This window comes from Diceros bicornis, chromosome 19, assembly GCF_020826845.1.
Source record: "Diceros bicornis minor isolate mBicDic1 chromosome 19, mDicBic1.mat.cur, whole genome shotgun sequence".
Lineage (NCBI taxonomy): Eukaryota > Metazoa > Chordata > Mammalia > Perissodactyla > Rhinocerotidae > Diceros > Diceros bicornis.
The window spans coordinates 12453215-12596507 of NC_080758.1; the positions used below are offsets into that span (position 1 = coordinate 12453215).

At 50.2% G+C, this 143293-nt stretch overlaps 1 protein-coding gene and 1 long non-coding RNA gene across 4 annotated transcripts; one reads left to right on the forward strand and one right to left on the reverse strand.

Annotated features, from left to right (window-relative positions):
• The first annotated feature begins 13517 nt into the window (after positions 1-13517).
• Positions 13518-109631, forward strand: KCNB1 (potassium voltage-gated channel subfamily B member 1). The gene is made up of 2 exons (XM_058562496.1): positions 13518-14218; positions 106266-109631. Exons 1-2 carry the CDS (start codon positions 13652-13654, stop codon positions 108273-108275), a joined length of 2577 nt encoding a protein of 858 aa, XP_058418479.1. The 5' UTR covers positions 13518-13651; the 3' UTR covers positions 108276-109631.
• LOC131418354 (uncharacterized) lies at positions 41651-49678 on the reverse strand. Of its 3 annotated transcripts, none has more exons than XR_009222885.1 (4): positions 48898-49678; positions 47835-47895; positions 45895-46717; positions 41651-42689 (listed from the first exon to the last, which is right to left on the reverse strand). It is a non-coding gene; the product is annotated as an uncharacterized LOC131418354 (long non-coding RNA). The 3 variants fall into 3 exon arrangements; XR_009222884.1 differs by having other exon boundaries at positions 45895-46557; positions 46640-47895; XR_009222883.1 differs by having other exon boundaries at positions 45895-47895.
• Positions 109632-143293: the final 33662 nt, after the last annotated feature.

Genomic DNA, 143293 nt, shown 5'->3' on the forward strand with positions numbered 1-143293 from the left:
TCAACGATCTTCCTGATGGCAGAAGAGGGACCGGGTACCCCTAGATGACCTTGGAGTGGAAGCTCACAGCCCAAATTAAGACAAGCAGAAAAGGGCTCTCAAATATTCACTGGACGTTCTCTTTCCTTCACCATAGTGTATGCATTTGTTTTCCTATGAAAAAGAAGGGGTGAAATAAATTAGCTTTGGGAAAAATAAAAAAGGGAAAATTATTTTTTCTCTCAAATCTTTGAGTAAAAATAATGTCCTGAGGCAAGTGTCCCTCCCATCAGTTTCCTCATCTGTGAGGGGGCCATGGAGGCACATTCGATTGGATTTGGCTGTGAGTGACAGACATCTCAGAGAAACACTGCGACATTTTGCACATTAAAATGTTAGCATAACACACACAGCAGACATTTCTTTCTCAGGCAGATACAGGAGACCAGAGGTGGTGTGGCATCTCCACCATCACCAAGCCCCTTCCTTCTGGTCCCTCCCTCAGCATCTGTAACCAGTGGTTTCCACCTCAGGGACCAGTATGGCTGCTTGAGCTCCAGCCATTTGGTTCACATTCCAGCCAGCAGGAAGCAAGGAGGAGCAAAGATGAGAAAAATCTCCTGCTTTCAACCTATTGGTCAGAACTTAGTCATATAACACTCCTTGCTGCCTAGGAGGCTGGGAAATGTAGTCTTTCTCTCCAGGAGACCAATATGTGCCCCTGGAGGGTCACCATACCCCAGCTTGAGAAGTGCTGCATTATCAGTCATCATGTGAGCCACATGCAGGGCCAGGGGGACAACACTTGGCCTCCCTGAGCCATTGACTCTATATCAGAGGTCTGCAGCAGCAGGATGTCAGCGTTCACTACCCCGTGCCATTAAAGTCAACGGAAAGTCTCCAGATAAGGACATTAAGAAATACATTTGTCATTTACTTCCACCGTGAATCTATGAAAGGACATTTGAATACCCCTAAAGCAGAAAGGTAGGTTCCATATCAGAATTAACAACCATTCACTCAAAAATGGATATGAATACCCCCCAAGTGGAAACAACCCAATTGTCCATCAACTGATGAACGGATAAACAAACTCTGGTACAGTATGTTCATACAGAAGAACACTATTTGTCAATGAAAAGGAATGAAGTACTGATACACACTACAATATGGCTGAATTTTGAAAACGGTATGCTAAGAAATCAGTCACAAAAGTCCACATATTGTATGACTCCATTTATGTGAAATGTCCAGAAGAGGCCAGTCAACAGAGACACAAAGTGGGTTAGCGGTTGCCAGGCATTGGGGTGGGGCTGGGGAGAAATAGGGGGTGTCTACTAAAAGGTATGGGGTTTCTTTTGGGGGTGATGAAATGTTGTAAAATTCATTGTGGTGGTGGTTGCACCACTCTGTGAATTTACTAAAAACCATTGACTTGTACCCTTTAGATAAGTGAATTTTATGGTATGTTATTTATATCTCAATAAAATTGTTATGTATATTTTTAAAAGTAAGTATTTTGAGCACCCTGCATGTGCCAGCTACCATTCTAGGCAATGAGGACCCAGCAGTGAATAGAAAAGACCAAAAAAATCCCTGTCGACGTGGAGTGACGTTCTCATGTGGGAGGCAGCAAAAGACGAGGTAAATAAGTAAAATATAAATTATGGCAGATGGTGATAAGTGCTATAGAGAAGAATAAAGGTGGGAAAGAGGATGGAGAAGTGCAGTTTTCAATAGGTCCTCTCCAAGGTGACCTTTGAACAGAGACTGGAAGGAAGTGAGAGGAGCAAACCATGTGAGTATCCTAGGGAAGAATGTTCCAGAGAGATGCAACAGCAAATGCAAAGGCCCTGAGGTAGGAAGCTCTCCGGCTCTTTGCAGGAACAGGAGGGAGGCCAGTGTGGCTGGGAGCCATGGAGGGTTCTGGGTAGAGGAGGGATGTGGTCTGACGTGTATTCTAACAGGATCCCTCTTGCTCTATGTGTGTGAAGAATGGGCTGTAGGGGGAGAGGCAGGAAGCCAGGAGACCAGCGAGGAGGAGACTGCGATAGTCCGGGAAGGTCTCTGCCCTCCTAGATTTTACATTCAAGCGGAAGAGATAATTCAGCAAAGAAAATCAACCTAAATATAATGTTAGGCACAGAGATGGGCTGCGGAGACAAGCAAACAGCACGATGCAGTGTGACGGTAAAACAGAGATGAGATGGCTGTGGAGGTGGCCGTGGAGGTGGCATAGGAGCTGAGGTCTGAATGAAGAGGAACCAACCTGGCAAAAAACCAGATCGAGAACGTTCCAGGGAAGGGGCTGGCCCCGGCCCGTGGTGTAGCAGTTAAGTGCGCACGCTCCGCCGCAGAGGCCTGGGGTTCGGATCCCGGGCGCGCACCGACAAGCCGCTTGGCAAGCCATGCTGTGGCGGCGTCCCATATAAAGTGGAGGAAGATGGGCACGGATGTTAGCTCAAGGCCAATCTTCCTCAGCAAAAAGAGGAGTGTTGGCAGCAGATGTTAGTTCAGGGCTGATCTTCCTCACAAAAAAAAAAAAAAAAGAACGTTCTAGGGAAAAGGAACAGCAAATGCAGAGACCCTAAAGAGGCAAAGGGCTTGTGCATTTGAGAGACAGTGAGCATGCCCGGAAGGCTGTGGCCGGGCAAGAGGGGCAGGAGATGCTTCTGGAGACACCTTGGCAGCCGTGGCCTGTAGTCTGGTCTTTATTCTAAGGGCCCCTGGAAGCCATTGGAGAGTTTAAGCAGGAAAGTCAACAGCAGCCTTCCTCTAAATGGAATCAATTTAGCTTTATGAAAATCTCATCCCATCATCCTTATGTTTCTCATCCCACAGTGGACCAGTGAGAATTCAAGCCCCTTTATTGCACTGGTGTTTGGGAATCATGGCCATTTAAGACGAGAACCAGAGGCATGTGTCTGCGGGGCAGAGGGTGATGAATGGAGAGAGCTGGCAGTGTGTTAGCCTCTTGCCCTGGGACCTCCCCCGGGACCTCAGAGAGGCCTAAATGGCCTGAGAGACACAAGGCAGATGCACCCACATTATGCAAAACTGGGAAAGTGGCCCTCGGGGCCTCTGGATCCTTGCCATCAGGGTCTCTGTGTGACTTTATTTCAGGTCTTCTGGGGGCTGACCACTGGGGAGAAATGCTGATTGCTTGGCCAAGAGCCAAACCCCCAACCTCCTTGCTAAAAGAACCCTGGTTTCCTTCAGATATTAGGGAGCCATGTGCTCCGAGAAAATGGGCCCAATCTCCAAATCAAGACCTGAGGCCAAGCCAAATATAGATATCAGGCACTTCTTGCCAGCGATTGGGCTAGTGGTTGTCATGTAACCCAGCACAGGCCAATGAGATGGTGAGGGAAGTCTGTGGGGAGCTTCAGAAATATGGGAGAAATTCCTCCTTCCTCCCTCTCTTGGAGTTGTCATGTGAGAACGTGGCCATGGCAGCCATCTTGTGATCATGAGGATAAGAGAATCTCGGAGAAATCCACCGAGAATCCTGAGACCTCCTAGCTGCTGCTGTGACAGAGCCTGGCATGACTTACTTTCGGATTTTGTGTTAAATGGGACAATGAATGTCATTACTGTTTAGACTCTACTTAGAGGCCATATACCATAGTGGTTAGAACATGGACTCGCCTGGGTCTGAATCTTGCCTGAGCCACTTATACCAGGGTGATTTGGGGCGTCTCTCTGTGCCCCAGCTTCTTCATTTGTAAAAGAGGGATAATAGATAATAATAACATCTTCTTCATAGGGTTTTTGTGAGCATTAAATGAGCTAATATTGTCATTCACAACCAGAGGAGGAGACGGAAGAATGAGTGTCCTGAGTTAGCCTCATAAAAGAGTTTCCCGGAGGAAAGAGAAACTAACCCAGGCCGTGAGGAGGCAGGGGCAGTGCCGCGGGATCTGGGCTTTGAAAGGTGAATAGGAGTCCACCGTGTGGGACAAATGGTGGCTGGGCTGGGGACGCATTCCAAGCACCCCAACAGCGTGAGCCCAGACCCTGTATCAGCTATCTGTTGCTGTGTAACAAACAGCCCCCAAATGTAGTGGTTTACAATGAAATTGCTTTATTATTTCTCATGGTTTTGTGGGTGGGCAGGGGCTCAGCTGGATGGTTCTGCTGCTGGTCTTACTTGGGGTCTCTCATTAGCTGCAGTCAGGTGTCAGGTGGGGCTGCAACATTTAGGATGGTGCCTTGGCAGGGACGACTGCCAGGCTGTGCTGGGCTGAGACATTGGGACGGCTGAGCTGCTCTCTCTTTCCACGGAATTTCAGGGCTTCTCACTTTCCATGTGGCCTTTCCACGTGGCCTTTCCACGTGGTCTCTCCTGCACGTGGCTTGGGGCTCCCAGCAGCACAAAAGGGGATGCTGCCCCACCTTCTAAAGGCTTAGGCCTGGAATTGGTGTCACTTCTGCCACCTTCTGCTGGTAAATGCGAGTCACAAGTCCCAGCTCAGCGTCAGTGAGGAGGGGACTGAGAACGGGCGTGGATACCAGGAGGCAGGTTCACTGGGGGCCGTCTTTGGGAACCAGCTACCACTGGGCCAGAGGTTGGAAGTTCTTTGCCTGAAATGCGGGGATGTAGTGGTGGGTGATGAAGCAGAAAAACAGACAGGGCAGGGGTCAAACCCGTGTTTCTGTGCCCTGCCATCCCCAAGCTTGTGGGGATGTGAAAAAGAGGGAAACACCCAGAATTCTGGCAACTCTCTTCAAAAACCAAAAATGCCATCGGTTGTCTCCCTATCTCCCTAGAGGGGGGTGATGGGCAGGGACTTCAAAGCCTATCGAGGACCAGCCTCCCAGAGGGCCCTGCGTCAGAGGGACCAGCATCTCCCTCGAGGGGGGGCACTTGTCAGGGGTTGTCCTCAGTTTGGAGGCTCTGAGGCCACAGGAGAAACTGAGACCCCCGGAGCCTCTAAAATAGCCTTTTACATCCTGAAGGTAAAAATCAAATCAGCTACTCCCTTGCTTAAAACCCTTCAACGCTCTTGACAAAATCCAAACACCTCCCCACGGCCCTCGCCTACATGGTTTTCTCTCCTCTTCTGTTTTTCTCTCCTCATGTGTTTTTCTCTCCTGCTCTTCTGAGCCCCCTCTTACCCTTACACACTCTTCTCTGGCCACATCTGCCGTCTTCCATCTCCTCAACCTCCCCCCACCCTGCTGCCCCAGGGCCTTTGTACCCGCTCTCCTTTCTGGTGTTAGCTTGGAATGCCCTTCCGCACACCCTTTTATGGCTGCGGATTACTCTGGTTTACCCCTCCCCTGCATGGTCTCTGGCTCAGGGAGTTCTTGATCTGAAGTCACTGCCCCCTCCTCCCCATTAATCTTACTTATACTTTTGCTTATTTCTTTCACAACTATTATCAAGATTAGATTATTTCTCAATGTCTCTGTTTACATCTCCCATTTGAGTGTGAGCTCCCGGAGGGCGGGTCGGCGTCACCACTGCTGCATCCCCAGCGTGCAGCCTCAGCTGATGGGTGCTCGGGAAGTGTGTGCAAAGTGAATGGATGGCCTTTTCCCCATCTTGGAAAGGGAGTTTGTCTTTCATCCTGGACAGTGAGGAGTCCTGAAGGATTATAAGCAGGGGAGTGACAGGGTCAGATTTGTGCCTTTAACAGTCTACGCTGGTAGCTGGGAGGTTGGATAAGAGGGAGGATAAAACTGGGGGAGGGAGACCAGAGAGGAGGCAGATGAGATCAGGAAGGGGTGGACAAAGGTGTTGAAGAGGAGGTAGGAGAGACCTCAGTCCCCAAAAGGCAGGAGAGCTGGATTTTAATGAAATGTTGTCTTAGGAGACTCGGTTAATTAGCTCTCGATCTCTGCGGCTTTACTCTCCTCCTTTTGCTGACTCGTCCCTTTCCATCGCATCTTGGAGTTCCCAGGCTCCTCGGTGGGGAAGAGATATTAGTTCACCTCTAATTGCTCTGCTGGAAGCCGTGCCTCAGTCCATCCCCGCCCTGCATTTCACCATCGTTTGGCCACTGACCCTGGGAGTCTGTGGCTTTGGCAAAGTTCAAGCCACAAAGGGACACACTGGACTACATGCAGGCTTGCCTGTCTCCCTCTGTGGGGACCCTCTGGTGACGCCCACATTTCCTCCCAGGGAGGGAACCCAAGAGACCACGCCTGGGCTTAGCACAGAGCATTACATGTGGTAAACACTCCAAAATGTTAGGTGGTAGGTGGGTGGGGATGGCTGAATAAGTGAGTAGATTCGTGAGGGGGTGGGTGGATGGACGGATGGACGGATAGATGGATAGGTGAGTGGTGGATAAATGCATGAATATTTGAACTGGATGAGTGATTGGGTGGGGGGATGGGTGAGTAGGTCGATAGATGCGCGAGTGAGTGGGTGGGTGATAGGTGGATGAGGAAGTAGGTGGTAAGTGACTGGGTATATGGGTGGATGGATGGGTGAGTGAATGTGTAGATAGGTGGGTGGGTGGAAAGACAGATGGTGTATGGATGGGTGGATGGATGGATAACTGGGTAGGTGGGTAAATGAGTGGGTGCAAAGATAGATAGTGGGCAGAATGTATGAATGAATAGAAAGAAAGATGAATGAGTGAGTGGATGAGTCCATGGATTGATGGGTGAGTGGGTAGGTAAATGGATGGTCATTTAGTTAGATAGTTTGGTGGCTGAGGATGTGGGTGGATGAGTGGATGGTTGGGTTGATGGGTAGGTGATGGGCAAAAGATGGATAGAGGAAGGGATAAATGTTTGGGTTGGTCAGAAAACCAGGAACCTGGGCCAGGAAACCCAGGGCCTAATAAAGGCAATCAGACTAGCATAGAACAGGCACTAGAATCAGACATCTGGTCACTGAAGAGTCATACAACAGCTAATAGGTCTTGTTTATATTAGAATATTCGTCCTAAAGATGAGACAGCCAGAAAGAATCTTAAATGAAGCCAGACACATGCAAAGCATTTAGTACTGAGCCTGGTATATAGTAACTGCTCAGTCAATGCTAGCTGCTATTATCGCGGCTGTTAGTATTGCTACCACTGTTGTGCTAATGAGTACTTACTAGCGTAAGGCAGGGTGCTGAGCACTTTGTATGCTTGAGCTCACGGGAGGTAGATTCTATCATTAACCCCACTTTACTCATGACCATGATTATGATTATTGGGTGCGACAAAGAGGAAGGACGCGAAGACTGGGGTCCAAGCTGATGGGAAAGTCCCTGGATTTGGAGGGAGCTGGAGTTTGTCTGGGCGAGGCCACAGCACAGAGTAGTCGTCCTGAGTGACAGCCACTCAGAGATGACTGTGACTTCCCGTGAGCCTTCGGGTACCCCATAACCACTCTCATAAAGCAATTATTCCTTCTCAGGGGTCTGTGGGGAGAGGGAAGAGGGGATTAATTAGTCTTGCTCAGTGCCCAGAAGTGCCGAGAAACCCGAGCAGGACACTCAGTGGGATTATAAATAAGTGATGGCCAGTATTATGGAGTCCAAGAAAAAAATCTGACTTCAAATGAACACATCTCTTGCCAGCACAGTTTAGAGGGGATTCACTTGTATTTACTTGGATGAATTGGTCCGACTTGAGCTCACTCAGCCTCGGGGAAAAATCTCAACACTTCTCAGTGGGAAGTTTGCTGAGAGGGCCTGAGCAGAAGACGTTTTGAGAGCGCACTGGCCTGGGAGTCAAGTGACCTGGTGCTGGTGCTCGGCTGCCCACTCGCTGGTTGACCACAGGGATGCTGTTCCCCTCAATGAGATTTTTCATTTTTCCATCTGTAAAATGAAATGGTTATACTTGAATTCTTATCCTGGGACCCCTTCTCTATAGAACATTCTGAACTTCATTACTCTTTTTGTCCTGTTTCCCATAAGTACATTTTATTTTTGCCCTGTTTCTTATAAGTACATTATAAGGAGAAGGTAAACTTCTTGCTAGTGGAGAGATAATTGTATCAGTTGGGCCCTTTTTGACATAAATGACAAAATCACAGTTCAATCTGGCTTAGATAAAAGGGAGTATTTACTTAGCTCACATGGCTGGAAAATCCAAGGGGACTGCCTTCAGGCATGGCTGGATCCAGGAGCTCTAATGACATGGTCAGGACTCAGCATCTCAATCTCTAGGGTTTACTTTCCTCTGTATTGGCTTTATTTCTAGGTAGTCTCTCCTTTTACGAAGGCAGAAAATGCTAAGAAATGAAGGCCAGATGCTTTCAAATAACTTATAGTCTTTTCATTCAGAAAATAAAAATTCTAAATCCAGGCACTGTGCAGAGTCTGGGGAAACCGAGAGAAGCAAGACAACCTCTTTGGACTTCGTTGGCCTTTGTATGCAAGGAGCACAGACTTAAATTTATACCAAGACCAAACAAGTGACATAAGTGAGAAAAGTGGCTTGAAAGAGGAACATTAGGGAGAGGTGGAGACTGTGATGAAGTGGAGAGCACGTCCTGCCTAAAGGGGGCAGCTGAAACTCAAGGGCAGCCATGACTCAGTGCCAGCCGTAATCGCCATGTTACACAGGAATATGTGCCCAGTGTTAATCAGCTCCTCTAATTTTTCAAGAGAAGCCAGACATCTAGATTTTTTAAGTAAACTCTTCTGATGTTTAAATATTCACTCAAATTAAAAAAAAAATGCTGTGATAGCCAAACAACACAAGTTGACAGATCACCAGCTCATGACCTCTGCTGTTTGGCATAAGGGATTGCCCAGAAGACTGGAACACTGCTTATATCCTAGCCATTTCTTTTAGAAAGATATACACAAATATCAGTTTAGCTGACTTGACTGTGAATGATCGCAGGAGTCTCCTCGTGAAAGGCTGGGAGTCAGGGAGCAGGGCTGTAAGAGAGTTCTTTGCCAATTTTATTTCTGCATACCTTGCCCCCACCCCTATAATGGGACTGGACACCCCTGGGGTCAGAGATGTGTCTTACTCGTAAGTTTCTCATATGCCCTCCTGTAAGAGGATTTATTTATTCATTCAACAAATGAGTATTGAGCAGTCACTCTCTGTCTGGCATTGTGCTGGGCACTAGGGGAACAGTGTGGCAGACACTGATGGTTGCCTTCTCAACTTCCATCTCCAATTCTTCCTTGTTAGACTTCAATATTGTAAGGGCAGTAATGAACCAGCCCTAGGGGGTGAATCCCGTTCCCTTTACCAGTGATTAATCGAGGAGGGGCTGTGTGATCCATGGTAGGGAACTTGGCAGTGGGTGGGGAGATTATGAAAAAAAAGAGAAGAGAATTATTTTTGGCCACTTTGGCCGTCTCCTTCTTTCTGCCTTTGAATATGATTTTATGGAAACTGATGCCTAGAGTGATGGCAGCCATTTTGTGACTATAAGGCGACAAGCCTGGGACAAACAGCCAATATATCGAAGAAGGCAGAGCAAAAGGATGGAGGAAATCTGAGTCCTTAATAACGCAGTTGAGCTGCTGAATCAACTCTCAAACCACAATCCTCCTGAATTTTTATGTGAGATAACTAAATATCCTTATTCTTTAGGCCCCTATTAGTTTTCTACTACTTGAGATGAGCAAGACAGACCAGCTCCTGCCCTTGGGTAGCCTACAATTTACCAGATAACGAGAGCTAGCAATGAGTAGGTCCTTTCTATAATTCCTCTTAGTAACCTTAAAGAGCAAGCACTGTCCTTATTCCCATCCCCATTTTACAGAGAGAAAAATTGAGGCCCAGAAGGGTTAGACCACTTGCCCAAGGTCATTCTGCAAGTAAATATTGGCGCCAGTAATTCTGACTCCAGAACTCGCTCTCTGAGCCACTAGGCAACCCTGCTTTCCTGAAGACAGTGGCGCTGAATCCTTGTTGAGTAAATGAATGGACTAGTAGTAGCAACAGGACTGTTCGCTGAAAAGTGACAGAGCTGTTCCCACTATTCAGGATCCAGGTGTATCCAGATGTTCTTTATTTGAGTCTGGAGCTAGACTCTGCAGCAATCAGACCGTCCAGAGGGAAGAATCTGAACGACGCAGAGTATCTAGCACTAGCTGTGGCATTGCCCAGCTGTCCCCACCACCGTCATCCCAGTCCAGGCCCTATTACCTCTGGTCTGGACACTGCAGAGGCCTTGGCATGGGTCTTCCTGCTGCCGCTCTTTGTCCCCCAGCTCTCCAGAATGCACACAGCAGCGACATTTATCAACACATGGGGCTTCTCTGCTTAAAACTCTACCTTGGCTTCCCATCACGATGAGAAAAAACTCCAACTCATTCCTTAACCTTGAGCATAAAATTCCAGCAAGGCTCTGCCCGGCTTTGTCCTGTTCGCCTCCCTTCTCAGGCTCATCTTCACCTGAGGGCTTTTGTTCCTTCTGGTTCTGCTGCCTGTGCCTCCTTCCTCAGAACTTCACACAGCTCTCTTCTCCCTGTGCTCAGGTTCTCAGCTTAGATATATCACCTCCTCCAGGAAGCCTTCCCTGCCTGACCACCCTGTCTAAATTTGTTGATGCCTCTCTCAGGCATGCTCCACCACTTTCTCTTGTTTACTTTTCTTCATAACATTTGTCATAATCCAAATGACCCAGTTTATTTATTTACTTGTTTACGACCTGTATTCCCCACCAGAATATAACGCCATGAGCATAGGGACTGCCTGCTTTATTCTCACTGTTTCTCCAGTGTCTTGAGTAGTGCCTAGCACATAGTAGGTGCTCACTATTACTGGTTGAGAGTAGAGCATTTCCAGACTGGGAAATACCTTTGCCGTCTAGTAAATTAATCTAGGGCTTCTCAACCTTGGCACCATTGACATTCAGGGCTGGAGAATTCTTTATTGCGAGGCTCTGTCCTGTGCATTGGAGGGTGTTTAGCAGCATCACTGGCCTCTACCCACGAGATGATGGCACCTTGGACAGGGATCGTGGTGATGGAGGTGATGAGAAGTGAACAGATTAATCATATGTAATAATCTCATGTGCAACTCTGTGGAAATGAATCCCTTAATTTTAGAAATGAAGAAAGGGCCTAGAGAGGGCAAGGACTTTATATTGGGGCCCTGTGGCTTGTTCACAGTTTTTCTCTTCCAGAGCAGGGCTCACCGTGTATCCCCAGCACCTATTTACCTATCATGCAGCAAACATGTGTTTGGAAGAATAACCAAGTAAACGTGCGGCCCAAGTATGGCATCCTTAGGGAAGCCCGGCTCACCTCTCCAGGTTCTATATTCGTTGCTGGGGATTATTTGATGGATTCTGTCTCCCCCACTGGACAGGGAGCTCCAGGAGAAGACGGTTCCTTTACTGAGCCTGGCACAAGGCCTGGCACACAGGCAGCTCTCAATAACCAGCTGTCCGAGGTAACCTGAATGAATGAATCACCAGCTCACCCCACTCTTTCTTCCTCTCACCTTGCTTTTTTCTTCTTCTTAGCAGTTATCACTAGCGGCCACATTGCATATTTATTTGTTGATGTATTCATTGTCCACCTTCCTCCACTAGAATCCAGAATTCCGTTCTAGAATTAGATTTTAGAATCTAGAATGGAAGCTCATGAAAGCAAGGACTATTTAACATTGCAATCTGCCCCCACCCCCACCGCCTCTGCCCTTCTCCTTTGCTTCATTATGCCCCCAGCGCACATCACCGGCTGACATATTCTTTGACTTGCTCGTTTCGGTCTGTCTCCAGACAGCTCCACGAGGGCCGGACGTTTGTGTTTGCTTCACAGCTGTATCTCAGACGCTTGTCCTCGTGCCTTGCACACAGTAGGCGTTCAACCCACGTTGTTGACCCGCCGAAGGAAGGCCAGATTGCAAGGCAGGCAGAGGAGGCAGCCCGGGTGGGAAGGGCCGGACCGCCAGGCGCATCTTCCTCGCCTAAACCCCCAGCCCGCCCGCCCCCAGCCTCGCCAGCAAGCTGGGCCGGGCAGGCAGGAGTTAAGCCGCGCGCACGCTTCCGACCCGCAGGTGGCGCCGTCCTGCCTCGGTGCCGGACTCCGGGCGCTCCGAAGTGCGGGACAGAATCGCAGCGAGCGCGGAGCTGAAGCTCAGCCCCGACTTGTTGATCTCGCCCAGGCAGCCGCCACCGCCGCCGCGGGAGCAGGAGGAGGACGAGGTGGAGCAGGAGGAGCCGCGCGATCGCGGTCCTGCCACCCGCGCCCCCAGCGCCCGCCCGCGCCCCCAGCCTCGGAGAGCGCGCCCCGGCCCCGCCGCGCCTGCAGCCCCGGCGCGTCGCCTGCCCGGCCGGCGTAGGCCGGGCCCAGCCCGGCGCCGGGTCCGCGGCTGCCCGCGGGCGGGGGCGCCCGGGCGGCCGCGGCGATGCGCGGTCCCTGGCCCCGGGAGGCGGCCGCCCTGGGGGTGAGTGTTGGGGCGCGCGGCTCGCGGCGGGGGCGCAGGGGGACACGAGCAGGGGACTCGCCTGCTGCAACTCGGCCTGTTGGTCTACCCAGGCTCCGCGGCTCCAGGCTGGGGGGGCGGGCAAGGGCTGGGGCCTGGAGAGGCGCGCGATCTCCATTCCGGGGCGAGGGGAGAGGGCGTGAGCTTCGCACGCTGAGGGGCTCAGAAGAGCCCCCGAAATCACCAGTGCGCGGCGGGAGGAGGGCACGTTTTGAAAAGGCCAGAAAATTCAGCTCGTTTCCCCGCCTCCCACCTCCCCCACCCCTTCCCTTCCAAGCTCCGGGAAAGGCGCAGAACCCGGAGTTATAAAAAGCCATCGCAGGAGAGGAGCGAGGAGGAGGAGGAGGACGAGGAGGAGGGAGGAGAAGGGGGCGGGGAAGGAGCGAGGGGAGGACGGAGCAGGTGGATCCCCAGGACTCTGCGCCCCCCTCCTGCGGTGGGGTAGGGGGCGCAGTGAGAGGAGCGGGACCCCGCGCAGAGCTCGACTTTGCGTCTTCAGGGCTCACCTCATCGCCGGAGCGACCTCAAGAGATGCTCCCGTGGCTTGGGGAGAGGGGTCGCTCCAGGACAGCGGGGCTGTTGTGACCACCCCGTCTGATGTGACCTCTGACAGGTGGGCACCTGAAACCCCCAGGAATTCCCCCAAATTTTTAAGGTTTAGAAAAGGCAAACCCGCTGCCACCCCCCTTAGCCCTCAAACCTTAATTATCTCGGAGCGGGGGAAGGAAGAGATAAGAAATCTCTAAAAAAAAAAAAAGTTTTTTATGCAGCGCGCCTTTCTCCCCATTGCGGGGCCAGGTTAGGGATTCGACGGGGAGATCCAGAGAGAAGCGAGTTTCAGCACTCGACGGGGCGGACAGCGCCCCGGGCGGCTGGGTCGGGCCTGGGCCGCGGGAGCCCCGGGCGGGGCCTCCTGGGCCCCCGGGGAGCCTCTCGGGGGCTCTCTCCCCGCCCCGAAGGGCGGCCCCTCCCTCCAGCCATGGGGTGGGGCGGACTTCAGCACCTGCGGGAGGGACAGCACCCGGCCATTCTGCCCCCTGAGCCGCTTAAGCGCTGGGAAGGTCAAGGCCGGCGGGGGCCCCGGCGGAGAGGTGGGGAGGGGCCGCGCCCAACCCCCTGTTTGCTGACCCGCTTCCGCTTTCTGCCTCGCAGCCGTCGGGATGGAGGTGAGAAGACGGCCGTGACGCGCGCCGCGCGGCCCCTGCACCCCCAGCAGCCCACAGCGCTCCCTGCCCCCCTCCCCCGCGGCGGCCGGCCTTGCCGTCCAGTGACAGCGGCCTAGGGGGGCAGGGGGGGCGGGGGCGGCCGGACCAGCGATGCCGGCGGGCATGACGAAGCATGGCTCCCGCTCCACCAGCTCGCTGCCGCCCGAGCCCATGGAGATCGTGCGCAGCAAGGCGTGCTCGCGGCGCGTCCGCCTCAACGTCGGGGGCCTGGCGCACGAGGTGCTCTGGCGCACCCTGGACCGCCTGCCCCGCACGCGGCTGGGCAAGCTCCGCGACTGCAACACGCACGACTCGCTGCTCGAGGTGTGCGACGACTACAGCCTCGACGACAACGAGTACTTCTTCGACCGCCATCCGGGCGCCTTCACCTCCATCCTCAACTTCTACCGCACCGGGCGGCTGCACATGATGGAGGAGATGTGCGCGCTCAGCTTCAGCCAGGAGCTGGACTACTGGGGCATCGACGAGATCTACCTGGAGTCCTGCTGCCAGGCCCGCTACCACCAAAAGAAGGAGCAGATGAACGAGGAGCTGAAGCGGGAGGCTGAGACCCTGCGGGAGCGGGAGGGCGAGGAGTTCGATAACACGTGCTGCGCGGAGAAGAGGAAAAAGCTCTGGGACCTACTGGAGAAGCCCAATTCCTCGGTGGCTGCTAAGGTGAGGCTGGGGGCTGGGGGCTGCTGGGCTGTGGGGCTCTGCCTCTGTCTCCCGGTTGAGGACCACGGCTGGGGGACTCTGGCTTAGTTCCCAAATATGGAGACCGGAAAGGGAGAGGGGCTATGGCCGAGACCTCAGAGGTGAGGACCAACCCCTTCAGACTGTTCCTAAGCGGCATTGGTCACACCATCCTTTTATTATGCAATACTTTATACCCCAACTTTGTTGGAGAAAAGGATTTGCAGAGACATAAGAACCCACAGCAAGAGGATGCACACTGCAATTAAGAAAGAGAGCAGAGAGGGACAATAAAGCCTTGCTGGGGTGGGGCAAAGTTGAGTTTGGTCTGTTCTACGTCATGCTCCCTTGTGAAGTCCCAGACCCAGGCTGGAGGGGTCGCCCTGCGATTTTGTTACTTATCCCTATATCTATAACCCCACTTTGCCCCAAGAAGGGAGTGAAAGCAGCTTACAGACATGCTTGGAGGACGTTGAGATACAGGCAGTTTTAACACATACGTAAGAAAACTGAGGCGGAGGGGCTCTGAGGGGTGGGTGTGTGCATGATGCCTGCAGCTGGCCATGGGTGCTTGTGAGCGAACAGTCACCCTGGTTTGTTCTTTCTTTATTTATTTGGTGAGTTTATTCCAGGAAGGGTTGATGCAGCCTGTAAAGATGCTTTGGCTGTCAGAAGAGGATATAAATTTCAAAATAGGAGAGAAAAAATGAGACAATGTGAAAACTAAGGCAGCATAAGGAGGCAGGAATGAGGTTGATCCCATGAGGGAGCCAGGAGCCTCGTGTGCTGCTGGGGAAAGACAGAGGCTGTCAGGGGCTGAGAAAGACTTGGGTGGGGTCCGGGCCAGGACGGGAGGTCGTTGGTTGATGAGCAACTTCTCTGTGTTGGGCTGGGGTTCAGGGATGCCTCAGAGCGATGGGGGCCTGTCTTCACGTGGCCGACGTGCTGGGCGGCAGGAGTAACTGACAACACAATGTGTTCATCACTATAAGAGAGGCCATGCGGGGCCCCGGGGAGCCCAGAAAACAGAGGTGTTGATGTCGAAATCCAGGAAGACCGAGTTGGGAAAGACACGTTCTCTCTCTGAGATGGGGGCCAAAAATGGAGAGGGACAGGTAAATGTGTCCGTGGTGGAAGGAAAGGGGAGGAGGGAGTCTACGCACCCGCCATGGTGTGTTAGCTAGGGCTGCCTCCTGTCCAGCCTGGCCTCTGATTGAAGGATCCCCCCGGCCCCTCACTGGAGGCCCACCTGCAGGGCCGGGTCTGAAGGGTCCTTTCCCCAGATCTGGCCGCCCAAGGAGAGGCCTCTGAGAGTGGATGGGGCGGGGTGGAGGGGCTGGAGGGAGGGTGGAGGGAGACCCCCAGGTTTTCTTTCTTCCCTGTGGACCCTGAAGAGGACATAGAGATTCCTAGGCCTGGTTTCCTCTTCTGAGGCTGTGGGCTGCCTCTGGCCGTAATCCTGCCCCGGGTTCGTGTCTAGAAAACCTCCCTCTTACGACAGAGTCACTCGCCCTTAACCGGCTTAGGATCAACAGACTTATTTTGCTATTTCCAGGCCTGACACGGGTTCCTCACCTCCACATCCCATTTGGGCCGAGACATGACTCTCCATCCTTCCTGCCTGTGCCTAAAACATGACAGTGAGGGGGAGGGGAGGGTCACCCTTCCGAAGAAGCAGGTCCAGGGCTGTGTTTGGGTTGGCGCTGGCAGCAAGGCCGGGGAGCACAGGCTTGCAAAAGGTACTGTTTGGAAATAAACAGCCTCATTTCTCCCTCGGGTTAATCCGCTTACAGGGACAAGCTTCGTGACCTCTCCGTGATCCCAGGCTCAGGCTGCCAGCTCACATTCCCGGCAGATGGATGGTCTAGGATATTCTGCAGCCAGAGCTGAAATGGGGAGACAGGCAGGCAGGCTCGTTGGCCCTCGGTATAGAAATCCTGACTGCTGTTGATGAAATATCTACTGTGTATGAAGTATAACAACACAATTAGTCCTTATATCAATCAATGCTCTATTATTAACCCATCTTTCACAAATAGGGAAGCTCAGAGAGGTTAAGTAATTTGCATAAGGTAACACAGCAGGCAAACAGAAGTAGCCAGAAATTCAAACTTAAGTATAATTTTGAAGACCCTATTCTTTCCATCATGATTAAGTGCCACAGTCTTCCTGCTTCTGCTTTTGCCCCCTGCAATCCATTCCCTGCACAGCAGCCAGAGTGAGCTTTTCTAAACATAAATTGGATCACATTATTCATCTGCTTAAAATCCTCCAGACGTTTCCCATCATGCTCAGAATAAAATCCAAACCCTTCACCACGGCATACCAGACCCTACTGAATCCGGCCCCCATGACCTCTCTGGGCTCATCTCTTCTACTCTCCTCTGGTTCACCCAGCTTCAGCCCCCCGGCCTCCTTGCTGTTCCCACAACAGGTCAGGTTCTATGCCACCGCAGGACCTTTGCACTTGCTATTCCTGCTGCCTGGAATGCTCTTCCTCAGCTTGTCCCATGGCCGGCTGCTTCTCCTCATTCCTCATTTGAGCAGGTCCTTCTCCTCGGAGAGACCTTCCCCGAGCCTGTCTAAAACAGTCTCCCGCCCCTTCCTCTCCGTCGCATTGTGCAGTCTTTCCCGCATAAGCTTTAAGCGCCATCTGAAATTATATTTGCTTCCTCGTGTGTCTCTGTTTCTCTCCCACAAGAATGTGAGCATCAGGAGTGGTGTTCACTGCTCTGTTCCCAGCACCCCTTGTGGTGCCTGGCGCAGAGGAGCTGCGGATAACTCCATGCAGAATGAATGAATGGGCCAAGCCATCAGTCAGCCACTGTGTCTCAGGTCTGGGGATCAGTCCTCTCCTGCCTCACTGCCCACCTGCAACCCAGCTGCCTGTGCCCCTGGCCTCCTTGAGCCACGTGCACTTTGCCCACCCCACCCCCTAGCCCCCCAGCTTGGACGCTTTGCTTGTCCGAGCAGCGAGGCCTGCGGAAATCTCTCAGAGGCCACAGAATGAGAGGGTCAAATGGAGGACCACTTCTGGGTGGTTGTGAGACACAGAAATGGCCACGGCTCACACGTGTAAGAGCCAGGCAGACCCGGTTCCAGGCCGAGCTCTGCCACTTCCCCAGTTTCCGGCCTGAGGCACATTCTTCGCCTCCCCAGGCCCCAGCCTCCCACCTGGGCAATGTAGATAAGAAACTACAGGGCCATCATGAAATCATGGTCGTCACACTTTAGCACAGTGCCCAGCACATGGCATTACTGTTATGAATAATAAGGAGCAGAGGCCTGTCCCTGTGGCTGGGGGGCTGAGTGGCGGCAAACCCTTTCCTTCTGATGGCAGACCTGGGAGGCTGAGCTGACACTGTTAATAATTGATGGGATGTTCTGGCAACGCAGAGACAAGCCAAAGCACAGGCCCCAGCCTTCGCCGTCAGGGGAGTTAAAATCAAAATCCATTAGGCAGTGGCAGTGGGGTGGACTCTTGTTTGGAAGCTGGAGTCAGGCGCATCGGAGGGACAGGGCTGCGGTGCTGGGCCACCACTGGGTTTCCACGTCCTCGGAAAACTCTACAGGCTTGTCTCCAGAGGAGAGGGAGAACTCATTTGCCAGGCCAGGAGAGTCTGCACTCCCTGGGACAGTCTCAGGGTTAAAGACTGGAGATAATTTCCTCATTTCCAGAGTAGCTGCTGTTTGTTGTGCCCGGCACTGATTAGTGATGCTTTATATGCACAATCTCACTGAAATCCCTTCAAGAATCCCATCAGCTAGTCTGCCCATTTGGCTGCAAGTAATAGAGTAGAAAACTCAAAGTGGCTTTTATAAGGAGGAAGATGCATCATTTCACGTAACAGGAAGTTCCAAGGTAGCTGGTTTTGTGTTAATGGCCCCATGATGCCATCAGGATTCTAGACCGTAGATTCTTTCTGGAGGAGTCTTTCTGCTCCTCCAACTCCTGCGGGTGACCTGGTCCTCAGGCCTGATGCCTCACATCACAAGATGGCTACCCAGTTCCAGCCTTCAAATGTAGACACATGAGGTCCAACCAATGAGGAGAGGCCTTTCCTCCTATGTGCCACTTTTTTCCCAGAGAGACAAACCTTTCCCAGGAGCCCCCTAGCAGACTTCTTTTTAAATCCCATTGGCCAGGATCAGGTCACATGCTTATGCTCTAGCTGCAGGGAAGCGTGGGAAAGCAAGTGTCTGGCATTTTCAGATGAGGGAAGGAATGGGGTTGAGGAGTGGTGTTAATATTCTTTTACCAAGAGGAAACGGGGACTCAGAGGTGAAGTCACTTGCCAGAGCTCACACAGCTCAGTGCTCAGTAGATGTTTGTGGAAGGAATGAAAACGGCGGAGCCAGGGTTTGAACCCAGGTTGGTCTGCTTCCCAGGCCTGTATTTCCTAATCCTAGGACCTTGGGCAGATCATTCGCTCTCCTTGAGCTTCAGTGAGCTCATCTGCCGGTGGTGATAACATCAGTGTCCACCTCTCGGCGCTGTTTGATAATTCAATGAGATTTCAGATGTGACTGTAATTTGCATAGAAAGTACTTTATAAATGTGAATTATTATTATTATTACTATTATTATTGTTGTTATATGCAAGAGTGGGAGTATTCTTTATTTAGGGATATTGGTCAGTAGTTTACCCACCACAGATTTGATTAAGAATCATCTCCAGAGCCCAAAAGATGTGGTTCATTTCTTAGCTGCATCGCTCACCAGGAATACGGCCTTGGGCAAGTTCCTCCCCTTCTCGGGGTCTCAGTTTCTCCAACTAGGAAATAAGAGCTATAATGGAGACCCCCTTGCAGGGCCATCAGGAGATAATCTGCATAAAGAGCCTAACCCAGTGCCTGGTACCCGGTACCTGGTAAGCATCAGCAAGTGACAACGGTGAGTATTAGTGACGTCACTGAATTCCTCTATTCTAGCTACGCGCCTGCTTGGCAACGTCTCCTGTTATGGGGGTGTTGACTGTAGGATCGCTGCCTGCCCTCTTGGGATTTCGTGCCTCCAGTGTGGTGATGCCTCTGCTTCCTTGACCGGAGCCGGGGGATTCGTGTATTATTGTCAAGAAAAATGAGGGAAACCAACTCAGAGTCCGTGGGGCCCCTTCGGCGCTATGAGTCATCTGGCTGAGGCCCTTGCTGGCCCCAGGTCAGTCATCCAGGCTGCTTGTACGTATTCCTGGGAGGCACTATGCCAGAGATTCAGAATCTTGGCTGTGGGGTCACACAGACCTGGAATTGAGTCCCAGCCCTGACACTCCCTAGCTCTGGACTTTGGGCAAATCGCTTTACCTTCCATTGCTTCCGTTTCCTAACCTGTAAACGAGGATGACAACAAAAGCCACCTCCCAGGGTTGCCCGGAGGATTACGCGTGATAGCGCCTGTAAGGTGTTGAAGCCACGCTTCATAAATCCAGCATCCCCATTTGATATAGGGACACAGGGAGGATGCTTCAACGACTTGCCTGGGTCACACAACCATTTCCACGCCTTTCTGACAGCACTGTTATCCTCCTGGAGGCTCAGGGGTCTTTCCATTCTCCAGCATGCCTGACCAAGAGCATCCCTTGGCAGCTGGTCTGTCAGGAGACTGAAAGTCTGTGCTAGGCTAGAGAATGTGAAAATGCTTAGGAAGGAAACGTGCTCGCCAAATGAGCAGTTTGGCGAAAGCTTAATTAACTGAAAGGGGACATGCATGCATTAAGCACCAACTCCATACCCAGTGTTCTGTGTACTTCCTCTCCTTGATAGCGCCATGGATGGCAGCCCTGATTTTAGAGCTGGATCGCCCAAGTTCAAAGTTTGGCTCCTCTACTCACTAACCGTGTGATTTGGGGCGAACTACTGCACCTCCCTGTGCCCCAGTTCCTTCAGTCATAAACTGGAGGCACAGCAGTGCCTGCCCCTTTGAACTGCCACCAGGATTAGATGAGTCGATGCAGGCAAAGCACTTCGCATAGGGTTTGGCATGTAGAAAGCCCTCCATAACTGTTAGGGTTTTTTCGTTCTTCATTGTCATTGTCTCATTTAATCCTCCTGACAATCCTGCCAGATAAATAGCTCCTTTTCAAAAAATTGTCATTCTTATAAAATGATACCTGAGCGTTGTAAGGTGAGGCTGCGTAACTTCCTCAACGTCACACGAGCAGGTGGGGCAGAGCAGGGCCCCGACCCTGACAGAGGAGCGGCGGCGGTGTGCCACCGCACCCTCTCCGCTCTCACGCTGTCAAGGCGGCTAACCCAACTCCCAGCAGCCGGTACCTGCAGTGCTTCGCCTGGAAGCTTCCTCTGGCCCGCGGAGCCCAGCAAAGACAGAGAGCTGATGGCCCACCCAAAGCAGCTCACACTGCTGACTGATGGGAGAAGGTGCGTCAACACCGCACCCCTCGCCCCTGGATGGGGATGTAGCTCGGAGGTGCATGGTCTACACCGGCCCCCAGAGTTCCTCAGCAGGACTAAGCCCCAGGTGCCCACAGTGGTTCCTGGCTTGATAATGCACCCTGCTTGGCCTCTTCCCCCTCTCTTTCTCACGGCCCCTCTCCTCCACTCGTGTTTTCTGGGATCACTTCCCACATGAGCCTCTTGTACTCAGGTCTTTGCCATAGGGTCTGATTCCGGGGGAACCAGCCAAAGACCTCAGAAACCTTAATCATAGTGTCCTGGTGTTGTGTTATGCGCTAAGAAAGCATCTTACAAGCAAACCCCTGTCGGGGATCGTATTAAAAGAAGAAATTCCAGAGCTGGCTGGGCTCAGTCAGCCTCATCTCCATCTCCTGGAGAAAATAAAGACAAAAGGTGTGGCAGCACACACTTTCCGAGTGCTTACGGTGTGCCTGGCGTGCGACAAGGGGCATCAAATGCACCGCCGTACCTGATCCCCACAGTCACCCTGGGGGGGAGGGGTAATTATCATCATCTCACAGCCGTGGAAACTGAAGCTGAGAGAGGTGAAGCGGCTGGCCCAGGGTCACACAGCGAACGGGAGGACTCCCTGCCTGCGAGCCCATGGGTTGGCCGCGGTGCTGTGAGAATGACCTTCAGGAAGTGAACGACCCTCAGGAGGTGAGAAGCGAGCTCCAGGCTGCCATCCGCAGCTTTCCCTTGTCACACTGGGGGACCTGAGGCGCTGTGAGGTGAGAGATGTGTTCAGCGTCCCCCACCTGACTTGGGAGCGCTCCTGGCTCCTGGTCCATAATGACCTGGCCCCCAAAGGCTGCTGGATGGGACTAGTGGAGACACAGGGCTAGCAGCGAGCATTATGTTAACATAATTGAATAGATAAGGCCCTGCCTTCTCCCTGAGGTGGGGAGTCTCGATTTGGGCGCCTCTGGTAGAGGGGGGCACAACCAGGGGAGACCAGGGACCGGAGGAACACTCCAGCCCCCAAACTGAAGGCGGGTGGGGTGGGAGCCAGGATTCACGTGTTAATATAGAGGGCACCAATTCTCCTTAAAATGTTTCCCTGGTGACGTAACTAACGAGACGTAATGGTACCCGCTGGGACATCTTCTTACAGGCCCACAGGGGCCTGGGTTCAAACCCCCCTCCACCACTTCCTGGCTGCCTGAGCTCCTGAGGCGCCTCACCTCTGTGAGACCGGGAAGTGGGCGTAACAAACAGGGCATACCTCCCAGAGCTGCCATGCCCAGCCCTGAGCTTTGAACAACACCCATGCCCAGGCCCCGCAACTGAAACACAACCCCTGGGTGATTTTTTAAAATTTGTGGTAAAACACGCATAACATAAAATTTACCAAGCTAACCATTTTTATGTGTATTGTTTAGTAGTGTTAGTATATTCATATCGTTGTGCAACCAATCTCCCGAACTTTTTCATCTTGCAAACCTGAAACTCTATGCCTATTAAACACTAACTCTCCATTCCCCGCCCCCAAGACCCTGGCAACCACCCTTCTACTTTCTGTCTCTATGAATCTGGCTACTGTAGGTACAGGATTTGTCTTTCTGTGACTGACGTATTTCACTTAGCATAATCTCATCAAGGTTCCTCCATGTTGTAGCATGTGTCAGAATTTCCTTCCTTCTTAACGCTAAATAATATTCCATTGTATGGATACACTACATTTTGTTTATCCATTCACCTGTCGAGGGACACTGGGGTTGCTTCCACCTTTTGGCTATTGTGAATAATACTGCTATGAACATGGGTGTATAGATATCTGAGACCCTGCCTTCAATTCTTTTGGGTATATATCCAGAAGTGGAATTGCTGGCACGTAGTAATTCATTTTTTAATTTTTTGAGGAACTGCCATACTGTTTTCCATAGTGGCCGCACCATTTTACTTTCCCACCGACAGTGCACAAGGGTTCCAATTTGTCCACATCCTCACCAGCACTGTTATATTCTGATTTGTTTTTTGGGTGTGTGTGTGAGGGAGATCAGCCCTGAGGTAACGTCCGATGCCAATCCTCCTCTTTTTGCTGAGGAAGACTGGCCCTGGGCTAACATCCGTGCCCATCTTCCTCCACTTTATATGGGACGCCGCCACAGCATGGCCTGACAAGCACTGCGTCAGTGCGCGCGTGGGATCCGAACCTCCGAACCTCGGGCCGCTGTAGCGGAGCGCGTGAACTTAACGGCTACACCACCGGGCCGGCCCCTGGTTTGCTTTTTTTTAATAGCAGTCATCCAAATGGGTGTGAAGTGGTATCTCCTTGTGGTTTTGATTTTCATTTCCCTAATGATTGGTGATGTTAAGCATCTTTTCATGTACTTGTTGACCATCTGTATATCTTCTTTGGAGCAACGTCAAGTCAAGCAATAGGCCCATTTTCTAATTGCATTGTTTGGTTTTTATTATTGAGTTTTGAGTTCGTTATATATTCTGGATATCAGAATATATGAAGATATATGATTATATATCAGATATGTGATTTCAAATATTTTCCCCCATTCCATAGGTTGTCTTTTCACTCTATTGTGTCCTTTGATGCACGGAAGTTTTTAATTTGGATGAAGTCCAATTAGCCTATTTTTTCTTTTTTTGCCTGTGCTTTTGGTGTCATATGCAAGAAATGGTTGGTAAATCCAATGTCACGAAGCTTTCCCCCATGTTTTCTTCTAAGGGTTTTATACTTTTGGTTCTTACATTTAGGTCTTTGCTCCATTTTGAGCTAATTTTTGTACGTGGTGTGAGGTAAGGGACCAACTTCATTCTGCACGTGGACATCCAGTTTTGCAGCACCGTTTGCTGCCCTGGGTGACACTGACTCGCAGGGAGGGCCGGGAAGCCCAGTCACTGAGGAGGGCCCTGGGGTGGGGGGCAGGGGCCCTAACACGCACAGAGCCCTGTGCACAGGGCTGGGCACTCGGGTCGGCTGCTATTACGATCGTTGGCTGGGATAATGGACAGTCCCGACACACCTGCGTGGCTCCACCATTCCCCTTCCACTCAGGGGAGCTCCGTGGGATGCAAGTGAGAGAGAGTGAAACACAGGTGTGAGGGACACGTGTCCAGAATGTGAGCACTACTCACCACCCCACTGCTGCCTCCCTGACCTAGGCCACCATCCCCTCCAGCCGGGACCATTGCAGGAGCCCCCTTCCGTCTGCTGCTTCCACCCTCTGCCCCCATGGTCTGTCCTCTGAGTGCAGCCAGAGGGAGCCTCTGTAAGTCAGACCACCTCACTCCTCTGCTCAAAATCCTCCCCTGGCTCCCGCCTCACTCAGAGAAAAAGCCGAAGTCCTCACCACCCCCTACAGGGCCTAGGATCTGGCATCTTTCCCCTCTCCCCCCAACACCCTTCCAACCTCATCCCTACCACTCTCCCCCTCCATCACTCTGATCCACCCACAGTGGCCTCTTTGCTGTTCATCAGACACACCAGGCACTCTCCCACCTCAGGGCCTTTGCACATGCTGTTCTTCCACCTGGCACAGTCATCCTGCAGACATCCCCAAGACCACTGCCCACATTGTTCAGGTCTCAGCTCAAACGTCATCTTCTCAGCGAGGCAGTCCCCTCCACCCTGTATAAAATAGCACCCCCAGCACTCTCCATTCCCCTCTCCTGCTTTATTTTCCTTCACCTGATGTAACATATAATTACTTCATCATGCAATTACTTTTTCTCTCCCCCACTTGGATACAAGCTTCAAAGGGCAAGGTGTTTTTCTCTTTTGTTCACTATTGTATCCCCAGTGCCTAGAACAGCACCTGCCATAGAGTAGGCACTCAATAAATGTTCGTCGAATGAATGAATGATGTTATCCTAGAGATAAGTGAGAATACGTACTAAATGATGAGAAAAGGAATTTGTTTACAAACCTTGGGACTTTCGTTATTATTACTAACACATTTCTAAAAGTCTGACTCTCATCTGCTTCTGCCACGCTCGGGATACAGAGCGCCTCTGGTTTCTCAGCCAGAGCCCGGTTTCTCAACCTCAGCACTATTCACAGTGAGGAAGGATAAGTCCTGTTGTGGGCCGTCCTGTGCACTGTAGGATGTTTAGCAGCCTCCCTGGCCTCCACCCACTAGATGCTACCTGGAGAGTGGGCATTGGAGAAACGGAGGACAAGCAGCCGCCAGGAGGATGTTGCAATATTCTAGGCAAGAGAAGACGGCGGCTTGGAAGGTGGTGGCAGGGGAGTCAGTGAGAAGTGGCTGGATTTGGGATATATATGGGATGTGGGGCCAGTTCCCGGGCAGCCACAAACCCTCAGCCCCCACCAGATGCCCAGTCAGTGTGATGGGTCTTGGGCCCTGGCCATTTTCTAGCTGTGGCTCAGTTTCCCCATCTGTAAAATGGGCCCTCCCTCATAAAGAAGTGATGAGGATTAGATGAGGTGATGTGGTAAATAACAACAAGCACAGAACGCCCACAGGATCAGTAGCAGCTGTTACTATTTTGATCGGTTGTGTTCATTCATTCAGCGAGATGTATTGAGTACCTACTGTATGCTGAGCACTGGGCTGGGTGCTGGGGACACAGCAGAGACAGAACAAAGATCCCAGTCCTGGTGGCACTGATATTCCAGCAGGGGAGAGAGTGAGACCACTCAGGCAACAAACAATACAGACACTGCTTGGAGCATGGCCACTGTGACAAAGAGATCACGCGACGGGCAGGGAAGCATGAACGCTAGCTGGATATTTGATGTCATTGAGGAATCGATGCTATTTTTTAGGTGTGATAATGCTATTGTGATTATGTTTAAAAATCTTTATCTTTTAGATATGCATATTGAAATATTTATGGATGAAATGACAAGATCAAATACATATGTAATGTTTTGGTTGGTGAGAGGTGCCGTGAAGAAAGGTCGGCAGGGAAGGGGGAGGGAGTGCTCAGGTGGGGGGTTAACCAGGGTGGTCAGGAAAGGCCTCACCCAGAAGGTGCCCATTAAGTGGAGACCTGCAGGAAGGGAGAGAGGGAGCCATGTGGACTGTTGGGGGAGAGTGTTCCTAGCGGAGAAAACAGCATGTGCTAAGGCCCTGGGGCAGGAGCGTGTCTGGGGCAGTCAAGGAACAGCTAGGAGGCCAGTAGGGCTGGAGCAGAGTGAGCCAGCAGAGGAGTTAGGGAGATAAGATCAGAGAGGTGACTTTGTCTGTCACTGTTGGACTTGGGCCTTTCCTCTGAGCCCCTGAGCCTCCATGCTGGCCTCTCTCTGCTCCAGCCTTCCCCCTCCAGTCCATCCTCTGCAGGGAACCAGAGCCGTCTTTCTCAAGTGTAATCTGTTCATGTTAATCGTCCCTTTCCAAAACCCCTTCCCTGGTTCCTGCTGCCCCCAGAATAAAGTCCAGACTCCTCAGCTGGACCTTCAAGACCCTAGCCAACCTCTCCACCCTCCTCTCCTCCCATCTGCTCTCCGTGGTGCCCTCTGCTCCCACCACACCCACTTTTCTGCGTTTCCCCGAATGCTCCGTCCTTCCCTAGTCCTGCTCCACACCTTTGCCCAAGCCGATTCCTCTGCCCGGCAGCCCCTTCTTCCTCTTGTCTGCCTACGGCCTCTCTCCCCCGCCTCCAAGGCCCAGCCTCTCCCTCCCTGCACCACCCACAGCCCTTCAGGCAGCACTGACTGCTCCTTCCTCTACGCTCCGGAAGCCTGATGTTCACACCTTCCTCGCACGCAACACTGTGAAAACTAGCTTATGCGTTGTTCTGTGGATGCCAGGCCTGGCCCACAGAGAGACAGGGAGGCTTAAGAGAGGAGGCTCTGCAGCCCGACTGCCTGGGTTCAAATCCCAGCTCAGTCACTTTTGAGCTGTGTGCCCTTAAGTGAATGACCTAACTTCTCTGGTCAGTTTCCTGATCCATAATTTGGGGACCCTCACAACACCCAAGGTTGTCGTGATAATTCTACAGGAAGCACTCAGAGCAGTGCCCGGCGCTCAGCAAGTGTCCTGTACAAGTTAACTATTATTGTTATTATTGCAGTTAAATGTTAGTAAACGTTTGTTGAATGAATGAATAAGCAAACTTGCATGATCTTGTGATGACTGATTGGAGGGGTCTCCCTTACAAGGCAAGGGTTTCCCCGGTATATCCCCATCTCCTCCTACCTTCCCTGTCTCTAGCTGCCCACTACCACCCCCACACTTCCTCGGCCAGGAGGAAGTGACCTCTTGCCTTCCATTCACAGCGCGGAGACACGATGAAATTAGACCCTTGAGGTTCCCTCTGCACCCTGGCTGCTCCCTTTTTGCTCTGCGGCAAGGCTGGCCTCCGCCATAACTGCCCACCGTGGCCTGGCAGGCAGACACCGTCTTTGAGAGAATAATGTTACGTCTGCCAAACCCACACCATCACTCACATCCTCCAGGTAATGGACCTGGAACCAAATAGCTGCTAAAAATAGACCATCGTATTTCACTATTTGCCACCGAGGGCGCATCCCTGAGTCTTTGCAAGGCCCGTGCGATCCTTGGGGTGGTTCGCCTTGGCCAGCTCTGCCTCTTAGAGTCCTTGTGGCCCCAACTGTACCAGAGAGGCAGCCCAGGATTGCCCTGCCAGCGGCCGGTGAGAAGCAAAAGGAAAGGGGGGTATGAACCAACCTTCCAACTGCCTGTCATGTCTGGAATTCCCACTGTCTCTGAATGGATCAATTTTCTTTTATCTCCTATGCCGTGGAGATGTCGACACATATTTTATTGTTCCTTGAAATACTGACGGCAGTTTGATTCAGTCATTCCTCCCTATTCCCAAGACAATCCTTTTGGTTTCAAAGTTAGCCTCCTTTCTAGGTTTCTCTGGTCCTTGTAACTTTATGTGGGTGTATGTGCATGTTTTGAGGTCCTGCTTCAATGCCACCTGTTGTGCATGTGACAAAAATTTATTGCGTCTTACTATACGCCAGGTACCATGCTGGGTGCTTGAGAAGCCCTTGTGTATCTGTTAGGATTCTTTTGGTTGCAGGTGAAAAAAAGGAGCTCAAGTGGAATTAAGCAAAAAATGTCATTGAAAAGTCCTGGGTTAGGTAGGGCTTCAGGCAGGGCTGGATCCAGGGGCTTAAATATGACATCAAGACATGGTTTCCAATCTCTCTAAGCTCTCTTCTTCTCTGTGTGGGCTTCTCAGCAGGCTGTACCAACATGGCTGGAAAGATAGCCTGCAGCAACTCCAGGTTTCCATCCTGGGGAAAAAGCAAGTCTCTTTCCCAATAGTTCCAGCAAAATCCCGGGGCTGATTTTCATTGGCCCATCCCTGAGCCAATCACTTAGCTGGATCTGGGTCAACAGCTAGAGCTGGGATGAGACTGAGAATGGGCAAGAGATGGTTCCCCAAAGAAAAACTGAAGTAGTGTTACCAAGAAAGGGGAGCATAAATGTAAGCTGGCAAAATAATCCACAGCCATCAAGGAGCTTATAGCCTACTGGAGGGAGATAGGCATTAAACAAAAAATTAAATGAAAGAATAATCGCACGGCGTAATATGTATGCTGTGAAGGAGAGACACCAGGGGTTTTGACAAAGAATAACAGGGCAGGGTCAAAGAGCCTCTCAGCGTAGGCAGCTGTTTCTGAGAACTTGAACTTGATTTGTCTCCTTCCTGAGCTGCAGAAGTGATCTTTCTTCTACAGGTTCTCTCTTCCTACCTCCCCTGCACCACGTAGCATGCTCTCTCTTGTATTCTATTTTCTTCTGAACTTGTTTTTCTCCCCCACTAAAGCAGGATGTGCTCAAAGATCAGGACTGTCTTGTATTCATTGCTGTGTTCCAGGGCAGGGTGGGCTGCCTGTTGTGTAAATAAAGTTTTATTGGAACACCTGCCGCATTTATTTGCCTATTATCTAAGGCTGCTTTTGGTAACAACAGCATTTACAGGAAAAGTTTGCCCACGTGTGTTCTAAAGTGGCCTCAGGGCCTGATGCAGAGGCGGGGCTCTGTCAGAGGGGATTTGTTGGGGGGTGGGAGGGAGGGATGGCACAAGCTAGCTGTGGGACCTGGAGCAAATCGCTTAACCTCTCTGGGCCTCTGACGCCATATCTCGCAAAGCCAACTGCCCTTCTCATCCTTTAGGTCTCGGCTCATGTGTCAGCTCTTCAGAAAGGCCCTCCTTGACGTTGAACAACCAGTTTGGACCTGGTGGCATTTACGCTTTTTCCGTGATACAATGTCTCTCTGATTTATTTTGAGATTCAGCCCACTGGAGCGGGCGTCCCTCCCTCCTCTTCCCCAGTGTTCTCCCTCCTCTCATATGCCATCACCCCGAAAGAACTCTGGTTTGGAACTCTGGAGGCCTGGGTTCATAACCCAACACCGCCACATCTGAGCTATGAGATCCTGGGCAGACCCTTCATCTCCCTGGGCCTCAGTTTCCGAAGCTGAAAAATGGGTGTGCTGACTTTGCCAAGCAGGAAAGACAGGTGTGCTCACCTGTGCCAGAGGGGCCAGCTGTGCGGGCCAAGCACAGAGGCTGCGTTCATGCTGTTGGTTTTCCTTCTCCCTTCCTTTTCTTAAGAGGGAGAGAGGAAAGTGAGTCTACCCCAAACTTCTCTAGTCCGGCCTCTGATGACACCTTGCCTGCTGGAACTCTTTGTGCAGTGACCGTGCCAAGGAGTGGCTGGAGGGGAGGGGGCCTAGACACTCCCCCAACCCTTTCCCCGGGCTCCTTCACACCCCCATCCTTTGATATGGGGGCATGGAGCTTCCTCCATCTTACAGGAAGCTCTATGCAAATATAGCCCAAGGCAAGTCCCCTAGTCCCCCTCTCCTCCCTCCAGGTTGCTGCCCCCAAACTCCCCACCCCTGTATAAAAATTTTAGACCCTTGCTGGCCTCGTGACTGAGAGAATAGGCCAATCCAAAGAGGTGGTTTTCCAGACAGATTAGGAGAAGCCCGGTGTTGGGGGGGGGGGTGGATGCCCCTAATTACTGAGTGATCCACTGGAGGGCCAGCTACAGAATCTGTGGGGATGCAGTGCAAAATGAAAATGCAGCCCCCTTGTTCAAAAATTCACGAGAATTTCAAGATGGTGACAGCGGAGCATTAAACCAAGCATGGGGTCCTTCTAATCACAGAGCTGTGCACAACTGCGTGCGTTGCAGCCCCACGAAGCCGGCCCTGCCCACTGGGGAGAATGACTTAGAAGTCCTTATGGATGGGGAGTAAAAGGCCCCTCAGTCCCGGAGAGTCTGTCAAGGAAAAAGTGCCTCCTGGAGCTCCCTGCCAGGGACATGGAAGCCAGAGCGGGGACCTCAATCAAACTCAGGTGCCTGCGGGGCCAGGGAGGTCGTGTTAACAAGTGGAGCAGTCAGCTGGAGAACTGCAGTGGGGCAAGTCCAATCAGGAAGCCAGGTAACACTCAGCCTGGTGTCAAGGAGGCAGCAGGGAGTGGTGGGGACTGCGGTGACTTGGAGCTGACAATCCTGTATAAGGAGGCAGCTGCTATTCAGCTCCAGGCTGGGTTCTGGGCCCAGCCAGAAATTTTAATTTTCATGTGAGATATTCCAATTTTTCAATGTTGGCAAATAATTTTTAAAAATTAAAAACAGTTGAATAGGCCAAACACAATACGTCTGGGGACCACATGCAGCCTCTGGGGTTCCACTTTTTGACCCTTGCAGCGTAGAGCCTTCAGATGGCTAGAAATGGGAGGGGGGATCATTTCTTGCCTCTGAGGCCCCCCACCTGGAAGGGGGGAGAAGGAAGTGGGTAAAGCTTGGGTGACAGATGCAACAGGTCCCCCCTCCCCTCTCCTACTCCTGGCATCAAGCACAGCAAGGGGTGGCAAGTGTTTGTTGAATGAATGACTGTCCCACCCAGCTGGGACTTGGTTCCAAAACCCTAGGCAGCTCATCCCTGGTGGATGCCAACACAAGTCAGAGAAATTCAGGGGTGAATCCTAAACTTATTAGCTAATAGGACCCAACGTCCCCATACCCAACCTCCAATGAGAGCGGGAAGAAAAAGCTGCTGTGGTGGTTAGAAAAAGCACTGGATATTGAGTCAGCAACGGGACTGGCTCTGAGCCTCAGGTTCCTCATCTGTAAAATGGGGATAATAAACCCCCAGGGTGGTCCAGGGGACTGAGTGAGGTAAAGCAGGTAAAGTGCTCAGCAGAGTGCCTGACGTGCAACCAACGTGAGCCGGTAAATTCCTATTGTCGTTTTCATCCTCCTCCTCCTCCTCCGGGCATTTGGCTTATCTCCAGGGGCTGGCGGCCTGGGGAAGAGTTTTCTGTGTAGAATTAAACTGTATCCTGTGGCGTAATGTCAGCTCTCAGCATGCAGGCTGGAAAGCTTGGGCCTTCGGGAGTTTTCGGTGGAGACTGGGGTGCCGGGGACTGGAATGCTGGCGTTCAGGGTTGGAACTCTGCTGCTCGGCGTGGCCGCCGTGGAGCACCGCCGCTCAAGGTGCGGCCGCGGAGGTCCAGGTCGGGAGGCTGCGATCCGCAGGCAGATCCTCGGATCCCTCACCGGACGCCCGGAGCGCAGGGCCAGAGCGTCTGGACTCGCGGTGGAGACCCCAGCGGGCAGGGTGGGAGCGCCGGCGTCCGGGCTGGAACTCGTGTGCGGAGGCGGAATTCTGAGCTTCAAGGTGGGGACACGGCGCTGGGTCACGATCGCAATCCCGGCGGGCGCGGCCAGGGCGCCGGTGTTTGGGGCTGGAACTCTTGTTCCCGGCTTGTTGCTTTGTGGGTCTCGTCCCCTACGTGTGTCATTAACCCACCCTCCTGGCAGCAGTTCCTGAAGAAATGCGAAGCACGGAAGGTCCCCAAACCTCCATTTAGCCAGCGGGGTGCCCCTTTCTCGTGCTGTTCTCACGCCGTCTGCTCAGGCCGTGCCGGTAGAAGTGACATGATGCTCAGGGAGGCCAAAGACCCTTGAGGCCGTAGTCAGCCCTGCCTACATCCACTTCTTCTTGCTGGCTGAGCCCCAGCGGGCCGGGGAAGCAGCCCTGCCGCCCCCAGGGGCGCCTGGGTGACCTCATGGCCCCATTCTCCAGAGAAAGGCAAACGCTCAGTGGAGGGTGGGAACAGAGCGCCAGGGGCCTGTGGCCCCACAGCCCGGGAGGTGTGGCCGGCAGCGACAGGCGAGGAAGTGCAACAGTGTGCCGGTCACTGCAGTCACCGCAGATGCACTGCTGGTGCCAGCTGGACGGGAGCGTCACTGATGGTGGGGGGAGAGGGGCTAAGAAGTCGTCTTTAAACTCTACTTTCAATGGTCAATATAACGGGACTCAGCGGAGGGGGTTTGGTGGGGACAATTGCTGGGTCACAGCCCCTAGTGAATGGTTGTAGCACACCCTCCTCGCGACCTCCACGCTCCACTCCTGTACCTTCCTTTATTTTTTCTTAGCCCTTTTCACCACCTCGTATGTTATATGTGCATCTGGCTATTGTCCATCTCGTCTCACTATGTTATAGGCTCCATCAGAGAGGGACGTGGTCAGGTTTTCCGTCTATCTTCCCGGTGCTAACACTGTGCCCAGCATATAGTAGTTACTAAGTAAATACTTGTTGAATGAATGAATGAATGAATGAACAAATGACTGTTGCCCCTTCAGATATAGTCTTAGAGGGTTTTCCAAGCTCTCAAATCATCCCATGCAGAGCCCACTTTCCATCTCATCCCCTCTTATCTGTACAGTTTTGGGTGGGGGTCAGGTGACACGGCAGTAGGGAGGGGCATTAGCCCCGCCATGGCATCTCATTGCTCTCAGGATAACTTCCCAGATCCTTATCCGGCCACTAAGGGCCTGTAGGAACCACCACCCGCTTTCACATTGCACACACATCATATGGTTCCTATCTCCTTTCTCAGATCCTCAGGACACTATTCTGGGTCTCATCTCAGGGCCTTTGCACATGCTGTGCTGACAAGAACAACCTTGTAGCCCCTACCCTGGCCCCTTTGGCCTCCTTAACTCACCCTTTATGACTCGGCTTAAACACCCTTCCTTTGACTTCTTAAACTTGATGTCATTCTAGGCTCCATGATGGGCCTTGGTATTTCTTCCAAGAATGTATCATTAGGCCGCCTTGGTCACTGCTTTTGGATTCCAAAGTTCATCACTGTGGGGATGATCTTCCCTGAACTGGAGGTTCCCTATGAGGGAGGTGGCAGGAGCCCCTTCCCTTTCACTCGGAAAAGTGCAGAGCCTGTCCCTCCTCCCAGATATGAGACATTCTTGCTCAAGGGAGGAGGCAGTTGGTCTCCCAGGGAGATTCCCTAGCTTCCCCCAAAGCCCGAACCATATGGGCCCATCTCTGCGGGCCCTCTGTCCCCCAGTTACTTCCCACCCTCCAGCTGTCCGGGCTGAGCCCGGGGCCTCCCCGCAGACTCTGAGGAGTTCAGCCTGTTTCTCTGACAACACCCATGTAGCCAACACTCATACCGGTCTCTACGGATGGTAACCCATTTGGCCCTCACAATGCCCTGTGAGGAAGGTGCTATTATTAACCCCATTTTACAGATGAGGAAACCAAGCCCCAGAGAGGCTAACACACGGGAGGATGCAGCTAAGAGGCGGCAGGGTGGCGTGTGAACCCCCGGAGCCCAGTGCCGAGCCGCACTGCGCTCTTCTCCCCTCTCCGTGCTCCCTCACTCGCTTCTTCCTTTTATTCCTAGTCTTCTCGTCTGTCTCTTTTAGCTCTTCTCCTTTTTCTTCTCAAGTAACTCAAACTCCCCGAGTTATTAAACAATCCCAATTGTGTGGATGTTTTGTTGCCTTTTTCAAATTCCAGAAATCAGAAGGGCAGTGGGTTTTTTTCTCATCTTTATGATGTCAGGGAGGGAGGAGAGGAAAGTTGGGCGTTTTCCATCTGATTTGCTGGAGAATGGGATCGGGGGAGGGGTAAATCTCCTCCCAGTGGCCTGCAAGACCCCATGCGGCCCCCCCACTTCTCTGGCTCATCTCCCACCACAGTCTCCTGGCTTCCTGTGCCCAGCACACTGATCTTGTATTTACTAAATTCCTTCCTGCCTCAGGCCTTTGCACATGCTGTTCCCTCTGCCTGGAACGCTTTTCTTCTCTTCTTCATCCAGTTATTGCCTGCTCACTGAAGCTCCCAGATCAAATGTCACCTCCTCTGGAAGCCTTCCCTGATCTCTGAATAGGCCAAATCCCCTAGTTATGGTTTTCAAAGTTCTGTGTGCCTCTCTCGGAAGGTCCTGGTTCCCATTGTAATTTCACATCCATTTAAGTGATTATCTGATTACTGCTTGCTTTCTCAAACCCCATGTGGCCTGGGAGCTCCCTGATGGCAGGACTCGTCTGCTGTGTTCATCTGTCTTTCCTGCACCCGGCCCTATGCCTGTCTCCACATAAGCACTCCATAAAACTGTGTTGCATGAGTGGATGGATGGATGAAGCCAGAGGTAATTCACAGTTGGCAGAAAGCAAACATCACACTCCTTTGAGTGGCGAGGGGGTGAGACAATCTGAAATGTCCAGCTGAAACTCTAACCAAAACGTTCTTATCACCCCAAACTGAAAGGAACGAGGGCACCAAATTCTTTGCAATCAGCTGAATCTCTTCTCTGGTGCTCAGAACTCAGCGAATGATAATTACAGCGTCTTCTCTCAGCTTGTCAAAGGTACACACTTAGGCTATATTTTATAGGGTGCTATTGAATTTTCCTTAAGCAAACGCCACATAGGAAGACTCTAACCCCAGGAAACAGAAGTTCTGAGGGAGGTTTCAAAATGAAGGATCCCAAAGAGTTCACCAGAAATGTGACTTACTTGGAAGGTGCACTACCCCTTGAGGGCAGGTGGGCATGGTTCAAATCCCAGTGTCACCTCTAGTGCCTGTGGCCTCGGACAGGTCACTTCCTCTCTGAGCTGAAAGCTTCTCCAAACTCCGTCCTCCAAGCACCAAGGCCGGCGGAAAGCGAGGCCCTCTTTTCTGGCTGTTCCAGCAAAAGTCCCAGGACTGGCTCTTTTGGCCACACTTGGGTCACGTGCTCTTCTCTGAACCGATGCCTGTGGCCAGAGGAGGACATAAGAGAGGGGTCATAGACCACCACCGGGTCCAGGGGAAATGCCTGAAATAGTATTTGCTTAATGTTCTTCTTTAAATTAATTTATTTATTTTACTTAAATCAAGTTGTTTTAGGAGGAAATGTGGTATCGTGAAGAATGGGTACCATTTGCCATAAATCATGTTATGAAATTCTAGCCGATGCTGGAGCCTGACACCTGCTCTCTTTGGGTTAAAAGGGGAGATATGTGTGACAGAGAGGTGTTAAAGCCCCATTAGCTTCAAACTGGGACCTTCCCCCTAAGGGAGTCTGGAGGTTTGAGGGAGAACGGGAAAGGCTAGCACCTTGTCCCTCAGAATCAGTGTGCTTCGATGTCTTGCCCCTGCACATGAGAACCATCTGAGGATCTTTGAAAAATCCCAATGCCAAGCCACATCCCAGAGCAATTAAATCAGAATCTCTGGGGGTGGCCCCAGGGATTGGTATTTTCAAAGCATTTCACAGTGGTTCCACTGTGCAACGAGATTGGGAAATCCAGATTTCTGTGCATCTAGTTCTGGGGTGTGTGTCCCACACTGGCACGCACAGGGGTTCGGCAAGTCCACTGGGCCGCAGGAAGGGGCTCACTGGGACGCTGGGGTCCCCTGGGCTGGTGAGTGTGTCAGAGAGCAGGTTCCCGTTTCTCGAAGGAATTAACTGAGCAGGAGCCTGGGGAGAGTCATTTAACACTCTCGAAAGGGAAGGAAACGCTCATCCATCTCCCAGTCCAGAAGGATTAGATTCCCGGGATGAAATTCAACTCTCACCCTGATCCTGCTGCCACTATCTGGGAACTGAGAGCTTGTCACCTGAACTGGTTGTTACCTCTCCATCCATCTGTCAACCATCCTAGACCCAGCTCTGCTGCTTGCCAGCTGTGTGGCCTCCAGCAAGTCACTCAGCCTCTCTGGTCTTCAGGTTCCTCGTCAGCATGATGAATGGTAGCACATTGCTGAGCTGTGTGATCTTTAAGGCATTTCCCCTCTGGGGACCTGTGAGTCTTCAGGCCCTAGGTAAGGGGTTCTCAAACCCCAGCAGAATTCAAATTCCCAGGTCTGTCCCCCTGACCACTGTCAAGGTCTCTAGAGGCGGCCCACGATCTGCATTCTAACGAGGATCGCAGATGATTCTGATGCAGGTGGTCCTCGAAGTATACTTTATAAGCATGCTGCCTATGCCTTAGAGTTCAGCGTCAAAGCCCCTTATCCAGAGATCCAGCCTGTACGAGCCACACCCTCCTCACAGCAGCCTCCTTTTTACAGGTGAGGAAACTGAGGCTCAGAGGGGCTGAGTCCTTTCCCAAGGCTGTGCCCTGAGTACCTGGCAGCGCTGGAATTCGGACGCTGAGCCTGCCTAACTCCAAAGCCGGTGTTCTTCTCCTGCCTCTCGCCGTCCATTTTTAAACGGCAGCTTCCACCCCTGCGCTCCTTTTCTCTGCTCTAGTATTTTTTCCATAGCAGTTATTACCTTCTTCCCACCCCTCCTGGCCCCCTCGAGTATACGCTCCATGTGAGCAGGGGTTGCTGTCTTGTTTACTAAAGTATCCCCAGCACTGAATTAGTGCCTGGCACACAGTAGGTGCTTAATCAATGCTTGTTAATGAATGAAGTCGCCGCACCTCTCTAAGCCTCAGTTTCCCCATGTGTGGAATTTAGCCCTTGACTCGACCCCTCAAAATGCTGAGCTGATAGGTGTTTTGCTCACTGTAGAGTGCTGTGCCAAGGTGAGGGGGGTTTAGCTTGGCATGGGTGAAGGAAAGCTGTGGCCCTGCCCCTGGCCCTGCTCGGGTTGAAGGGCCTGGTGCCTTTCACAGCTGGGGTAGGCGCTGCAAGCCAGACCCTCACCTCCCCGAGGACCCCCCGCACCATATCTTCTGTTCCGTCACGCCACCTTCTCACGAGATCAGATCTCGCCATCCTCCCGTGCCCGTGCCCGGGCCTCCGCTGAGGCCTGGCCAGGCCACTTTGTCTTTCTTCCCCCGGCAACTCATCTGCCCGGCCTGGTCCTCGAGCTGGGCCCCATCCTGTCTTCCCTGGGTGAGGCCTCCCCAGCGGGAAGATCAGCTCAGAGAGCTTGAAGGCTGCCCGCAGTGCCTCGCAGATGCTCGAGCCCCACAAGTGGAACAGGTCTCACTTGCATCTGGTGGCCCAGACGTGCGACAGCGCTTGTTTTATTTTTCAAATGCTGGATTCAATGGCCTGCGATGGAGGGTGCTGGAAACTTAACCTCAGTTCAGTTCAGTCTCCTCTTCATCTTTCCTCTGAGGGTGGTCCTAAGAAGGGGAGATTTAGGTAGTGATGAATTAATGCCATAAGGGGGCGGTCAGCGTGGTGGATGCTGTAGGTGCCTCACCCACACCCCCTTTCCAGGCTGGTGAGCCCACCTGACTGCTGTGAGCGCCAGCTGCTAACAGCTCACAGCTGCCCCCATTCTCACAGCTGCCCCCCTCTCACAGCTGCCCCTCTCACAGCTGCCCCTCTCACAGCTGCCCCCTTTCACAGCTGCCCCCCCTCACAGCTGCCCCCCTCTCACAGCTGCCCCCCCTCACAGCTGCCCCCCTCACAGCTGCCCCCTCTCACAGCTGCCCCCTCACAGCTGCCCCCTCTCACAGCTGCCCCCTCACAGCTGCCCCCTTCTCACAGCTGCCCCCTTCTCACAGCTGCCCCCCTCTCACAGCTGCCCCTCTCACAGCTGCCCCCTTCTCAAAGTTGCCCTCCTTCTCACAATTGCCCTTGGCCAATAGGAGTCACCCACGTGGGGATTGCAACCTACACAGCTCCCTCCTCCCCGCAGGCAGCCTGCAGCCCACGCCTCACGAGTCAGGGGTACAGAGCTCAGCCTTCTTTCTTTAAGGTGAGATCAACTCCGGGTGCACTTCACGCTCCTGGGCTCCCCGTGGGATCAGGCCAAGGAAGCTAGCATCCTCCTGAGACCACGTCCTGGCGTAGCTCCTGCCCTGCCGGGTCCTGCTTCCTCTATTCACTGTGTCCTAAAGGCACTTCCTCAGCGAATCACTGCATGAGAATCCTCGTCTCAGGCTCTGCTTCAAGGATGCCCACCTACCCGTCCTGAGGGGAAGTGGTCAGTGTGTTTAAAACTTATCTCCTTGTACAAGTGCTAGGCATTGACAACTCAAAGGGACTCTCCGTCTGGGGCAGAGGATGGGCTCTCATTGACCCCGTCCCCACAAGCACAGACCCCAGGCCACTCCCCATTGTCCTGCTGAGCTAAAGAGTTTTGCTTCTTCTGCTGACTTGGTGGGGATGATGGCCAGAGTGGGCTGCAGTCTAAGCATTTGTTCACAAAGGGCTTTTAAAGGCTGGCCCGGCCCTCCGTCCCCGCCTTCTCTGCCAGGAACGCTCCCCATCCCCAGCGCGAAAGCTCTGGCAAGCTGGACCTTGTTTCTCTTTGGCCGGCGTTTTCTGAGGTTTAGCTTGGCAGCCTTCCACGCCGACCTTGGACGACGTAATGAAGTTGGGAGAGGCTGCACGCCAGCTCCCCGTTAATGTGGCTTTGAGAGCACCTCAGGGCTCCCAAATCTTTTGGCCCCCTCAGGTCAGGAAGTAGAGAAGGTGAGCCAGGCAGGGAGAAAATGACAGATTCAATGGTGCTAAGGCGCAGCGTGACCTTGGACAAGTCACAGCCCCTCTCTAGGTCTCGAGTCCCCCAATATAAAGGAGAGCATTGGGCTGAGTGTTTCCTCGCAGCTCCCTACAGTATCCATTCATTGGAAAAACATTTATTGAGTGCTGAGTACGTGCCAGGCACTCCTCTAGGTGCTGGTAACATAGTAGTAATCAAAACAGCCAGCGTCCCTCCCTCGTGGGATAGGCTGTCCCTAGTAGGGAGAATGGAAAGAATGTGGGATTTAGAGTCAGAAGACCTGGATATTTTGCCACTGACTTCTCTGAGCCACAGTCTCCTCGTCTGTAAAATGAGGTTATTCTGAGGCATCCCTGAGATAGTGATGCAAACGTTCTTGGTAGTAGCCACATCTAACATTTATTAAGCACCTACTGTCTTCCAGGGCATGGACATAGACAACAACCCTCATAGTCTCTCCGTGAGGAGGGTTACTGGAATGGCGGTGAGTGAAGGCTCTGCAGCCATACTGGGTTCAAATCCGACTCTGCCGCTTTCGAGCCGTGTGACTTAGACCAGCTGCTGGACCTCTCTGTGCCTCAGGCTCCTCACCCCTAAGAGAGGGGTCATAACTGTATCTGGATTCTGAGGTTGGTGGAAGGATGGAGGGGGTTAGGACTCGTACAGCCCCTAGAACAGTGCCTGGCACACAGTAAGTGCTCAATCCAGGGGAGTTATTATGAGGTAGATGTTATTCATGCCATTTCACAGAGGAGAACACTGAGATTTTAATACTTGCCTGAGGTCATCCAGCAAGGAGGAGCTGAAGGAGGTGTTGAAGGAGCTGCCCCCCGGTCTGGACCCAGGGCCAGGAGCTCCCCCACCTCCCTTAGCTGCCTGGACCTGGAGGGACCAAGCTGAGCTGCAGATCAAGGCTGAGGGATCTGCAGCTTGGAAATCCCCATTTCTGAGTGTGTACGGGGGTGCCTCCAGGAGATTCCAGGCACATATGTGCAAGTGTGCGTGGCTATGCGTGCTTGCTTGCACACATCTGAGCTTGCGTAACAGTCATCATCAAGAAGGCCGTTCTGTATGATTCCATTCATATGAGCTTCAAGAACAGGCAACACTAAACTGGTGAGAGAAATCAGAACAGCGACTGCCTTTGGTGATACTGACTGGAAGGGAACCCAAGGGAACTTTCTGGTGATGGAAATGTTCTGTACCTTAATTGGGGTGATGGTTACACATGTGTACCCGTTTATCAAAAGGCATTGCACTGAGCACTTAAAACTTGTGCATTTTATTATGTGTAAATTATACCTCAATAAATAAGAGAGTATTGGGAGAAAAATGATCAATAAGAGATCTCATTTATCGAGGGCTAACTAACCACGTACCAGGCATTGTTCTAGGTGCCTTATGGGCATCTGTCATTCAATCCTTGCAGCAACGCCACACAGCGTGGCTGTATGTACACACATGTACACGGTGCCGTGTGTACCTGTCTGGGGCTCTTTCTGTGCAGGCTTATGAGTGGCTCACAGAGCGCATATGCACACATGGGCACTAATCCATTCCCGACCTTGAGGGCCTAAGCAGACATGCATGAGGGTGTACACGAGTCCACAGACATGTCCCTGGGAACAGATGTCTGCTGGCACCTGTGTGCTACATAGTGTATAGTGAACCGCGCTCCACACTGGGCCGTAGTTAGACGCTGGTGGCATGCCGGGGCCCTGGTCTGTGTAGGCAAATCAAGTGCTGTGATCAGACAATAATGGCAGGGGATCGACAGCCAGCCGCCTGTGCCAGGGAGGGACGGGACTCACGGGCACCAGGCAATTAGCATCTCTAAAGGGCGTAGCAGCTGAATGGTGGCTAATTTGCAGACATGGCCCCACCAGCCAAGCACTGCAGGGGGATGACAGGCCTCCCAGAGGATTTGTGAGCTGCTCTTGGCGCAGGTTTTGCCCTGAGAGGAGCCCACACTTTAAGGGTGTGAACAGAGCCTGCCTGCCCACACAATCCTCTCCTCTGTCTTCTCCACCCACCTTGTGAGCTGGGGAGGATGTGGAGGCTCAGAGTGGGTGAGCAACTTGTCCAAGGTCAAACGCCCAGTAGGTCCTGGACCCAAGGACTGAGATTGGGTTGCCAGACTTGGAGGCACTGTGTCTCTCCCAACCCTGTCTCACATTCACATGCAGCTTTCATGATTTTTTACCATTTCCTTTCACTAAAGGTACTATTATTTTCTTAGTATTTTCTCCTTAAACAGCTCCCTTTTTAAATTTAACTAAGTTTATTTTTTTAAAAACCTGCCATTCATGGAAAACCGGTATCTGATATCCATAAATTGAAGCAGGGTGACCAACCGTCCTTGTCTCCATTTGCCTGGGACTGAGGGGGTTCCTTGGACACGGAACTTTTCAGTTTTAAAATGGGGATGGTCCCGGCAAACCAGGTTGAGTTGGTCACCCTAAATGAAAGACAAATTTAAAAATGAATGCCATGAAAATGAACTGGATTATTAAACTCTAACTGGCCTCCATGGCCGGCCATAAGCTCTGAGCCTGTTCTCGGTGCTAAACACATAGCTTGGTTGGGACCGAGGAGCATCTCGAGGAGCATTTCCAGGTAGTCCCAGCAGGAGTCCCAGAGTTCGCTCTGATTGGCTTGATTGGGTCACATGCCCAAACTCAGCCAATCATTGCTGCCAGGGGAATGCTCAGTTCTGATTGGCCAGGCCTGGAGCTAGAGGCAGGATCAGCCTCACCCAAGCCACGTCGCTCCAGAGTGGAGAGGATTTGTTGCCAGAAGGCGGGCCCCCCCAGGACAGACATGAAACGTGGGATGACCCTCCCACCCTCTCTAGAACGATGTCTTCTTGCTATCCCAGACCCTGGCTCCCAATCTGCCTCCTGCTCCCTGTGTCCCCTCCCCTCTCTGGGCCTCAGTCTCCCCATCTATACAATGGAGGGGTTGAGAAAGGCTAAGCTGAATGATTTCTAAGCATCTTCCAGGCTTTGACATTATGAGATTTCTCTTCCCTGGGACAATTAATAATGGAGTTTGGCAGTGCTTACCTTTTTTCTCCCTCTCCCTAGCTCAGAGAGAGATGAGAAAAGAGGAGGTTGTATAACATGAGGAAAGGAGGCTGAGACATTTCCAGGTTCGTATCCGAGGCTGACGCTTTCGGACTCTTGTGATTTGGGGCAAGTTACTTCACTTCTCTGAGCCTCAGCTCCTTTATCTCTAAAACGGGAAGAACAGTAGTATCTATTTAGAAAGGTCATGAGGAGGATTAAAACTGGCAAAATCCTTTGGTAAAGGACATATGTCTGTAAGGCGCATTCACGTGCAAGAAACAGAAAGACAAATCAAACTGGCATAAACAGTAAAGGACGTTTATTGGATGGAGATCACGGAAAAATCCCGGTGAGGGTTGATACAGGGGTGGGGGAGGGGTCACGATGTCTCCAGAAGGTCTGTGATTTACTCTGCTTGGCCCTTCCCGTGAGTCAGTTTTGCCCTTGGGCTGGCTCCCCTCGTGGGTGTCTCAAAGGCACTTCAGGCTTCACATTCACAGACTGCGTCATGCAGAAGAAAGCGGACTTCCCGCATTCCAGCAAAAGTCTCAGAAGTCAATCCCACTGGACTAGCTGAAGTCACATGCCCCACTCTGAGCAATCTCTGTGGCTAGAAGATACAATGCGTTCATCTAGGGGATGCAACGTGCTGATTGGCTGATCCCTGGGCAGGGGGTGGAGTCAGCTTCCTCAGGACCACATGGATCCCCAGCAGACAAGGGAGCAGTTGGGAAGGGGCAATGCGTGCTGAAATGATGCAATCAGATGTTTGAGATCACCGGAGGCTTTGGTGATGACGATGATGAAAGGGCTCTTAGGGACATCTCCTCTTGTCCTTCGCTAGCATTTTACAAATGGGGGAAACTGAGGCTCAGAGAGAAGAGGCTGGTTTCAGGTGGATGTTACCTGGAAAATTTGGACTGCAATCTGCGTTTGGCTGGGTTACTGTAAGACCCCATGGAAATAATAATATGCTTTGAGAAAAAAAAGAAAGGAGGAAAGAAAGGAGACAGGACTAAAATGCATTGCACACCTACTCCATGCCAGATTTTTTACACCCATCGTGTCATTGAATCCTTGTAGCCACCCTGGAATGAGGGTTCTGCCACTGCTCCCATTGCACAGATGTGAAACGTGAGGCTGAGCCAGCTGAGGTAGCTTACCCAGGGTCACATGCAGGAGGCGGTGCAGCAGGGGGGCAAAGCTGGCTCTGCTTGAATTTCCATCAGAAGGACATTTGCAATTCGTGCGCTCCTACTGTCGCGCTAGGTGTTTTCCCAGCCACCATCTCTTACTCGAGTGGTCAGTGGGTCTGCCCCCATTTTGCAGAAGTCCTTTCTGCCTGTAGGAGGGGCATGTTCTCAGGAGTTATCAGAGGTTCCTTCTTGGCTTCCAGAAATGGGTCTATATTTCAAGTCATCTTTGCCAGTGGGGCCTCTGTGACTTCTTTCCTGCTCTTTCTTTCTGCATCCTGCTCCCCGTGCCCCACCCCACAATCTTTTCTGGCCTGGCACTCCCCACTGGGAGTTTCTGAGTCTCCAGGTCCCTGGTACCCAGCCCTGGGGCAGGGTGAGGAAGTTTCTCTGCAGCCTCCAGGGCCTTTGTCTCCCTGGGCCCCAGAGCTCAGCCCTGCCCCCGGCTGCCCCCTCCGAGGCCCTCCCCAGCACTGATTTTGTGCCAATGTTTGGGCTACTATGGCCCTGGCCAGGCTCGAAAAAGGAATTATTTCTGTCTCCTTGCATAGTTCTCAGCCCAATTCCCAAAATGGTAAGTGGCCTGGGAGGGCCTCCCAACCCCCAGCTCCAGTGAAGGAGGGAGGGAGGGAGAGCTTGGCAGAGCTGGGAGAAAGGAGGGGGCCCAACAAATGACTCCACACCCCCCCCAACACACACACACACACACACACACACACACACACACACACACACGAGGGCCCCTTCTCTAGCCCTGTGGCCTGTAAAAATAGTAAACCCTTGGGGTGTTCCCAGGCCCTGGCAATGTGTTTGATGTGCTTTAGGCAGAGACGGAGGATGGCTCCTGGTGGCAGGGAGGCAGGCATGGTGAGGATGAAGAGGCTGGGGAAGGTGTGTGGCCCTCACCCCCGTTGCTAAAAGAAGACTGGGGTTAGGGAAAGGGGAGACAGATAGGCCTCAAATCCCGGCTGGGGAATGGGCAGCTAGTCCACCCAGAGTGCTTTGTTCTTGCCTGTTGAGCCAGGTTCTGAGCCCTCCTCTTCCAGGAAGCTTTCCCTGACTGCTTAGGGGGCTACCTCAGGGTCAGACTCCTCGTTATTCCATGAGCTCAGGGCCACCTGTCCTGTTTTCCAACATCCCTCATAGAGTCCAGTTACGACTCTGCCCAGCCTGGGTGTCATCATAGTGACCAGCTGGGTCACTGGCCACTGGGTCACCGACAGTGTCTGACTGATTCGTCCACCACATGGCTGACTGACAGGCAGAGTGTCTGAATGACTGGTCAGGTGGCTGCCTGCCTTCGTGGTGACCAGATGTCCGACTAATAAACCGATTACAGGCCCAGCTCACTGTAAGTCTGTCTGTCCTCCTGCCTGGGCATCTGACCAACTGGATGGTTAACTGATGGATGAATGGCTGGCTGTGTCTGTGTGTCCACCTCGATGTCTGACTGACTCGTCCGACTGACTACCCTGTGTCTAACTGAATGGGTGATCGGTTGTCTGTCTGTCTGTGTCCATGTCAGACTGAGTGCTGGTTCTCTGATGGCTGTGCGTCTGACTGAGAGGATGCGTAACTGACTGGCTCTCTGTCTGACTACGTCGTCAGAGCTCTGACTAAATGGATGACTGACAGTCTGTCTGTCTGACTGACTGCCTGTTATCTAACCAATTAAATGCATAACAAATTGCCTTTCCATCCGTCTCCTTGTGTGAGTGCCTTTCTGAGTGTCTGACTACTGACCGTCTGTCTGTCTGTCTGTCTGCCTGGGTGTCTGACCCACTGGCTGAGTGACTGACTGATGATCTACCTGTCTCCATGTCTGTCTGACTGTTGACAGTCTCTTTGGCTGTCTGTCTGTTTCCCAGGGTGTTTAGCTGCTGTAATGAGATGACTGGCTGAGCCTCCCTCTCTGTCTCCTCGTCTGACTGACACCTGGCTCGCTGTCTCCGTGTCTGACTGACAAGATGGCTGAAGACAGTCTGTTTGTCTCTGTCTGTCTGCTGAGTGTCTGTTGTAACTGACTAAGAGATGATGACAAAAGATCTGTCTGTGCATCTCTTTGTCCAACTGATTGACTGATTGTCCGTCTGTCTGCCTGGTTGTCTGACCATGTGCCTGATCAAATACATGAGTGACTGACTGACCGTCTGCCTCTGTGTCTGACTGACAAGATGGTGGACAGGCTGACCAGCTGTTTTTCTACCTCCACGTCCCGCTGACTGGCGCACTGGATATTGGACTCTTGACTCCCCAACTAGGACACCACTCAGGCTGTCCTAGGCAGTGGCAGGGCTGGAATGGTGCCCCTGTGGAACACCCCCACCCAGCCTTGGCAACCGCACTTCTCTCCTTTCCTCCACGGGCCCCCCAGCCCAGAGGAGCTCAAGTCCTTTCCCTTCCAGAGAAGGGAGGGGAACTGAGAGGAACACCTCAGCATCTGCTCCAGCTCCTGGATTTCAAATGTTCGTGCTCCATGGGGGTGGGGAAGGCGTGATGAACCGCGTGTTCCTCACCCCATCCCCCACCATTTTCGGGGAACCCCCTGGGGGCCTTAAGGAGGAAACATCACTCTTCAAGGAGGCCACAAGGACATTCTCCCAGTGTGTCTTGCCCTGCCGGGTCCTGCCACCCTTGGAACCACGTTGGGGGACTCTTTTCAAATCCTGACACCCTTTTTGCTCAGAGATCTGGGCTGATTCCCAGGTCCAAGGGCAGATCCCGGCTGTCTGAGGGGCAGACAGGCACCACTGGGAGGACAGCCTCCCTTGTCAGCACGCCTCCACCCGTCAGGAGCTCCACAGCCCCTCAGGAGGAAGCCAAGCCAGGGGAGAGTGAGTAACGCTTCGCAGGGAGGGAGAGGGCACCGTCCTTTCCTGCTGGCGCTGCTTCCTCCTGATAATAGATTTCTGCCCAGCTCCTGGGCGGCTGCTGTCTGACCTCCCTTCCTTAAAGACAATTCTGCAGATGAATTTTATTCCAAGATAAAGATGTGCATGAACAGGGGAGAAGGAGATGGGTAGGGAGAAATAGGAGTTGGGGAGCCTCTGGATGGAAAGGGGGCTCCCGAGAATCTAGCTCTGTCTAAATTGTGCCTTCCTTGTCTTTTTTAGGGCCCCCTAGATGCCCCCAGATTGGCCCTCGGAGATGGCAGGCTGGACAACCCTTGCACAGCTGGAGGGAATAACTGGTCCAAGCTCTCCGGGGAGGTGGGAAGAGGGCATTCTGGGAGGTCTTCAGACCTCTGGACGGTAGGCAGCAGCATTTAGAGATGGCTGGTCATCTGAGGCCAGGGTTGGGACTCAGTCTGTGACCAGGGTCAGAGAGCAGTCTGTGACCAGGGTCATGGCTCACCCTAGGATCAAGTCGTGGTTGACTCTGTGGCCAGGACCAGGGCTCAGTGTGTGACCAGGACGATGGCTCGGTCTGTGACCAAGGGCAAGACTCTGTTGTGACCAGCGTCAGGGCTTAGACTAGGACCAGGTCACGAAGGAATCTGTGGGCAGAGTCAGGATTCAGTGTGACCAGAATTAGGACTCAGTGTGTGACCCAGGGCAGGGCTCATTCAGGGGCTGGAATGAGATTCCGTCTGGATCGTTGGGCATTAAGAGTCAACTCAGGTGCTTATCCCTAAGGGACAGGCGAGCAAAGGGGCCAGTGTGCTGCTGGTGGTTCCTGCCCGCCCTCTCTCTCTTCCTCTTGGGCTCTGAGGGCAGAGCCGGGACGCCTGTGAGCCCCGGGGGCAGGTGAGGGTGCAGAGGATTGTCCTCCGTCCTCGCGTGTTCTGCTGAGGTGGGACCAGAGGGCCATCCTCGTGTCTAGGGGAGGGCGTGGAGGTGGAGGACTGCCCCTGATGAGCAGGGCAGACGAGGAAAAGGAGACAAAAATCACAGAAGGAGGTAGTTACAAGTGTGGGCTCTGGAGCAGACTACCTGGGTTTCAACTCTCGTTCTGCCACTTAGCAGCTGTGTGACCTTGGGCAAGTGACTCATCCTCTCTGTGCCTTGGCTTTCTTATCTGTAGAATGAGGAGAAAAATAGAATCTACCTCGTAGAGTTTTAGTAAGGATTAAATAAGTTAATGCATGTAAAGTGCTTACAGAATGCCCGGTTGGTTGTAAGCGCTCAGTCAATGTTAGCTGTTCTTGTTAGCTCCAGAGCCACACGGGGGCCACACCCTGTGAACAGCAGGGGGGGAGTCATGTCGGGGGAGAGAGGGCTGGCGCCCAGGCTCCTGGCCCCTGGCCAGCCCCCCAGATCTGTAGGCCTCCCCTCTGTTAGGTTCTCACGCCTCCATAATCCCCTGGGCGTCATCGTTGTAACACTAATGACACTTGTAGTTACTTCTCTAAAGTCTGTGTCCCCGCAATGAGTGTCTGCTCCCTGAGAGCCAGTTTCTTGTCTTTCTGGCTCATAACTGTGTCCTCAGCACCCAGCACAGTACGGGCACACAGTAGGTGCTCAAGAAATAGTTACTGACTATGTGATCGCCATAAAAGCAACCATTCCCAGGGGGCCAAACACTGCACTTTGCCTTCTCTCTCATTTTTTGATCCAGTCTTTTAAAAACTGATGATTAAAATGAATACAGACACACAGTAAAGACTAACTCAAACAATACCAAAGGGTATACAGTGGAAAGAGAGAAGTCTCGTCCCACAGCTCCAGGATCAGGAGAAACCATTTTCTTGTGCATCCTTATAAAATCTTCATGTGTTTGTATTTTTATAGTCACATTCCCCCAGCTCCGGGGAAATAGGGATTTTTGTGTGTTTTGTCCACTGCTGTATTCCCACTGCTTAGAACGGTGCCTGGCAAGTAGTAGGTTTTCAATAAGGATATATTGAAAGTTCAGTTTTTTTCCTAATACCAATGGGATTATGTCATACATACCATTCTGTACCTTGCTTTTTCATTTTTAATAAATTAATAAATCTTAGAGATCTTTCCACATCAGCAAAAATACATTGACCTCACTTGTTTTAATGGCTCCATAAGCTTCCAGGCCGTGGATGCGCCATGATTTATTTCATTAGACCTGCATTCAGGTGCCTTCCGGTTCTTGTTTCTCCTCACCCATCACGGTGATATCTTACTTAAGCTTCACATCTCAACTCTACAAGCAGTTATCTCTGATCTCAGCTGAGAAGACTGCATCTCAGAGAGGTTAAGGCACTTGCCCAAGGTCACACAGCTGACCTCCAAACCCACTCCACCACCCAGGCGTTTCCTCTGCTGCCCACTGGTGCCCCTTACTGAGTTTTCCCATCACCAGCCTCAGAGAATTTGCGTCACCTGCACAGGGTGTGGTCCTCTGGCAAGGTTCTCCTGGCCTTCGGCAGTGCCTCCCGGGAGCCTGCAGTGGGATCAGGAGGGTGAGTCCTTAGATGGACCAGAATCCATTCCTCTAGAGCTGTGGTTAAGGCAGCAGTTCTCAGCCAGGGCAGTTTTGACCCCCACAAGACACTTGGCAATGTCTGGGACATTTTTGGTTGTCACGCCCAGGGGGATGGGCGCTACTGGCATCAAGCGGGTGGAGGCCAAGGATGTTTCTAAGCATCCTGCAGTGCACAGGACAGCCCCACCACAACAGCGTGGAGAAACCCTGAGTTAAGGGCACAGGCTCTGGCAGCAGACTACCTGGGACAAAACCTGCTGCTTACTGGCTGAGTGATGCTGGGCAGGTTGTTTAACCTCTCTGTTCCTCTGTTTCCTTATCCGTAAAATGGGAATAAGAATAGTCCCTCTCTTCCAGATCATATTTGTAAAGCACTCTGGGAAGTGCCTGACCTATGGTAAGCTGTCTGTATATGAAACCATAATTGGAATCGTTGCCCTGAGAATCCGGGTGTCAGAGAGAGCTGGAAGAAGATGTGCTCTGAGGAGAAAACAGGGCAGCCAGGCTGTTCCCTGCTCCGGGAGCACAACCTCCCCCAGGGAGCGTGAGCACAGTCCAGAGATGGAAATAGAAGCCCCTGGATGCTGCTGACCCCTGCATGGTCAGGAACAGAGGAAAAATTGCTCAGAAGACTGTTTCCACTTTGGGGGCTGAAAAGCAGCTCCCAGGAGACCCTCAGACACGGGGGTTTTCAAGAGGCTGAGCATTAAAGGGTCTTAGAGACCAGTGACTCCAAGCCGTCCATTTTACAGGTGGGGAAACTGAGGCCCGGAGAGGGGCAGGACTTGCTCACACAGTAAGGCAGTGGCAGATCTGAGCTGGAATCCAGCCCGGGCCACACTCCACAGCTCCACCCGAAGGCCCCTCCAGGCACAGACAGCGCGGCGGTCATATCGCTGTTCCCCTTTGCTGGGTCTCTGGAACCCGGCCCCCTGGAAGCAGTGTCATGCGGGTGCTTACGAGCGTAGCTCTGACGTCAGCCAGACCCTGGTTCCAATGCAGTTCCGGCAGCTACCTGCCCTGCCTTTGGGCAGACCACGGACGATTCCCTGAGCCTCAGCAGATGGGCGTGATCGTAGGTCGTTGTTGCAGGGACTAGAGACAGCGTGTGGGGCCTCTGGCGCATTGCTGGTGGAGCGCAAATCAGCCACGCCTCCCTGCAGGGCAATTTGACAACATCCAGGAACATTTAAAAGGCACCTGACCGTTCGTTCAGCAATCCTATCCTGTAGATGTACCCTTCCACGTGGGAAATGAAATATGGACCTGGCTGATCTTGCAGTATTGTTTGCAATAGCAAAAAGTTGAGAACAATCCAAATGTGGACCAAGAGGAGACTTGCTAAAGACTCCATGGGGCATCTACACAAAGTCTTGGACACATTTATTGAAAAGTTTGGGGCAGCTCTGTGTATATTGCTTTGTAACAACCTCCGAGATATATCAAGTGAAGAAGTAAGATCCTGAAGGGTTAGTGCAGTGTATGCTACCATTACATCAGTTAGGAAGGGAAGCAGCTGAAAGGAACAGAATATTCAACACACAATGGCTTGGACAAACACAACAAGAAGTCCAGAGCTGAATGGCCCAGTGCTGGCACAGCTGCTCAAGGACTCAAGCATCTTCCTTCTTCCTGCTCCCCCATTCTGAGCATGTGGCTTTGGACCTCATGGTCTCAAGATGGCTGCCTCACCTCCAGGCATCAAGTCCACATTCCAGGCAGAAAGAAAAAGGGCAAAGGAAAATAAAAAGACAAAAGTCTTGGGGGCCGGCCCGGTGGCGCAAGCGGTTAAGTGCGCGCGCTCCGCTGCGGCGGCCCGGGGTTCGCTGGTTTGGATCCCGGGCGCGCACCGACGCACTGCTTGGTAAGCCATGCTGTGGCGGCGTCCCATATAAAGTGGAGGAAGATAGGCACAGATGTTAGCCCAGGGCCGTCTTCCTCAGCAAAAAAAGAGGAGGATTGGCGGATGTTAGCTCAGGGCTGATCTCCTCACAAAAAAAAAAAAAAAAAAAAAAAAAAAGACAAAAGTCTTCTCTTCCAGGAGCTTTATCTTTTGGGGGAAGTGGAAAGGAATGCCCAGCCCAGAGACTTCCACCTACATCTCATTGCACAGAACTGGGTCACATGGCTGCTTCTAGTTGCAAGGGAGTCTGGCAACACGAGTGTTTTTATCTAGGTAGATTGCCCCCTGAACAAAATTGGGGTTCTGTTAGTAAGGCAGAGGATGGATATTGGGAAGGCAAGCAGTGTCTGCCATTCATAGCCCATCACTGGAAGGATCCATAAGAAACTGGGAACAGTGGCTGGCTCCAGGGAGGGGAGCTGAATGACAAGGGATGAGGACAAAAGGGAGGTCCCTCTTTTAACTGTATATCCTTTTGTACCTTTTTGGTTTTCAAACTGTATGCAGGTATTACCTTAAAAAAAAAAAACCATAATGTTTGCAAAAGTACAATTTTTAAAAAGACAATGCGTACAAAATGCCTGGACCTTAATAGGCATTCAATAAAAACCAGCTTTCCTTCTTTAATCACTTGGCTTAGCATCAGAAGTAGATTAAATTCCCAGCTCTGCCACATCTAAGTTTTGTGACCTTGGACACACTTCTCCATCTTTCTGTGCTCCATTTCCTCCTGAATGTGCAATGAGATACAGATAAACATATTCTTTTAGCGGCTGGCAGGAGAATTCCTTCCAGGGGCCCAGTGCTGTTGGGGAGATGGCTTCTTAAACCACTTGAAATGAATGAGCCCCCGTGGGGTGTGGGTGAGGCCAGCGCTTCCCAGAAAGGGAGTGAGATTATACGGCATGAGGCAAAGGGGAATTTGCTGGGGGCAGTGAGGTGAGGGAGGAGAATTAGCTCGGGGTTGGCTAAGACATCACACACTCACACACACGGTGACCTCCCAGCTCCCTCTTACCACAAATCATAATACAGCCGCGCAGTAACAATAGCAGCCAACATTACTGAGTGCCGACCACGTGCCAGCACTGTTGTACGTGCTCTTACGCACATTAACTCACTTAACCCCGTCCCAGGGGGCTGCTATTATTATCCCCATTCTATAGACAAAGAAACTGAGTCTTCAGTTGTCTGCCAGAATGATAAATGTTGGATGGGGTTGCATTTCCTACGGAAAGTGGTAGTGGGGGCTGAGCCAGGGCCCAGAGGGGTCAGGACACTTGGACACAGGACACAGAAGCAGCAAGGACGCTAAGTCTGCAAATCCATGGGGGTTTTCAGAGTTCTGGGTCGGGGCTGTGGACTGGGTGTTGACCTGCGAGACTGTGAGGAGTTCAGACTGCTCAGCAGGTAGGAAGCCCCCTCTCCCGGCTGACAGCCGGGTCAAGTTCAATGGCAATAAAAGTCCGTGCAAATGTCAGGGCTGTGGGGAGGTTCGGGCGAGACCACAGCTGGGACTGTACACTGCACACTCGGCATCTGACCACTTCACACCTCCACCTCCACCCCCTGGGCCAAGCCCCCATCCTCTCTCATCGGTCTCTTGCAGTAGCCTCCTCCCTGGTCTCCTGGCCTCCATCCTGCTCCCCTCCACCCCTCAGTCCATTCACAGCCAGAGGGATCCCAGGAAAACCCTAGTCAGAACGCATTCCTCCTCTGCTCAAGACCCTCCCATGGCTCCCGCCTCACTCAGAATAAAGCCACAGTTCTCACGACGGCCTACCACGTCCTCCATGATCCAGCCCCCACCAGTTCTCCGCCCTCACCTTCTCCACCCTGCCTCTGGCTCCTTATGCTCCAGCCCCACTGGCTCATTGTGCCCACCTCAGGGCCTTTGCACTTGCTGCTTCTCCTGGTACTCTTCCAGCAGCCGTCTATGACTTCCTTTACCTTTTCACTCAAAATGTCTCTGTTCAAAAGTCACCTCCTCAGAGTGGCCTTCCTGGACCACAGTGCCTCCCCCCCGCCGTCTAAAGCAGCTCCAGCCCCAGCCATCATGCTAATCCCTTCCTGCTTCACTTTTCTTATCTCCATGAGTCAAATTACACTTTTCCTCATTCCCTTGTCTCCTCCTTGTCAGCTTCCTGAGACAGCAGGGACTTTGTTTTGCTCACCTGCCTCCTAGCAGATACTTCATAAATTAAATTATGTCTGTATAGATGCAAACATACATACACATCTACACATCACAGCCTCATTGACATATTGGGATGTGCAATTCACCCATCTACAGTGTACCATTCACTGGCTTCCAGTGTACACACAGAGTGGTGCAACCATCACCATCATCAACTTTAGAACATTTTTATCACCCCAAAAAGAAACCTCATACCCGTTAGCTCCCCACTCCCCAGCCCAGCCCAGGCAACCACTAACCTAATTTCTGTCTCTAAAGATTTGCCTGTTCTGGACCTTTCCTATAAATAGAATCATATAATATGTGGCCTCCTGTGACTGGTTTCTTTCACTGAGCCTGTTTCAAGTTTCACCCACCTTGTAGCCTGAGCCAGTACTTTCTCCTTTTTGTGGCTGAATACTATTCCATTGTATGGATAGACCACATTTTGTTTAGCCTTCAGCAGTTGATGGATATTTGGGTTGTTTCCACTTTGGGTTATTATAAATAATGCTGCTATGAACATCTGTGTACAAGTTTTTGTGTGCACACGTGTTTTCCTTTCTAGGAGAGGAATTGCCGGGTCATGTGCTAACTCTCTGTTTTGCCTTTGGAGGTTCTTCCAGACTGTTTTCCAGAGTGGCTGCACCTTGTTGTGTCCCCACCAGCAGTGTCTGAGGGCTCCAATTTCCCTACATCCTTGCCAACACTTATTGTTGTCTGTATTTTTATTCTAACCATCCTAGTGGACGTGAAGTGGGATTTCTCGGTGGTTTTGATTGGCATTTCCCTGATGGTTAATCACGACTACTTCTCGAAGGAGTGAATGGCATGCTGTGAGGCGGGGGTCCATACCCGGGTGTGCGTGGCCCTCCAGGCCAGGGCAGGCTGAGATCTGGAGCCCAGGTGATCCCCAGGATGCTGTCCGAGGCTGGGCAGCCTCCTGGGTCAGGTCAGATGGCCGGGCCAGCCCTCTGTGCTGACTCAGGCAGCTGGTGGCCACGGCTGAGTGTGAGAATCTCCGGTGGGTGCCAAGTCCTGACACCCTGGGCCGAGCCTGGGCTGTCCAGTGGTTGTGGCCAGCTTTTCGGGCCAAGCTCTAGGCACTGTGACGTCAGTGCAGTCCCTGAGCAGCATCACAGAGCCCTGGCAGGGTCTCCCCTCCTTCCATCTGCCCCTCAGCCTTTGCAGGGGCTGCCGGTACCTCCCTTACACAGATGAGGAAAGGGCGGCTCAGAGAGGTCATTTTCCAGCCCCGGGACACCAGCTGAGCCTGTGCTGACTCTGGGGGTCCCACGTGACCAAGACAAAGTCCCAGCCCAATGGGGCTCACCCTCTCATGGGAGAGACAGAGGGCACCTAAGTAGACAAACACGTAAGACTATCTCAGGAGAAGAAAAATAGAGAAGGGAAGGGAAGCTGAGTGACACGTAGAGGGGCCGCAAATTTAGATGATAATAAAAGCACCAGACTCTTCTGTGGTGTTCACCGAGTGTCAGGTGCTGTTCGAAGCACTTTATTATGTATATTACCAGGTGAGGCAGTCAGAGAAGGCCCTTCTGTCACAGAGAAGACAGATCATGTTCCCCCCCTCACATGCTTCTTGGTCCTTGAACTGAAACCAGGAAAATGAGGAGCCATGTGAATAGCTGCCTGAGGGTGCTTTCCCCAGAAGGGAAAGCAGCAAGTGCAAGGGTCCTGGGGTGGGAATGTGTTTGGTAGATTCTAGGAACCGTGGGGAGGCCAGTGTGCTGGCGTGGAGTGAGTAAAGGGAGGGTGTAGGAGGTGAGGTCAGCAAAGCTGGGGGGTGGTGCGGGTCAGGGTGAGTGGCCTGCCAGGCTGACACAGTGGGAGAGCCCAGGTTCTAACGCAGGTCTCAGGACTCGTAGCCCAGCGCCATACAGGGGCCACACTCTCCTCTTCTGTCACCCAGGCTCTCTCCCAACTCCCAGGAGAAGGCATCTCCTAGGCGTCTGAGGGCATCCTGCCTAGCGGCCGAGACAGGCAGCAGGACCCCTCATTTCCCTTACCTGTTCCAGTCCAACCTAAGCTCCCACTGAAGCCCAGTTCCGCCACTTCCCGAGTATGTGGCCTCGGGTGAATGACTTTACCCCTTGGTGCCTCAGTTTCCTCCTCTGCCAGACGGAGGTCATCCTAGGACCCACCTTACAAGGTTGTTGTGAGAATTAAAACAGGCTGGGATGTATCCAGTACTTAGAACTGCACCCAGTGAGTGCTTCATAAATTTTGGCTTTTATTATTTTGACAACTGTGATTTCGTTTTATATCTACTCCTGGCCTATGATGTTTGCGATTGGCAGGGTTGAGGGTGCTCGTGGCCAGCACAGCTTGGAGGCCGGGATCCTTCTGTCCGGGGAAAGTGGGAGGAGGGAGGAGGGAGACGGGAGCATCAGCCTACCCGCCAGGTGGCAAGCCTGGCCCCAGTGTCCAGCCCCCCTGGGGGGACAGGTCTCATCTGATGTCATAGGCCCAACACTTAGAGGAATGAGCGGGTGAACGGGCATTGTCTGGGCGCTCACTTGTGTAGTAGCACTGGCTCCACGCTCAGAAGGACCCCCCACTTTGTTTAATGCTCTGCTGTCACCGTCTTGAAATTCATAATAATTTCTGAACCAGGGGCCCGGCATTTTCACTTTCAACTGAGTTCTACAAATTACGTATCCAGTCCTGGCTGAGAAGCAGCTGGGAGGCCCCCCTCCCTTGCTGGAGCCAGCCATAATGGATGCCTTCTTCCTGTTGGAATTTAGAGGCATTATTTGATCTATCTAGTTTAATCGAGCGCCTGGTGAGTTTTCTCAGAGGGTCTAGAAAAGCATTTACCCTTTAGAGGAACGAGAGAGCCCAGGACGGAGGGAGAGAGAGGGCCTGATGGTGCATTTAGCATAGGGCGGGAGGGGGCAGGGTGCATTAGCAGGGCCTCTGTCCACTGAGATCTTCACATAAATCACATCTCTGACTCCCAGGATCCCAGAAACTCCTGGAAAGGAAGGGAAGTAACGCTGCAGAGCACCACTTTGTGTCAGAAGCTTCCCACGACGCTATTGCCCTTAATCGTCATTATGATGAATTATTATTATTAGATCCTTTTGCACACGATGAAACAGACCCCGTAAGGCAATGCTGATGCGTAAGCTCCCAAGGTTAGTGGGGGAGGGGAGGAGATGGAGAGAGGGGAGAAAGAGGTCTAGAAGGACAGCGGAGGAAGGGACAAGAGGGCGACAGGGGAAAGCAGGACCCCGTTATGGATTCCGTGGGTCCCCGGGGACTTTTGCCTTTCTCCACAAAAAACACTAAACCTTATATTTTTGGCTGCATGGAATAAAGACGAATGTATTAATATTACATATTAAAACATTTTCTCCTGTCTAGACGTGCGTTTTTCCCCTTCTAATTACAAATGAAATTAAAACATTGGGGAGGGGACCCCAGAAGTCTCGTGAGCCCCCAGCTCCGTGTCTCCTGTGCCTAAGGGGGTAGTCCCTTCTGGCAGGAGGAGAGGCGGAGAAGGGAGATGGAGAGGAGGGAGAGAGAAGGCGCAGGGAGCAGAGAGGCCGCGTCGCATATCAGACGCGAAGGCTGCGTGAGAAACGCAGGGCAGCAGCTCCAGCCTCGCCCTCTGCACTTAGCCCAAGTGTTTGCTCTCTTGGGGCCGCCCTGAGAGCCCCTCTCCTTGCCCACCCGCCTCACCTCTGCACTGGGAGCCTCATCTTCCAGTCCTTGCCTGATCAGATCTGCCCCGGGACCCTGCACGGGGCCTGCAGACACGGAGAGGGTCGGCCCCAGCCCCTGCCCCCACCGCACCTGCCCTGGAGGCCCCGCCGCACTGCACAGACTGGGCCTGCCTGCTGAGTTACGCAGTCAGCGTGGAGGCCCCAGCTGCCGTGCAGCCAGCCGCGCTCTTACCATTTGTGTTATTAACGCGACTATTTACTCCCGGTAAAATGACCTTAATTTACAAGGCATTATGACTAATACCAGATGATTACGGCTATTAATATTTATGGCTGACACTCCCAGGAGGGGACCTGGGTGCTAATTGGCACTCCTCTCTCTGCCTCTTTTCTCAACGTAGCTTCTGATTTCCGCTGCTGTTCCAGGTTTCTGCCTCTTAGTTTCAGAGGGAATTATCGTTTGGGGCATTTCCTTATTTCTGCCTGGTTCTCTCATCGCCTTCTCTTATTTCCTTCTGACTCTGTAAGCAGCCTAGAAACACGCCGGATGCCCTGGGGACTCCAGGGCCTTGGCAGAGGGCCGGGGTCGTGGCTGAGGGGAAGACGGCTGGGCTGGGCTGAAGGAGGGTCTGTGCTTCTGCCCAGAGGAAGTGGAGGGGAGGGAGGCACAGCCATGTGCATGTTTGCCCAGAAACAGCCCCGTCAGACACCAACGCCTTCCTGTATCGCTAATCAAACATTTTCTGGTCTTTTTATATGAGATGGAATCTAAACCAGCCCCTCCCAACACCCCATCTCTGGGTTGGTTGAACAAATGGGGGTGTTTGGGGCATCTGCATTCGGGGCCCAGATTGAAGAAGACAGATCACCCCTCCCCTTCATGGCTCTTAAGTTTTGGGGGCTCCCGGAGCTGATGTCGCCTGAGCCCAGAGGAGAGATGTACTTGTCATCTCTCCGTGTCAGCTGGAAGATGTGTTACAAACCGGCAGGGTGTTGCCATGGTCACCAAGCGCTTCCTTCCGACAGAGGGGGGTGTCCTGCCCGAGAGAGGGGGGTGTCCTGCCCCGGAGTCCCCGAGAGGCCTTGCCCACTCACGCTCACCCCCCATCAGCTGGGACTGGGTTGCAATCTCAGAATGCCTCCCGGGGCCGAGAGGCCTGTACGTGGGTGACGTGCCGGGAGGACACTGGGGTGGCATGGAGCCCTCGTGTCCTGACCAAAGGGACAGCCGCCACCCAGCTCCAGTAAGTGGCTGCCGTGCAGAAAAATGGGCACAGTGCTGCCGAACCTTCTGATTCTCTACGAGAAGTGGGAAATTTGGATTATAGGAACACTGTCCCAATTATTTTTATTGTTGGCAAAGGCAAATAATTTTTTAAAGAACTGTGTGGGCCAAACAAAACATGTGCATTTGGTGGCCATTTTGCAATCTGAGCAGACACGTCACTGACAAAATGGCAGCCCCACTCAGCGTCCTCTTGGGGTCCTGAGGTCAGGGAATCCAGGAAGATGGCTCTGTAAGGAGATGGGAAGTAGGGTGTGCCAAAATTCCCAAAATAGACTTGGATTTAGGAACTGGAAACTGTGATCGGCCACATCACGTGTCTCTAAACGAGCATTCTGGATCTCCCGTGGTGTTGATCCTGGGCTAGGAAAAGGGCACGTGGGTTTTGGCCTGCATCTGCCCCCGACTTGCTGAGTGACCTTGGACTGTGAGCTCCCCTTCTCCGTGCCTTGGTCTCCCCATCTGTACAAGGATGAGATTGAGCTATTTTCTGGGGTCTTGCTAATGCCAACTGACTGCCCCTCCTATGCTTATTCCAGAACATTGTCCACAGCATTCACTCTGTGTGACGCCCAGGATTTTCCAGAGCTGGGGTTCCACTGTCAAGAGTGGGTCTCCTTCTCCACTCCATTCATTTAGTCTTTAAGAGCAGCATGTTGAACAACTACTGTGACAGGCACGGAGCTGGGGATGGGAAGAAAGTCCTGAGAAGGACAGGCATGGTCCCTGCCAACATGGGCTCACATCCCCCTGGGAGAGGCAGGAAAGATGGAGGGGGTCATCTGCCACATGGCCAAATGGCAGGCTTGACTCCTTACCTGGATTTGGTTAGCCAGCGTCCATCTTTCTAGACTCAGCTGAGCTATTACAGCCTCCAGGAAACCTTTCCTAACTAATTCCTTTACCCCTTTCCACTGCTGTCCCCATGACTCAGGATTTGGTCCTGATTGGCCTAAGGCAGGGTTTCTCCACCTCGACAGTGTTGACATCTGGATAATTCTCTGTTATGGAAGCCATCCCGTGTACTGTAGGATGTTTAGCAGCATCCCTGGTCTCTACCCACTAGATGCCAATAACACCCCCCACTACACACACACACACACACACACACACACACACACAGTGATGACAACCAGCAAGGTCTCCAAATGTTCCCTGGAGGGAAAAATCGCCCCTGGGTAAGAACTGCTGGTTTGAGATGATCATGGCGGCCCCATTCTTTTTGCCAGTGACAGTTTAGGTGTGGACATGTGATGCCCATCAAGGCTGCTGGGAAGCTTCTGGGAAGGTTTCCCCATCTTAGAAAATGATGGGAGGGTGAGAAGATCTTTTTTCTTGCCCTTGAGTGTGGTCATGTCTTCACATGATGGCTAGCACAATGGCAGCCATCTTGGGTCCATGGGGTGAGCCAGGCTGGGAATGGAGCCAATCTTCTGAGGAAGGTAGAGCATATGGTAGAGGACTTGGACCATTGATGATATTGTTGAGTCCCTCAGCCCTATCTCAGGACTTCTTGTTATGTGGGATAATAAATCCCCTGCTTTTGTTGTTGTTTGTTTGTTTTTTGTTTTGAGGAAGATTGGCCCTGTGCTAACATCTGTTGCCAATCTTCCTCTTTGTGTTTTTTCTCCCCAAAGCCCCAGTACATAGTTGTGTATCATAGTTGTAGAGTTGTAGCTCTTTTATGTGGGACGCCGCCTCAGCATGACTTGATGAGCCGTGAGTAGGTCTGCGTCCAGGATCCGAACCGGCGAACCCCAGGCCACCGAAGCGGAACCTGCGAACTTAACCACTACGCCACCGGGCCAACCCCTCCCCTGCTTTTGTGAGCCTCTTTTAGTCAACGTTTTCTACTTTTTGAATGAAGAGCATTCCTGACTGATAAATTATAAATCATACTTCAGACCTTATCTTAAATGTCAACGTCCTCAGAGAGCCCTCCCGTGTCCCCCAGTAGAAATTAGGTTCCCCTTATTATTCTGACCTTTTCCTTGATGGCAGTCATCCCAATTTATGCTGATACTTTGTGTGTCTACTAAGACCTGTCTTCCTCCACTAGACTGTGAGCTCCGTGAGGACAAGGAGCTTGTTTTGTCTTTTCTTCCACTGTACCCGGTGACTAACACCAGGCCTGGCACATAGTAGGCCCTCAGTAAATATTTGTGGAGTTAATGAATGAATTAAGTAAATGGGGAAATTGATGGATGGATGGATGGATGGATGAATATATGGATGGATGCATGGATGGATGGATGGATCGATCGATGGATACCTGAAAGGGTGTGTGCTTGCAGCTCTGGCTGCACACTTTGATGGGAAATTCTCCTCATTCTTTCAAACTCTGAAGCTGAACCCAAAGCTTTGGAAGTGAAGGGAGAACACCCAACAGCATCTCATTTAGAGCTGAGGAAAGCAAGCCTGTGAAATTGCATCATGCAAATGCTTCACAGAGCCGTAACCTTCTCTTCTTACTTGGGGTTATTTGAGAAGTGGTTATGGAGCCCACAGCACACAAGAAGCATGCCAGGCACTAGAAAGATGGAGTCAAGAAAAACAGCACAGATCTGGCCTGGAATCCCCGGGCAGGTGGGGCCCTGAGAAAAGATGTTTGGCTTTGTTCAAATGAAATCTGACAAAATGTGGAACATGATTATATCAGAGGCAGGTGAGGATGCTCTGGCTCAAGTCCCCACCAGGACAGTGAAGGGGTGAGCTGGAATTTCATGGTTCAGATGGAGAAACCAAGGCCCACAGAAGGCAAAGAACTTTCCTGGGGTCCCCCAGCAAGTGGCACCAAGTCCTGGTCTGGGCAAGTCCCACGTACTATGATGTAGCTGAGAGCGCCACACACTGGCTGTGTGACCTTAGGCAAGTCATTTCAACTCTCTGAGCCTCTATTTCTTCACCTGGATAATGGGGGTGATGATGCTACTTGCACTCAACAAGGCTGTTGCATAGCTTCAGTGAGCGATCACAAGCAGAGCACCTGGACACTGAGTGGTGCCCAGTCATCACGCTGGGTTCCTTTTCTCATCTCTGGTTGGGGTATCTGGGAGGGCTGCCTGGAGGAGGTGTCCTGCAGATTCTCAACTGTCTAGGAACAAGCCCTCAGGCAAATCCTTGGGGCGTGGTATTGAAATGCTGTCTTGAAATCCTTCCTGAGACATCAGGGAAGACAGCATGGGGCTGTCCATGCTGGAGATGCTTCCTCATTTGTGTGTTCTGCCTTCTAAAACTTCGTTGTCATGGAAATGCTTCTCTTGGTCTTTTTAAAAAGTGGTTTGGCTGAGATATAATTCACATGGCATAAAATTCACCTATTTAAAATGTATAATTCAATAGTGTTTAGTATATTCACAGAGCTGTGCAGCCGTCACCACAGTCTAATTTTAGAACTTTTTCATCACCACAAAAAGAAACTCAGTACCTATTAGCAGTCACTCTCTAGTCCCCCTCCCTTCAGCCCCTGACAACCACTAATCTGCTTTCTGTCTCTATGGATTTACCTGTTCTGGAAATTTCATATAAATGGAGTCATACACTATGTGACCTTTTGTGGCTGGCTTCTTTCTCTGAGCATAATGTTTTCAGGGTTCACCCATGTTGTAACGTGTATCAGTATTTCATTCCTTTTTATGGCTGAATAATATTCCATTATATGGATATACCACAGTTTATTTACCCTTCATCAGTTGATGGACATTTGTTTCCACTTTTTGGCTATAATGAATAAGGCTGCTGTGAACATTCACATACACATTTTTGTGTGGATATTACAGGTTTTCAATTCTCTTGGGTATGGACCCAGGAGTGGAATTGCTGGGTCATATGGCAGCTCTGTTTAACATTTTGAGGAACTGCGCTCTTGGTCTCCCTCTTCCCTCCCGACTGTATAGTATAATTCAGCTCAGAGGTCAGGGCTCTCCTTGTGGACAAGGCTTTTCTCTCATAGCTGGGCATTTCCCAGGTATCTTCCTCTACCTGAAGAGTCTAAGGGGTGCCCAGCCCACAGTAAGATGCTGTGGATTCAGATCCTGCCCCTGCCACTTCCAGACTGTGTGATCTCAGGTAGGCAACTAAACCTCTCTGAACCTCCATTTCTTCACCTGGAAAAGGAGGACAAACAGTATTCCTGGCTTGAAAGACAATCATGACAGTCAAAATAAGAGAATGTGTGTGAGAATTCTTTGTAAACACTGAAGACTGCTGTAGAGATCTTATTATTCACCCAGAGTATATTTATCAAGGGCCTGTTATTTGCCAGCTCCTATGTTATGTGATGGGATGGAGTTGTGACCAAGGCAGACAAAGTACACGCCCTCTGAGATTTTACACTCTGGTCTTTTCAATCACAGATTGTGGCCAACTGCTCTATCATCTTGAACAAACCGTGCTTCCTTTCAGGCCTCAGTTTTACCGCCTGTAAAATTGGTGGGCTGGATCCATCCGGGGGCAGTAGAGTCCCTACTTCTCTCAGCCCGTCAGTAACACGGGCATAAATACAGACAATACAGACTTCCAAACTCCAGGCAGCATCTTCAGGGGACAAGGAGGGTGGGCTCTTCCTAGCTGCTCAGAGTAGTCAAAGATGGTCCGTGTGGGATGGGCACGTGGGCTGGGATGAGCTGCCTTCCCCCCACCTCCGCGTCTCTGGGGCTTAACGATACCGTCATCCGCATGCAGCTCCTGGCCTAATTGGCATGATGCCATTACATCTGCTGGTTCTTCCCCACCGTGGAGCCCAGCCTGGTGGTCCAGACCTGGCTGCCGGGCTGCAGCCGAGAAAAGGGCCCCCGGGAGTGTGTGTTCCTCACAAAGAACAAAGATGTAGGCAGCGGCCTAAAATAGACACGGCAAAACACCGCTTTTTGTTTTCTGCCTGGAAGGGTGGCTGAGCGATCCACGGCAGGGGACCCAGAATGTCTGTATTGAACACACTGTGATTATCAGACAGCCAGAGGAGGGAGCCGGGAGCTGAGGGCTCTGGTGGAAGATGCCACCCCTCGCACCGCTGTGTGCACTCCGGGCTGGGGTTTGGCCCCAAGAGAACCCTGAGCCGGACTTGATATCAAGAGGGATTCTCGCTGCCACTGCCCCACACCACTGCCAACTCTGACTGTGTCCCTTTCCTTGCTCTGAAGTCTTCTGTGGCACCCATTACCCTCAGGAGAAGTTGAAGTGACTTTGCAAGGCATTCAAGGCCCTCCAGGTTCGGGCCCCAAATGACTTTGCTGGCCTCCTCCCACTCCAGACTGCTTATTGCCAGTCCTACAACTTGCCCTACATTTTCACGCCCTTGGGCCTTTGCTTACCCAGTGTCTTCACCTAGAATGCCTGGATTAGTCCAGAAAATCAATTCTAACAGACTGAAGCAAAAAAACTGGGAGGGCAAGGGGACAGAGGGAATTTACTGGCATATGCAACTAAAAAGTCCAGAGGTACATGGCTGCAGGCATGGCTGGATCCAGGTGTTCAGACTGTGTTGTGAGGTTTCAATTTTCTTCTATCTCTGGTCCTTTTTTCCTTTGTGTTGGCTTCCCTCTCAGGTGGCTTCCCCAAGTTGTGGCAAGGATGGCTGTCAGCAGCCCCAGGCTGGCATCCAGTCAGGACAGCAGCTCCGGTGGGTCCCAGTAGTTCTGAAAGAGCGGTGGGGTCGACACACATTGGCCTGATTGTGCCGTATGACCACCCCTGAACCAATGGCTGCGCTCATGAATGGAAGGCTCTAAGCTGCCAGGTCTGGGTCGCATGCCCACTCCTAAGCCATTTGCTGGGCATCAGGGAGATTTGGTTCCCAGAGGAACACCAGAGACTGTTACAGATAAAGTGTGAGTAGATGCTGGGCAGTTAGAAACAAGTGTCCACACAATTCCAGTAGCCCTGTCTACACTCAGCCGATTCCAACTTTAAGCAAATTTCATTGGGATACAAATATTTGGGGGAAGGCTGGTTAGAAACTCTTCCGGGCAAGACTTATCCGCTCTCTGGGTCTTAGTTTACTCATCTGAGAGAGAAAAATGTTGGACTTGACTAAGGTCCTTCCTGCTTTGACATAAAATGAATTTCAGAAAAACAACCTTCCTTGTCTGCCAGTTTCTGAGAGAAGAGAAGAGAAGAGGTCAATGGTGGACTGTAACCAAAGGCCAGAGAACGTTTTTTCTTTCTCAGCTCCTACTCACCAAGTGTGTCCTATTCTCCCCGCTCTGTGTCAAGACTTGACCAGATTGTACATTATTTTGTACAATTTGCACATCAACTCTCGGAGATCCTATGATATTCCACTTGAGGAAACTGAGCTGAGATCAGGAAAACAAGCGTGGATTGTAACTCCATCTGCCTGGCTCTTAACCACTATGCTCCACACCCTCCTTCCCAACCAAAGACTCTTGGAGACCTCAGATCAGGGACCCAAGCTACAAGCACAAAGACTCCCAAAGGCTGTACCAGGCCACATGAATGAATGAAGAGGGCCCGGTGGGGCCTCTGGCAGACCGGAATGCTCAGGCTGTGTGACTCAGCCCCAGCCAGTGGCTGTTACGTATGCAGGAATGTGTAGCTTGATCTTCCAGTTTTTCAAGAGAAGTTGAAAATTGGAATTTGAAAATGAAATCTCCCCAATTTTATAAATGTTAGTAACAAATTCAGTTTTTTCTAAACACTATTTAGACCAAACAAAACATATCTGTGGGCCAAATTCAATTTACAGGCCACCAATTTTCAATTTCCCTCTCCTTGTTACAAATAGAAGAAACTAGGTCACAATCTGTGTTATACATAATGTTTATATATTTGGCCTTATCCTCGAGGCTGCTTTCTCCTAGAGTGGTCTTGATAATATCTCTCTGAGGAGATGAGATTCGTGCAGAGACCTAAAGGAAGTGAGAGAGTCAGGCTGTGGCTATCTGGAGAAAGAACTTTCCAGGCAGATAGAAGCACATGTGCAAAGGCCCTGGGGCAGGAAAGGAGGAAGAACAGCAAGGCTAGTGGGCTACAGTGGAGTCAGAGAGGGGAGGGTAGAAGGAGATGAGGATAGAGAAGTAACCAAGTCCAGATCTATACAGGGCCTGTAGACCCTGAATTTAATTCAGAATGAACGATTGAGAGGACAAATTGATGAATGGATTCCAAACTGCTTTCACTGAAATAGTCATGTTTGGTGTGGGTGTGGGTGTGGCTGATTCGTCCTAGGTGCTGAAGTCTTCAGAATTATCCTGGAAGATGGGTCTGTGGTTAACATCCTCAGGTTGCCATTAGCTGTGGCAGTGGTTCTTGCTGAGAAGCCTCAGATGGAGAGGGGTCTTTATGAGAGTGGGTATATACGAGAGAGACAGACAAGCCAAGAACAAAGGCAGAAAGAGATGGCGCTCACGAAAATACCCATCAAGTCAAGTACACCAGGCCTCCATGGGGGGAACCTGAGCCCACCAGCACGCCCACGAGACCTCCTTATCACCACGTCCTCACGACTCCTGCAGCAACCGTGGAGAGCCCACCGGTGCTGGCATGTGGCAGACCTGAAACTCCTGTCCTTGGCCGCACTCAGCCCATGAGACTATTTTCTGCCTTGATTCAGGCACTGACATCCCCGTTGCTGGCAAGCAAGTTGGGTGGGGTTGCCATGGCGACCCTCAGGCATGGATTCCCAGAGATGCTCCCTGCATCCTCCCCAGCCTGCCGCTGCTGATTGCTGGGGGAGAGCGTGACTCACCGTTAAATATATCGCGGCCGTCCCAAATTGGCCGCTCAGCCCCAGCAGCCGGATGTGGGGACAGACAGCATCTGGGGGCGTGTGGGGTTGGGAGGCTGAGAGGCACAACCTTCTGTGGATCTTTGGGGCCTTCAGCTCCCCTCACTCCCAGCTGTCACCTTTGCCAATTCCCTGCCCGGAACTCACGCCTTTGCCAATCTGTCTGGGTTTCCACCCCAGCTCTGTCACTTGCTAGCTGTGTGACCTTGAACAAGAAGCTTCAATTCTCTGGGCCTCAGAGTCCTCATCTGTACAATGGGGGTGATGTGAGTGCCGACTGTCAAGAACTGTGGGGGATCTGGGATTTTACTTTGCTTGCACGCAAACAAGTGAGCCTGCCACAGTTTCATGGATGCTGCAGAAGACACAAGACTCCTGGGTCAGAGACAAAAGACTTTGTTACTCACAGCACAGCAGGCGACTTGAGCTTCCTATTCGCATCAGTTCTCTTAGCCCCCAGGTTCTAAGGGAGCACTGCAAAGCGACCCAGATGGATGCTGCACTGCCTGGATTTGTCACGACTCAGGATCCTCAAGCTTAGGAAACCCCCAGTCTTATTAGGGGGCTACTGGCAAACCTGCCCAGCCTTTGCCCCAGAGGGAGACATTATCCTTATTATACTGGTTGGGAAACAACTCTGCCCTCTACCCTCTGCCCTCTGCCCCAGAGGGAGATACCATTTCTGTCTTCCAAGGCTGTTTGCTATACAGACACCCTTGAGATGATAATCCAGAAGACAGCTCTTGGTGTCTCTTGCTCAGAAGACATACAGGCACTGAGAGACACACGAATTGTCTCCCAACACCTCTTCATAGGGCTGTTGGGAGGAGCAAATGTGAGTTCATACATGTGAGATGCTTCACACAGCACCTGGCACAGAATAAGCACTTAATACGTGTTAGCAGTTATCATTACTATTCTCAGCTTTTATCCCTTTCATAATGTAATCTCTTTTTCCTAGCAGGAAGTCAGAGGCCTTCTGCCCCATGATTTCCCCGGTTAGGCGACTACGAAAACCAGAACTTCTACCTCCTCTCCCAGGACCCACCCATTCATCTCCCATGCTCCACGATGCCTTAATAGCCCCCGACCCCACCCCGTCTCCTCCCTCTGACTTCCCTGGGCTCTTTTTTCAAAATGGCTGTATTGGGGAATAATTTATGTACCATAAATTCATTCGTTTTAAGTGTACAATTCAGTAACTTTTAGTAAGCTTACAAAGCTGTGCAGCCGTCACTATAATCCAGCTTCAGGACGTTTCCAAAAGAAAGCACTGGCCTACTTGCAGTCGCTCCCTGCTGCCACCCCCAGGCCAGGCAACCACTAAGCTACTTTCTGCCACTGTGGATTTGCCCCTTCTGGACATTTTATAGAAATGAAATCAATCATACACTACGTGGGCTTTTGTGTCTGGCTTCTTGCACTTAGCATAATGTTTTGGAAGTTCATTCATGGTGCGGCAGGTATCAGTAGTTCATCCTTTTTTATTGCTGAGTAGTATTCCATTGCTGGATAGACCACAGTTTGTATCCAGTCTTCACTGGGTTCCTGAGAGAATGTTCCGAGATGATGCTGATGAAAGCTTTTTGGACACTGTCAGTTGCGGAGCAGGCGTTGCCTATTGTTGCTCTGATCCCTCTCCTGGCCTTGTCGTGTCCTCATGGCCCTTTGCGAGTTCTAGCTAACTTGAAATAAGAGCGAGGGATGGTTTGGCAGACGGAGTTTCAGAGATTTTTAAAATCACACAACAAACCCACTTCCATGAAAAGAAGGCAAATCCACTTCCATGGAGCCAGTCCAAGCCCTAGAAAAAGAGGCATTCACGGAGATCTTATAGGCTGAACTTTCCCCAACTCCTCCAGTTCCAGCTCCGTGGCAGCCCCACACAATCAGTAAAAGAAGAGCAGAAGGAGAGGCTTCCGGTGCTTTCCTGCACAGTGGCCTTGTTTCCTTTATATTCCAAATAGGACCACAGCTGCCAGATAATGCCACGTCCCATGAAAAATACCTAAAATCCTGCATTAAGGGAAAACATCTGTTCTCTACCTTTTCTACCCTCAGCCCTGACGCTGGAGGATCTGGAGGGGTGTTTGGTTAACAGAGGATTCTGTCTCAAATAGCGAAAGGTCCAGGACTATTCTTAGCTGTTCTAGTTGATGAGACTGGAGAGAGACAGGGGGAAGACAGCAGATGGAGTTTTCTGGCCTGATTTATTAGCCCTCCTTCAAATAAGCAGACCTCTCTTATTGAAGTCCTGCATCTGGACTGGGGGTTCCTGCAAGACCCAGGAGATTCCTTCCAAGTTGGGAAGGTGTTCTGGTTATCTATTGCTGTGTAACAAGCCACCCCGAAAACTTAGTGGGTTGAAACAAAGTCAATCATTTATTTGTCCGTGAATCTGCAACGTGTGCAGCGGTAGGTGGGGCTGGTTCGTGTCTGCTCCACACATGGCGTCTGCTGGGGTGGCTCCGCTGGGAAGAGCTGTTCCTAGCTGTCAGTCCCTCTGTCTGGAGTAGCTGAGCTTCCCCACAGCGTGGTGGCTGGGTTCCGAGAGTGATCAGACCAAGAAACAGAAAGTGAAAGACACCAGTTTCTCAAGATTTGGGTACCACATCATTTCTGCCATAGTCTACTGAACAAGCAATCGCAGAGCCCAAATTCAAGAGGAAGGGACCTAGACCTCACCTCTTGATGGAGGAGTGGTGAGGAGTGTGGGGGTGACGCTTTAAGACTCACGTGGCTGGCAAGTTCATGGCGTGTAGCGCGTCAGGAGGTTTTCGAGGAAAATGCTCCACAGGACTGTTAGACGGTAAGGGCTCATCCCAGAACCACGGTCCTTTCCACTTCGTGTTGGCCAAAGTTGGTTTGGGCCAAATTTCATTTTGCCTCGTGGGCCGAGGATGAAGCAGGTCCCTACCCTGTTTGTTCTGTGCCCCCAGGCCATTGTTTCTGCCCTCCACCCCCGAGGGGCTGTGTACTTGGAAATCCAGGCCCTCTGGCGCAGCCTTGGGTCACAACGTGTTCTCAGAACTGGGAGACCCCCTAGTGAGTCTGCAGGACAATGTGCACGTGGCTGCTTTAGCCCCTAAGCACCTGCTTTCATGGAATCCAGGGAAGACTTCCCACACACATCTTCCCTCTCCATTTCACTGAAGCTTTCAGGAGAAAATGGCCAGAGCTCTCTGGACGTCTTCCAGGAACACGCCGATGGTGAGTGTAACCCCAGCCTGAACTCGGGGTGCTGCGTGACTCGCCACCTTTGTCGTTTGGATGACCTAGACTCCTTATTTTTCTCAGGCGCTGGCCAGCAGGCCTGTGCCTATCTGCATGGCTGTCTTAGCAGCAAATGGCCACTGCCAGTGTTCTTGGAGGATCTTTTCTTGGTTTTGGGGTGAGAAGACCAGGGTTTGAGTGCTGACTTCTCCTCTTAGTGGCTGTGCCACATCAGGCAAGGCATTTTACTTCTCTGAGCCTTGATTTCCTTTTCCGGTAGGCAGGGATACTATTTAAGGCATCGTGAGGATTAAGTACACAATGTACCTAATGCACTGCACACAGTGCCTCGCCCATAATTCCTGCTCACTTAACGGTAACTAGCATTATGAATAATTGTTTTCTGCATAATAATGGTTTTTGAGGAATGGGAGCCAACCTCAAGGAAAGCCGACTTTGCATAAGATCTCATTTGCTATTTATGAAGAAATAATCCCTGGTTCCTCTCTGCTTCCTTGTAAATCATGCGTTTGGAGCAAGATTTCACTCTACAAATTTTACCTCGAGCTCCAAAAAGTTCTCATTGTGTTTGACTGCCTTGAGGAAACAGAGGGTGCTTTGCCTTCAGTCGCAAAAACACACCGACTGGGTACTGTCGCTGCAGTGGATGTGTGGCCAGCAGATAGATTGCCCAACCCCAGAGGGAAGTATTTGCATTTCTTGGAGAGAAAGATCCGCGAGGCATTTCAGAGCCCGTTGGCCCAGTCAGAGTCCTGAGGAGTCTGTCTGGAGACCTGGAATTCATTTGTTCGTTCTCCCAACAAATCTTTATTGAGTATCCCCCTACAGCAGCCCCTTGCTAGGCGCTGAGGAGACAGCAATCAAGAAAAAGGACTAAGACCCTGTAGCTCACAAAGCTTGCATTCTAGAAGGGAGAGAAGAACAATAAACAAGCAATAAGACAGAATTAAATATAGAATATCTATCCGTAGATGTAATATGTCAGGAGTGAGGGGACAGGAATTGATGAGGGGTGGGTGCCATTTGAAATAGAGGGGTCAGGGAAAGCCATTCTGGGGATATGACTCTTGAGCAAGGACCTGAAAGAAGTGAAGAAAGGAGACGGGTATATACATGGGGGCAGAGGGCACAGCAAGTGCAAAGGCCCTGAAGCTGGAGAGTGCCTGTGTGTTCCCGGAGCAGCGACAGGCCCAGCGTGGCTGGAGGGGAGTGAGCGAGGGGAGGAGCGGAGAGAGAGAGGGCAGAGAAGTGAGGGGGGGCCAGGCCATGCAGGGCCTTGTGGGCCATTGTTAGGTCTTTGGCTTTCGCTCTGAGTGCATTGGGAGACAGGGGGGTATTTTGAGCAGAGAAGAGTGAAATGGTCTGGCTCAGGTTCTAACAGGGTCCATCCGGTCGAATATGGAGAATGGACTGTTTTATTGTAGGGACCAGGACAGAAGCAGGAAGATAATGAGGAGGGGATTGCAGTTGCCCAGGCAAAAGAGGATGGTGGTCTGGCCCAGGGGATATCTGTGGGGTAGTGAGAGGTGGGCATGTTCCAGATGGGTCTTGAAGGCAGGTCTGACAGGTCTTGCAGATCCATTAGATAGTCTGAGATTCCCGTCGCTGGTGGCTTAACGTGCCTCCCCCAGCACCAGGCTCAGCGGGACAGTCTTGACTAGAGATCTGGCCACTGTGCAGCGCTCTGCCCACCTGGTGAGAAGGGGCCTCTCCCATCCATGCCCTGGGGACAGAGGCGCTGGGCTGGGCCCACCTGGTTTCCCCCAGGGAGTGTCTCAGAGAGAGCTCTAGACTGGAGACCCTTACCACGTATGACACTCCCCAGCTGTGTGACCTTAGACAAAGTGTCTTCCCCACTCTGAATCTCAGCCTCCCTGTCTGGAAAATGGGAATTATGAAACCAACCCTGCTACCTCCACGACCACGTCTGCCATAGTCTACTGAACAAGCAAATGCAGAGCCTAATTCGAGGGGAAGGGACATATACCTCACCTCCTGATGAGGGAGTGGCGAAGAATGTGCGGGTGATGTTGTAGGACTCACGTGACTGGCAAGTTCTCGCAAAGTGGTCGTGAGAATCAAGTGAGATGCAGGCACGAGCTCTGAAGACAGTGAAGGGCGACGCTCCTGAAAAAGTGAGATTCACATACATTATTAGTAGTGCCGTCTGGTCCTTTCTACCGTCATGCCGGCTGTTGGGAAAGTGACGCTGGTTCAGGTCAGACCACGGCCACGGCTAAGTCAACATCCCTCCCTTTGGTTAAAGAGCCTGGGCTCTGGACTCAGACAGAACCCGGTGGAGCTTCTAGCTTGGTGCTGAAGGGCTGTTGCCAGAAGAGGCAGCTAAAAAACGATAGATGGTCCCCCCAGTTTGTAGCAAGACCAGCCTTTTAGGCTGGGCATTCCCTCTTGCCCACATTCACCAGGAGCCGCGTTCCCAGGGGCCGGCCTGGCCCTGCCCCTGCGCACTGGTGAACTCGTCACGGTCCCCGGGAGCCGCTAAATGTGGGATGTGGGTTCACCATGCCTCTTCTCTGAGCCGCCCTGGTCTCTCCCTGGGGAGAACTGGGCCAGGGTCCTCTCAGGCCAAGAGGAGCCTGGGAGACTTCTATTTTTTGAGAGTCCTGGAATATTAATTTATTTTTAAAAAATAACCAAAAAAATGAACACATTCCTAAAGTTGTGGTACATTTAAAATAGTAAATTGAACAAACTCATGCTTTTGACCCATCTGCACGAAATTACAACACAAGTGTGAGGCTCACAAGATAACTGCAGGATTTGTTTTAGTTATTTATACATTTATATTTTAAATTCATGGGTCTACCAATAAATAAATTTATTTATATCTTACACTTGTTCACTCTCTCCAAGCGAGCCTGTAATGGGACGCGAGGGGAGCATGGTTCAATGCACGCAGTCTTTCCTCCTTGCTGTCACTGCGCCCCTGTTTCTGTACATAACCCATTTAGAGATAAGGCCAAAATTCTAAAAATATTGGAATGTCAGTTTTTTGAATAAGTAATATATTTTCCTTGTCTGAAAGTCAAAGCATCCAAAAGGGCACACAGTGAAAATCCTTCTCCCGCCTCTGTCCTCCGCCCTCCTCCCCGGAGGCAGCCACTGCTGCCAATTTCTTGTGATCTTTTTGGGAAATAATTTATTCATGTTTAAGTAAATCCAAATCCGTATTTGTGTCTATTCTTTTTCTTTGTTTTATTGAAATGAGAGCTGGGTGCACATGTTGTTCTCATCTTGCTTTGTTGGCTAACAGCAAGCAAACAGCATACCTTGGGAATTATTCCCTGTCTGTGCCTATTGAACTACCTCGATCTTTCTTACAGCTGTGTAGTATTCCATTGTGTGGGTGGCCCACTGTTGATTGAACTTTCCCCTGTTGATGGACACTGAGGTTATGGCCAAGCTTTTTGATCTAATAACAATGGCGCAGTGAATAACCTTATATCTATATCATGCAAGCTCTACTTTAAGACCCTTAGGGATTGTGAGGTCTGGGCAGAATGACCCCTCTTTTGTCCACCCCCAGCCACTTCCTGGAAGCTGAGGCTTGGTTAAGGACAGCATCCCAGGATGGGGGAAGAACATTCCAGGCAGAGGGGACTGCAATGCAAAGGTCCTGAGGCAGACATGAGCTCAGTATATTGAGAGAACAGCGAGAAGGCCACTGTGGCTGGAGTGGAGCAGGTGAGGGGGAGAAGAGCAGGAGATGAGGTTAGAGAGGCCTGCGGGGGGCAAGTGGGCCATGATAGGGTGAGAGGGGAAAACGAATGAAGCCACATCGATGACAAGTGACAACTGAAAGGACATTATGGTCCAAGAGGTGTGGCCCTCCCCCGACCTCTGGCTGCTGAAAAGACTGATGGCCCCTCCTCTCTTGGGTCCCCTGGACCTTTCCCCAAGGTCACCCACAGAGAGGAAGGAGCCCAGGGACCTGCCACAGGGCTGGAACCCACCAAGGCCTTCCGTGGACCTGGCTCTGGCCTCTCCCAGTGCCCGTGCTGGCCTGGCCGAGCACATCTGAGGAAGGGCGGGAACTCGTGAGGGGGTGAGGTAGGGCTGGGCTCAGAACATCCCTCCGCTTAGGCCGCCCTAGATCACTCTTTCCTCCATCCATGCGTGGCTCAAAAATCGTCTTCTCAGGCCACCACATATCGACTCACCTCCCCGTCCTTGCCCCCACCCACCCGCCCACCCTGCCTGTCTCCTCACTGTTTGGAGCCTGGTGGTTTCAAAGCCAGATGGCCCAACAGAAATGGCTCTGCCCCCGGGAAGCTGCTCAGAGTGGGGAGCCCGCTGTTCGGGGCTGGAGCCAGATGGGACAGGTAAGCGCACGGACGGCTGCTGAGCAGGGCCGGAAGGCCCTCATCTGCAGAAAAAAGGGCACTCATCTGCTTTTCCCCCTGCTGCCCCTCCCTGCCTTAAGTCCTCTCTCCCCCTTTCTGTACTGTGTGCTGCCCCTCTCCTCCTCTGACCCTTGAGCTCAGCAAGGGGGGGGTGCCTGTCCAGTTCAGCCCTGTGCCCCCAAGTGACATTTAAAGAGACCTTGAAGGAGGAGCTGGAGTTAGCAGGACAAGAGGAGTGGGGAGAGAGCATAGCGTGCACGGCCCCTGGGAACAGCCTAGTGCGGAGAGGAGGGGAGAGAACAGGGCCGCGGGAGACGAGGAGCGTGGGGAGGAGAGAGGAGCGGGAGAGGGGCAGGAGACAGATCCCTGGGCCTTGAGAGCCGCAGTAAGGGTCTGGATTTGTCCTGAACGCACTGGGGAGCCACAGAAGGCTGTGGAGTAGAGGCATGACAAGATCTGACCTTGTAGAAAGACCCTTGGGATTCTCTGGGAGGAGGGGTAGAGGAGGCAGGAGGGGGAGCAGAGCCAGATCTAAGCATCACTGCCTTTCTCGGGTCAGACAGACTCTCTGTCTCCCTCCCCCTCTCTCTTCCTTTCTCCCCCTCCTCCTCATCTTCCTCCTTGTTTTTTCTCTAGCTCTCTCTCTCCCCTCTCTCCTTCTCTTTTTTCTCTTCTCTCTCCTCTTTCTCTTCTTTTCTTCCTTTCTCTTCTCTTCTATCATAATCTCTCACACTCATCTTCTCTCTCCCTCCCCCTCCTTCTCTCCCACCTCTTCCCTGGACAAAATGGTAATTCATCTTCCCCACTCTGGCAGGCCCTGGCGCCCTTCCTCAGGCACAGCTCATTATTTTAATTAAACTCTGGGATCTGTTTTACTAACCTGACATCTTGCTTAGGGAAACCAAAAGAGGAGGTGCCTGGGGCCAAGGAAGGGAAGTTGCCAGGGGACTGTGGAAAGGTTTCCATCGCCCCATCCCAAGAAGGGGCCCTGCGGAGCCCTTAAAGGGGCAGCCAGCCCAGCAGCATGGTTAATGCTTTGAGGTCTGGCTTAGCCTCTAAGTCCCATCACTTGTTCGGGCATGAGTTACTCTCTGAAGCTCTTTCCTGATCTATAAAATGAGGATATTAATAGTTCTTCTCTTGTAGGGTTTTGGTGAGGTTTAAATGAGTTAACATAGTGCTTTTCACACTGAGGTCATAAAATCAATTTAGTGGGTCACAACCACCATTGAAAAAGCAAGAACAAAAAATGCCAGAGTGCATTATCATAATAAGGATACATGTTGTGGGCAGGAGCGATTATTTCTCTGGGTTTTGTAACTATCTCTTTCTCTGGCTCCCCTTCTAGAAGACTTGAAAGCTACAATGAAAGCACTTAGAAAAGTTCATACAGTAGGTGCTCAAACTGTGATTGCGGAAGCAAGGAAAGATTTCCTGTTGATTTCCCAGCAGTGTCAGTGGTTTTGCCCCATTTTACACACAGGGAAACTGAGGCTCAGAGAAAGAAGAGGCTGTCCGAAGGCCCCTAGATCAGGCTGAGCTGTGAACCCTGGCCTGAGAACTGCCTACCCTCCCTTCTAGAATCTATGGGAGGTCAAGGGATAATTGTCTGGCTGTTAATGGTATAATGAGGGCTCTAGGCAGCCAGGGCCTGGCAGGACTCAGGGCAGAGGCTGGGCGGGCTCTGGGGCTGGACCACCCTAGGCTGTGCCCGGAGGCTGCACAAACCTCCTGTCCTGTGATCTTGCCTCTCCAGCCCACCACCCCTCCAGCAGTTACGAGGGACTGGTGCAGCCACTATGGAAAATGGTACGGAGATTTCTCAAAAAACAAAAAATAAATTACCATACGATCCAGCTATTCCACTACTGGGTATTTATCCAAAGAACATGAAATCAATAATTCAAAAAGATAATAGACAGCCCTATGTTCACTGCAGCGTTTTTCACGATAGCCAAGATGTGGAAGCAACCCAAGTGCCCATCAACAGATGACTGGATAAAGAAGATGTGGTATATATATATATATATATATATATATATATATATATATACACAATAGAATACTACTCAGCCATTAAAAAGACAAAACTGTGCCATTTGCAACAACAGGGATGGACCTTAAGGGTATTACGTTAAGTGAAATAAGCCAGACAGAGACGGACAAACACTGTATGATCTCACTCATATGTGGAAGATAAACGAACACATGGATAAGGTGGTTACCAGAGGGGAAGAGGGTAGGAGGAGGGTGAAAAGGGTAAAGGGGCACATGTGTATAGGCAGTGAACACGGTGCAGTCTATACAGAAACTGAAATATAGTGACGTACACCTGAAATTTACATTACCTTGTAAGCCAATAGGACTTCAATAAAATAATTTTTTTTTAAAAAAAGGGAAACCTTAGAGGGGAGGAGGCTGCGGTTTTTCTGCCTCCTCGTGGGCTTTCCAGAAGCCGATAAGTCTAGAAGAGATCCTCACGGGGCGCCGGGGAGGATGGGGTGGCTGGTGCAGGGCTGTGAGGAGGGGCGGCCGGAGTGGCAGGGTCTGCAGACTGCAGAGGCTGTCGGGAGGACTCTATGAGGCTGTGACCCGGAACAAGCCCCTGGCTGAGGGGCTGAGAGGCAGGAGGCCTGGGTCTCTGCCTTGGTTATGCCACAGCAGGGCTGTGTGCCTGAGGGCTGGCTCCTTCCCCTCTCTGGGCCTCAGATGCCACATCTGTACAGTGGGTGTGGCGGCTCTGCCAGTCTTTAGGAGGCTCACCACTCAGATGTCTCAAAAATGCTCCCATGAGTCTGTGATTCTGATTCTGAGAAGTCTCCTCAACTTTCCCACTAGGGAAGGCCCTGTATTCATTCATCCAACAAACATTGATTGAGCACCTACTGTGTACCAGGGACCTGGAGATGCATAGCGGATCAAGACAGACCCAGTCCCTGCCCCCCCCATGAAACCTATCTAGTGTACGAGACAGTTAACAAGTCAAGAAAGAAATGATGAAGTGCTTTGACAGCCCTGAAAGAGGGTCTTGGGATAACAAGTGAGGCGAGGCTGCTTTACCAAGGTGTCAGGAAGGCCTCTGTGTGGAGGAGACAGTTGAGCTGAAATCTGAAGGATGAGAAGGAAATAGAAGCAGAGATCTAGGGGAGAAGCATTCCTGGCAGAGAACCACAATGCAAAGCCCTGTGGCCGGAGCGAGTTCGGGGTATGGGAGGAGCAGCCGGGAAGCCACTGAGCCAGGGGTGGAGGTGAGGTGGGCGAGGCAGCCGGGGCCAGATCAGGCAGGTGCTCGAGGCCATGGTGAGGCCACTGCTCGTATTCCAGGTGCAGTGCGGCGCCCGTGGGGGCTTTGGTCAGGGCAGTGGTAGGATCAATGTACACTGTAGCAAGAGCGTTCCGAGTGGAGAATGGACTGTGGGGGCGTGGGAGGACGCGGGGACACCAGTGAGGAGGCCACGGCAATCATCCTTACGGGATGTGTCAGTGGCCTGGGCCAGGGTGGTGGCGGTGGAGGTGGGGAGAAGTGGTCAGACTCTGGCTCTGTTTTGAAGGTGGAGCCCACAGGATGTGCTGACGGACAGAGAACAGTCGAGGAGGGCTGTCAGGTTTGTGGCCTAAGGATCTGGGAGGATGGAGGCACCATTTGCCAAAACAGGAAAAGCCCAGTCAGGAGCAGGTGGTGAAGGATGGAGAGCGTGGCTTGGCCTTGTTGAGTTTGAGAAGCCCGCGGGACATCCGAGTGTCAAAACAAACCTCCCACCAGCCAGGCCCCGCCAGCCCAGATGGTGGGTGGAGGGAGCCTGCAGAGATTAATTCCCATGGCCCAGTTCTGTCTGCCTGTGCCTATCTGGGTCACCTGGACCGCAGGTCCTCACCCCCCAGAGCCTATCCACTCCGCCCCGTTCTTTTCAGTTCTCTGGACTCTGCTTCCCCGAGAACACTGAGGGAGGGAAACCAGAGCACTCCTTTTCCACACGCCCCCTAGAACTTCCCTGCCTCCCTGCCTTTGCTCTTACTGTGCCCTCCGCCTAGAATTCCCTTTCCCCTCTTCCACTCTCACATATCCAAATTCATTCCATCCTTTTATGCCTAGCCTAGAAGCCTGCAAGAAACCTTCCCCGGTTTCCACTAGAATAACAGGAACTGTATTTTGAAGGTCCTACTATGTGCCAAGCTCTGTAAAAGTGGTTTATCTTTTTCTGATCTCATCTAATCTTTGGAGGTAGAGATTATCACCTCCATTTTACTGATGAGAAAGTTAAGGTTGAGGGAAGTGAAATCATTATCTTGTGGTCATATGAGAGAAGTGGCAGAGTGGGGGCTCAAACTCTATACTCTCTGTCATATTTTATAGGGCAACTTAGGTACTCATCCTGCCTGAGGGACTTTGGGCTCATCAAGGGCATAGGTTGATTTATTTAGTTCTGCATCTCCAGAATCTGGCACGGGCTCTCCATAAATGCTTGCCAGATGGATGGATGGATGGATGGATGGATGGACGCATGCATGCATGGATAGGTGGATGGGTAGGTAGATATGTGGATGGGTGGACAGATGAACAAGTAGATAGATGAATGGACGATGAGTGGATGCATGGATGGATAGATAGGTGGATGGGTAGATAGGCGAACGATAAATGGACAAATGGATGGATGGATGGATGGAGTAGAAAAAGCGAGATAAGAGAGATGTGAGAGACAAAGAATTTCCATCTGAGAAAGCTGTTCTTGCACATTAAGTCATTGTTGAGGCACCCCTCTGACCTCGGGAAGCACGTAATTAGGAGGCCAACTCTTCTCAGAGAAGATGGGGCAAAGATCCACTGTTTATTGAGCACCCATTATGCACCAGGCACCATCCTAAGAACCTTATATACATTAACTCAACCAATCCTCACGAAAGCCCCGTGAAGAGGGTACTGTTCTTATCCCATTTCTCAGATGAGAACACTAAGGCTCAGAGAAATCAAACCACTTGCCACAGGAGTGAGGATGGTAACACACCCTGTTGGTGCGATGTTCACTGGAAACCATGGTAGCCCTGAGGGGTTCTCCCACCCCGGGACCTTTGCACTTACTGGTCTCTGCATGGGGCTTTCTGCCTCAGGATCTTCTCATGGTCAGCACCTTCTCACAGTCAGATCTTAGCTCAAACATCTCCTCTCAGAAAGGTCGTGATTGACCACCCCACTTACTATGACCTTCCAATCATTCTCAGAATCACTTAGGATACAGATTTGGCTGTTGTGATAGAGACCCAAATAGCGGTGGCTTAAACAATATCAAAATTGTTTCTTCTCTCTTTCTCTCAATAAGGGGACGTCACTGGTTCTTGAAATGTGGTGTATGCTTGTGTGGCCTCAACAAGGCCAGAAAGCACAGTGGTTAACAGCACGGGCTCTGAACCCAGCTCTGCCTGAGTTCAAATCTCACCACCATCTCAGCAGAGACCAAATGGACCTTGCACAAGGATCTTAGTCTCTCTGAGCCTCCATCTCTGCATCTGAAAATGAGGTTGTAATAACATGCTTATCTCAGAAGGGTCCCGGGAGTGAATACATGCAAAGTGTCCAGAGCAGAGGTCAGCCAACCAGGGCCCAAGAGCCAGATCTAGCCCACCAGCTGTTTTTGAATGGCCTGCAAGCTAAAAGTGGTTTTTACATTTTCAAGTCATTGAAAAACATCAAAAGAAGAAGACTATTTCATGACATGAAAATTATATAAAATTCAAATTTCAGTGTCCGTAAAGGTTTCTTGGAACACGGCCAGGCCCATTGGTTCCCATTTGTCTCTGGCTGCCTTTGTGCTCTGGTGCAGGGTGGACTGGTCGCGACAGACCGTGTGGCCCACAAAGTCTAAAATATTTACTGTCTGGCCCTTTACAGGAAAGGTTTGCTGACCGCTGGTCTAGAGAGCATTGCCTGGTACACGGCAAGCCCCAGTGTGTGTTAGCTGTTCTTATTCACATCCTTGGAAGCAGCTACGGGCTAGGGACCAGACTGCATTTATTAAGCACGAATCGTGGGCGGCCCCTGGGCTAGGTGCATCTCCTCACAACACTTCCAGTTGGATATGACGATCCCATTTTATAGATGAAGAAACTGAGGCTCAGAGACGTGATGGCAGTGGCCCAAGGTCACCCAGCTGAGTAGGTGACAGAGCTGAGATTTGAATCCAGGGTCCTCTGGTTCCACTGACTGTCCCTCCCTCCCCTGGCTCCATACACACAGCGCAAGCCCTACTGCCCGTGGTGGCTCTAGGAAAATGCCAGCAGCTATGTCTCTCTGAGGCCCAATAATGGAATAGCCTTGAAGAGTCTGTTAAAAATGCAGATTCCTGGGTCCTCCCACAGACCTCCTGAATCAATCTCTGGGGAGAGGACCAGGAATCTACATTGCTAGAAAAATCTCCCAGGGATTTCAATGTCAGAGAGGTGGTCAGGGCAGGAAGAGTTCCCCAAGGGCTACAGCTGTCGGGGAGGGCTTCCTGAGGAAGGCGAGGCTGAGGAGAAGCTGGACCGGTTAGGGGAAGGATGGGCATTGCAGGCAGGGGAACCTGCCTGAGCAAAGATGGGGAGGCAGGAATGAGGTGTTATACCCAAGGGCAGACTACATACAAGCCAGCAAGGTTGCCAGGGTTGGGGTGTCAGTCAGGTTCTCCCACGAGCCCTGGCACTCCCAAGAGATAAGGCAGTTCTTCCGCTCAGGACCCAGAGCCTCCTCTGTCTCCGAGTTCTTAGAATAAATTGAAAGGTCCTCACTCTGGCCTTCAAAACCATGTGATCTGACTCCTGCCTGCCTCTCTGTCATCACCTCTAACCTCTCTTTCCCTTGCTTCTTCCACACTGGCCTCCTTTCTGGCCCTCAGACGCACCTCGTTCCTGCCTCAGGGCCTTTGCACTTGCTGTTCCCTCTATCTTGCTGTGCTCATCCTCAGACCTCAACTTAACAGGCATCCTCAGAGGGGCCTTTATCAACCAGCTGCCTCCCTCCCACAGGCACTCTCTCCCCATCGCCCCTTAACTCCCTCCCTGCCATTTTTTTATCTGTTTGTTGGCTCCTCCTCTTCCTGAGGACAGTGACTTGTGTCTCATTCACTGTTCCGTCCCCCGGAGCCCAGAAAGTACTCGGTACATGGTGACCGAATGGGCATAGAATGTGAAACATGCCCAGGCCAGAGAAGGGCGAATCCAGGCCTCTGGGCTCGTGGCTGAGCCCTCAGGGCCCAGGGGACTGCTGGTTAAGGGTTTGGGATGATAACTCTGTGGCCTGGACGTGGACAGAGAGGTGTGTTGGGGAGAATTCTTAAAAGAGAAAACCAGGCAGTTGGAGGGGCCCTTTCCTTCCTCTACCCTCTGGAGAGGAGGACACGCTGTCACCTTCTAGAATTCTCCAGAACATCCCTCTATTTCCATAGACCCTGGAGCTAATGGCTGCCCCAGCTCCCGTCCTGGAGCAAGCCCCAGGCCAGCCAGCCTCCCACATGCATAATCTCTCAAATCCTCCCAACAGCTCAGTGATTGAGGAAGTACCTCTGCCCGCATTTCACAGATGGGGCAACCGAGACTCGGAGAACTGAAGGAATTCGTCCTCTGTCTGGGGCGAGACCCAAACACCGGGACCCAGTTCTGACTCTGGAGTCTGTTTTACTCAGCCCCGTGTTTGCCGCCGCCTCGGTCCCCCGCATTCGTGTCACTCCTCCATCCCACCCTGACATGCCATTGTCAGAAAGTCGTTCTGAGATCTAACTCAGAGCCTCAGCATGTCACCAAGGGAGAGGATTCAAAGACGGCTTCAGTTTCTGTTTCTGGTGTAACTTTAGGGCCCGATTCTAACCAGAAAGGCATCGAGAGTGGTGAGCAGAGGTCACAGAAAACCTGAACCCCAAAGAGGGTCAATTCTCAGAACAAAGCTTCAGAAGACGAGCTGGGGGTCAGAGTGCCTGAGTTGAAATCCCAGCCCCCACACTTCCTTCTCTTTGTGACTTCAGTCAAGCCAGTGACACTCTGTGCTGCCATCTGCCCGTGTGGAGAAGAGGGGCCTTAACGGGCAGGTACCTATGCCCCAGGGGCTTCAAGGTTTGAACCGGAGAAGCAGGCCCTGTTCCCGGGCAGCTGGGGCCTGGGGGGAGCCCGGGCCTGGTGGGGAGAAAGCGTGGTGATGAAACAGTCAGAGAACAGTTCCAGACCACGGTGGAAAGGCTGGTGATTAATCGCCAAGTAGAAAGACAACAGGGTCCTGCGGGACCTTCCCGGGAGCTGTATGGCCCAGAAAGCAGACTTGGTTTCTAGGGAGGACATCTCAACCCCGACACTATTGACACTTTGAGGCAGGAGAATTCTCTGTGGGGGGCTGTCCTGTGCATTGTAGGATGTTTAGCAGCATCCCTGACCGCCACCCACGAGATGCCAGTAGCTGGTCCCCACCCCACACCCGTTGTGACAACCAAAACTTTCTCCAGGGGGAACATTGCCATACGCCCCTGGTGGAGAACCAGTGCTTTTAGGTGTGATCTAAGATACCGGCATCTGATTTACAAAATGTTTAGCCCCCATGCAGGCCTCAGACATCGGTGATCAGCTCAAGTTCGTCCTGGTGTCAGGCGGGGAACAACCATCAGCAGGTGGTGTTCAGCCTGAGAGCCGCCAGCGTGAGACCTCTGTCCTGGAAGGTCAGGCTAACCCTAGAGGTCATTCATTGTGCAGACGGGGGGGCTGAGGCCCAAAGAAGGGCAAAGACTTGGCCAAGCTCACCCAGCAGGACATGGCAGAGCTGGACCTAGGGCCAGACTCGGTTTCCCCATCTATATAATGGGGGATTAGACTGGATGGCTAGTGGCCGCCTGGCAGACTGCTCTCACCCGTGACTCATGTGGTGCCTCCTGCAGGAAGTCACTCCCCACCATAGACTTGGTTTCTCCCGGGCAGTAGGCTGGCCCCTTGCCCTTACCCCCTCCCTCTGCTTTGCAATAATTTGCGTTTCTGTCTCTCTGCTACTAGCTTTTGCAGACCTGGCACCTGGCCCAGGGCTGATCATTTTTAGCTTTGCCATAAAGTTAAAATGTATTTTTAATACATTTTATCTACATACAATTTTATCTACATACATACAATTTTTATCTACATATATATATGAACTATACAGCCCTTCATTCATCCAGCCAGTGACCACAATGCATCGGGCACCATGCTGGATGCTCCAGGTACAGCAATGAACGCAGCAGACTGCTCCCTGCACTGGAGCTCCCAGTGTGGTGGCGGGGACAGGCATCACAACCAATCACACAAATATCTAAAATCATGTCAGCAGGGCCAGGAGGAGGGTGAGGTAAGTGAGGTGCCCAGGGCACAAAATTTAAGAAGGCATCCACTCTCAGAGTCAGGCAAGTGCACCCCTCACCCTTGCCCCAGTCCTGCATTTTGGTTCTAAGTTTTGCAAAGAAAAAGTGCAGATGCTCTGAAAGCATAAGCAGAGAGATGTGGACTCATCAGGGAGGTAGGAGAGGATCCAGGACATCAGCCCTGGGGAGGAGAGGTCTATAAATACACACACCATTCAGGGCAATGCTTCTCCATGAAATTCATGGTTCATATACCTTCCCTATGTACATAGCTTCCCCCAAATCAATATAATGCCCTCTCTTTCGTAGAAAGGAGAATTACAAGGAAAGGAATTTATATTAAACTTGTATGCATTTCAATATGCAAATGCCTGGTCACGACAATGACACCAGAAAACACACTATACAGAGAAGCACCGTGAGTGTGACAGGGACAAAAACAGAGCACAGGTGTGTTGGCAGCTCAGATACCACGAGCGCTATTGCATCAGCTACACGATTTCGCCGACGTGGTGACTCTTGGTAAAGTTCTGAACAGAAGAAAGTACAGTCCTTCCCCTGCTTTTTCCAATGGTGGCGTTTCTGGAAAATTCGGAGTATTTGAAAACCTTGGCAGGAGATATTTGGTGTATTTATATGTAAAATGGAGTCAGAGTCCAGGTTCAGGAAATTATAAGCAGCATTGTCTCGGGCATCACAGGTCGGGCCGTGCCGGCCTCAGCCCACTCAGTGCCCCAGGTGACCTCGCCTATCCCTGGGACATCCTCACACATTTCCAGCACGTGCCCTTGCGGGCAGTCCCACCCCGCTGGGAATCGCTGGATGCAGCCTCCAGCTAACAGCCAGGCTCTGAGTAGAGGACGGCGTCTGATGGCTGTTCATCCTTCCATTCTCCACCTAATGGTTTGTTTATTAAACTGCCTTTATCAGGGTCCTTGCATGCTGAGAGGGGCTTGTCTTTTTTTCCAATTTGTGCTCATTTTTGGTAATTATCTGTGGAAGAAAAGGAGGCAACACCAGCACGAATTATCTCCTGACCAGTCTGAGCCAGCCTCGCTAAAGACTCCCGAGGAAGCTGGCAGCCCCTGGCCAAATCCACCAGGAATTCTCAGCCGCTCCAGACTCGCTCTGTGGACATTAGCCAGCTCCCATGTGCGATTACAACCAGAAACAGACCGCTCGTGAGGTCCGGGACCCTGCACATTGTTTCTTAGAACCAGCATCATAATGAGCTCTTCTACAGGCCAAAGACTTTTAGCTAGAACAGGGTTTCTTATCCAAGCATCTAATTCATGAGAATTGAGTTTTTCTCGCTTGAGAAGGAAGAGAGACAGAAAGGGGAAAATTCTTTATTTAATCTTTTACCCCCTCACCATTCTCTAACTACTCCCGCCCCGTTAGACACGTACCTCCCAGCCTCAAAGAGGGAGACCACATCCCAAATAAAGTCCATTACTTCTTGCCTTTTCAATTTCCAGGTTTCAGTTTCTCACAACTTAAAGGTAGGGATTTTCAAGAGTAAATGACAAATATTCATCTTACATGGTTACCCTTGGAACCAAACCCATGAGGGAGGTGAGCCTACTGTGTCTTGTTTCCAATCTTCCTCGCCACCTGCAGGGTAGGTGTCCTCATCCCCATGTTGCAGATGAGAAAACAGAAGCTCAGAGAGGGCTGTGACTTGCCCAAGGCGACACAGCAGGTCCGTGGGAGGGCTGGGGTTTGTCCCAGATCCACTGCCCCCAGAGCCCACCCTTGTGACAGTCGCCCTGCTGCAAAGTCATTTTCCTTCTCTGAGGGTAGAAATAGCTGTTTACCCTATTTTCTGTGAACAGGTTTCCAAAGAGACCTCCAGAATGTGTGCGATCAAACCAGCGAATTCAAAAATATAGCACTTATTACGGAACTTAGTATTAGCCAGCCACCCACCCGCCTGGCTCTAATTAGAGGCCTGTCTTCTGTTTTACAAATCATGGCTTTCCGGGGCCTGTAATTGAACCAGTTGCAATCCAGGCCTGGTGAGTTGAGGGTGGAAGACTGGCCTCCCCACTGCCGTCTTACTGAGGCTAGTGATGGAGAGGCAGGGTGCCATTAGTATGGCCTTGGGTTCCAACCCTGACTCTGCTGCTGAGGGCCGGGACTGGGGTGAGGGAAGTGAGGCACAAAAATCCAGGATCGGTGTTATTGATTTTTCCTTTTCTCTCAGACTCCAATAAGGCTCAACATGGCAGATCCTGTCTTGACATGAGATTTCGACATTTTGTTTGTGGATTTTTTTGCATTAAGTTTGATTTTCTAAAATATTGCATTAAAATATTACTTATCTTGATCACTGAGTTTTTGGGGACTCTCTTAAATTTTGTACTCTTGAATTTTCTCACCCTAGTCTCGGCCCTGCTACCACTTTTGTGTAACCTTTGTCGAGTCACCCCCTCCCCAAGCTGCAGTTTTCCCATCTATAAAATGCGGGTACTAACAGTACCTACCTCATTAGGCTGCTGGATCTAAAGTCCTGGCATACAGCTGGCGCTCAATAATGGCTGCCATTGTGGGGGAAGAGAGAAAACTGGGGACACTATTGGCATTGGGGGCCAGATAAGACTTCGTGATGCAGGACTGTTTGTACATCATAGGATGTCTCTCATCCCTGGCTCCCACTGAACACCAGTAGCATCCCCAGCCCATCACTGTGACAATCAGAGACGCCTGCCCGCCCTCACATTTCCAAAATGCCTCCTAGGGGGCAGTGCCACCACCACTGGGCCAGATCACAGTCCTGGAGTCACACAGACCTGGGCTCAAATCCAGGTTGTCACATAGCTGTGTGACCTTGGGCAAGTTCCTTGGGGGGAAACTTGGTGGGGGTGGGGGGGAGCAGATCTAGCCTGTTAATTTGTATCGTTTGAACTGAACTGCATTTACATATTTTTATTAGTTGCAAACATTAACAATTTGGGAGATTTCACAAAAAAAAGATTTTTTTTTTGTTTCTCTTGATAAGTTAGAAAATTAGGCCACCCTTGGCCCACGTCTGTTCCCTCCTGGAGCTGGTAAGAGGTGGCCGAGCACCCCTCCCGGAAGGTTACGTCCAGCCGGATCCCACTGTTTGCACTTCCCGCCTGGCCCCTGTAGATGGTGAGTTTTCAACCCCCAGCTGGCTGTAAGGGCTAGGGAGAGAGGGCTGCTCAGGAAGGCGGAAGGAAGAGTTTTAAAAGGAATCAGGGCTTGGCACTGGGTTGTAAGGGAAGATAAGAAGTCCTGTAGGAATTCAGAGTGTCTCAAAAGGTGGCTGAGAGAATCGGGGGTTTCTGTTTGTTTGTTCAAGCTCCTTTGCAAATTGCTAAGAGCCAGGAAAATATTAGCCTTCTAGGGAAGGAGGCCGGGAAGAAGCATAGCAGGAGCAAAAACCTGGAGTCTGGAATCATCCTTCATTGCCCAGGGAGAACTGGGGGAGCAGGAGACAGTCAGTAAGGGACACTGCGCCAGGTCAGGAGACCCCAAACCCAGTCCTGGTTCTGCCACAGGCTGGCCTGGCGCCATTGGTTGGTCACTCCCCTCTCTGGGCTGTTTCCCAGCCTCCTACCCCAGAATAAGTGAAAAGAAAGGGTTGAACCAGGAAGGGGCCTGTGCAGAGAAGTTTTAGATTGTCTTTTTCATTGCACTCCCCATTATGCTGGTACACAGTAGGCGCTCAAGCAGTTCTGTTTTTGTACACAGCTGCACCGAGCTGTGCAGCAGTTTGGTCCTGCCCAGGGCTGTGTTCTCTGAAGACAGGGGTTGAGAACAGCTCCAGGAACAGCCAGAGAAAGGGGTTGTGTTTATAGTTTCCGCCTGGTCGATGGACTAAAACTCTAGGGAAGATTCCAAACACAGGCAAGGAAAACAATGCCTAGATGAGAGCTGGGGTCCTTTAGAGGGTTCAGGAGACAGACTATAGGGACAGGGAAAGGGGACCCGGTCCTGAGCAGCCACTGGGCTGCTTCAAATGTGCTCTCTCTGAGGAAGGGATCGAGTGGTGGTCACTTTATCAGTGGCACCTGACACAGGGCCTGACATGCTTGAGGGATGAATGAATAATTGATTAAAAGAAAGAAGGAAACAAAGACAAATACAGGGAATGAAGGGAGAGAAGAAAGGATGAACGGATGCATGGGTGATAGAAGACTAAAGGATGTTGGATGCTGGATAAGTGGATGGAAGATGGATGGATTAAAATATGGAGAATGAGTGGAAGGAGGAAAGAGTGAAGGGAGGGAGGGAAGAGAAGGAAAGAGGGAGGGAAAGTGGGAGATTGGACAGATGGGAAGTTGGGTGGATGGATGGAAGGAAGGAAGGAGAGAGTGAGGGAGGAAGACGGAGGGTGCGTGGATGGGTAGATGGACGCATGGATGGATGGATGGGTGAATACAAGAATGGAGGATAGGTGAAAGGAAGGAATGGGATGGATGTTAGATAAATGGATGGACGGAAAGTTGGGTGGATGGATAGAAGGATGCAAGGAAGGAGGCCTAGCTCTGCCTGAGAAACAATCCATTAATAACCATTTACTGAGTTCCTACTGTGTGCCCAGCCCCATGCTAGGCACTGTGCAGAAAGAGAGAAGTAAAGTCAGGATCCCTCCCCCACCCCCACCCCACACACGCACAAGGAATTCATGGACTGTTGGGGAGAAAGGTTCGGAGGCTGAGTCCATTGTCCAAGGCAGCTCAGGTGAGAGGTAGAATCCGCAGCAGTCCGTCCATTCTGCCTACAAACTGGGCTCCTCCACTGGAGTCTCAGAAGCCTGAGGAGGAGAGAATGATCCTGGCCAGGCTTCCCGTGTGGCCTTGAGAGAGGCTCCTTGGAATGTCCCAGAGCCCACCAGACTGGTTCCTCAGTGAGGGCAGGGAGCAGGTCTGTGTTCACTGCGGCATCTGGTGGCTAGTGGGGCCCATCCTCCCACAGAAGGCAGTTACATTTCTTCAATAAACGAATGAGTAGGTGAGTGAGTGAATGAATGAATGAGTGAATGAAAGTCTGAGCAGTTTTGCGTATGGCTGTAGGCAGATTCCATCCCCTTTGCAAGCCTCCCTTTCCTTGCCCCTACGATGGAACTAACAAGACTCAGCACGGATTGTGAAAGTGCTTTGTAAACTGGACAGAGGTTTACAAATGGAGAGTGTGACATTAACAGAAGCGGGAGTAGTGGTACCACATCAATCGCAGGAGCAGTCATGGCCCCCGCCGTCACTATGTTCACGGTAGCGATGATGCTGTTATTACTGGCGGTGGTCCTGGAAGTATTAATGAAAGCACTAATTGTTTCCGTGATGGCAGTGATGGTTGTTTTCATGGTGGTAGTAAGAATAATACTGTTGGTAGCACGAGAGAGGAAAAGGGATGGCATTCCAGGAGGAAAAAAATGTTCTGATTTCAGTTGCAAGTGACAGAAATCCAGTTCGAACTGGCTTAAGCTAGAAAAGCAAGGGACGGGTGATGTATTGGCTCGTGCAACTGGAAAGTCCAGAAGTAGCTCTGACGTCCAGGCCACATACACAGGCCCTCGAACCATGTCATCAGGACTTGTCATTGCAATTCAGTCTCTCTCCGTTTTCTGTCTCTGCCTTCCCCCGGGGGGGCTTCACTCTCACACAAGCTCTCCGGGCTGCCAGGCTCCCAATCTCCCAGCTACACAGTCCCCCACAAAAGAGAACTCCTCCTCCAAAGTAGTTACCGCCAAAGTCCCAGGACTCGCTCTCATTGGCCCATCTTGTGTCACATGCTCATCCCTCAGCCAATCACTGTGGCTAGGAGGGCTGGAATATGCTGATTGGACCAGCCTGGGTCACATGGCCACTCCTGAGCTGGAGGTGGGCAGGGTGGTGACAGAAGAGGAGGAAAGAGCTGTGCCTGGCGGGGGACCGGTAGATGGCCTTCAGCGCTACAGCCAGGTAAAGATGGCAGAGGGCAAACGGCCTGGTGCCTGGTTGGTGCTCAACAATTAATTTTTCTCCTCCCTGTGCTCTGAGGATAGGGAACAACTGATATAAATTGAAGGATAGAGCAGATCTGAGTTCAAATCTCAGCTCTGCTACTTGCTAGCTGTGTGGCCTTGGACAAAGTACTTAACTTCTCTGTGGCTCAGTTTCCTCATCTGTGAAATGGGACCTCAATAGTGGGTTGTTTTGAGTACAGTCATGCACTGCATAATGATGTTTTGGTCAACGGTGGAGCACAGATACAATGGTGGTCCCATATGGCCTAGGTGTGCAGCAGGCTACGCCATCTAGGTTTGTGTAAGTGCACTCTATGATGTTCACACAATGATGAAATCACCTAATGATGCACTTCTCAGAACATGTCCCCATCATCAAGCAACGCATGACTATTATACAACATGTTTCTTAGAACGAGGCCTGGCACTTCGTAAGTGCTCGACAAATGGAGGTAACAGTGCCAACTCGTATGATTTGTGAGGATGAAAATCTTGTCCCTCTGCCTGGATGGTCCTCTCCCGGATCTTCAGACCACTGGATGCTTCTCTTTCAGGTCTCAGCTCAGAAGTCACCTCCTCAGAGAAGCCCTCCCTGACCACCATTGCTATTGATGCCCCTCCCAACCTCTCTCTATCCCATTAGTCCGTTTTCTTATCTTTGTGGTACCTAAAGGGTAATTTAGGTCCCTCATTTAATGGCTGCATCCTCCACGCAAATGTCAGCCACCTGCAGACAAGGGCTGTCTTGGTCACTACTGTGTCCTGAGAATCTAGAACAAGGCCTGGCACATAGTTCGGGTTCCATAAATGTTTGCTGAATGAATGAATGCATCCCTCTTTTCTTCCCTGATACCATGTTTTTGTACAGCATTGCCCCCAACAGGGAAGACCCTGGGACTGAGACGCAGGGACAGGGGAGGGGTGCAGAGATGCACTCCCCAAATGGGCAGGGGCGGGGGGTTGGGCGAGCTGCTACCCTCTGCCCTCAGAGAGGGCACCTTTTGGTCTCTGTCTGGCTGTGTGGAGGGTCTCAGCTCTGGGGGACCCTGGCGGGCCGGGCACCCACCTTGACGTGGGTCATCCCAGCCAAGGTCAGACTAAAGCCGGCAGGACAGGAGGCTCAGGCCTCGGATTACACAGCCCTACACACCCAGCTGCTTAGCCGAGATTAGTGGAGACACCACGCCCATGCTGTCCAGGCCTGAGGCGGGGGCCCAGGAGGGTGGGTCACAGGCCACCTCTCTGTCCCCACCCTTCAGGCCCATCCTGCCGTGGGGAAGCCTCAAGACCCACCGGACACTGGGCCAGGGCTGCCGACAGTGTGGCTTTATTTTCTGCACATTGTTATTACTGTTTATTGAGTGCCTGCTGTGTACTAGGCCCTGAGCCCAGCACTTTATAGAATCTCGCTCAGTACTTCAAGATGGCAGACTGGGGCTTTCTAAAAATTCAGTTCCCCAGTAAATAGTTGTGGGGCACCTACTATATGCCAGGAGCTGGTCTAGGCACTGGGAACACAGAAGTGACGAAGATGGTCCCTACTTTCTTGGAGCTTTTAGAAGGGAAGACAGGCAATCAGTGAGTAAATAAGGGTTTTTAAATGCACTTCAGCTCCTAAAGCAGGGGATGGAGAAGGAAGAGAAGGGAACCATGGATCAGCCGGTGAGATCTCCTCGATCCACACCCCAGTCCCAGGAAGGTGGTTTGTGCCCTGTAACCCATGCTGGTTGCGGGAGCTTCACTATCAGGAAGAGTGCAGAATGTGGACCACCTCTCCCCGTAAATGTTTGTTGAATGACTGAATGAATATACTGCCATTGCTCAAAAGCCTTCCATAGCTCCCCATTGCCTGCAGGGTCTCGTCCAGACCCTTCCGCCAGTGTTCACAGCCCGTCACAATCCGGCCCCAGGTGCTCCTCTGGCCTCTCCAGCGTGCTCCTCGCAGTCCTCCCCATCTCAGGAAATGCCACCACCATCCTCCTGGGCGCTCAGAACAGAACCTGGGATTCTCCTTGACTCTTCTTTCCCTCGCCTCACACAGCTGAGCCATCAGTAGTTTGGTTAGTTTCACTTCCAAAATATGCCTTGAAGCTGTCTTCTCTATTCTCGACAGCCGCAGTCTCTCCCCTGGACCCCTGCCAGGCCTCCCCGCTTAGATTCCTGCTTCTGTTCCAATCCCCCTACAGGCTGTTACCAAACGCAGTGCAGGAGCTTAAAACCTACATTAGGCCATGTCTTTGGCCTGCTGAGAAGCCCTCTGTGGCTCTTGTGGTTCTCAAAATAAAAATGTCTTATCAGATCTTTAAGGCCTTTCTCATTTCTCTCTTCGACCTCATCTCTGACACCCCTTGCCTTCCTCCCAGCTCTGGGTACACTGCTCCCCCTTCTCTTCCTCTTACATGTCAATCTCTTCTCTGCCTCAGGGCCTTTGCACTTACTGTTACCTCTTCCTGGAACACCCTGTCCCCAGATCTTCCCATGCCTGGTTCCTATGCATCTCTCAGATCTCCACTCAAATGTCACCTCCTCAGAGGGGCCCTCCCAGGCCACTTAAGCTCAAGTAGTCTCCCCCTCCCCACCCTATTGCTTTTTATCCCATCTCTTTGTTTCATTGGCAGACTGGGTGCTGGAGAATCAGAAGGGGCTTCGGAGAGGTCCAGAAGCGGGAGAGACGGGGGATAATGCGGCCGGGGGCTCTAAGGAAGCAACAATGTGGCTTCCGTGCAGACTGGGACGAGCAGGCCACAACGCTGACGGGTGAGGGGCTAGAGCAGGCGGGGCTTCCATCCCTGATTCAGGCCCCCGTGGGCCCAGCTGCAGGCCCAGTGTGTTCTCAGGAACCCATGACTGTTTCCCTGGCACTGTTTAATCCTTTCCCTCATCGCTGGCCACACTGCTAATGATTTATTCCTACAAACCGCGATCCCGGCAGAGGCCAAGCAGGCCTCATAAACAACTCACGCGGGCCGCACGGAAGACTGTAAAAGCACGGGCCTGGACTAGCTGGCGCTCGGCTCCAGCCGGGGATGCCGCAGAGAAACGCTGGCCCAGAGTAGCCAGGGCTTCAGATTTTTGGGGGGAAGCTGGAAATCTGGATTCATAGGGGAAATAAATGTTGGCAAATAATTCACTGTGTGGGCCCAAACAACCCGCCCACGGGTAGCTGGAGCCCTCCAGCTGGCAAGGTGGCCTCGGTTCACACTCTTACCCTTCATTGGCACCAAGTGGCAGGCCCTGGGGTACGCATTTCCCACCCACGGTTTCATCACCGCCTCACAAACACCTGTGTGATGGGGACCGGTCTGACCCCATTTTACAGACAAGAAGACTGAGGCTCAGCCAGACGACACGATTATCCATGCCAGGGCTCAGCCTGCACGGAGAACTCACTTGCACAGCCCAAAAGCTAAAGAGCTTCCAAACTCTGCCCTAAGAGCGTCTAGCTGCTTTGTCTCATTTCTTCTTCCCAGTCTGCCCATTTCACGCAAGGGGAAACCAAGGCTCCGAGAGGTTAAGTAGTGGACTAGAGGTCACCCAGCTGGCAAGAGCCAGGTATGCAACCGATTGTAAGTCCAACATCAGAGTTTGCAGGCTAAACCGTTACTCTGTCTGGCTGCGACGGGAAGGAGCTTTGAGAAGTTCGCATGACCACAGAATCCTGAGCAGCAGTGAAACCCTCCTCTGTGTAAGCTCCTACTGAGTGTAAGTCTCTAAAAAGTGCTAGGACTTCGGGCTCTTCTCTGGAAACCCTACACTGCAGCCAGGACCCTCAGATGACATTTTTGGAGGGACTGGGAGCCTCAGGAATTTTGTTCACACGCTGACTCCTGGCTGCTGGTTTACTGTTTGCCAACCCCCGGGCCTTGGTCCCTGCTCCAGCGTGGAGGATTCCAGATGGATCCAGAATCTGACCAGCACCCTGGAGCTCAGCAGGCTCCCCATGGTGCATCTCTTCTAGTCCTCTGCTCCGCCATTTCTTGGTCTGTGGAGGAAGGGAACTGGCATTTCTCGAGGACTTATTCGATGCCAGGCACCTTCTATGTGATATCTGTGTGATTCAGCTCCCTCCTGGCTGTGTGATCCTGGGCAAATCATTTCACCTCTATAAATCTCAGTTCTCTCATCTGTTACATGAAGATGAGAATTTTGTTAGCCAGGTCACTTTTTATCTGCAAGGGTTAGAAACCCAACCCAAACTGGCCTAATCAAAAAAGGGCATTGATCAGTTCATGTTATTGGGAAGTCCAAAGAGACTGGCTTCAGGAATGGCTGTATCCAGGTGCTCAAATAGTATCTTCAGAAACCTGCCTTTGTCTGTTGGCACAGAGTCCCTCTGCATTGGCTATATTCTTGGGCAGACTCTTTCCAGGGGGCCAAAGATTACCCTTTGGCCCCTGCAGGTTGACATCCTGAGAACTCAGCAGCCCTGATGAAAGAGAACACCTCTTTCCCAATAATTCAGAAAAAGTCCATTGGCCAGTTTGAGTCATAGCTATACTACTAAACCAGTCACTGTGGCCAGGCAGATGAATTATCCTAACTGGCAAGCTTGGGTCTCATTCTGACCTCCTGGAACTGGGGAAGAGGGTCCGCTTCACTCATAACATGAGAGTGGAGTGGAAGAGGGTTGATGCTCCAAAAAAATGCTAAACGGCCGAAAAACTTATCCACCACAATAGTACCTAGCTCCTGGGTACTTGTGGGGATTAGATGAGATAATATGCTGCGCCTGGTTCTTATACAGGCTCGTTTAAGAGCTTGCCTTTGTCTTCCCCCTCCTGGACCCCTGAATATCCCTCTGACCAGCATGTCCACCCCAGAGTTAGGCAGGCCTGAGTTCAATCCTAACTCTGATGTGTGACTCTGGGCAAGTTATTTATCTGCTCCAAGCCTCAGACTGGTCCTCTGAACAATAATGGGACGTGGTGAGCAGTAGGTGCTTGGTACGTGGCGGCTTCCACTCTTGCACCTCTCTCTCTCTGCACACCCCCCCCCCCCGGGCCAAACTGGGCTGCCTGTCATTCCCCACTTCCAAGCCTTTGCACGTGCGACTAGCTCCGCCTAAACTCCTCCTCCTCCTGTCTCTGCCCACGGAATCCATCTCTAGCCTTCAAGCCCAGCCCAAATGATTCCTCCTCTACAAAGCCTCACCTCTCTGTGCCTTGGTTTCCCCAACTGCAGATCAGGGATTATGAGAGTACCTACCTCTTTGGGTTGATGTAAGGAGTAAACGAGACTGGCCATGTAAAGCAGTTGGCACCGTGCCTGGCATGGTGAGTAATCAATAATATTAGCTGTCATTATTATGTCATTGTTATTAGACGTTCAGATGCTGACTCGAGCTTGTCTTTCCCCGTAGTGCCTCCCACAGGGGGAGTACTCAGTAAGCATACTGCATTTGGAGTGGTCCAGTTGGGGCCATGGCTTCTAAACCCATCCATCCATCCCACCAGCCATCCATTTATCAACCCATCATTCATTCATTTAATGTACAGTATTGGTTGAGTGCCAACTCCATAGCAGGCTCTGGGCAGTGGGGATTCAGCCTTGCAAGACAGACACAGTCCCTGACCTCATAGTGCTAACCTGGGTTGGTGGGGAAGCAGAAAATAAATGAGGGAACAAGTGAGTAAACAAGATGACTACAGATTGTGCCAAATCACCACGGAGGTAAAACAGTGTGGCAAGAATGAGTGACCTGGGAGGAGTTTATTTTGAATCAGGTTGTCAGGGACAGCCTCTCTAAAGAGAGAATGTGAGGGATAAGAAGGAGCCAGCCATAGAGAAATCTGGAGGGAGGACACTCCAGGCAGAGAAAACGGCAAGTGCAAAGGGCCTGAAGCAGGAATGATTTCAGCATGTTGAGGAGCAGGTAACTGGCCAGTGTGGCTAGAGGAGAGTGATTGTGTGGGAGGGAGCAGAGGAGGAGAGCTCAACAGGGGCTGGATCAGGCAGGGCGTTGCAAGTCTCATAAGAGTTTGGACTTTATTCTGAGTGCAGTAAGAAGCCAGTGGAGGGCTTTAAGAAAGGGATTGACAAGACCTAGTTTCTACCTTAAAAAGGCTGCGATGACAGGGGCGATGAAAGGGTTGCGTGACACACCAGAAGGGCATTGAATCCAATCCGGGCAAGGTTGAAAAGGCATCTCTGAGGATGTGACATTTCTGCTGAGTCCCAAAAGAAGGGAGAGGGCAGGCTGTGTGTGTGGGCGAGGGGGCGGGAAAGGGCTCCGCGGGCCCAGGGCACAGCAAATGAGAGGGTGCCGAGGGCTCTGTTGACTTCCCTTTCATCACAGGAAAACGAGAGGCTGCTCAGGCTGCAAGAAGGAAAGTGTTAAAGATTTAAAAAATTCAGCAAAACTTGGTAAAGATGTAAGGCAGAGCTTATTCGGGACCATTGTGACAGGCGTAGGGGCCACTGCGTTGGGACTTCACAGTGGAGAAGAGAGATTGGGCTTGACTTCGAATACAGTATGGGCATTCGGGAATGTGTAAGGAACACTCTGTATACTGAGGTATTACTAGGCTAATCACTGCCATGTTGATTAGGATCTAGGCCTGGCTGCTGTAAGAGAGAGAAGAGAGACGAGACCCAGAGGCGTTTCTCTCATCAATCCAGACATACCTAGTCCAGGACTGGAATGGTAGCTCTACAAAGTTGTCATGGTCCCAGGCTCATTCCACTTTTCTGCTCCGCCTTTCGTGAGTGTGACTTTCAGTCTCATCTCTCTATATAGCTGCTAGAGTTCCAGCCATCACACGATCATCCCTCCAGCAGGAGGGAGGAAGATCTAGAAAGAGGAGGCAGCCTTCCTTCTTTTAAAGAGATTTCTAGAAGTCTGACACAACACTTCCACTTACATCTTATCGACCAGATCCATAACCCCATCTAGCTGCGGGGAAGGCTGGGAAATGTGGTCTTTAAGCTGAGAAGCCGTATTAGCCCACTGAAAATCAGGACTCTGTTAACGTGAGAGAGGAGAAAATGGATACCTTGCAGTCTCTGGCACACTTGGCTTTCCTCAAAGCAGCCCCAGGCCCATGCGGAACTCGCTTGCAGGCCCCAAGAATTGAGAGAATGGGACGTGACCCCAAGAGTCACGGAGCCGAAGCTCAAGATGCCAGGCCCGGAGTTCCTGGCCACTTCTCGTTCCTTTCCCAGGCAATTAGTGCAGATGATCCCTCGCACTTGAATGAGTCAGCCTCCCCTTCAACATCGGACAAGGGCCTGGCGTTTTGCTGCCCTGAGTGGTTTCGTGGGGGGACAGCTGAATATCTGAGGGACTCTTCTGGAACACAAGAATGATTGTCCTTATTTCCCAAAGCAGGTCCTTATTGGGGCACGAAGAAGGGAGTCAGAGGAAGACGGCTGCTACTGACATTAATAATAATCAGGGCATGTTCTGCAGTGAGTGTGGGTGGCCTGGAGACCCCCTAACATCGTCCCCCGTTACCTGTCTCCCCTCGTCTCCTCTTACTCTCCCTTCCCTCACCCTACTTCAACCACACTGGCCCGGCACATTCTTACCTCAGGGCCTTTGCACTTGCTATTCCCTCTGCCTGGAATGCTTTTCCCACTGATGGTCACATGGCCAGCTCCTCCTTATCATTCAGGTCCCAGCTCAAATGTCACCTCCACGGAGAGGCCCTCCCTGTCCACCTCAGCTAAACACTACCTCTAAGCTGTTGTTTCTTTGCAGGGATCTTTGTAAACCATCTGTCTTTGTCTGCCAGAACGAGTTTGGTTAAAACCAAAGAATAGAATCTGCCCTCCAACTCAACCTGATGAATTAGTCAGAATAGGCTAGATTGTGCTGCAGTAACAAGCACACACAATCTCATGACTTTACACATCACAGCTTATTTCTCACTCCTGTGATTTCCACTAAGGATCCAGTAACAAGCCAGCGCAGCTCTCTTCCAAGAGGACACTCAGGGATCCAGTAGCTCCATCATCTCAACGTGTGATCTCCGTTCTTGCTGAGGGAGAGGAAGAAAGAGTGTGGAGAAGTCACGCCCACTCTTAAATGCCTCAGCCCATGGGGGCTGGCCCAGTGGCGTAGTGGTTACTTTCACACGCTCCACTTCAGTGGCCCAGGTTCTTGGGTTCAGATCCCAGGCACGGACCTACACCACTCATCAGTAATGCTGTGGCGGCATCCCACATACGAAATAGAGGAAGATTGACACAGATGTTAGCTCAGGGTGAATCTTCCTCAGCAAAAAAAAAAAATTAAATTAAATTAAAAATAAAAATAAATAAATCCCTCAGCCCAAAAGTGATAGATATCATCTCCATGCACAGCCCATTGGCCACAACTAGTCACACAGTCCTGCAGAGAGGAAATAGAAGCCTCCGTGTGCCCGGGAAAAAGGCAAGAACCAGATAAGAGTGAGAGCTAGAAGTTTCTTCCACACTAGGCATACATACACTGCATTGCAGCAATCAAAGACGTGAGAGTTCCTTTGCCAACCCTCTGAGCAGAGGCGCCCCCATCTTGCTCCGGGGCTCTTCTCCTTCCCCCGTGGCTGCCTGACACAGAGAGTGAACAGGGCGCCCATGTGGATTCATGGGCTAAACGTCAGTAAAACGTGATTTCTTTTTGTTTGTTTGTTTACATTAAAAAGCAGAAATACCAGTAATTTCTCTCTTTTTTGTCTGCCTCAAATGCTTTTTATTTTTGAAAACAATTTTTAATTTATTTTTATTTTATTGTGGTAAGAACACTTAACATGAGATCTACCCGCTTAAAATTTTTAGTGTACAAGACAGTACTGTTGACTCCAGTACGACGTTGTACAGCAGATCTCTAGAGCTTACCAAGTGCCCGTAACTTCTTTCTGCAGCCCAGCGCATCATATCGTGCACGCACTCACATCGGAGACCGGCCCCTCAGCCTGTCGTGAAGATTTTAGAGCTTTCAAAGCCCTTACCGCATCCCCGTGAGGGAGGCAGCGTGTAGACCACAGACCTCACTGTCAGAGGAGGGGGTGATGCGTATCACTTCTGGCCACAGACGAGTGTGCGTTCTCCATGCTGTCCCTTCCCCTGCCTTGGCAAGAATGGAGGCCACATACTGAGATGACAGAGCCGCTGGATTCCCGAGTCACCACTTGGAAGGAGACTGTGCTGGAGACCCAACAGACTCTCAGCGGATGTTGCGTGAAAAAGACCAGAGATGTAAAGACACTTGCCTGAGGATGCCCAGCCAGAATTAGAAAGTAGGTCTCTCAACTACCCATGCGTCCATTTCACCTCAACCGGAATCTCTACTGAGACTAAAATGCTACGTGAGAAAGATCTATTTTTAAGCCACCCAAACGCCTCCTTCTAAACGTATATTGGACATTAACCAGCAAAGCTGGCTATTGTCAAGAATGACCACTCAGAGCCATCGTTCTAACATTAGCCAGAGTGGTACCCAACCCCACATCCAGACTAAGCTGCCTTTAGCAGCCCCAGCCACCTTGGCCAAGCTCTCAGAGAGTACCCTCCCCACTCCCCATCCTGCCAGCCTCAGGGGGCGAGGGGACAGGTTTGTGACCCAGCAAAAACTGTGGACACTGCCCTTGCCTAGCATTTCCCGTGCTCCTTGATTTTTATTCCACACACTGCTCTCTGCAGCGGGGATGGACCGATGCCATTCATCAATGTTAAGACTGACAGTTCCTTCCTCAGCTCCTCGTGCCCTCAGCAAACATGGGGAATGGGCGATCATTCAGGCAGGAAGGACCTTGCCCCACTTCTCCCCATCACCTCCTCCCTCTGCAGGGACCAGAGTCCAGTCCCCCCCATGGCAGGCATTGTCCTCAGAAGGGCAGGATCACCAGCTCCCAGAATCCCTGCTTTAGCAAGGCTCATGGGAACTTAGTTGACCCATTGGGAAGAGGGTGCCCAACCCAGAGCTTGTTGGGAAGAGTCGGTCACTTCAGGGAGATGGTTAAAGTGAGGGCATGTGTTAAAAACTACGCCCCAGACCCCAGGATGCTGGCTAAGAAAGGGCCTTGGGGGTTAAAAAAACAAAGAAGGGCTTCAGAGTCTAGGAGACATGGGTTTAAACCCTGCCTCGGCCACTTCCGTAATTATCACTTGGGATCTTGTCTTTCTAAGTCTCAGTTTCTCCAATTATAAAATGGGGGGAGGGGGCAGAGCATGACCTGCAGGTTGTCTTCAGGATGAAATGAGATCCTTACTTCCATAAATGTGTATTGAGCACCTACTGTGTGCTCTGAGGATTCAGGATTGAGAAAAATCAGACACAACCCCTGCGCTCAAGTTGCTTGCATTCTACAGAGGCAGCCATCATCGTAAAATTCCAACGTGGACAGTATTCTGAAGAGAAGGACGTGGTACTATGAGAGGTTGTAGCTGGGGATTTGGCCTGGCCAGGGAGGTCGGGGGTGTCTTCCCTGAGGAGGTGATGCCTGAGCTAAGAAGGATGAGTAGAAGTTAACCAGGCAGAGAGGAGGAAAAAGCATTCCAGGCCTAAGGAACAGCATGGGCAAAGGTCCTGTGGCAAGAAGAATTGCGGAGACTACGAGGGACCAGAGGAAGGCTAATGTGCCTGCGATGAGAGAGCAAAGGGGAGTATGGAACAAGATGAGGCTGGAGAGTTGGGAGGGGTGTAGACTAACTGTAACAATGAGACCCAAAATACAGTGGCTCAAACAAGATAGATGTTATGAGGTAGACCAAGAGCTGGCAAACTTTTTCAGTAAAGGGCTGGTCTAGGGCTGGGACTAGCTTCCATCTCAGATCCAAGATTGCTGCTCCAGCTCTGCCCATCACATCTGTCTCCCAGCCAGCAAGAGAGAAGAAAAGGAGAAAGGGCAAGCATCATTTCTGCTCACATTCCATTGGCCAGACTTAGTCACATGGCCATGTCTAACTGCAAGGGAAGCTGGGAAATGTAGTCTTTATTCTGGGTAGCTCTGTGTTCAGCTAAAACTCTATGACAATGGAAGAAGGGAAGAATAGATATTGGGGACAGCTAGTGGTCTTTGCCACAGTGGGCCAGAGTGGCTTTGGGGAGACCAGAAAGAAGTCTGTTTGCAGTGGTCCGATGGGTGGTGATGGTGGCTTGGGGCAGGGCAGTGTCCTGCGAGTGGAGAGAAGAGATTGGATCCAAAGATGTTTGTGAGCCAGAATGGCCAAGACTTGGTGACGGACTGGATATGGGGGCAAAGGATGGGGTGAGGTGTGGCAAGTGTGACCCTCTAGGTTCCTTGCTTGTGCAAGTAGATGCAGATCTGGCCTGGAAAGTTCTTAATACGTGGTAGCAAGTCAGTAAGTGGTTGCTGTCTTCAGTAACACATATCTGATTTTCCAACACATCATCTGAAAATCTGGATTTTTATGTGAAATCTCCCAATTTTGAAATTTGGGCAAATGAGTAAAAATAAATTTCTCATTCCCAAGACATCTGGTTTATAGCGGCTGGCACACCCCCAGCAATGCCACTGCACCCCATTTCCACCTCTGTGACTCGGTTGCCCTCTCATGGTGAAGGTCCCTGTTGCCGGGTTCACCCCAAGGCCTCTGCCTTCATCCTCTGTAGTCCGAACACACGAGCCCTGGATTCCTGTCCCTTTGTATCCAGGAGCGCCCCCTGCAGGCTCCTGACTCCAATTTCACCAACCCCCGCCGTTGGCTCCCACCTCTAGGGGAGGCGGACAAAACCATCAGCCTGCTCCCAATCCCCTTAATCGGATCTGAGCCAGTGACCCTTCTAATTAAAACTCGCCAGCTGTAATCCCCCCTTAAAGCTGGGGGAAGCGGAAGCGCCATAAAAGGAGCGAAAGCTTAGATGGTCCAGAAGCCACCTCCTCCGTCGTCCTTGCAAACATCTTAGTTGACGCACAGACATGAGTCGAGTCCCAGATCTACCGCTTACCAGCTGTGTGGCCCTGGAAAAGTCACTTCATTGTCTGAGCCCCCCTCTCATTCATTCGCTTGTTCATACACTTTTCACCTATTTAGGGAGCACCTATTCTGCCCGGCACCGTTTCAGGAGCTGGGGATACAGCAGTGCAAGACAGACCCCGCCTGGGCCCTCGTGGAGCCAACATTCTATTGCGGGGCACAGAGGAGAAAATTCCAGCTCAGCAAGACCAGTGCTGCGATGGGAGAAAATCGGGGGCTGTGGGGTTCCCGGGGATGGACGTACCCAACCCAGACCTGGGGATCAGAGAGGGCTCGCTGGAGCAAGTGGCCTCTGAGCTGAGGCCTGAACGGGCAGTAGGAATCAGCGGGGAGAAGTTGGGGAGGAAGGGCACTCCAGGCAGAGGGAACAGCATGGGCGAGGATCTGGAGGTGTGAGCAACACTGGCGTACGGCTTGGGGCCTGTAAGCAGTTTTGCCAGGATTCAGTATGGAGTATGCAGTGGGAAATGTGGGAAATGGTCTGGAGAGAGAGAAGAAAGGAGGTCTTGATATCAAATCCAAATGTCTTTATCCTGCCTCATCAGGCCTTCCTGCCTCTCCCACCTCCTCTCCTCCCCCTCTCCCCCTTGTTCACTCAGCCCCGCCCACACTGAGCTTCTTTCTGTTGCCTGATATGCCAAGCTCATTCCCACCTCAGGGCCTTTGCACATGCTGTGCCTTCTGCGTGGAATGCTCAGGTCTTTGAATCACACACTCCTCATCCTCAAGTCTCAGCAACCGGGGCACCTCCTGAGAGAGGCCTGCCCTGACCACCCAGGCTCATGTGGACACCCCCCAGTGTTTTAGTACTGATCCTCCTGCTTTGTTTTTCTCAGTATCATGTAGCACTTTAACACTCTCTGACATCATCTTGCTCCTTTATTGGTTTATGGGTTTTTTTGTCTGCCTCTCCCTACCAGCTCCTTGAGGCCAGGGAAATTATCTTTCTCATCCATGCTGCATCCCCAGCAACTAGCGTAGCGCTTAGTAAGTGATCAATAAACATTTGCCAGCTCAATGCAAAGGAATTGGGACTTTATCGGAGAGCATGGGGAGCCACTACATGGGGTAAGGGAAGGGCTGTGTCTTGCTCGGATTTCTGCTTCTCCCTATGACCTACCAATATGGTTGTGAGGATTAAAAGCAGTGGGATACTCTTTATGGAAAGCAAATTTCTATATAACTTTATTGAGGCTTATTTTACATATCGTGTAATTCACCTGTTTCCAGTGTGCAATGCAATGATTTTTTAGTAAATTTGCCAAGTTGTGCAACGATCACCTTAAATCAGTTTGAGAACATTTTCGTCATCCTAATGAGATCCCTCATGCCCATTAACTGTTAGTCCCTATCCCTACCCTCGCAACCACTAATCTGCTTCCTGTCTCTATAGATTTGCCTTATCTGGACATTTCATATAAATGGAATCATACAGTGTATGGCCTTCGGTGTCTGCCTTCTTTCACTGAGTGTAATGTTTTCAGGGTTCATCCACGTTGTAAGGTGTATCAGTACTTCATCCCTTTTTATGGATGAATAGTATTCCATTCTGTGGCTATACCACAGTTTATTGAATAATCAGGTGACGGACATTTGGGTTGATTCCACTTTTTGGCTACTATGAATGATGGTGCTATGAACATATATTGTATGAAAAGCAGTTTGCAAGCCCTAAACACTAGGTGCAGCTCTCAGCTTGCCAGAGCTGCTAGTATCACTGTACAGACTTGACCCCAGGGCAGTGTGACCATGGACAAGTGCCCTGTCTTCTCTGCTTGAGTCTCCCCATCTTTCCAGAGAGGAGCCTGGGTCCTTTTCTGCATGGACGTTCTGTGCCTTGTCCATATTCCTGGAAGAGGAGGGGAGTGTGTGGAGGAAATGATAAACAGTCTGTGTTTATTGCTGGAGCCAGAGGTGCACGTCCTGTCATCAACCACCAGAGCTGACAATTAAGATGAGGAGACCCTGGCTGCAGGACCCCTGAGTCCCACCCTGGGGACTCCCACTTGCCCATCTCTTTGGTCCTTTGGAGGACCAAGCCCTCTCCCCCATTTGGTGCAGACAGGTGGGCTCCGGGATCCAGAACCTCCTCAAAGGGAAGGAATTTGGGGACAGCCTCCAAGTCCCTGGTCCTGGCTCCTGCCTCTGCTCCCTGTGTTCCTGGAGTCCTGCCCACACTTGACTGGGCTCAGATCCCAGGAGAGCAAGGCTAGAAACGCAGAGGCCTGGTCAGGTGTTTGAGCTGGGGCTAGGAGGACTCAGGGTGCTGGCTGGTCCCCCAAACCTGGGGCCCATCCCAGAGACCAGATCATCACTGTCCATTTGGGTTCAAGGCTGTTTATAGGATGCTCACTGCCTTAGCCAGGCTCTGGGGTCCACAGACCTACCAGAAGCAACCAGTCGGGGGCTGGGGATGGGGGTGACGATAAATTACCTGAGTAATCACTTAATAATATAATATATATTAAGTGGCTGTTGTTTGGCAAGTGCTCAATTACTCTCATCTCCATATTAGCGATAAGGCAATGGTGACTCATCAAGGGGAAGTGACTTGTCCGAGGCCACACAGCCGGGGAATAATAGCCCCCGACTCAAACCCAAATTCAAAACCAACTTATAAATAAGTGTAAGGCTGCAGAGTAGTAAAAGCAATAACAGCTGATCTAAGGGCCTTATGAACCCATTGAATTCTCATGGCAGCCTTGCAGTGACCCCCCTGCCCCCTGTCTTACAAACGAGGAAACTGAGGCACAGAGGGTTTAACTCACGTTCAGAAGTTTCCCAGCCAAGCAGTGTGGCCCTGACGCTAAGGGCTTCAGTGGGTGTGGAAGAGCACACAATCCTGCGGGCAGGGCCAGGAGGAGTGGGTCGGGGGAGACCCTCACGCTGCATTAGTGCCCATGCTGTTTGATGTGTGCACATGCAAGGAAGGAGGCCTGGCTCGCTCTGACCCTCCCAAACCAACCCTGGGCAGCAGGCACCCCCCACACCCAGGATCCAGTGAGGCCTCTGCCCTCTTTTTCTTCTTTCCTAGGCATCCTCGGGCTGAGAGGCGGGGAGGGGAGGGCACATTCTCAAGTACAAAGGGGGTGCCTGCCTTAGAATAACAGGCCCTAAGGACGATACAATAGCTGGGTACATAATTCATGTATCTGACAGCAGAGCAGCAATTATGTGGGCCTTCCCTGGAGTTGTCCGGGTAGAAACCTGAGCAGGCTTCCCCTGCCAGCCTGGGGTGGGGTGGGGGGATGGGACCTCCCAGCTCTTAAAGGAACAGACTCCCCAGGAACCTGCCCCTTCTCCCGCGGGCTCCCTCCTGCCCGGGAGTCAGAGGCTGGACCAGCAACCTGTGGGGCTCAGCGCAAGGCCCTGGCTGGCTGCCCCGTGAGGTCACACCCACTCTGTGCCTGGCCCTGTGCTAACAGCCACATGTGCATAGTCTCCTTCTCCCATTCTACGTGTGACGGGCTGACTGTCGGTACTTCCTAGGGTTTCTCAACCTTGGTCCTATTGACATTTTGGGCAGGATAATTTATTGTGGGCCGTCCTGCGCACTGTAGGATGTTTAGCAGCCTCCCACAGGCCTCCACCCACAAGATGCCTGTAGCGTCAACCCCCCAGTTGTGACAACCAAAAATGTCTGCAGAATTTGCCAGATGTCCCCCGGGGGTCAAAATCATCCCCTGTTAAGAACCGCTGGAATATCCCCATTTTACAAATAAGGAAACTGAGACAAGGGAAAGTTCCAGTGCCCGAGGCCACCAGCCAGTAACTGGCAGAGCTTCCACCTCCGGGGCTTCCTGACCTCAAGGCAGGAGTTCCAAGTCATTCAATAATCACAAATTTGTTTTCATGAACATTTAATATCTATATATCCCTAGCACGCAAAATCAGCAGTTTTGCAAATGTTATTTCTTAGGACAAGACTAAAATAAAACAAAGAAGGTGAGTAGTGTTTGTTTTCTGTTTTTTTTTTAACTATTAAGGACAGAATACTACGAGTAGCCAAAGAACACATACAGAATGATGGCGAAACCAGGCAAAACCAACAATAATTTGTTTAGGGTTATGTACATTTGTATTAAAACTATACAGAAAAGCAAAGGGATGAGAAAAAATTCTGATTCTGGGGTGGAGAGGGACACACAGAAGGGTCAGTGTTATTGTTACACGTGCTGTTTCTTAACCTGGGTGGTGGCCTCACAGGGGTCCGTTTGAATATGGTTCATAAATGTGTATAAATTAGATCTACTTTTGTACGCATCAGATATTTCATTTTATAAAGTGATTGCAGAATTTTTCTTTTTCAGTGACTGTAAATCAAGACAGTAAAATGCAAAAGTTTTTTTTTTTAAGACACAGGATGTGTGGGACACAGCTACAGCAAAACAAAATCAGGAAGTTGGTGGAACAACGGAGGCTGGGGAAACGCTGTTCTGAGCGGGCCAGAGACGCCCGCGCCGCGCTGCCTGTGGCGGCCCCCGTGCCGCCCAGAGTGGATGATCAATGAAGAGCTGCCAAACTGAAAACCGAGGGCTGGTCCTGGCCCTTCCACTTGTAGCTCCGCGAACTCCAGCCACAGTCCACACTTGGGGAGCGCCTGCCGGGGTCGTGCCCTGGGCTAGGTGCTGGGTGTGCGGAGATAAACCTCAGAACCGATCCCTGTCCCCCCTCAGCTCACAGATGCTGGGCAGTGATGGACACACACACACACACGCACACACACACCCCTGTAATGTACTAAGTACCCCAAGGTGTGGCAAATGATGAGGGGGCCCAGAGGCCCTCTCATTTTGCAAATGAGAAAACTGAGGCTTAGAGAGTTAAATAAGTGGCTCAAGGTATAGAAGCAGCAGAGCTGGGAGCTGAACCCAAAACAGTCTGACGCCAGAGCCCGAGCTTATGTTAGCTGCTGCCTTCTCCGCCTGCTCTCAAAGTTCCTGTGTCCTCACTGCTTCTCTCTGCCCCTTCCCTTCATTCTCTGGCTTCTCTCCAAGGCTCAGCTTTCCCTGATGTTTTTTTGTTTTGTTTTGTTTTGTTTTAAAGATTTTATTTATTTTATTTTTTCCCCCCAAAGCCCCAGTGGATAGTTGTGTGTCGTAGCTGCACATCCTTCTAGTTGCTGTATGTGGGACTCGGCCTCAGGATGAACGGAGAAGTGGTGCCTCGATGCGCACCTGGGATCCGAACCTGGGCCACCAGCATCGCAGCGCGCGCACTTAACCACCAAGCCACAGGGCCGGCCCTCCCTGATGTTTTTATGGCTTCTCTGTTCCCCTACAACTTGGGAGATACTTGCTTGGGGCTTGGGCTTATCATGAATCTAGTTCAAGCCTAGATTGTACCTGACCATTTAATTCAGAGGCTCGCCATCCCATAACCCACTCACCCCCTAGATCTCTGAGCTCAGATTTTCAACAGTGGGTTGGCTGAGCCTAGCCTGGATTTTCTGTCCATCTCTGGGCCAATCAGCAGCAGCCGGGATCAAATGATGTGAGCGTGGTGAGCAGTCCAGCCTTTCAGCAGGGGCAGCAAAAGGAGAGGGGCAAGTCTCCAGGAAGAGGACAAATGGGGAGGGGATGCTGGTAGACAAGTTTAGGGGTTTAGATCTTGTCCTGAAGAGTCCTGGAAATTTATTAAGCAGGGGAGTGATGTGATTTTATTTTCGAAAAAAGACGCTCAGAGCAATTTATTACATCTGCTTGCATTTCTGCATAAGCTGCAGACTGGCCTAAGTTCGTTGATTTCAACAACATACCGTGAGCCCTTTCTCAGGCCAAACCCTTTCCTTAATCCAGGGGTCTTAAATACCTGTGGTCCTTAGCCTCAAGATTCATAGTCCCAATTGGGAGTTAATAACATGGGTCCAGGATATCTATGCCTCCCTGGAAACTGCCTGCAAAATCTTGTGTGTCTAGCCAAAGGGTCCATAGCTTTCATCTGATTTCTAACACAGCCTTAAGAGCTCACGCTCTGAGGTCAAACAGACCCAGGTTAAAATACTGGCTCTGCCACTTTCTAGCTTTGGAAGCCTAAGTCTCCTCATCTGTTCAATGGAGATTCGACACTTAATGGGGTTGTTGTAAGAATGAAATAAGGTATTGCATGGCAAATGCTAAGCACATTGCCTAGCGTACAAGGAACACTCAGTAAAGGGTAACTATTGTTATTATCATTAGCATCATGTCGTGAAAGCCAGACCCCACCTCCTCATAGCTATGAACCACTGGTCTAGATCACAAGTCAGCAAACCATGGCCCCCGGGTCAAATTCAGTCCACTGCTTGTTTTTGTAAATAAAGTTTTATTGAAACACTACACACATTCGTTTATGTATTATCTAAGGCTACTTTCATGCTATAACTGCAGAGTTGAGTAGTTGCAACAAAGAATTCATGGGCTTCAAAGTCTAAAATATTTACTGTCTGGCCTTTTATAGAGAAAGTTTGCAAACCCCTGGGCTAGAATGATTAGCTCTAAATCATTGCAGTTCTCAGGGCCTCAGTTGCCACATCTGTACAGTAAATGAATTTGAGTAAATGATCTTTTTAGCTCAAACATCTAGTCATTAAGTGACTACTGAGATGTGAAAATGCTCTTGAATGTTGAGGAGCGTCCTGCATAATACCCAGGGTATTACGATGATCGTCCCATTGGTGGTTGATAACTAAATCTCACTTTTGTCTCTTCACAGATCCTTGCCATAATTTCCATCATGTTCATCGTCCTCTCCACCATTGCCCTGTCACTCAACACGCTGCCTGAGCTGCAGAGCCTTGACGAGTTCGGCCAGACCACAGACAACCCCCAGCTGGCCCACGTGGAGGCCGTGTGCATTGCGTGGTTCACCATGGAATACTTGCTGCGGTTCCTCTCCTCGCCCAAGAAGTGGAAGTTCTTTAAGGGCCCACTCAACGCCATTGACTTATTGGCCATCCTGCCGTACTATGTCACCATCTTCCTCACCGAATCCAACAAGAGCGTGCTGCAGTTCCAAAATGTCCGCCGCGTGGTCCAGATCTTCCGCATCATGCGTATTCTCCGCATCCTTAAGCTCGCACGCCACTCCACTGGCCTTCAGTCCTTGGGCTTCACTCTGCGGAGGAGCTACAACGAGCTGGGCTTGCTCATCCTCTTCCTCGCCATGGGCATCATGATCTTCTCCAGCCTTGTCTTCTTTGCCGAGAAGGATGAGGACGACACCAAGTTCAAAAGCATCCCAGCCTCTTTCTGGTGGGCCACCATCACCATGACAACCGTTGGGTATGGAGACATCTACCCCAAGACTCTTTTGGGGAAAATTGTGGGGGGGCTCTGCTGCATTGCAGGGGTCCTGGTGATAGCTCTTCCCATTCCCATCATTGTCAATAACTTCTCTGAGTTCTACAAGGAGCAGAAGAGGCAGGAGAAAGCAATCAAACGGAGAGAGGCTCTGGAGAGAGCCAAGAGGAATGGCAGTATTGTATCCATGAACATGAAGGATGCTTTCGCCCGGAGCATTGAGATGATGGACATCGTGGTTGAGAAAAATGGAGAGAATATAGGCAAGAAGGACAAAGTGCAAGACAACCACTTGTCTCCCAACAAATGGAAATGGACCAAGAGGACACTGTCGGAAACCAGCTCAAGTAAGTCCTTCGAAACCAAGGAGCAGGGATCCCCTGAGAAGGCCAGGTCATCTTCTAGTCCTCAGCACCTCAACGTCCAGCAGTTGGAAGACATGTACAATAAGATGGCCAAGACCCAATCTCAACCCATCCTCAATACCAAGGAGTCAGCAACACAGAGCAAACCAAAGGAAGAACTTGAAATGGAGAGTATCCCCAGCCCCATAGCCCCTCTGCCCACTCGTACAGAAGGGGTCATTGATATGCGGAGCATGTCGAGCATCGATAGCTTCATTAGCTGTGCCACAGACTTCCCTGAAGCCACCAGATTCTCCCACAGCCCTTTGGCATCGCTCCCCAGCAAGACTGGGGGCAACATGGCCCCAGAGATGGGCTGGCGGGGAGCTCTGGGTGCCAGTGGTGGTAGGTTTGTGGAAGCCAACCCCACCCCTGATGCCAGCCATCGCTCTACGTTCTTCATCGAGAGCCCCAAGAGTTCCATGAAGACCAACAACCCCTTGAAGCTCCGAGCACTTAAAGTCAACTTCATGGAGGGTGATCCCAGTCCACTGGTCCCCGTCCTGGGGATGTACCACGACCCTCTTAGGAACCGGGGGAGTGCTGCAGCTGCTGTCGCTGGACTGGAGTGTGCCACACTCTTGGACAGGCCTGTGCTGAGTCCAGAATCCTCCATCTACACCACAGCAAGTGCTAGGACACCCCCCCGGTCGCCTGAGAAACACGCAGCAATAGCATTCAACTTCGAAGCAGGTATCCATCAGTACATTGACGCAGACACAGATGATGAGGGGCAGGTGCTCTACAGTGTGGACTCTAGCCCTCCCAAGAGCCTCCATGGGAGCACCAGCCCCAAGTTCAGCATCGGGACAAGGTCAGAGAAGAACCACTTTGAAAGCTCACCATTGCCCACCTCCCCTGAGTTCTTAAGACAGAACTGTATTTACTCTACAGAAGCATTGACTGGAAAAGGCCCCGGTGGTCAGGAAAAGTGCAAACTCGAGAACCACATCGCCCCCGACGTCCGCGTGTTGCCGGGGGCAGGAGCCCACGGCAGCACACGGGACCAGAGCATCTGAACTCCTGCGCTTGGAGGAGAGACTTGTGGTGAGGTCCAAAGAGGAGTGCTGTTCAGCTTACCTGCCGCAGAGCTTTGCTGCACAAACTCTGCAACAGAAAGGCTCTGCAAAGCCCCCAGAAAGAAGAGAGACTCCAGAGAAGGCTCCTAAGACTTTGAGAGCTACGACAGGTCTACCAAAACGAAGCTGGCCAGGCCGTAGGATGTGGCGTCTCCCTGGAACAACTCCACTGCCCTCTCTGGGAGATGACATGAGCAGAACTCACAGCCACCCACCACCACATTCTAGACATAACCAAGGCTGCCTACTCCCCATTCTTCTCTCATGGCTCTCCATCACAGCCCCTGAGGGCAGCATCTCCATTCCTCCTGGCTTCAGCTGGAGAAGGATGCGGGAACAAGTGGCTGGTGTTGAAAGAGTGGGTTGACCAATTTGGTTCTGGGTGTTACCCGGCCGCCTCTCGGAACTCCCGTCCATCGCCGCCTGGATGGACCCCCCCTGTTAGAAGGCTACAGGGGATGCTTATGTCTTGGAGAAATCTCTGCACCATAAGCCACGATCCCAGCACAAAACCCTTACTCAAATATTTTCATTGACTTCAGTATTCCGTACTACCTGAGATTTTATTTTGAGATATCATCAGGGTGAGTTGCACCACTTGTACTCAATTCTAATTGCCCCCTGGCAGTCTGGGAAGGGTTCAGAAAGCGAGCATTCAGCCAACGGTATGAACTCTGAGCATTGCTTTAGAGTTGTGGAAGGAAAACGCGTTCTGTACATCACTAGTTCAGACTTAAAGATATGCAAGTGTCAAATATGCAAAAGAAATAGCTTATTCAAAGAGACTGTGTGTTACTGAAGAACAGAATAAAATCTGATTTTTTTTTTACCTGCAAAAACGAAAGGGAAAAAACCATCCCCAGTTAAAATGCCCAGTTCAGACATTTGAATACTTCCTGCTGTGGCAGGGAAGCTATCTACTATAATAGAAATTCTTTCTTGTTTCCTGTGGTATTCCAGTTTTAAAAAAAAGTTAAAATAAAAAGTACTTTATGTTTTTCAAAAATAGGTTCTACCAGGGACAGTGTCAACATCTTGCACTTTAAAACAAGCACTATTTCCCGTGGGCCACTTGTTGGGACTAGAATTGGGTTGTTGCTACATGCTACCGTCCGGCCACGCAGGGTGATATTGTGCTGGTATCGCTGTCTGCCATGTCGAAGTCTGTGGGCTCCTTCCCCGCCCCTCTGAAGCTTCCCCTTAGCCCTGTTGCATCAGGAAGGGTACTTGGCCCTTGAGCGGGGCCTCTCGTAAAATCACGAGTACAGGAAACATGCGCATCTCAGAAGAATGCAGTAGACGGTTGAGCATTGAGTGTTTTACTCTGTTCTCTTTCTTGTCAACTAGCTGTTGGTGTGTTTTCAGTGTCACTGTCTGTGCTAATAAGCTCGGCTCGTCTTTCGGCAGCCATCAATGCAGCCAGTACAGACAAAAGCAATAAGTATTCGTGTGCATCATGAGTAGTTCTGGTGTATTTCTTGGTGTTGGTCTTTCTGTCCTAGCTTGATGACCTGGCGTTGGCCTGCCTGATTTTAGTCCCATAGTGCGGTGGTGGTGGCCACTCTTCAGTTCAGTAACACTGGTTTGAGCCACTGGTTAGCACGATGCCATGCTGTCAGCCCATCTGTCAGTAAAGATGACATGTTATTGATCTGCCTGTCTTTAGTGCAGTGGAACAATGTCATCCTCTTAATGCAATGCTGATGGACAATGTCCCAAGTACTGCAGTGTAAATCTGCTGACCCTCAATACGGTGACGGGTATACGTCTTCCTGATGGAACAAAACATGGTGTGGTTCACCTGTCCTTCATGTGACATGTTGTTGATCTGCATGTCAGTACACAAATATCACGGAGTTGTCCTGCCTGCCCTCCGTACAGTGGCATGAGCCTGGGCCACCTGTCACAGGTATGATGACGTGGGGTCATTCCACCACCCTTGAAAACACGTGTTCTCTGCTGCATTCGCGCCCGGCTCACACCGCTTCTCAGCATCTCCAGGGTCTGTAGATCCCTCCAAGAGGGTGCAGTCCTGTTTTTGCTGCGTTAACAAGGAAAATGAGTGCCGAAGTATCTTGACGCTCCGGAGGTATCTTCAGGGTGCAGTCGCAGCAAATGCAAAGGGACTTAAGGGGCAGGGAGGGTGTGTGGTCACTCTGTGCTGGTGGCACACTCGAAAGAGGAGGCAGCAGCGGTCCAGGGGCGCCCTGTCGAGCACACAGTCCGTGCTGGGGGCCTTTCGAGGAACGGCCGCGGAACAGTCCTACCCAGTCCATTACGCATGTCTCTCCTTTGTTCTCATCACCATTTACGTCCACCATCAGCACAAATGTGAAAATTCAGGGAAAACAAACAAATGCTTTTTGATAAAAGTAAATAGTTGTCATTTCCGATTCAGATATTTTTAGAGCTGATGCTATCTGTAAAAATTAATAATAATAATAATATAGTCTATTTTACATATCAGGCAAGTGAACATGTTTAAATATAGCCATATATAGCGAGAAGGAACTTACCACCCCTTCTTCAAATTGAGGCATTTCATTTGTTGGTTGAAGCAGATGAGAAGTATACAGATTGGAAATGATTTCTTTCTTTCTTTTTTTAAAGCTAATAACCAATTGGTGCAACTCTCCTTGTAACCAAAGGCCCTTTTTGCCTTGTGTGGTCACACAGGACCTGGCCCTTCCTCCTTGTGTATTTTGTCTGACCTTAAAGTAGCATTTTATTGAGTCACTTTTGAAGGACGAATTCAGAAGTATCATTAAGAACCTACCTTTTCAGGCTTAACAGCCAGAGTCCTATAGAGTTCTTATAGAAACAGAATCATTGAAACTCAGCATATACTATGCTTAGAAAGTACTGCGTTTGGTTTGGTTTTTTCTTTTACTTGTGTATGTATTGTGGGACTATAGTTTTTACCCTGTGCCCGTTTCAAAATAGAGTATCATAAGTTTTCCTGGGCCCCCAACTGCCAAAAGGAACTTAACCCAGATTTTTAATATGTGTACCCCCCTGCCTGTACCTGTGTATATGCACTGGGAAATCTCCCTAAGAGTCTCCACTGAGAAACGAACTTTGATAGACGGGACGAGAGGAAAGCAAGGGTTTGGAGGCAAATGCTGCTTCGACGTGGTGGTACACGTCGCACCCATTCCTGAACCAATAAAAGCAGGAAAAAAACAAGCCAACCCAAAGAAACAAAGCTGGGGCTGGAGGTGGATGGACTCCTTGTCCCTTTGGCGAATTCTGTGAAACTTGTCAAGAACCCAGCTGAACTGGAGTTCCAACCTCCACCATGATCAGAAAGGGCTAGGGACCAGGTAGATGTGTGTCCCAATCCCACAGGGAACGGTCTGCGAGCAGAGGACAGAGGCGGGCAAGCTCTGGAGGGATCCGTGTACTCACCTTTTTATCTTTGGGTCAAGACAAACAACAGGACTTGGGGGCAGTAGATTTCTCAGTGCCTTCCTTAGGGGTTTAATCTTAAGCACACTTGATAGGGAAAGATAAAAGGGGAGAGGACATTTGTTCCTGTGAAGCCCCTTTCTCTAAAAGCGTTGGGGATCACGAAGGAAGAAGAAGAAGACAGGGAGACAGCAAGATCCTGAGGAGGCCGTTTCCTTTCAACCCGCCCGGCTTGCCCCTGAGAATTGCTGGTGACGCAAACTTTTTCAAACTGGTTCCCAACCTCTCCTCCACCGTGTCTTCGTAACTGTAGAAAGGGCATCCCTGCCCTTTCTCCTAATAAGATTCACATTTCTAAGGAGAAAAAACAAAACAGTATTCTCTTCTGTAAAACTGTAATGTATTGTTGATGTGTGTAACTATTGTATATTTGTGTCTTGCTCCAAATCATGGCTGGAGTGTCTAGACCACGGGCAAGGGGGTATTTGAAATTCACCACAGACAAGGGTCGCTAAATCCAGGTCTCTCTCTATCTCTCTCCTTTCTTTATTTCTCTGCCAACTAGTCTCGAGTAACATAACCCCAAGCTTCAGCCTCCATCAAGTCACTTTGAATCAAATGAGAGCATGGCGAAACGCCTCTAGGACATGATCCTTTGGGAAAGGACTTTTTCCGTGACCGTGAAGTGGCAGGAAGAAGAAGGGGGCTCCCCTGAGACCCTCAGCAGGACAGTGGAGAGCCTCCAGCCCGGAAGTGAAGTTTCCCTGCCTCTCACTGCTTATATGACAGCATCCAGATGCTTTCACTCAGCCAGGACCACCCAACCCAGACCTGGCTACACCCAGAAATAAGAGTTACCTCTGTATTTTCTGTTGCCATTTTTCTGGCTCTAGAATTATCTGATGCGTGACTGCATCATAGGACGTCCACGCATCTCAGAGTAGTCTATTTTTCTGTTCAGATAAAAAAATATATATATATATATGTATTTTTAGCAAATTTATAATAGGGCCATTGAGTCTAATTCTTCTTTTGTAATACAGAATAAGATCTTAGGAGTTTTACCGTTGGTCATTATCATAGCTGATATGTTCTGGTCTTTTTCATCTCCTCCCATTTCCCCTTGGGCTGTTTTTTCTTTTCCTTCTTTTGATTCTGATTTTCTGGGGGCAGGGAAAGACTCTGGGGTCTGATTTCCCCGGGCAGGCATTTCCTGACACTAGGCCTAGAGTCTGTGGATGCTGTTATTTTCCTCATTCTGTCTGTGTGTTTCTCTTATTTATTGTTCTCACGAATCCAGGGCAAGGATACCGGAGCTAGACCAGGGGAAGCGGGGCTACAGATGGCCTTCCAAATCGGGATGGGATGTGGGCTGGTTTAGCTCATCCCCCACACCCTTCCGGGGATCTGAAGGGACTGAGTTTTCTCATCCCTGGAGATCTTAGAACCGAAAATCTCACACAAGCACACCTCCCGCTGGCATTCCTGAGGTCCAGAACACACCTAAGCCCCTCTCGGCGGGCCTGATGCCATGTCCAGAGCCCCACTCCCCTGTGACATCAATTGGATCTGAAGGCCAGAGCGTTTTCAGGTCCTTGTGAACCTCAGAAGACATGCTGGGCCTCAGATCTCATCAACTTTTTATCAACTCCTCATTTCAATCTATTTCCAACAGACTCACCAAAAAGACAGCGGCCAGACACACTTGCAGCCAAACCCTGAGGAGCTGTGTCCCCAGAATCTGCCATCTCATCTCCTCTTCCCTTTCCAGCTGCCTGGCTCCATAGAGCCAGAGATGCATGGCAAGGGCAGCGGTATTTTTCCAGCTTTCACCCATCCAGGCCTCAGGGAGTTTCTGGACTTCCTGATAATTAATTCCACCAGGCACTTCCCAGCCTCGGACGGGCAGAGGACATCTCATGAAGCAGGATCTTCAACAGAAAGTGATCCTCCATCCGTCAACTCATGCAGGAAGACGAAGAAAGGCCAGATGATCTGCAACTTGCATCCATTCGGTTTTCACATCCCACCTGCCTCACTGTCAGTTTCAGGGCTCTGGCCTCTGTCCAGATCAGAGATCTGAGCCAAATCAGGACCCCCCCCAGATGGCAGTGAACCATCACCATTGGATCAACCCCAAAAGGAAACCAAGCCATGTACGAATTGATTATTCTGGACTGTGACCCTAATCAGAGTTTTTCTACCCCTGAAATTCCTGGTAATCTGGTTTGAATCAGAGCCAAATAAAACAGACAAGATTTTTTAAAACATCTGCTCAAGAACAGCACAAAAAATTATCTCCCAGTAGTTTGCTAGGTTTGATGCTCAGGTAAGCAAACGCCCTTGCCTGAGGCTGTTTTCATCTAGAAAGAGGTTGTATGGTTGTGATTTCCATCCACTGGCCCTGATGTTGTCTTAACCCGGAATTTCTCCTTAACTCCCCAAAATGCCATTCTGAAGAAACGAATTTGGAAGTGGCTCTGTTAATCCAGCGGCCCCTCATCTTTACCTCTAACTCTTACTCTACAGTCCTCCCTGCAAAGATCCTGAAAAGATCTCCTAAAGGCTGGCCAGGATGGGATGGAGTGGGGCAGTTCACCTGAAGAAGAACCCTCCCACCTGTAGGATGGCTGCGTGCGAGTCTCCGAAAGTCTCTCTCACGTGAGAGGGTCGGGGCGGTCGATTCCACCTCAAATTAAGGAAGCTATTCTAATAGGCGGGGCTGCCTGACCATGGAACTCGATGCCCTGTTGGGTGACGAGCTCCCTGACACCACAGGTGTTTAGAGAGAGGCTGGATGATGTACAAAATGGATGTTGCAGAGGGATCTTAGCATTGCCTGGCAATTGGACTGAACAACCAGAGAAGTTCTCTCTCTCTCGGTGTGTGTGTTTGTGTATGTATGGTTTGAATATCTGGGCACAGGCTCCATCCACTGAGGCAAAGGTAGGGAGCACAGTTAGCAGCAACTCAAATTCTAGGATTTGGAGCCTTCTGAGGGGGTGCCAGGGAGGGAGGTGGCAGCAGGATGCTTCCTCTCTGCTCCCCATCTTGGACTATTTTAATGAGCCTGTCGGTCACGTATCCAACCCATCCCCAGTGCCCTAACAGGCATGACTCTGGCTGGGGTGAGGCTCATGCTACCCTCCCGCAGGCCGGCCAAGGAGCCATCCCCGTCTCCGGCTGGGCCTCTCATGGTGCTTCAGCCCTTCTGCCTGGACCCTATGCCCTTATAGGCCTGAGGCTGTCTGTACAAGAGACACAATTATCTTTTACCCACTAGGCAGCTGCCTAATGAACAAACTGCCCAGGCAATAGCAAATGGCACCATTACCAAAGGGCTTTTCTTTTTGGCAAATAAAACAGGAAAATCCATTCAAGACCTTTGAAAATCCCCAGTCAGCGGAGTAAGTCCAGAAGGGCCTAAAGAGAGAGGCAGCTGTCATCCAGCTTGACAGCCAAACAAGGCTTCGGCCGCCTGCAGGCAGAATGCCCAGTCTCCCACGTCGGTAGCCCCTTCCCCACTGGGCCTGGACACTGCATCCTCCAGGGAGAGCGGTCTGCAAGAGAGGTTTTAAAATCCCTCCCAATTGTGTATGGTGAGTCTTGAGGAGTGGGATTTCCTCCTCAGGTGGCCCCAAGTCCAGGCAGTAGCAGGTTGTTTTACCTCGAGGTGAGGAAGGGCAATAGGTCGGATGGATAGACTGAGCCGCCTTCCTCCGAAACCAAAATGAAACAAAAACCCTGTTTCCAAGATCCCCCTTGAGGCTCTGTCCTGCAGGACTAGCTCAAGTTAGTGGCTGCAATGACATGACCATTCTGGAAAATGAAGGAAACTCCCAATTCTGTCCCGTTAGGATGCTCTCAAGGTGGTGCATTGATTGCCCTGCACTTCCTGCCTCCCTGAGCTAATCCAGGTTTGGAAAACAAGAAGGGAAGCACAGAAGATGCTCCAGAGATTCAGGCTTCTCCACGGCGTGGCTCAGGGCCCCCTGGTCTTCACTAGGGCTTTGGGCTCTCTCTTGGATGAGCCTGACGTCTGAGCTCAGTGTGCCTGGGGAAGAGGGAGATCAGCAGCTGCTGGGCTGGGCAGCTGGCCTTTTGCTCTCTAGATCCATCCTGGCTTCAATCCAAAGTCAAGGGCTGGGAACACCATTTTCTGCACCAGGAACTCAGGGTTATCCCCCAACATATGCCCTTGACACATAGTGGTCACCCAACCTGTTTTTTTTTTTTTTTTAAGTGAGTGAATGTGTAAATGATTGACTTCTGAGTGAATGAATGGATGAGTGAATGCGTGAGTGAGTAGAGGAGTTTATTAGTTCTTACCTGGCTTGAGGTATTGCTAACTGGGAAGGAAGGAGAAATTGGGGGCCCCTCCCATTGAAGCCAGTAAGCCTCAGCAACACCATCTGGCCTTTGACTCAATTGGGGGCCAAGATGACATCCAAATTTGACACTTGTCCACCCTAAGGGCATGGCGTTCTCAGAGCTATGCTTCCAGGGGGCCCACGAGGCAGCCCCAGTCTCCTTCCTACTCTCGTACCCTGCATTTTCAGCCTCATGTTCTAGTGTAGCTCACACATAGCCCCCAGGAAACCACAAAGTGGTTTTCCAGTGGGCTAAGCCAAGGGTCCAAAGTAGGGGTTTCCCCTGGTCTGGTACTTGCTGGGGGCAGGAATGTGGGAGCCACCATCTGGAAACTGGATCGCATTCCCTGAGCCGTGGGAGTCCAGCTGGAAAAGAGGGCCAGCCCATCCTCCAGGTTTTAGAGCCAAAGGGTCTTCATTTTTTCTGAGCCCCAATGTCCTCCTTGGTAGCATGCGCCCCGATCCCATTAGCAAAGATCCTCTGTCTCTCCCAGGAACCATGGTGTGAGGCTAAGGCTTTTCTGCCAGCAAAGCCATTCTGATTGCCCCACACATGATGGGGGCCAAGCCAATCACATTAGCCATAAATGACCAAGGTCCTTAGCCGCTCTTTTCTCGTGGTCACGTTCATGGGTCCTGTTCATCTCTGGTCAGTTCACGTCTCTAGTCCTTTCGTAAAGGGGAAAATGAGCATCACACACACACGAGGAACCAAACAACAACAAACGCCAGTGTCTTTTTATGCATGTGACGAGATGAAATTGTGACCTCCAGCTGCTGTCCTGTCTTGTAAAATATGTCCAAATGTTTAAGAATTTCTAAGCAAATGGTCCCTTAATGACACCTGCAGAGTTCAATAAAAAGGTATGGAGAAAACAAGCTTGATGGAGTTTGTTTTATTTTCCAGAGGGCACAGGGAGGTGGGGGTGTGAAGATCTGTAGGGGAGGCTGAATCTGGGGAACTCGAAAGGGCCGCACTGGCTGTTCCCCTTCACCTGAAAGACAGAGGGTATGAAAATGTAACTGGCTTGTCACCCCAATATGCAAGCAGTGGTAACCCACCCCATGCTGTGTTCATGGACCAAAGCCCCAGTTCTGGTCATGGGCTCTCATGTCAACTATGCCTGCGTATTCCTGGCCTTAATATCTCTCACTCATGAAAATGTCTCATAACAGAATTTACAAGCTCAAATATCTACAGAAGAAAAGCAGGTAACATAAATGAGTAAAGCAACCTAGCTAAAAGACATAAGGGAGTGGTGGGCAGTGTGGCCAACTGAAGAACATACTACCTATCTAAAGGGGTGAACTCGATTAATCTCTGGCTGGTTGACACCACACAGGGATGCAGGCCCAGCAATGCTGGATCTTCAGACTTTTTTGAAGTCAGAAATCTGCATTTTTATGGAAAGTATCCCAACTTTTAAATGTTAGCAAATAATTCTAATTTTTTTTTCTTTTAGCCACATAGTGGCCAAATGAAACACATGTGTAGGCAGGCTACAGCCCATAGACTGTCCTTTTGTGATCGCTGCCTTGACTGACAGGGCTTGTATTAGTTATCTATTGCTGCGTAACAAATTATCTCAAAACTTAGCAGCTTGGAACATTTGTTATCTCATAGTTTTTGTGGGTCAGGAAATCAGGAGCATCATTAGCTGGGTGGTTCTGGCTAGGGGTCTCACATGAGGTTGCAATCGAGACATCAGCTGTAGTCATCTGAAGGCTTGACTGGGGCTGGAAGATCTGCTTCCAACAGAGCTCAGGAGGCCTCAGTTCCTCACGATGTGGACCTTTCCACAGAGCTCCCGGAATGTTCTTACAGCACACAGCTGGCTTCCCCAGAGTGAATGATCCACGAGCAAGTGAGCAAGGAGGAAGCACAATGCCTTTTGTGACCTGATCTTAGAAATCAGATACCCTCTCTTCCACCAAATTCCATTCATGAGCTTACACTCAAGAGGAGTGGAAATGCACCTCTTGAAGAGAGAAGTATGAAAGAATTTGCGGATGTATTTTAAAACCACTACATCCCAAGGCCCATTTAGTGGAAAGAGTAGTTTCCAACTTTAGAATTTCATAGGCCAGTAGAGTTTCCGATTCAGTTTGGGGAAGTATATAAGCCTTGCCGGCATTTAATTTTGCCAAATAAAGATGTTGAAAACTAACTACCATGTTCTCTTTATCACCACCTTGTAAAACAAAGATTGTTTCAAACCTCCTCCCAAAAATATAATCTCAGAATAAAAGACCATCCTTAAAAAACAAAACTTCTGTTATGTTTTTTAATAGATCAGGGTTTCTCAATCTCAGCACTACTGACATTTGGGACTGGATCATTCTCCGTTGTGGGGCTGTCCTGTGTATTGTAGGATGTTTAACAGCATGGCTGGCCTCCACCCACTACATACCAAGAGCACCCTCTCCATGCTTGTGACAACCAAAAATGTCTCTAGATATCACCAAATGTCCCCTAGGGGACAAAATCGCCTCTGGTTGAGAACAACGGAAGAGGTACAAAACCAAAATCTAAAAGGTACAGTGAAAAGTGAAATTTCCCTCACATCTCTGGACCCCAGTGCCCCTGTCCCCAGAGGCAATTACTGCTACCAGCTTCTCATATATCCTTCCAGAGATAATCTTGGCAAACACACAAAACATAAATACATATATGAGTGTTTGCATGTGTGTGTGTCTCTGTGTGTGTTTTTGTTTTCTTTGTTTTATTTTTCCCCACACAAATAGTAACATACCATATATGCTGCTCTGCACCTTGCTTTTTTCATTTAATGTATCTTGAAAATCATTCTGTATTAATACAGGAAGAGCTTCCACATTCTTTTGTAAGCCTATGTCGTGTTCTATTGTACATAGTAATTGCTAGTCTCCTACAGCTGAGCATTCAAGTTTCTTCCAAACTTTTGCTGTACAAACAGTGCTGAAATCAATGGCCTATCAGCGGTTCCTGTGGGCCCTGCCCTCAGAATAGATCTGGAATCTGCATCTCTCGCCCTCCACTACCACAGCTCTGGGCCTTGTCATCCTCAGCTATTGCCTAATGACTGCAGCAGCCTCCAGACAAGGCTCCCCGTTTCCACCCTCGATCCCTTTCAGGCTCTTCTCAACACAGTGGCCAGAGGGATCCTGTCAAACTGTCGGTTTGATCATGTCACTTCACCACCAAAACCGTCCAAAGGCTTCCCATCACATTTTGAATAAAATCCAAAGTCCTTGGCACAGTCTGCAAGGCCATCCGTCCCCTGGCCCTGCCTGCCTCTCTGATTTCGTCTCCCCTGCTCTCCCCTGAGGGTGCTCTGCGCCACTGTCACAGGCCTCCTTGTGGTTCCTCACACATGCCCATTGTGAGCTCACATAGTGATGCTGCCCCCTTCTGGCCCCCTCCCAGACCCCTCTACTCTCTCTGATGTCCTTTCTTACTACTCTTCCTCCCTCACTCCCCTTCAGACTCATTGGCCACCAGTCAATTTTCCAGTACACCAAACACACTTCCACCCCAGGGCCTTTGCTCTGGCTGTACACTCCTCTACCTGGAACATCTTTTCTAGGCTAGACACATGGCTCACGCCCTCACCTCCTTCATGTGTCACCTTCTCAGCAACACCTTTATCTGACAATCCTATCTGTGATAGCAACCTTCCCCTCACAGACACACACAACTCTCACAATCCATCCCCTTCTCTGCCTTATTGTTCTCAACACTTACCACCTTCTGACACACTATATTTTATTTATTCTGTTTACTGTTTACCTCTCTCCAATAGAATGTATATTCCTCCCTCCAGTAGAACATAAACTCAAAACTAAAAAGCAAAGAGAAGAAAGACTGAAAAAAACTGAACAGAATATCCAAGGGCTGTGTGACAACTACAAAAGGTGTAATATACGCATAATGGGAATACCAAAAAGAGAAGAAAGAGAGAAAGGAACAAAAGAAATATTTGAAACAATAATGACTGAGAATTTCTGCAAATTAATGTCAGACACCAAACCACAGATCCAGGAAGCTCAGAGAATACCATGCAGAATAAATTTCAAAAAAAAACCCTACACCTAGGCATGTCATTTTCAAACTACAGAAAATCAAAGATAAGAAAAAATCCTGAAAAAAGCCAAAGTAAAAAACACCTCACCCAATGAGACACAAAGATAAAAATTACATCTGACTTCTCCTCAGAAACAATGCAAGCAAGAAGAGAGTGGAGTGAAATATTTAAAGTGTTGAGAGAAAAAAATCACCTACCTAGAATTCTGTACCCTGCAAAATTATCCTTCAAAAATGAAAGATAAATAACACCTTTCTCAGACAAACAGAATTTGAAGGAATTTGTTGCCAATAACATCTGCCTTGCAAGAAATGTTAAGTTCTTTAGAGAGAAGAAAAGTGATATCGGTCAGAAACTTAGATCTACATAAAGAAAAGAAGATTGTCAAAAAAGGAGTAAGTGAAGGTAAAATAAAAACTTCTATTTTTCTTATTCTTAATTGAACTAACAAATAACAATTTGTCCAAAATAATAATACCAACAATTTACTCGATTATGTATGCTTATATGTGTATATATATATGTATATGTTTATTTATGCTTATATATAAGTGAAATGAATGACAGCAGTGATACAAGGGATAGGAGAGAGAAATTAGGATTATTTTATTATAAGATATTCACACTATCTATGAAGTGGTGCAGTGTTATTTGAAAGTGGACTTGTATTACTTGTAAATGTATATTGCAAACTCTAGGGCAGCCACTAAAAAAAAACAAGTATAACTAATATGCTAAGAAAGAAGAGAAAATGAAACATATAAAATGCTCAGTTAAAACCACAAAAGTCAGAAAAAGATGGGAAGACAAAAATAGGAACAAAGAGGGGCCTGCTCGGTGCTGTAGTGATTAAGTTCATATTCTCCACTTAGGTGGCCCAGGGTTCACAGGTTCGGATCCCAGGCACGGACCTACATACTACTTATCAAGCCATGCTGTGGCAGGCACCCCACATATAAAGTGGAGGAAGATGGACACGGATGTTAGCCCAGGGCCAATCTTCCTCAGCAAAAAGAGGAGGATTGGCAACAGATGTTAGCTCAGGGCTAATCTCCCTCACACACACACAAAAAAGGAATAAAGAACAAGGGAAACAAATAGAAAACAGTAACAAATATGGTAGACATTAATCCAACTATATAAATAATCACTTTGAATGGCAATGGTCTAAACACAACAATTAAAAGACAAAGATTGTCAGAGTGGGTCAAAAAAACAAGACCCAATGCTCCATGTGCCACACACACACATATCTGACAGGCGGTGAGTGCAAGCCTTTGCAGACAGCTAGTGAGCACACACAGAAAGCCAGCCCAAACCTGCAGGATTGGAAGAAAGCACACAAACTTGAGCATTCCGCACTGCCTTAGAGAAAGCAAAAAGCAGGCTGTCAGCACCCAGCCTGGCTTTGCAGGATTGAGAGAAGGCATACAATGTTAAGAATTCCCCCCTGCCAAGAGGGAACAAGAAGTGTGGGGCAGATGTATCCATAGAGAAGGTCTGAGAAAGCCTCTGAATCTCTAGCAGGACTGTCAGGTAAAGGTATTTCTTTCCCAAAGCCAGTCATAAAGATTGGAAAGGGTGACAGTTTCTCCAAATGTGAAGACAGCAATGCAAGACCTCAAGAAACACAAAAAATCAAGGAAACCTGATACCACCAAAGGAACACAATAATTTTCATGTAACCTACCCCAAAGAAATGGAGGTCTACAATTTGCCTAAGAAAGAATTCAAAATAATTGTTTTAAGGAAGCTCGGTGAGCTGTAAGGAAACACAGAAAGACAACTCAATGAAAGCAGGAAAATAATAACAAAATGAGAAGTTTGACAAAGAGATATAAATCATATAAAAGAACTAAAGAGAATTCTGGAGCTAAAGAATAAAATGAATGAAATGAAAAATGCAATAGAGAGAATCAACAGCAGACTTGAACGATCCAGAGAAAGAATCTCTGAACTCGCAGAAAGATCATTTGAAATTATGCAGTCAGAGGAGAATTCAGAAAAAAGAATGAAAAAGAGTGAAGAAATCCTACATGAATTATGGTATACCATCAAGTGAAACAATTTACGCATTTTGGGAGTCCCAGAAGGAGAAGAGAGGGAGAAAAGGGCAGAACACTTACTCAAAGAAATAATGGTGGAGAACTTACCAAATCCAGGGACAGATTTAGACATCCAAGTTAATGAAGCTTATAGATCCCCAAACAGATTCAACCCAAAGAAATCTTCTCCAAGACACATTATAATAAAAGTCAAAAACCAAAGACAAAGAGAGAATTTTGAAAGTAGCAAAGGAAAAAAAAAACTCATCACGTACAAGAGAACTCCCATAAGGCTAGCAGCAGATTTCTCAGCAGAAACCTTGCAGGCCAGGAGAAAGTGGGATGATATATTTAAAGTGCTGAAAGAAAAAAACTGCCAACCAAGAATATTTTACCCAGTAAAGCTGTTCTTCAGAAATGAAGGAGAAATAATGACTTTCCCAAACAAACAAAAGCCAAAAGAGTTTATCATCACTAGACCTGCCTTACCAAAAATGATGAAAGGAGCTCTTCAAACTGAGATGAAAGGATGCTAATTAGTAACATGAAAAGATATGAAAGTATAAAACACACTGGCAAAGGTAAGTATATAGTCAAATTCAGAATACTCTAATACTGTAATAGTGGTGTGTAAATCTCTTACTCTAGTATAAAAGTTAAAGGACAAAAGTATTAAAAATAATTGTATAGTTACAATAATTTGTTAATGGATACACAATATATTAAGATGTAAATTGTGGCATCAAAAACATAAAACGTGGAGGGGGCAGTAAAAGGGTAAAGTTTTTGTGTGTGCTCTAAGTTGTTATCAGCTTAAAATCGACTGTTTAAATTATAAGCTGTTTTATGTAAGCCTCATAGTAACCACAAAGCAAAAATCTATAGGAGATGCACAAAAGATAACTGAAGCCTACCACTACAGAAAATCATCACTTCACAAAGGAAGACAGCAAGAGAGAAAGAAAGGAGCAAAGGAATTACAAAACAGACATAAAACAATTAATAAGATGGCAATAGTAAGTTCTTAACTACCAATAATTACTTTAAATGTAAATAGATTAAATTCTCCAATCAAAACACATAGAGTGGCTGAATGGATAAAAAAAACTAGACCCATCTATATGCTGCCTACAAGAAATTCACTTGAGCTTTAAGGACACATGTAGGCTGAAAGTGAAAAGATGGAAAAAGGTATTCCAGGCAAATGGAAACCAAAAGACAGCAGAGGTAACTATACTTATATCAGACAAAATAGACTTTAAGTCAAAAATTGTAACAAGAGACAAAGTTATCATATAATGATAAAAGCATCAATTCATCAAGAGGATATAACAACTGTAAATATATATGCACCTAACATTAGAGCAACTAAATATATTAAGCAAATACTAACAGATCTGAAGGGATAAATAGACAGCAATACAATAACAGTAGGGGGTTTAAGTACCCCACTTTCAACAATGGATAGATCATCCAGACAGAAAAATCAATAAGGAAACATTGGACTTAAACTATACTTTAGACCAAATGGACCAAAAAGACATATACACAACATTCCATCCAACAGCAGCAGAATACACATTCTTCTGAAGTGCACATGGAACATTCTCCAGGATAGATTATGTGTTAGGTCACAATACAAGTTTTAACAAATCTGAGAAGACTGATATCATACCAAGTATCTTTTCTGACCACATGGTATGAAACTAGAAATCAATAATAGGAAGAAAACTAGAAAATTTACAAATATGTGGAAAAGAAATAACACATTCCTGAACAACCAAGGAATCAAAAGGAAATCAAAAGCATCTTGAAACAAACAAAAATGGAAACACAGCATACCAAAAACTTATGGGATGCAGCTAAAGCAGTTTTAAGAGCAAAGTTTATAGGCCTAAACACCTACATTAAGAAGAAAGAAAGATCTCACAATAGCCAAGACTTGGAAGCAACCTAAGTGCCCATCAAGGGATGAATGGATAAAGAAGATGCAGTATATATACACAATGGAATACTGCTCAGCCATAAGAAACGATGAAATCCAGCCATTTGTGACAACATGGATGGACATTGAGGGTATTATGCTAAGCAAAATAAGTCAGAGGGAGGTCAAATACCATATGATCTCACTCATAAGTAGAAGATAAAAACAACAATGAACAAACGCATAAAGACAGAGATTGGATTGGTGGTTACCAGAGGGGAAGGTGGGATGGAGGAGGGTGAAAGGGAAGATGAGGCACATGTGTGTGGTGATGGATTGTAAGTAGTCTTTGGGTGGTAAATATGATGTAATCTATGCAGAAATAGAAGTATAATGATGTACACCTGAAATTTATATAATGTTATGAACAAATGCTACCACAAGAAAAAAAAGAAGAAAGAAAGACCTCAAATAAACAACCTAACTTTACACCTCAAAGAACCAGAAAAAGAACACCAACTAAGCCCATAGTTAGCAGAAGGAAGGAAATAACAAAGATCAGAGCAGAAATAAATGAAATAGAGAATAGGAAAACAACAGAAAAGATCAACAAAATTAAGAGCCAGTTTTTTGAAAAGATAAACAAAATTGACAAACCTTTAGCTAGACTAAGAAAAAAAGAGATTAGATTCAAATAAAGTCTAAGACTCAAATAAACAAACAAAAGGTATACAGATTGGAAAGGAAGATAAAAACTGTCTTTGTTCACAGTTGACATGATCATCCATGTAGAAAATTTGAAAGAATCAACAAACTCCTGGAATAAGAGATTATAGCAAAGTTGCATGATACAAGATTAATATACAAAAGTCAATCACTTTCCTACATACCAGCAATAAAGTGGAATTTGAGATTAAAAAACACAATACCATTTACATTCGCACCCCAAAAATGAAATAGGCATAAATCTAACAGATATGTACAAGATTTATATGAGGAAAACTACAAAAGTATGATGAATGAAATCAAAGAAGAACTAAATAAGTGGAGAGAGAGTCCATGCTTATAGACAGGAAGACTCGATATTGTCAAGACGTGAGTTCTTCCCAACTTGATCTGTAAATTCAATGCAATCCCAATCAAGATCCCAGCAAGTCATTTTGTGGATGTTGATAAATTGCTTCTAAAGTTTATTCAGAGAAGTAAAAGATCCTGACTAGACCACACAATATTGAAGAATAACAAAGTTGGAGAACTGACACTACTCGACTATAAGACTTACTACAAAGCTGCAGTAATCATTCACTCAACAAACATGGCACCCTCTACGTGTCAGCTGTGGATAAACATTGCAATTCTGAGATAAATTAAGGCATCCTTCCCTTCTTTGTTTCTTTCTTCTTCCTTCCTTCCCCTTCTTCATTTTCTTCCCTCCTTCATGCCTTCTTACCTTCCATAAATATTATTGAGCACTTACTGCATATCGGGCCCTCTACTTGGCAATGGGAATACCAAACTGAATTGGGCAGAGTCCCTGCCCTCATGGAGGTAATAATCCAAAGGGGGAGACCACACTCATTCACCCCAGACATAGGCGAGGGGGCTGCAAAGAAACCACACACACACACACACACACATACACAGATCGGGGGTGCCTGCAAGAGGCAGGGTGTGGCCCAAGATCTCCTGTGTTCCGGGTGCTCTGCTAAAAACGCTTTTTATGTATCTCCCCCAATCCTCACAAACACTACTAGGAAGACATTATTATCACCTGCATTTTGCAGCTGAGGGAACTGAAGCAAAGAGCGGGAAGGTGACTTGTCCAAGGTCGCCCAGCTAGGGAGTGGCGAAGCTGAGATTTTCGCCCAGATCTGTCTGATTTCACCAGATTGCTGCCTCTGCCAAAAGGAGCAAAGCACAACGATTCAGCAGGCAGAGCAGTGCAGGGTTTGAGAGGGCTGGGTCTGGAGCCAGGCTGCCTGGGTTCAAAATCCTGACTCCTCCACTTACTAGCTATATGGCATCAGAGAGGTCTCTAGCCTCTGTGCCTCAGTGTCCCCGTCTGCAGAATAAGGCTAGTTCACTTCAGCAACAGTTATGTATTAAGCTCCCCAGGGCCAGGAATAGGATGAGGAGAGTGAGGTAGGATTGTACAAGTGTAGCCTTGGATTTTGTCTTTATTTGAAATTTTGCTATTTTGTTCATCGTGGAGTTTTTGCATTAACTTTTTTTTCATATGCTTTATCTTGATTACTGAGTTTGGGGCACCCCCTTAAATCTTGCATGTGAGATGAATGCCTCACTCACTTCACCCTAGTGTCAGCCCTTTCCCTGGGGGGCACGGCATTAAGCAAAGACATCCCTGCCTTCAAGAGATGCACATCCTAGAGGGAAGGGCTGCCAATAAACAGATTAAAAATGTATGGCATGTCTGGTGCTAAGGAGAAAAATGAAGTTGGGTAAAAAGACAGAGACATGGGGCAAAATATAGTACGCACCTCACAAAGTTGGTGTAAAGATTGAAACAAATGATTCATATAAAATGCTTAGTACCTATAGAGGTGGGGACATGGTAAGTGCTATACCAACACCGGGCATTAATGTGATTTCAGTGCCAGCCGAGGGGGCACACACCGATTAGAGACTCCAGGGCTCTGCTCTCCTGGCGCTTACAGCTTGGGGCAGCATTTCATAAACCGTGAGCTGGCAGCCACTGTGCAGGGTCCTTAAACTCCGCCGTGGATCCCTGGGCAGTCCAAGGAAGCCCACAGACCCCTTCTCAGAATAATAATTTTGGTGTGGGGCGGCGGGGGGGAGGAAGATCAGCCCTGAGCTAACATCTGTTGCCATTCTTCCTCTTTTTGCTGAGGAAGATTGTCCCTGAGTTAAAATCTGTGCCAATCTTCCTCTATTTTGTATGTGGGATGCCACCACAGCATGGCTTGATGAGTGGTGTGTAGGTCCACACCCAGGATCTGAACCTGCGAAATCCGGGCCGGTGAAGCAGAGCACGCCAACCTAACCACTACACCACCAGGCCAGCCCCCAGAATAATAATTTTAAGTGCATAAAATAAAATATATAGGCTCACAAAAGAAACCTATTCTAATGAAATGCAGTTATCAAAATACTTTTAAATATGTGATATAGTAATCCATGTGCTTCTTTATTAACAAATTAAATAACAGGATCTAGCAGTGGGTCTAGCAACCACCATAATTTTAAGGTAATGAAGAGCATAAACGCTGTTTCGAGGCATCTGCAGCAGCTATAAGGGGATACAAAATAATCTATGATTTTTATTAGCGACAATGTCACAAGTGCTGCTAATACTACTCTGATTTGTTGCCTATATTCATAACTGAAAGTGCTACCCTTCGGCTAGAGGTCAGTGGAAATAAAGACAGAGAGTTTTGTCCTATTCAAGTTCACAGACCCAGATTACAAATCCCTGCATTAGCGGGCTTGGAAATCTATTTCATGGGTCATGACTAGCACTTTTTTAATGACAGAATAATATGTATAGACTAGACTAGAACAGAATAGAGTAGATCAGCATGCATTGCTCATAATAAGGTGAGTACAGATTCACGAAACTTTTGTTTCAATTGTGTGTGTGTGTGTGTGTGTGTGTGTGTGTGTGTGTGTGTGTCTTATGAGTCATGATGCAAACATACTTCCTCTTGCAACTCATGGTCAAAAACTTCTGAGCAGCAATGCGTTAGGGAAAGCAGGCCCGGCACAGCCCCTGCCACACTGCAGGTGCAGGTGTACTTGTCGCTCCGTCTGCGCCCCCATCAGCCCTGGTTTGGCCCCTGTCTGCCCTCCTGCCCAGACACAAGGATACTCACAAGACCCAAGCTCAAAAAAGGCTGTGTTGTCCGTGGCTGCACAGCTGCTCCCCCTCCTCGGGGAGAGGAGCAGGTGCGGAGATGCCCATGTCCTGAGCTCATCGCCTGTCTGGGGACATGCCCCTCCTGATGGCCACATGTCCCCACAGCAAATACTGGGAGAGCTGTTTGTGGAGAGCCAGCTGGCGGCACGTCTGGAGGTGCCAGGCTTCAAAGGTTTGGGGCTAATTAAACCACCTCTAACAAGACACTTACAAGGAATAAGGCCAGGCAGATACTTTTGTGCTTTTCTGGATGTGTGTGTGTTCTTCTTATTCCCAATCCTGGATATGGAAGGGGAGGATATTGGGATCAGAAAAACAGAACTTCTAAGGGAATCTACTCTCCAGTCTCCCAAGGGGAGGGGAGTCTGACACTCTGCAGATGGGAGATGAGGGAACAAATGATTTGGTTGTCATATGTGTTGGCAATTAACCCTGTGCTAATAAACAGGAAATTACTAAAGGAGAAATGGGCTGCGGGGCAGGGCCGGGGGAGGTGTTCAGGCTGCAACTCAATCCAGTGGTTCACAAGAGAAAATTTGGGGTCTGAAGCATCTGAGTTTGAATTCTGGCCACACCACTCCGTTGCTGTGTGACTTAGGGCAAGTCATTTTCCCTCTCTGGACCTTGGTTTTCTAGTCTATGAAATGGAAAAATAATAGCATCTACTTTGAGGGGCTGCTGGATTGCTTCAATGAAAAGATGTCAAGTGCTCAGCCCAAGGTTTGGCATACAGTGAGAGCTCAATAATGGCAGCTCTCATTGTTACCATCGTTGTTATTCTCATGGCAACCTAGGGCCTACGTGTGATCCTTAATGGAGATCTATCCTCCAGGCTGAGGTCCTCACAATGCCGGAAGTCATGGAGAATATAAAATCACACTGGTAACATTTATTGAGCATCTCCTGTGTGCCAGCCACTGTTCCAAGCACTTTATATACATTTGCTAATTAATCCTTAGCAACAACCCTCTGAAATACAATGAATACTATGAAATTATCATCATGGGTATCACCATGAAGTTATCATCAACAACAACTCTGTGAACTTATCCTCATCCTTATTTTACAGAGGAGGAACTGTATTAGTTATCTATTGCTGTGTCACAAATTACCCCAATACTTAAAGGCTTAAAATAACAATAAATATTTATTATCTCACATAGTTTCTGTGGCTCAGGAATTTAGGAGTAGCTTAGCTGCATGGTTCTGGAACAGACTCTCTGATGAGGTTGCCGTCAAGATGTCAGCCAGGGCTACAGTCATCTGAAGGCTTGACTGGGGCTGGAGGACCCACTTCCAAGATGGCGCCCTCACACTGCTGGTAGGCTGATGTGGAGCTGTTAGCAACAGGCCTCAGTTCTTCACCACATGAATCTCTACACAGGGTTTCTTGAGTGTCCTCACAATATGTCTGCGGGCTTCCCCAGAGTGAGTGACCCAAGAGAAAGGCAGAAGCTGCAATGTCTTTTCTCCTCCAATTTTTTTTTATTGTGGCAAAATACACATAACATAAACTTTACCATCTCTAGCCATTTTTAAGTGTACAGTTCAGTGGTATTAAGTACATTCATATTGTTGTGCAACCATCAACACCATCCATCTCCAGAACTTGTTTATCTTGCAAAACTGAAACTCTACACTCATTAAATAACAACTCCCCACTCCCCCCAGCACCTGGCGACCACCATTCTACTTCCTGTCTCTATGAATCTGACTACTCTAGGTACCTCATATAAGTGGAATCATACACTATTTGTCTTTTTGTGACTGACTTACTTCACTCAGCACAATGTCCTCAAGGTTCATCCATGTTGTAGCACGTGTCAGAATTCTCTTCCTTTTTAAGGCTGAGTAATATTCCATTGTCACAATGTCTTTTTATTATCCACCCTTGAAAGTCACACACACTGTCACTTCTGCAATCTCCTATTGGTCACACAGGTCAGCCCCATTCACTGTGGAAGGGGATGACACAAGGGAGTGAATACTAGGAGGTGAGAATCACTGGGGGCCACCTTGGAGGGTGGCAACCACAGAACCGAGGCCCCAGAGGTTTAGTGACTTACCTAATGTCACACAACAGGCAAGTGACAGACCCAGGATTTGAACCCAGATGACCTAATGTCACACAACAGGCAAGTGACAGACCCAGGATTTGAACCCAGATGGCATGACACAAGGGCAATGTGTCACCACTCTACACTATCACCGCCCCTCAATCCAATCTTGACATGGCTTCCACCTGTGAGGGAAGAGGCAGCGGGTGGGGTGGAGACTCCCTGGGCAGAAGCTCAGGAGGCCTGGGCTGGAGTCTCAGTTCTGGTGCTAATCCACTGTGTGACCTTGGACAAAGCAGCGCCCCTCTCGGCCTCAGTTTCCCTAGTTGTCAGGCAGGGGCAATAATACTACTTCCTGGGTTGCTGAGGTGAATAAAGAAAATGAATACACCATATAAAGCTCAGTCCACAGACAGATATGCAGAAATAATGCATTTCCTTCTAAATTCTTTTCGATACTTATTTATTTACTAGGTAATAATTTCATGTGGTACCAGTTGGAAAGGGGTATGAAAGAATACGCGAGGAAAATTGCCCTTTCACCCTGTCCATCAGCCACCCGGGTTCCCTCTCCAGAAGCAACCACTAGTTGCCTAGTTACTAGTTTCCTGTTGAAATATTAAATGTCTTTATTTTCTTAAACCAACCTAATTTCCAAGGACCTGCTGAGTGGGAGAGAACGCCAGCTCGGCCCCTCTTGGGCTGGGGAGTGTGGGACTCACCTGGCACCACGGCATGGAGGGTGGAGGGGGCAGGGCCTTCTCGTTATGGGTTATCTAGCCACCTTAGTGACTTTGGAGACGCCCCTTGTCCCAGGCAGATAGCATCCTTGGCTCCAAGAGGAGGAGCTGGGATTTGAACGCAGGTCCGGAGCCCGAGCGCTCGAGCCCCTTGTTACTCCACTAAGTTCAGGGAGCTGGCCCTTGCAGCATCAGGGAGAACGTCACAATGGCAGGCACACAACTGCCCGACGATGATGAAGAGCACCGCCTCTCACTGGAATAATATGCATTCCTTAAAATTTTAACTGTAGACAATGTGGAGATACTAAAAACTCTTAAGCTATAATGTAAAGTTAAAAATAAATAAATTCTAGCCAGACCTAAGGCACCGCACCTTCCAGAAGGTTTTGCTGATCCCTCCCCCACCAAAGGCAGGATCGGGGGTTCCTTCTGGCCTCCCAGAGCCCGCCCCATCCCAGCCCTTACAGGCTCTAACTTCCTGTGACTCCAGTGAGCTGGCTAACCCAGCAAACGTGGGAGGCGGGCAGCCTGGGTTCAGATCCGGGCTCCTCTCCTTTCTAGCTGTGTAGACTTCCACCTCTCCGTGCTCCAGGAACCGGTGGTGCCCGTAACAGCTGGTTCCCAGGGCTGTAGGGAGGATTAATGTGTTGTCTCTTGTAAAGTCCTTGTCACAGTCAGCAATGCGTGTGAGTTACTGTGGCTTGTCCGTCTCTGTAAGCTCCATGCAGGCAACAACCTAGTCTGACCCGTGTTCCAAGTATCCAGCACAGAGCCTGGCCCAGGGTAGGCACTCAGACAGGGTCTGCTGAGTGAATCCAGGCATTCATGCCACAAACATTTATTGAGCACCTTCTCTGTGCCAGGTCCCAGGGACACAAAGGTGAATGAGACAGACGCGGCCTGTGTTCTCACGGGGTTTATATTCTCATAGAGGAGACAGCCAATAAATAAATAGCAAATAAGTAAACAAGAAGACATAAGCTACTGTTGAGTGCTGTGGAGAAAATTATATGGGTGGTGATTTAGGGTGACTGGGGAGGGTTACTCTAAATGGGCAGTCAAGGAAGGCTTCCCAACGGTGGGGATTGTGAGACAAGATCTGATTGACAGGAAGAAGCTAGCCACGGGAAGAGCTGGGAGAACAGCCTTTCAGGCACAAAGCAGAGCAAGTGCAAAGGCCCTGAGGCAGGAACACTCTCAGGAGGCCAGCTTGGCTGGAGAGGGATGAGTGAGGAGAAGAGTGGTGGGTAGGAGGTGGGAGAGGTCAGCAGGGGGCCCATCACGCAGCACTTTGTCAAGCGGGGTTACTCTGAGAGCAGTGGATGGACATTGGGGCTTTAAGCCAGGGAGAAACGCAGTCCGTGCATCCAGGAGCCTCCCACATAATAAGAATGGTCCCAGCCTAGATCTAGACGCATCTGCTCATCCACGGCAGTGTCTGAGCTCAGGCTGGAGCCGCTCAGCCAGGAGTCACCACCATCCATCCTTGTCGTGGCCTCCCTGCAAGCCAGACTCGAGGCCCCATTAATATAAATGAGGCCCTTTGCTGATGCAATTTCCAGATGAGTCCAGCCACTCAAGAGCTCTATTCCAGGAAATGTGAAATTTATGTAATGAAAATTAAAAGAAAAACTGGGGAAGCAGCTCCTTAAGTGCCTGCTTCCCGGGTAAGTGAGCCAGGTCTGCGCACTGGCAGGAGATGGATGAAGGTGCCGCCCAAGGGCTGCTGGGAGCCTGGGACCAGCAGGGAGGCAGGGAGCATGTGGGCTGCAGGCAGGGGGTGAGGCCCCCAGACCCCCTTCCTTCCCTCAACAAAAAAAAACGGCCATGATAGGGGCCGGCCTGGTGGCATAGGGTTAGGTGTGCGTGCTCTGCTTGGGTGGCCCCAGGTTCGCGGGTTCAGATCCCGAGCGCGCACCAATGCACTGCTTGTCAGGCCATGCTGCGGCGGCGTCCCATATAAAGTGGAGGAAGATGGGCACGGATGTTAGCCCAGGGCCAGTCTTCCTCAGCAAAAAGAGGAAGATTGGCATGGATGGTAGCTCAGGGCTGATTTCCTCACAAAAAAAAAAAAAAGGGCCATGATAATAACAGCTCATGTTCACTGGTGAGTGCCCAGCCCTGTTCTAAGCACTTTACTTATGCTGGCTATCTCATTTAACCCTCACAACAACCTGTTGGGATAGGCACTATTTTCCCATTTTACAGATGGAGAGACTGACTCATATTGAAAAAATGACTTGATCAAGGTCACATAGCAAAAGAGTGGCTAATTTGGGACTCAGGTCTTTTATCCATTACCCCTACAGACCCTCTTGTCCAGAGCTCAGACAGTGTGGACCAGAAGAAAGGCTCAGGAGTCAGAGAGACCTCGGTTTGAATCCAAGCTCCAACTACTGACTTGCTGTGTGACCTTGGACAAGCCACTTACTTCCCTGAGGCTCAGTTCCTTCATAATCACAGCCCCTTCTCCACAGAGTTCATCTCTGAATTAAAGGAGATATTGTATAAAGATGCCAAGAGTAGGGTTTCAGATGCCCTCTCAAACTGGTTTAGTAAAAAAAAAAATTGCAAACTCTTAGAACTGGAAAGTCTTAGGGTAATGGCTTCAGGTATGGCTGGATCTAGGGGCTCTAAAGATGTCATAAGGACTCAGGTTTTTTTCTTTCTATCCGGGTAGTGGACCCTCACTAAGAGCTCCAAGGTTATATCCTTCTTACTGCTAGAAATCTTGGTAGAAAGAGAGCTTCTTTTTCCCAACAGGGCAGCAAAAGTTCCAGGATTCACTCTGATTGGACTAACATGGGTCATACGCTCATCCCATAACCAATCTCTAGAGCCAGAGGGATGGACTCTGCTGATTAGGCCACCCGGGTCACATGTCTATCCCTGGAGCTAGAGGGATGGTGGTAGAAAACCCAGGTTGAACCACTTGGACTGTGAGGGGGAGAGGTTAGGTTCCTTAAAGGAAAACTGGGGTGCTGTTACCAGAAAAATAAGGAAGAGATGCTGGGCCAGCAGGAATACCAGATGGTGCTCCCGGCACATAGTAGGCCCTAATTAAATATATGTTCAACCAAATGAACAAATATCTACCCCAGATGATGGCTGTAAGAATAAAATGAAATAATGTATGCAAGTCCCTGACACATAGTCAGCACCTAATAAATCCTGTCTTAAAGGAACAAAAGGTGCTCAAATTGGGTTTGGATTCTGGTCATGGGCTGCCAAGCACAGATGCTGGAAGAGCCTGGAAGGAAAGGCCCTCCTCACCTCAGCCAGGCCTCCCCCACATGCATCTTCCACCCCCCGGCAGAGCAGGGCCAGGACTGGGGTGAGGAGAGGGAGGCACTCGCCTCGGCATAAAATGTCAAGGGGCACCAAAAACCTCAGTAATCAAGATAAATAATGGTTTTAAAAATCAATATTAATGCAAAAATTGATGATAAAATATTAACATTTTAAATAAAGACATATCCATATACACACATTTACACATCACTTATATTCAAATGTCCTGACACATGCAAACACGGACATCTTCACAGACATGGTTTTACACACTTACTTATAAATATGCACAGGGCCACGGCATTGTACCACTCCAGGAGGTCCCATTCCACTGTAATCTGCATGAAAGGCATCCCCTGAATTGTGCAGGCACAGCCTCTGTGGCTGAACGCAGCAGTCCTGCGTACAAACAAACGTACACACATCTTCATCCATATATAGATGCATAATCACCTGTGTACCACTAAACGTGTCCACATAACATCACACAGGCAGACATGCCAAGAGATATAACTACACAAGACAGTCTCGTACACGCTCACTTCCTGCCTCAGGGCCTTTGCACTTGCTGTTTCCTTTGCCTGGGGTGCTCCTGTCCCAGTTAACCATGTAGCTCCCTCTTCTGCCTCCTTCAATTTGTGCTCACATGTCACTCTCTCAGTGAGGACTTCCCCAACACCCCCACATCCCATCACTTTCTGAAATCGCAACACCCCCCCAACAGCCTGTATCCCCCAACCGTGATTTATTTTTCTCCATAACACTTATACCCATCTGACTTAATATATATTTCCCTTTTTATCATATTTAACGTCTATCTGCCCCACTAGAATGTCAGGCAGAGATATTTGTCTGTTTTGTTCACTGCTCTGTTCCCAGCCTCTAGAACACTGCCTGGCACATAGTAGGTGCTCCATAAATACTTATTTAACAAAAATAAATATTTGCTAAGTGAATGAAATTTGTTTAAAAAATGAAGTGGGGATGCCCGAGAACGATTGAGACCAAATGTCTCACTCCCCCAGCAGAAAGGCCGTCTAGAGTCAGCTGTGAGCTGATTTCAAGCACTAAGCAACAACGCAGGGTCCATCCTAAGCGCTGTCAGAGTATCATCTCACTTAATCATCACAACAGCTCTCGAAGGTTCTACTGTCTATCCCGTCTACACTGGAGGAAACTAGGGCACTGAGAGGTTAATTCACTTGCACAGATGTCACAGTGCAGAAGTGGCAAAGCCAGGATTCAAACCCAGGCACCCTGGCTCCACACAGCCCAGAGTCTCCCCCTACACGCGCACATGCGCGTGCACACACACACACATACACACACACACACATGCATTCGCAAACACACATATACACAAACTTACATAGTACCCTCAGGCCCTTCCAGCCTTCCGCACAAGACCCCTTCCCTCAGACCTGGTGTCAGGGTCCTCGCTCCCCTGCTCGTCCCCACCCCCACTGTCCTCACTGCAGCCCAGCCAAGCGTAAACCTGCGTCCCTGTTGATGCAGGAAGCTGTAGGCTGTCTGGTTGTCATGGCGATGGCCACCAGCTCCAGTACACAGTCCCGCCTCCCGGCCGCCTGGCTGGCTCACTTTTACACTCTCAGAAGCTGGTCGCTGGGCCTTACTCCACGCGAGACCCCCTCTGGGCGGCTCGGTGGGCTCAATGGTCCACTGTCTATTCTGTTCCCACCTGGGGGCCACAGGAAGCTTGGTGGCAGGGCACCCGGTCCCCACCTCCCTTCCTGTCCTTCATGGCTTTGAGAACTTGAGCAGTCGCTTCCCCTCCCGTCCCTGCTTTACAGGCTGGCCGTGAGTAGTTCCTGAGTTCAGTCATTCATTCATTCAACAAATAATTATTGCACACCTACCATGTGCCAGGCAATGGTCTAGGTGCCGGGGATACAGCAGTGACCAAGCCTGACCAGGCCCTCTGGGAGACAGACAACAAAGTTCTGGGAGGAACGTAATATAGGTGAATGCGTATGACTGGAGGGAACGGGGCGGGGACTACCTTACTTAGGGTGATCAGGGAAGGCCTGCCTGAGGAGGTGACATCTGAGCCAGACCAGAATAAGAAGATAGCCACACAGACATATGGGGAAAGAGTATTCCAGGAAGAAAGTGCAGCATGTGCAAAGTCCCTAAGGCAGGGATGACTTGGCCTAGTTAAGGAATAGAAGGTCCTCTTCTCAAAATGATGTTATACCTCTAGGAGGGCAGGCGCAAGGTGTGAACTCTGATGCCACAGGTGGAGGGGGAGAAAATGACCATTGACAAGGCATGTTGCTCAAGACGGCAGGAGGCAGTGACCTCACAGCCAACTGCTGTGGGTGCACCTTCCAGCTCCTGAAGGGGCAGCCCTCAGACTTGAGGTCTGAGCCTCTGCACCAGGTGGGAGTAAAAGAATAGCAATAACAATTCAATGTGTTCTAGATGCTTCACACGTATTAACCACTGTAATCTTCACATCCCCAAGAGAGAGGCTGCTATTATCATCATCATCTCCAGTTTACAGATGGAAAACCAAGGCAAAGACCACTTGCCCAAGGTCAAATGGCGGTTGACTGGCAAAGCCACGGCTGCAAAGCCATGACCCCAACCACAGTGCCAGATGCCCTGTAAATGGGCAAAGGGCCTCGGCTCAAAGCCTCCAGGGGTGTGGACTGCAGCACGTGCCCTTTGCAGAGGGCACCACCATCCAGCTCCAGCCTGTCGTTGGCAGCATGTGGGAATGTGTGGACCCACCACAGCAAGATGCTCTAATTTTCCAAAACACACCAAACTTTTATGTGAACTCTCCTGATTTCAGAATGTGGACTCAGTTGTTTATTTTAAACGTCGGGCAGTCCAATAAAACATAGCTTCATTCCAGACCTCTACATGGGGCCAGCTACATAATTTGTGGGGCCCAGTGCAAAATGAAGGGCCTTTTGTTCAAAAAGTATTAAGAATGTCAAGACGGCGACAGCAGAGCATTAAACCAAGCGCGGGCCCTTCTGAGCACGGGGCCCAGTGCCCCTGCCCAGGTGGCCCGTCCGTGAAGGCAGCCCGCCTCTAAGGTAGGCGCCTCCTAAATACTCACTGAATCATGTGGAAGAGAGGGAAAGGGAAGGAAGACGGACACGAATGCGGCACCTTCCTTTATCAGACACAGCTTTACATAACGGCTCGCTCGCTCTGTGCCAGGCGCTGTGTGTGTTCATGCATTTAAACCTCACAGCAGCACGCTACTATATTCCCGTTTTCCAGATGAGGGAAGTGGGGTCTAGGGACGTGAGGTCACTTGGTTATTGCTAATAACTGACAGAGGTGATCTCAGGTGGCAGGGGTGCGGGAGAACAAACGGGGAGCGGTAAAAACAAGAGGGAGAGCAAGGTAAGAGGGAAAGAGGCCACCTCGGGCCTGTCCCCCGGGCTGGGCTGCACTCAGGTCTCTGCCAAGACCGTGTGGAATTTGGGGAGGCCGCCGCACCCCGGAGAAGGCCTGTGGCATTTCTGAATCACAGTGCCACCCGCCCCAGCTTGGCTCCCCTCCGGCGATCCAATTACTAAATGCAGTCGCATTCTTTAAAAATGTCTTTCCTCTTATGTAATGCAATAGTGACAAACGCCTAGCAGATGGTGCTTTGACAAGCTTTTTAAAAGTTGATTAGGAGCTCGTCTTTCAAAATTAACGTATGGGCGTTTTAAACGAGCTTCAACCAGCCACAATGCTCCATCAAGAATCCGCACAAGATAAATCTCTTGACCGATTGGACATGGTCACCTCCTCCCCAGCCAGGTGGATGTGACAGGTGGGCAAGTTGACTTGTGAGCGACAGTCAGAAGATGCCTGCTTTGGACAGAATGGAGAAAGGCCTTGGGCCCCTTGAAAGCCCAAAAACTGGAATCTCCTCAATCCATTATCAAGACTTTTTTTCAAACTTTTACATCGTCTTAGAGAACGTGGACCACTCTCTCTCCCAGAGGGAAGCGGGTTAGTCACAAATATGTCAGATGCTGCCAGGGAGCTGTCCCCGCCCCCCCATCTTCCTCAGTGTTCAGGGATGAGATCATTTCATTTGGAGCCAATTATAGATGGAGAACGCTGGGGATGAGCAAAGAAACTCCTCGGGGCCCTTCCCTCCTACTGTCACAGGCTGTACCCTGCCGGGAAGGGCAGGAGCAGGAGGCTGTTCAGTCCCAAGTTCGATCTCAGGGTCTGCGAAGGCCATGCATTCCTAAGCCACAGCTTGGATCTGTTAAGCTAGGATGCTGGGCAATTGGCTGAATGAAGGCTGTTGGCCTCAGACGTTCAGAGCTGGATGAGTCCGTAGAGATCATCACTGTATAGCTGGGGAAACTGAGACTCAGACAGGGGAAAGGGCTTGCTCAAGGGCACACAGCAAGTCGGTGGCAAAGCTGAATAGATGGTAGCCCCTCGACCTCCCATGAGGAGGACAGCTGTTGTCCGGGACCTGCCAGCTCCCATTCCTGCTCCTTCTGATACCGGCACCCCGAGTTTTCCTTGGGAAACCATCCCTTCCCCACTCTTGGTCTGTGTGGTTCAATTAAGACTGACCCCTCCCCTACCTCCAGGGATGTACACTCGGCCCAGTCCATTCCCCACTGCCTGAGTGATTCAGGGATGAGTATGTGAGATAAGCCAGGCCAATAAGCAGCAAACCCAGAACTTAGCTAAGGCTAAGTCCACTGGAAATGAGAAGCTCTCTCCTCTTGGTGACGCTGAACTGAAAGGAAGAAAGCCTAGAGCTCCTGGTGGCCGTCTATGCCACCAAAAGATGCCTGCCTAAGAACGAAGCCAACACAGAGGAGAGAAGGGCCCAAAGAAAATGATACACGTGCTTCAACCTTTAAACCCCCGGATTCAGCCATACCTGAAGGCAGACCTATTCTGGATATTTTAATTACATGAGTCAATAAATTTCCTTTTTTTGCTAACATTGGTTAGTTGAGTTCTGTCACTCATCCCTCAAAGGGCCCTGACTTGAAGTCCTTAGGCATACGGCAAGGCTCCCGGAACATCACACTGCATGCTCCCACCTCCATCCTCAACACACTTCTGATTTTTTTTTTTTTTTTTTTTTTTAAGTATTGGCTGGATGGACATACCTCTCCCTCCCTGGCAGATTCCCTGACTCTGCACAAGCTCCAGCAACACACTCCCGAGGGAGTACCCAAGGCAAATGTCCCCTTTCATGGTACCCAAGAGATGGCTCTGCCTTCTGGGTGCCCATAACCAAGCCATTCCCCACCACAGCCTCTGCCTCCCTGTTCGGTCAGGAGGACAGGCTTTGGAGTGCAGTTCAAACCCCAGCTCCAGCATTTCCTAATCAGGAGAACTTGTTCAAGTCACTTGACTTTCCTGAGCCTCAGTTTCCTCTTCTGTCAATGGGGAAAAGATCACCTGCCTTCCAGAGTCCTCGAGGGGATTAAAACAGGCATCACTATTTAGGGGCTGAAAAAATGGTAGCTACGAGGAACTCCAAAAAGTATATACGATGGATCCTGTGCAATTCAGGCACTGACAGTCTGCTGGGGAAGACAGAGCTAAACCTAAAGTGACTTCCACATAAAATGGCCTCCTCTGGCCAAAACAAGCACAGGGGCAGAAGCAGGAAAAGCTGGCTTCCAGGGAACCTGGGAGGTGAGTCGGGCAGCCCTCTTGCTGGCCTCCTGGTCGGTCTGCACCTCTCTCCCCTCCGCTGCCCCAGCTCCTCAGCCCAGACCGGCACACACAGGTGCTGCCGAAATGCTTGCCCGGTGACTCATCCACACTCCCGGGGAGCAGGAACAGACAGTGCTTCCCAGGAGCACCCAGAGTCCTGATTTAGGAAGGAGGATTGAGTAACAGCAACATGTGGGCCAGTTCCCGCCCAGCCCCAAGGACATCTGAAAGATACAACCACCCCTCCCACCCCCCAACTCCATCCTGGGAGCTCCTGGGTCCAAACACAGGAAAGCTGGGCCGGCACACTCCAAGCAAGGACGGGGAGTGAGCCACAACTCCCCCCGAATTCTCTATCCATCACAGCGGTGCTTCCCGACGTGGGGCCACATGTGAGATGGTTTTACACAAACCCAGGATGTGGCATTAAATGATTGATTCCAGTACTGACACCTGCTACAAGATGGATCACTCTTGAAAACATTATGCTAAGTGAAAGAAGCCAGACACAAAAGATCATTTGTTAAGATTCCATTTATATGAAATGTGCAGAATGGAAAACCCATAGAAACAGAAAGTAGATTCATGGTTGCTTAGGGTTGGAGGGGTCCTGACGAGTGGGGAGTAACTGCTAATGGGTATCACATTTCTTTTAGGGGGGACAAAAAATGTTTTAAAATTAGACCTTGGTGTGGTTATACAATCCTGTGAACATACCAAAAAGGACTGAAGGGTATACTTTAAATGAGTGAATGGTATGGTGTGTGAATTTTATCTCAATAAAGGTGTTAAAAAATATATTAATAACAATTGACTCCCAGGAGAAAAAAATTCACCCCCTTTCAAATCTCTTGTCATTCTTCTAATTTATCAAAGAGCAAGTCTCCATTAGACACAAGCATGTCCATATTCTCTCTCCAACGTGTGCTAATTTCTTGTCTGAACAAGGAGAAAGCAGGCTTCGTGCTCAGCTCCTTAGCCAGACTCGCTTGGTTTCCACTGTATTCGTTTTTCTGATTGCCTTCTAATCACGGCAGCTGATCGTTTATCTAGTCATTCATTTATTCATTCAACAAATATTCATTGAGCATTACTGCACGTTCTAGGCATAGGCAACACGGCAGGGAACAAGGCAGACCAAAACTCTGCCCTCATGGAGCTCATGTACTAGCGCAGGGAATCTTAGCAGTAGATGTAGCTCTGCCCTCACTAGCTGTGTGACCTCAGGCAAGTGGCTTAACTTCTCTGCGCCTCAACGTCCTCACATGTAAGATGGGAATAATAACCGCACTTAACTCGGGACCCAATCAGTCAATATGTCTAAAGGGCTGGGATAGTACTTGGCACACTGTAGCTGCTTAATAAATATTTACTATTATTTATTTTGATTTCTAGTTGTTATAAAACGTTTCCTCTTTAAACACAAATATTTAAGTATAAGCTTCCTTTTAAAATAGATTTATTTAAGTGAAAAAAGGGAGGGAGTGGAGAGTCAAAAGAAAGGAAGTGCATAGATAAGGAGAACAGAGCAAAAGCGACAAGAAGGTTCAGGAGATGACATGTGGGGAGCCCTGAACTAGAGGGATTGTCAGTGAGGCTGTGACTCAGCTGGCACCCAGCGGAAATGCAAAGCTATTTTCAGTGTCAACGTAAGGACGACGCTTGTTCCTTCCGTCTCACATTTGCAGACATCTCCCCACGCCCTCGTCCTGCGGGATCCCCAGCCCTCGGCTTCTCTCCGCCAGCCAAGGAGGCTCTGGAGAGCGGGGTTCTGCACAGTCAGGGCCCGCGGTCGCTAGATGAAGACGAGGCTTTGGACCTCGGGGCAGGAGCAGCCCCGGAGCAGCCCCAGCCTCGCCCAGGGCCCGAGCTGGCTCCTGCGAGAGAAAGGGCCGGCCCAGTCCCACCGGGGCTCTCCTGGGCTCCAGGGACGGCAGCCTTGGTGGGCCCCTTCCTCCGCGCCAAAAATACTTTAATTCATAGTTTACGACCACATTGTATAAGGACAAATATAATCCAGGCTGGATTCATTATTCAATCTTCATCATTATATCTTTTTTTCTCCTGATTTTAAAAGAAATCAAAATTTAAAAATTTTCATGGGCCCTAAAAGTGTGTGGGCACTGGGCCCTGTGTCTCCTGGCGGAGATGGAGAGGTGCCTGATGGAGAAGTTGCCCCCAGCTGCCCGCAGCGTGCTGACCCCAGGGGCCACACGCGGCCATCCAGACAACAATTAGGGGCCGCGCTCTTACATCCTTGCTGGGCAAACCGGGCTAGTTGCTTAACCTCCCTGTGCCCCTTTTCCTCCTCGGTTGAAGCAACACAGTACAATGGTTAAGAGCACAGGGTCTGACATCAGTTCACGACCCAGCTCCTAGGAGCCACTATCTCGTCAATAGAAAGCAGAAATATCCATAATCTCCGCCTCTCTAAAGTGTCAGGAGGGTTCTATGAGACACAGTGTGCAGAGAAAATAGAAATGATCATGATATTAATGGCTAACCATTTCAGCAACAAGAACGCACGATCTAAGGCAGCCACATGGAGGGAACTTGCAAACTTCATGAGGAGCAAAAGAAGTCGGATTCCAAAGTGCACATCTTGCACGATTTCATTTATGCAACATTTGAAAAAAAGCAAAAGTAAGCTACAGCGCCCAGGGACCTACACGGAGGTGAGCAAAGCTGTAGGGAAACTGGACACTGGGTCACCGTGGAAGTCAAGACGGTGGTTTCCTTTATGGGGGGGCTGTGGTAGGGGGGCCTGTGGGGAGGACAGAGGGGCTGGTCAGGTTCTGCTCCTTCTCTGGGTGTGACTATCCAGGCGTGTCTCCTTTCCAAACGTTTGTTAACCCGCTCATATATGTTTTAGCCAATTCTCTGTAGGTATAACTCGAATCTTTAAAAAATGCAAAATAATAACAGTAATAACAGAGTGAGTGCCTATCACGTGCCAGGCCCTGTTCTAAGCTTGTGAGGCCTGAATGAGGACTCACATGTAAAGTCCCTACTTGGCGCCCAGCACACAGTAGGTGCGTGACTATGGCAGGTGTTCTTTCTGCTTGTCCCAAACTCAGAGACACTTCTCAAGCTAAACAAACGCTCCTAAAATCCCCAACTGACACAAACGACACGCTAATCCCTCCCCAGGCCCGGGCCCTTTGCAGGACCGCCCTTGCCAGCTGCCCACGGAAAGAATCCAGCTGACAGCTCGTCGCCATCCTCGCTTTGATCCTCCTCGTCTGCCCGGGGCTGCCTGGTGAGCTCATGCCCCAATCAGACCTTCCAGCACCTGTCCTGTGAGCTGGCCCGGGTAGGGTGGGAGCAGGGCGATGCCTCTCTCTGGCACAGCCCTGCTCTACTGTCCATTCCTGCCCAAACCCAGTGGAAGCAGGGGTTCCTGCGACTCTCATCTCAGCCTCACCAAAGTGCCATGTTCTTCATCCTGGAGTATTTGCATCCAAAAAGAGAAATGTGGGATTAAT

What these genes read in the sequence shown, in the direction of transcription:
- KCNB1 (XM_058562496.1), top strand. Translation starts at nt 13,652, where the DNA reads ATGCCGGCGGGCATGACGAAGCATGGCTCCCGCTCCACCAGCTCGCTG. An exon ending in ATTCCTCGGTGGCTGCTAAG is followed by an intron (nt 14,219 to 106,265) that starts GTGAGGCTGGGG and finishes GTCTCTTCACAG; the next exon opens with ATCCTTGCCATAATTTCCAT.